Here is a 123682-nt window from a genome sequence, read left to right as displayed (position 1 = left end):
TAAAAACCTAATTGATATAATGTGCATTTTGAAAATATTTAGAGTCAATTGTCAACACTAATTACCTGACATTTAAATTGTTCTCAAGGTGATAGACATTAAAAACTGAACTGATATAATATCATCACTGCATTTTGATAATGCTTCGAGTCATTTGTCAAGACACATTCAACCATTCAAGTCAGAGACTCATCACCCGCGGAGGGCGAGGATGGACCAGCAGATCTGTGACGGATACGGTCGGGTTCAATTTCTTAGTGTTGGATTTGTATACAAATTTCTAACCTCGTGAGGCTGATATTTACTCATTTAGTAATGTCCCGTTGTAAAATAAATGTACAGTACAATAGTTTATCTCACGAGCCAGGTAGAGTGAAGATGGAGTGAAGATGGTGGCAGGAGAGTATGTGCTGCCGTACCACCACGTTGTGGACGTAGATTGTTGTTCTGGTGACACACGGAGAGGGTTCATTGGGACACATCTTTCATTATATGTTTATCATTGCCAGAGTTTTAATCGTAGAATCTTTGCTATGTATGGCTAGTTTGCTAAAAATCACCAACATCTTACGTCACTCACTCATTCTGATTATATGCTGGTTACCCTCACACCGATTTTAGAATATACAGTTTCATGCGATATAGTTACCTATATGTTTCTTTCTTATGAAATAATCATGAATTCGTTTTACAAAACAAAAAAATATAAAATAATAATAATAATAATAAAAAAAATAATAGAAGCATCCATCATAAAAATACATAATATATACTTGACACACTGAGGCCGTGTGTACGATGAATTGTAATACTAGTATCTTGTCTATGACATTTATTTTAAGAAGGATGCTTCTAATTTTTTTATTATTATTATTATTATTTTATCTATCACATTTGTACATTTCATATCCAACGGTAACCAGAAACTCACTTTCACTACATCGGAGCCCATGAAATATATCTCATATTCAATGACAGTATTACTACTTTATAATCCATAACTTATAACTGAAATATATAACACATAAATACCGTCAGAAAACAAAAAGGTTCTACAAACAGAAAACATCTTGTGTTAGTTATCGTGAAACAAGTGCAATTCTTATTAATTCCAATGTAAGTACTGTCTATTTTGTTATGAAATTATCTGTATTTATATAGTTGAAGACCACACAAACAAGAACAGAATTATGTTTTATAAATGAAAGAACTAGCACAATCGAAAGAGAAAGTGAAACTAAAGGACTCACAGTGTCCTGTGACAACGATTTGATACTCGTATTACTAAGTAGTCTGTATTGTGCTAATAATTGTTACATTGTTACTTCTTAATGGTTCATGTCAATGTCCCCCGTCGCAATAAAGTTGCGGTTTTATTTGTTTCCTTCTGTATGAAAGTTAGTAAGAAGTTTTCTCGTTAAGTCCAGCACTGCATAAATAAAGAGTATTTTACAACTAGTCATATCGATTGGGCAAGTTGCATTACGAAAATGGAAATACTTTTCTTTGAGCCGTTTGGGGATTTTATCAATAGAGTGGAAACAAAAAAATAATTGTGTAAAGATATCATAAAAAATACTCTCTCTCGATCTCTTCTCGTTTATCATCAAACCACAGCAAGTCCGATCCAGTCTTGTCGTGGCCCCCTATCAAAGCGGCGAGAACATACTTATAGTATAACTAATCAATTCTATCAGGCTTGGGAGGGTTTTAATTAAACTTATAATCACTCATAAATATTTCACGGCTCAACTAGCGAGTAAAGGGAGCCACTACTCTCATCTTAAATCACCCCGAATTCGTCCAATTATCACTTGTCAATGGCTGTTTTAAGTCTCGCGGCATGAAATAAAGAAGCCGGTGTTTTCATAACCCGCCAAATCACGTCACCTCCCCATTGACCTCAACACGAGCGTATTCCCGCCTTTATACCGTCCGCAATAACTGGTGAAAGTTACACGAGGAAATTAATCGTATTTGATGTGAATATTGCCGAAATCATCTTCGGAAATTTGACTAAGATGAAAATGTCAGGAATTTGGCTTCTAGTGCGTCTGACTTTTTGACATAGGGAAGCAATTTATTGAGAAATTATTTGCGGGTTTGCCTGATAGGGGCGCGGTTGTGCATAAAGCGACCGTATTCAATTACAAGATGAAGAGGCAGACGACTCCGCCATCTTTAATTTCAAAAGCAGAATATGTCCGCTGGTTCACAATAAAGAGAACAATCATTTCGGATGTTGAGCGCTCATGAAAATTGTCTTTCACTGGCTAATCATTCGAATCAATAGTGCAAAGGCAGAGAGGTTCAGAAAAACGCCGACAGTTTTGATTGGAACCGACAATGTACGGGCACCTATTCCGTAATCAGTGTGAAGAAGCATATTGTAAGACCGTGGAAGAGGACATGTTCCCGGATCTTCCTATCAAAGTGGTTTTCCGCCATCTTTATCCTCTTTCTATATCCCCACTGATGCGGAGATGAGGATGGGGGGAGAGGGGGCGGCGACGGAGGGTTCTAACGTCGTGACGGCATCGGTTCGGGAGACGGCAGCTTTCCTGAAATAGCCGCGTCGACATTTCAATTTAACGCTTGAAACGATCAGACATATTTTCCAATTTCATGATTAATTAAAAAGACATCAATCCACCGCAGGCGAATACATTTAGACGGGTAGGGACCATGGGCCAAATACCATTTGAGTTAGACAACGAGATCGATATCTCTGCCAATATGTTTTTCAATTATGATTGACTTGTGTGAAACATTAAACATGTTTGACTCGCGAATCATTAAAATGAGACAGAAAAACGATTCATTTTATGATTATTTCGGTGTTATGTGGAACCGTATTTCTGTCTCCGCTGGATGGAATTTATGTATTATTCGGTGCCAGTTATACACAATTTTATCGTTTCTAAAAATAGAAAACTTTGTCATCAGTTATTAATAATCAAAATTCTTTCAATGCTTAAATTATACAGTGAGTGAGTCAGTTAAAATTTTTCGTCACAAGGGCACATTTTCAGCCATATCGTGACGAGTGAGTGAGTGAGTTAATATTTAACGTCACATCGGCAATATTTCAGCCATATCGTGACGAGAACATTTGATATTGAAATGAAATATATGTATACTATAAAAAACTTGCCGACGAAGGACTGTAAAACAACTAGAATATCACAGATATGTATGTAAAACTAGTAATTAAATCTAAAACGTTTTAACTATAGGGAAAAAACAATACAGTATAAAAATGGGCTATCGTGACGAGAAATTGCATATTGATATTACATATAGTATGAATAAGATCATAATGGACAGTATAGTAACGGGAATATCACAGATACAACTCAAACTTAGCTGATAACAGTTAAAAGAAACATTATTAATCACCAAGACGACATAAAAATCACCAGTAACTAAAGGCAGATCATCATACTAGAGACCATGGGGACTTACAGTATCTTTGCTACGGCTTGGACCCTAGCTGGATTTACACCATCCTTTCAGTGACTGGCGACAATTGACGAGTTAAGCCAAAATTTAAAATAACGAATATGCTACATTTAAAATTCTCGCATGACTACCCCCAAAACAGCATTTTAATCCGCTTAACGGGAGACATATTGCCGGGACCAGCCAATGTACCATGACATCCCAGTCTTACTGGTGTGACAAGAGAAAGACCCCCCAGCTTAGCAATAATCAACGTTCCCGTCATATCAAGCAATATTCCAACATCGTCAGCCTGTGGTGTTTGCATTTCACAATGACTGTGACCGCCTCCGTGGTGTAGTGGTTAGAGAGTCCGCCTGGAGAGCGGAAGGTCGCGGGTTCGATCACCGACCGCGTCATACCAAAAACATCAAAATATGGTACTTTTTTGGTCCCTGCCTGGCGCTCGGCATTAATGGGTACAACAAGGACTGGTCGGCTCGGAGTCAGTATAATGTGCCTGAGTGGGGTATTCATGCTTCACTGCGGCAGTGGGCTAGCACTATAAAACCAGCTTAAGTCTAAACTATTACAAGCAGCCGCACTTACACAGACACACGCATGCACGTCGTCATATGAGCGAAATATTCTCAAGCACGACTTTAAACCCAATTTCACCTCACCTCACAATGACTGTCAGATTCAATCGAGAATGATGTTTATACAAAGATGTCACAGAGCTTCATAGTCTTGGTCAGAAGTTGTTCCAAGCCCCAGAAATGCTCTCAAAATGTTTTACCTCAATAGATGTGAAATATATACACCAAAACCTGGAGATACAAGGATATTACTCTACAGCGAGTAAGCAAATGTTGCTTCAAGACGCATTAGTAATTTACTGTTATTTGCGGCTAGAAAAACAAGTATTTTCTTGTGAAGAAGAATATGCAATAAAAGTGATGACACGAAGATTCCGTTCATATCACAGTAAAGAGTAAAAACTGACATTCAGAATATACAATTTACATCTTATCATATATTTTAATTTCACCCGTGAAGAATTGATCTTCAGTAACCCATGCTTGTCGTAAAAGGTGACTAAAGGGATCGGGTGGTCAGGCTTGCCGACTTGGTTGACACATGTCATCGGTTCCCAATTGCGTAGATAGATGCTCATGTTGTTGATAACTGGATTGTCTGGTCCAGACTCGATTATTTACAGATCGCTGCCATATAGCTGGAATATTGCTGAGTGCGGCGCAAAACTTCACTCACTCACTTCTAATTAAATGATAAAACACTGTTATGAAAATTTCAGGCATTGCTTAAACAGTATAAAATCGTTGGCGAATGAGCAAAAAAGCCACATATTCCAACAAAAGGTGCTTGACAGTCAAAGGGTCTCTACAGGCAGGGAACGTTGACTGTTAAAGTGAAGTCCTCCATCTGTTCATAAAGTATTGTGGAGAATGTTTTGTCAGGCTGGATGTTTATGTGTAATCTGATTTATATTGCTCCAAAAACACGATGGACAGTGCCATTCACCAACACTTATTCGCAGAACTGTGTGGTAGTTGCGATCGAGAATGGAAATGATATAATCACATCTGCTGGGTAATAGGCGATCAGATACAATGGGTTCCAAATATTGGGATTCTACGCAAGCGTACAAAGAGGTTAAACAGGTCTGGGGTCAAATTCGAAATCTGCATTTGGCAACAAACGCCAAAGATATAGGACAACAACGTCTGTTAGCCTGACATGCTCGCAATTCTTTGAGGCATGCTTCGACTAACGTCATTTTGACGCTTGTTGTCCCACTGGTTAGTGTGAGCAGCACTGCTTGACTGAGCGTGTTGGATGTATGTTAACGTTGAAGCACGCTTTGCCAGTAACCTCCCAGTGAGGAAGCGTTCGGGACTGAATGACAATGACATGACATATATGTTTTGCTGTCAGAGGTGAGGTGAGGTGAAATTGGGTTTAACGTCGTGCTTGAGAATATTTCGCTCATATGACGACGTGCATGCGGGTGTATGCGTACGTGCGGCTGCTTGTACTAGCCCAAACTTAAGCTGGTTTTATAGTGCTAGCCCACTGAGATACCATGCCGCAGTGAAGCATGAATACCCCACACAGACACATTATACTGACTCCGAGCCGAGTTGTACCCATTAATGCCGAGCGCCAGGCAGGGACCAACAAGTACCATATTTTAACGTCTTTCTTTATTATGACGCGGTCGGGGATCGAACCCGCGACCTTCCGCTCTCCGGGCGGACGCTCTAACCACTACACCACGGAGGCGGTTTTTGCTGTCAGAAGACATGGGCCACAATTTCAGAATGGTGAGCACGTGCAGTATCACCTTGAAAGATGGGACACGTGCAAATGGAGTGAGTGAGTGAGTCACTTTGGCAATATTTAATATTTCAGCCATATCATGACTAAATCAAGTTAAAGATTCATAAAAAATTAAAGGTAAATTATAAAAACCGGTCAACGAAGGACAGTAAAAATACTAGATCATCACAGATAAAATTTAAAACTAGTGATTAAATCTAAAACATTTTAACTATACATGACAATACCAAAGAAAAACAGGCTATAGATCGCCAACGACTGAAGGTAGATCACCATACTAGGGACCATGGGGACTTACAGTACATTTGCTTCCTGCATGGACCCTAGCTGGATTTACATCATCCCTTCAACCGTTAGCAATTTAGACAAATCTAGCCATACATTAAAAATACACATATTCTACGATTAAAAAGTCTAGAGTTTAAATTTACTTTGAATGTTTTGGGACTTACGTACCCTCTCAGGAGGACTTTAACCCCCTTGAGGATACAGCCACTAACAATCTGAGTTACTACGTGCAAATGGAACTACGGGTGGTACAATACATATGATGTTTTCTCCATAGTATTGAACTGTGACTCTTCCGAGGACAATATAGGAGTCACTTATTATGTCATTATGACACAACCCCATAACCTTATGGACTATATCACCCATAGGTAACAGCAACACTATTCGACATATTCCGACGAGTGCCATCTTGCACCGTGCAGGTAAACGGCACATGATCAATGATCTTGTTTCGATAGTGGTTGAACTTGTCTTTGAACGTTTGGTTCTAAGAAAGTGAGTGAGTTAAGTTTTACTTCGCTTTTAGCAATATCCCATCAATATCACGGTGGGGGCCACCAGAAATGGGCTCCACATATTGTACCCATATGAGGAATCCAACCCGGGTCTTCAGCGTAACAAACGAACGTTTTAACCATTCGGCTACCCTACGTCCCTTGAAGAAAGTAATATGCGTCTTCTCACAACAGAGTGACAATGGTAAATCGGGCATGGCATTCTCTGCTAGTGCTGTCCGTGGTCACATGCTTTGTGTCTGTCACAATGCCGTGTTTTGTGTTCATTTCCATTCATTGTTGATACCCGTGAAGATCCGGGTTAGAATATTGATCTTCAGTAATCCATGCTTGTCGTAAGAGGCGACTAACGGGATCGGGTGGTCAGGCTCGCTGACTTGGTTGACAAATGTCATCGGTTCCCAATTGCGCAGGTCGATGCTCATGCTGTTGATCACTGAATCGTCTGGTCCAGACTCGATTATTTACAGACCGCCGCCATATAGCTGGAATGTTGCTGAGTGCGGCGTAAAACGATACACACTCACTAACTCACCATTCAGTGTTGTATGTTCACATTTCACTTCCATTAGATCGATGCTCATGCTGTTGATCACTGGATTGTCTGGTCCAGACTCGATTTTTCACAGACCGCTGAGTCAGGCGTTAAACAAAAAACAAACAAACAAACAAATATAAAACTTAGACCATCTGTAGAATCTGGTCATATAAGTCGTGGTAATTCGACTCCGTCTTGGGCACGGTAGTTAAATGTCTACAATAGCGTCATCTATGAGGGGATGTCTTCTAAATGTGGTCCTTGTATTGATGTGTGGTCTCTTCTAAATGTTTTCATTTGTGACGCCTAGAAAAGTCATATAATATATCCTCTGGACATAATCACTTTCGAGAAAAGCTAAAAGTACTCTGCTTAAAGCTGATCCATATATTACTACATTGCGGCCCTGTGCAATGGGCAGTTTTAACTTTTGTATCTTTGTCATAAACACATCATGTACTTCCGATTCAAACAACGTCACTTTAAACCATTTCTCATGAAAATCTTTTGCTTTTTTATTCAACGAGTAGATCATCTTTCAGAAATAAAAATGTCTCCTGAGGGTTTTAGTCCATATCACATAACAGAGTTTATCATTTAGTCTTTTATTTTCCTTAATCTGATTGTCATGAACTATGTATGCGTGAATTCAAGAGAATATTAGTCATTTTCACGTCTCCTTTACGCCATCTGAACGATTTCGCGATGTTTTGCACATTTCAATACAGTAACTGTGTTGTTCTTCTTTTTAAGTCAATGCTTTGGTAGACTTGTTGGACCCCCCGTTGACTCACATCACCCTGCAAGTGTGCACTTTCTTTCTTCTTTTCATAATTGTACTCGCCAACAGTCTGGCCTCGATGAAGGGGGAAGTGTTGTTTTCACAATTAAATACTGTGTTGTTCTTATTAAGTCAATGTGTTAGTAGACCCCCTGTTGACCCACATCACGCTGCAAGTGTTACACAATCATCACCGTTCTGTGGCATAATTACGTTTATGACGTTATTAGATCTTTCCGATTTTCAAAACGACTTACAACTTCCAAATGCTTTTATGTCATCATATATTTTAACTATTTTAGCAAATTCTGTTAATGAACTGTTTAAAAAAAGAGATATTTTTACCTACATATACGTTTTTCTAAAAATATTTCTATGATGTATTTGGAGCCCCTCTTAGTTATGTATACATAACAGTGTCTTATGACTGACTGACTGAGTTTGGTTTTACGCCGCTTTTAGCAATATTTCAGCAACATCACGGCGGAGGACACCAGAAATGGGCTTCACACATTGTGCCCATGTGGGGATTTGAACCCGGGTCCTCGGCGTGACGAGCGAACGCTTTAACCATTAGGCTACCCCACCGCCCCACAATGTCTTATAAGCCAGTTAAGGCTGGATGTATGTACAGATTATTAGTTTATTGTGTATGCACTTTATATCTTGTCTAAATACATGTGACACTTAAGTAAACTATGCCTGTCTGTCATAATTGTACTCACTAAGAGTCTAGCGTCAATGAAGGGAGATGCCATTACAACCACGTAACCGCCCATGGTGAAGGAGTGAGTGAGTTAAGATTTACAGTAACATCGGCAATATTTCAACCATATCGTGACTAAAACAAGTTATAGTTTAAGTTTAAAACCCTGTCAGCAGTAAAACAACTAGAATATCACAGAAAAGAATTTACATTTTTCTATCTCTGAAATTTGATTTTTATTTTGAACAAAGGCTTAGTAGATCCACGGTAGAGCTGAGTCCATGGCTGTAACAATGTGAACACCACCCAATTGTCAAGTACGGTGAGGCAAAATGTCTGACTCGTCACTAACGTGTTATCGTATTTTCATGTCCATCTCTCTTTATTCCTTAAATTGGTGGGTGTGGTGGGGTAGCCTAGTGGTTAAAGCGTTCGCTCGTCACGACGAAAACTCGGGTTCGATTCCCCATAAGGGTACAATGTGTGAAGCCATTTTCTGGTGTCCTGCGCCGTGATATTGCTGGAATTTTGCTACAAGCGGCGTAAAACTAAACTCACTCACTCGGTTGAATTGGTAAACAAACACAAACCCGAAACCCGGTAAGAACTGTAAACTGCTTTTGTCATCGTATACGTTTTTGAAGCTATTTGTTTTTTTCTTCAGGAATTTGGCTTATAATCGAGATTTGTTATTTTCTGAGGTTTTGTGTTCGTGTAGATGAAAATGGTTTGCATTCTACTGCTGGCTGACAGAATTTGTTCAGTCAGATCAACTTAGAGTCCGAAGTGATAATTTCGGTACACAACAAGAAGACAGCAAGCTCGTGTGTCAGTTGAGATGACTCCACTGACCCTACATTCATCTCAGTATTGCTGAAACATCCTGAAGTGTACCCGCCATCTATAATCACACAGTCGACATCATCCGCTTAATGTCCAGATGTGAGTTGTATAGGGCGACCAGACTGAGGGTAATGCATGTGTCACTTCCGCCTTGCTTAAAACGAGCAGCCAATTGAAGAACAGTCGAATACAGAGGGCAGTGATCCGCAAGCTCGCTTTCATAGCTTCGTGTATGTTCCAGTATCCTAATTCTGCCAGGTTCACAATAACCCGAAGAAGGTCAAGTTGGCTTAAAAGTCTGTAATCTATCTTGTCAGAGCACAGTGGTTTGAATCAATCATGTTGTTACACACACACACGCACGCACGCACGCACGCACGCACGTACGCACACAAGCACACACACAAAATCAGGTGTAGTTATTGAGTTAAAACTTTACATTTGCTCGGCAATTAAGCAGTCATTATAGTTTAACTAAATATGCAGCCTCCATAAATTCAAATATCGACATGTTTTATAAGTACTGGTGGGCGGTGGGGTAGCCTAGTGGTTAAAGCGTTCGCTCGTCACGCCGAAGACCCGGGTTCGAATCCCCACATGGGCACAATGTGTGAAGCCCATTTCTGGTGTCTCCCGCCGTGATATTGCTGGCATATTGCTAAAAGCGGCGTAAAACCATACTCACTCACTCACTCACTATAAGTACTGGTCAAGTTGCCATTCACGTTTTTGTTAGTCATTATGGAATATAATGTGCATGAGCTTCTGTTAAAATTGAACCAAAATGTCTGTCTACAAAGGACTGTCAAACAATATGTTCAGTGTTACAGTTTAAGTATAAAACAAACCAATTATATATTCCAAATATTACTTACTAAGAATATTATATAGTATACATTGCTGCACTCATTGACTATATAGTCCTTGTTCTTGCCTACTGTATAAACGTTTTACCAACTGTGTTCCTTCATACTTGACAGAACTCCTACCAGCTTACTGCCCACAAGGGGCGGTGGGGTAGCCTAGTGGTTAAAGCGTTGGCTCGTCACGCAGAAGACCCGGGTTCGAATCCCCACCGGTACAATGTGTGAAGCCCATTTCTGGTGTCCCCCGCCGTAATGTTGCTGGAATATTGCTAAAAGCGGCGTAAAACCAAACTCAGTCAGTCAGTACTGCCCGCAAAGGACTCTTAGATCACACGATACACATTAATTTCAAGCCCCAGAGTGAAAACTTCAACTTTTGGTTAAAGAACATTCTCCTACACTGCAGCACCAAAATGGAACAATCTCCCAGAATATCTCAAATCTGCCACCAGTCTCTCTTCCGTTAAATCTCAACAAAAGACCCCCTTGATCAGACACCACCACCTTTAAAATTATCTCTCGTTTTCTTTTAACACAAGACCCGTGAAGATCCGGGGTAGAATAGGTCTTCAGCAACCCATGTGCTTGCCATAAAAGGCGACTATGCTTGTCGTAAGAGGCGACGAACGGGATCGGGTGGTCAGGCTCGCTGACTTGGTTGACACATGTCATCGGTTCCCAATTGCGCAGATCGATGCTAATGCTGTTGATGACTGGATTGTCTGGTCCAGACTCGATTATTTACAGACCGCCGCCGTATAGCTGGGGTATTGCTGAGTGCGGCGTAAAACTAAACTCACTCACTCTTTTAACACAAAGAGCACATTTATGTTGTAAATTTATGCGCTCTATAAATGAATGTATTATTAGTAAGATTGGCTATAAAAATAGGGACCAGAGTTAGACCACCTTCCTGGGATGAAAGGGACTTACAGTACTCCTGCTTCAGACATGATTCCCAGAAGAATTTACGTCATCCATTTAGACACTAGTGGTTGTATCTAATGCTAACCAATATTAAAAAAACCCACCGTCAATGTAATTAAAACTAGGCCATTACAGACAGACCGGTTTTATTCAGTAGTTAAGGCCCTGTGGCCCAAAGTACAATTGAAGATGCACAATTTCAACTATTGGTCACGTGACATGAAATAATAGTTTTACATGCGATTTACGGATCAAATGTTTTATGAAAATGGCAACAGATTTGATAATATCAGCATTATTAGAATTAAGTACATTAAATATCGTTTGTGGGGCATCATTAGAGCATTTTAAATACTTCTTTCGGCAGGCAGAGAAAGTCTTACAGACTAATAATAAGTGTCGTTCGTCTTCAATTTTACCAGAAGAACAATAAGAACATGATAAATCTTCCAATGTATTATTATCCTTTCTAAAACGTTGTATTTTTAAGGCATGTAGAGAGATTCTAAATTTAGAAAAATTTCTTGACCCGTAGTGACCAAAGTTTGACCACAGTCATGTGGCCGTATCCAAAGCTAACCACTAACCAGTAATATCAGGCGTAGGACCATGGAAGTTGGTAATAACGATAAGATCATATTAACGTATGAGAGTTATGACTAGGATCCTGTCAATATGTGCAATGCCAAAAAAAGTTCATGTCGAACGCACGTAGTGCCCTTATAAATGTAATTAATAACAGCATGCGCATGGTTATCTTTTCTATTATCGGAGGATAATTTATTTGTTGAGTGCACACGAGAGGATTTGAATCCAAGCTATCTCCTTACATTAAATGTGAGCTAGCTATATAGCGACAAAGAGGCTCGGCATGTGATGTGCATAAACTCCACATGAAAGTGTCGTGAGAGGCAGTACCAGGGTACCCCACCCATGATGAAATGAGGCGTAAAATTTAATTGTGCCATTCATACTATAAATATTATAAGCTCACCACCTTGATAGTCCGTAAAGTGTCATGATTTATACCTAATCGGATGTAAGGTTGTATAATAGATATAAACATATATAGTCCCCAAGGAGAACTCACACAGATCTTGCTATGATACATAATGTAGCATGAATGCTAGAGATAAACAACGACTTGATCTTCAGCTGTGAGTGTGAGTGAGTGAGGTTAGTTTTACGCCGTTTTTAGCAATAATCCAGCAATATCACGGCGGGGGATAGCAGAAATGGATTTCACACATTGTACCCATGTGGAAAATCCAACCCAGATCTTCTGCGTGACGAGCGTTAGCTGCTAAGAAAGAGTTTATCCAGTTGTTGAAACCGATTAACACACCCACTTGAGATCCTTTAGTGCTGAGTGGGCGTATAACGTCTTTAAATGTGTTGAATTTGTCTGTAATTATGACCCTTGAAGATCCGGGTTAGAATTGGTCTTCAGTAACCCATGCTTGTCGTGAGAGGCGACTCACGGGATCGGGTGGTCAGGCTTGCTGACTTGGTTAACACTTGTCATGGTATCCCAATTGCGTAGATCGATGCTCATGCTATTGGTCACTGGTCCAGACTCGATTATTTACAGAATTAAAGCTGGAATATTGCTGAGTGCCGCGTTAAACAACATCCACACCAATACTTTAAATATGTATAAACTATCCCCCACTCCCAACGTCCTGCTCAATTCGTTGCTCGATGCTATTGTTTCGATCAGGAACCGGAACATCTCTCACTGTGAGACTAGGGTTGGGTATTGCCAAAATTTTCACATTGCGATATATTGTGATATGTGTTGGGTATAGCAATATATATAGCAATATATCGTGAAAGTGTTTAAGGTAATGCAATTACTGTTTCCTTTCTTTTGAAACAATGCCACTGACTATTGTCAGGACTCAGATGTGATTGTACAAGAGATAAATTGAAAATGTTTCAAAATTGGAGACTTCACTTCAAAATTTGGAACTCAAGAAAAAATGTCTGCGGCGGCGTCCGCAATTTTGGTTTGTTTAGCCTTACGGGTGCCGGTACAAATTATATTTTTTGCTATTTATATGGTTTAAAAGTCACTCAAATGCAATTATATGCCCCCCAAAAAATTCTCAAAACTATTAATGTAAGATAATATAAAGGAAATAAAATGCTAATAGTATTGACTACATCACGAAAATTACCGATCATGGTCACGGAAAACGCCGATCGTACAGGGTGAACCGGTTCGCGAAAAGTGTACCGCAATATATCGTACTGTGAAGTTCGATATGCAATATACCGGTTAACCGGTATTATCGCCCACCCCTATGCGAGACATCACATTGTGTGTCTAGTCCCAGAGTGCAATATGTGCTTTTGTGTCTTTAACGAATTAGAAGTCCATGCATCGTAATAATTCTCCATGCACGTGTAATAATATTCCATGCACGAACACCATGTTATTCATGTGTACTTTGCATACGGGTAACAAGCCTTTGGATCCCTATGAGTTCACTCAGTGGGCGTGTATCTTGGTGACGCATGGTCTATGTGATTCACACGCTGAGAAATGGATATGGACAATTATAAATACTACGCATCGTTTTCCCATTCTAGCTGGCACATTCGTCATCGACGCTTGCATGTTGCATGAGGCTGGAAAGACGAGTGTACTGGCTGTCTGGAGTTAAGGCATCAGAGTTGTCACTTCCTCATATATCGCTTATAAGGAATTGACATAAGGCGTAAAATGTCTGAAACCTAAGTGCCAGTTTATTTTTCAAAAAAAAAAATTCAAATTTAAAAATAATATTTAAGCTGAAGGCCCTTGCTGTAGAATATATCATCCTTTAGTATCACACAATTTCGACACCTTCAAATAGCAGTGCAGTAGTGGTATCAATAGCATGTTGATACTAGGGCTGGGACGGGTAGGAAAAAAGTGGAATCGAGTACCCGCATCTACTTACCCGAATCGGAATCGAGTACTCGGAAATGTAAGGAATACAGCGCTTCTGTCAACTCTCTGAATATTCAATCACGAGTTGACAGAGATTATTATAGAAAACTCGAAAGGATGGCAATAAGACATTAAAACAGGTCTTAGGCTATTTAATTTACACCTGTTAAACCAACATAAAGAGTAACACCATTATTTACATTTATCACTTTCACTACTCACTGCTCATGCGCAGATAAATTACACTCGTTAATAATAACCCCAATTAATCGGACAATACCAATGATGTAAATGAGTGTTGCGTCAATTATGAAAAAGACAAGTTATTACCTGCCCTTGTCATTACAGAGTTCTCTCCTTTTCCGGGTACTCGATTCCAAGAAATAGGACTCGATTCCAGCTGTACCCGACCCGGATTCGAGTACCCGAGTACCCGTCCCAGCCCTAGTTGATACCTCCTGAACTGCGTAGAGCGCAACTAAACTGGTCTCAAAACTGTACTCTGTTTCCCGTCTGTAGTGAGTGAGTTTAGTTTCACGCCGCTTTAGCAATATTCCAGCAATATCACGGCGGGGGACACCAGAAATGGGCTTCACGTATTGTACCCATGTGGGGAATCGAACTCGGGTCTTCGGCGTGAAGAGCGAACGCTCTAACCATTAGACTACCCACCGCCCCTTCCCGTTTGTAAGTTCCCGGTCAGTGTAATTGCTTACCGAGCGACGTACCTTTAAGGGCGATGGGTGTTACGATTCGTTTTCTGTGTTTACAGCTTAACACACACTGTAAGAACCTGTTGAAACTTGGCCTCGCGGGAGATGTATATTTCGAACACTGACGGCGATACATACTTGTACACATACCCACGTTCTATTCTGGGCTATACTATTATCGGGTTTGAGTATTATTGTAGCCTTTCAATGTATGTGATATAACCTATGAGGACAGAAGGGAAATATGATCAATAAGTAACTTTCAAACACCAATGACTTGTTTACGATATTAACTAGGTGAGTTCTGTTAAAATTTTTTTTTTCATTTAAGTCTGTTATTTCCCATTTCCATGTCATAAATGCTGGATCGCTTGTTCGATAAGCATTTTTTATTATCCATATGGTGAAACATAACCAGTGTCATATATATCATATATTCACATGTGCACATATCACTTTTCCCTAGCAACCATTGTTTCTCTATTTCGTCGTCTGTGACGTCATAAAACAATTGAACGTGACGTCAATGAACATGGCAGTCACACTTGCTTTCCGTAATTTACTGCACAAATGTTCACGAATAAAATGGATAATAAAGAAAATTATTACACTCGCAAGTGTGCCAAACGACTTATACGAAACTCGTGCAAAATTGTGTTCTCGCTCGGGCAATACAAAATTTCACACTCGTTTCGTATAAGTCGTATGACACAATTGCGAGTGTAATAATCTCTATGAAAGAAATAATATCATGTACAATTTAAGTTCAACATTTACATTTCACTACAGATTTATTACTGATGTCGTGTACATGCGGCATAAAATACAAGGGTATGGTAGAATTTCCATGTCACACGTACATAAACGCGTCCTGTTAAAGTTGATATATTAACTATTTATTGTCAAGCATACATGACTTCCAATCAGTAATATGTTGTTTACAATGTTAACTAGGTGAATAAAAAGGTGGGACACCCAAGTAGGTAGAAATAAACTTCATGAACTGAAGCCAACAATTGGTTATACCTACTTGGGTTGTCAGTCAAGACGTGATGAGGTAGTTCTATGACTACTGGTAGTTCTATGACTATGTCGTATTGGCCACAGTCGGTTTACTCATGAAAAAACTGACGGGATGGACCCTCCATGTGTGTGGGAGAAGGGTTAACCATCCAGCATATTCTGCTTGACTGTGTGGACTTGTCGACTGCAAGGGATTCCCATTATGATGCGACAAATCTGAAAGATCTGTTTTCTCGCATGAGCGGGCATTTCATTGTTAACTACTTGAGGGAAGTTGACCTGTATCATAAATTGTAACTATGAAATGTGAATAAAGCATTGCTTGCTTTTGAACTTGTGTTATGACATTTTTTTGTTTTAAATAATAATGTGATGAATATATATGTTTTTGAAATAGAACTCATTTGGATTTTTACTTAAAATGTTTGTGAATGCAGATCACGTCACTATATGGCTGGAATAATGCCGATGTGACGTAAAGCCCAACCCAACCCAACCCAACCCAACTAGTTGAATATTTTCTTGAAGCTGATGTATTTGCTATTAATTGTCAATCATGGATAGACATATTAACAGTGAAATAATTACCGGGGTTTACGTACAGACACATTCAAACGCGTTTCGTCAATTTAGGGTTAATGGCACACCGTCACGAATTGCGAATCAGTTTAGTTTTGCTCGATCTACAACTCACAAACACATCAAAGCTGGTTGATAGAACATTAGGCTATGTCATGTTTTGTGAGTGAGTGAGTGATTGGGTGTGATTTAATGCCGATTTCAGGAATATTCTAGCATTATCACGGCGGGGGACACCAGAAAAAGTTTTTTATGGAGTGAGATTTTGGTTGGTTGGTTGTTCAACGCCGCACTCAGCAATATTCTGGACCAGACGATCCAGTGATCAACAGTATTAGCATCGTTCTACACAATTGGGATACGATGACATGTGTCAACCAAGTGAGCGAGCCTGACCACCCGATCCCGTTAGTCGCTTCTTACAAGCTTGGGTTGCTAAGACCAGTTCTAACCCCGACCGCGTCATACCAAAAGACGTTAAAATATGGTACTTGTTGGTCCCTGCCTGGCACTCGGCATTAATTGGTACAACAAGGACTGGTCGGCTCGGAGTCAGTATAATGTGTCTGAGTGGGGTATTCATGCTTCACTGCGGCATGGTATCTCAGTGGGCTAGCACTATAAAACCAGCTTAAGTCTGGGCTAGTACAAGCAGCCGCACATACACATACACACGCATGCACGTCGTCATATGAGCGAAATATTCTCAAGCACGACGTTAAACCCCATATCACCTCACCTCACCTCTAACCCTAATAGTCACAGGACATATTTAAGGACAAAGTCAACACAAGTAAAGGCGGAGGAAAGCATCAGGTGAAGAGCTTCACTATTCGAAGGCCAACTGTAGTCAGGATCTTCACGGGTCCATGGAGTGAGAAAGATCTTACGTCAGTATAATGTTAACTTCTGTGTGTAGGCGCTATGTCAGTCAGCAAATGCGTAACAATGATGTACCTTCCTGGCAGAGATAGTTGGATAAGTCAGCTGTAGTGGATATGTGCAAGCACCTCGTGGTTCCAGTTGTTTGCATCTTCAGCCAGCGTTCGAAATTAACGTCGGCCCTTAGGCCTGAAGCCAACCGAAAACCACTCGGACCAACAACTTTTGTTTTCTGTAGGTCCTTATGGCCTTGTTTGCCAGGAATTACTTTATTGTAGCTAAAATATAGGGCCTACACATTTTGATCTTTTTATGGCTCTAGGTCCTTAGGGCCTGCAGCTTTTCAGGGTTAAGGGCAAACACTGTCTTCAGCCCGTTTTTATTGTATATATAATATAATTATCTTTTATCTATTTAAAGGTAAAGGTTTGTTGTGTCCAGTAAAGTAAAACATTCTAAATGGTTTATGTACCTAAATATAAGACTTAGTATAATAATCCATCCGTGTGTAAATTCAGAACTTTCTCAGAGGCATTGTGTGTGTCCAACAAATCCTAGCATCTCTGGCAGTTTCTGTGCATGAGGTTGCTCTAGGGCTGTGCAATATTACCTGTAAACCGATATATACCGGTACAGTATCTCGCGATATGGATATAGCGATATGGTTCAGATTCTGCAATATATTGGTTCATCCAGAGTTAGCTCACCAACTTCAGAGAACCAGTGAAAAGTGTATCTGGTCGAGTACCGTGAGTTCAGTATCACTAACCACAAAATTTCGACACCATCAAGGTGGCAACCATTTCATCTATATAAGTTGTCTGGTGACGGACGCACCATGAGAAAGAGAGAACAGCTTTATCATTTTACGACGCTTCTTCCAGTATACATTTGCAGAAGCAACAGCGCAATGTCTGTCATCGAAGGTATAAAAACACAAAATATATTATACTTTTCTGGGACCACTTGCATAACAATGTACACATGTACTTTGTAAGTAATTCTTGTCCTAACCTGATCATTTTCGCAAACCACACAAAGTTTCAATCATCCCGTCAAATGACTTTCACCACTATTTTGACTTTTGCACATAATGGAATTTGTTTCAGCCGCAGATCTAATCTGGCTGTCCTCTCGTGATGACATTTAATATTATTCTACTAAATGAACTTTAAATTAAAATACGACAAGAAGATGAACTTCAAAACTTGAATCTCACCACCCGATCAGTGACTCAGAGAGGAACCGTTGTCTAAAGCAGAGATAATAGCTGACAACAGGTAGCATGTGTCAGGACTCAAACCTTTGTCGAATATTCGATGAATTACAGCTCCAACTTTGTGAGTATTGATGTTATTTTAAGCTGGGTACTAGCAGGAGAAGGACTGAGTGAGTTTATAACAGTATTCCAGCAATATCACGGCAGGGAACACCTGGAATGGGCTTCACACAGTGTACCCATGTGGGGAAACGAACCCCAGTCTTCAGCGTGACGAGCGGACGCTTTAACTACTAGGCTACCCCGACATACTAGAGACCATGGGGACTTGAAGTACTTTCGCTACCAGCATGGAGTGAGTGAGTTTAATTTTACGCCGCACTCAGCAATATTCCAGCTATATGGCGGCAGTCTGTAATTAATCGAATCTGGACCAGTTATTCCAGTGATCAACAGCATGGGCATCGATCTACGAAATTGGGATACGACATGTGCCAACCAAGTCAGCCAGCCTGATCCCTCGATTAGTCGCCTCTTACGAATCATTGGTTGCTGAAGGCCAATTCCAGACCGGATCTTCACAGGTCTCTACCAGCATAGGCCCCAGCGGGGTCGCTCATTTGTTATATATAACACAAGACACTCGGATATGATAATCGGTTTATTGAAGTTTGCCTGCAACCAATGCCACAGACGTCACCTCTCCTCCATTCCCTGCGAATGTCATGGCGATAGTGTTTGTAGACTGTACCCGACTTTCCGGAACCCAGAACTCCCAAACCTGCCACTGCGTTTTAGCGTCAGGGTTATCAGCGTCGAACAACATGTATGTGGATGGTAGTTTAAACCCGTTGAACGTGACGCCGAGGGGTTTGCCATTTGCGTTCTTATTGCGAGTCACCCCAACTCTCAACAGTGCAGAATGGTAGCCAGAGCCTGGTACACTGATTGTGGTCTGTGCTTGGCCGTTGTTGATTGGGATGATCATGTTCTTACCGTAGTAGGTGTTCTCATTGTTGGTCCTCACGCTTCCGAAGTTGTAGCTTGTTTTGAACTTGTATAAGCAGGTAGATTCCCCAGTGAGGCTAACCTTCCCGCTGATGGAAAAATGGACATTAGAATGCATTGCGGGCTTCCCGTTTTCGTACTGAATACACGTTGATTCACCAGATGTTGGATTAATCCACCCGTTCTTGAAATCCAGCTTGACGTTCTGCGAAGAGGTGCCATAGTTGTGGAGTAGGATCGTCATTTCCTTGTTGTTCGAATCAGCCAGAGCCAGAGAAGCCACCTGTCTCTGCCACCCCGAATACTCGCTGGTGACCCTAAGGAACTTCTGATTATTGTACATGTATTTCCAGAACTTGAAGAATTTGGTCATTTCAGTCTCGTGACCATCACCAGTGAACAAGGACCAGTTGAGGCTGGTGTGCCCTGGATATTGCTCATTGGACAATATAAACACAATGGCCCTATCTATGAACTCTCTGAGGTTAAGGAAGGTGAACATATAACCATTTGGTTGGTATATAGTTGAAAAATCTATCAGGCCGCTGGGGGACCATTGGTCTATGCCCATAACCCGGTCCCTTCCAAACTCACTGATAATGATGGGAACGTTTTTACCCTTCTTGATATGCGAATAATTTTCTACCATGTCAACTGCAGCAACAAATCGAGCCTCATTGAAGCCAGTGAAGCGGTGATTTCCCCCTGAAACACGCAGGTCATTGTAAGCATGGAAAGAGAAGAAGTCCAGATGGTCCAAAGACATGTCCAGAAACTCGGCTGTTTTCTTCCACAAACGGAAATTGTCAACATCGGCCATCTGAAGGCGGTATCCATTATAAGTGGGTCCTCCTACCTTCATTCCAAAGCGAGACTTCAGCTTCTGGGCAACAAGGCGATGGAAGTCAACTACAGTCTTGTCAGACAGGAACTGCCAGTCAGAATTTGGTTCGTTGATGACTTCAAATATGTTGGGGATGTGGCCACCTGTGAAATCCTTGGCACTCTGAACCATCAGCGACACAAACTCTGATGCAGCGTCCAGATTATTTGGAAACTGGCCCTGATGCTGAGATCTGTCCATCCACTTGGGCCAGTGTGTACCTGTTTGAAACAATATTCCTTCAACATGAACCAGGTGCAGAGTTAGCATAATGGGACGAAGTCTATTTTAGTGCGTCAGATGTGTTGTTCTTGAAATTTGGAGTTATACTGGCTGTATATGAAATTAACATTGATATAAAAATATTTCTCGGTTTGTCAATACTTCAAGAGTAAACCTCTCAGAATTGAGATACTTAGAAATTGTTTAGCTGTAAACTGTTGCACAACTGAAATACTTTATACATAGGAAGATCTGGAGGGTGACCCGGAAAAACAATTGATACAAAAACGGGGCGGTAGCCCAGTGGTTAAGGCGTTAAGACGTGAAAAATCCAGTCGAGAGGCAGACGCCATTTTGTTTGCATGTCATATAGTCGGTAGCGACCTTTAGCATAAAATAAAATGATATTTTGTACATTTAACATGGCGGTAAGATAAATACGTTGTATGCTTCTCCCTCGGGTAATACGGTCTGATGTACGCCTCTTTGTAGCAGTGTCACCCGAGCCTGTAGGCGTACATCAGACCGTATTACCCTCGAGAGAAGCATACAACTTATAATATCATCCAAAGGACCATTAACATGTCTGAGTTCCGACTCACCACTGATTTCCCAGACCAAGTTATCAACACCACTGCCGTACCCATTCCGCTGTGCCATGTATGTCCTCCATATTTTCGACTGCAGTGCGTGGTCTTGTGCATAGCTGGGCTTCGGATAGCCTCGGTGGCTTGGATTCTCTGGCCACTAGTGGACGTTGATGTATATAATTAGGAGATAAACATACTGTGTTGGAAAATCAGAGGTATATAAACGTGGTTATATACCCCTGAATGACTTTAATTAACCAATCACAATCCAGTATTAACTTAAGTCATGGTAGAATGTATATTAAATTCCTGAATTTACAATACATTACAATACTTGACACTGGTTTTGTCATTCACACTTAATACCTATGCAATTTTATATTTGATGGGCCTTTTCACTTTAGCATGATGAACACCAGATCTTCAGAAGAAAAGTCAGATCAGTTTAACTTTATCAGTGAATTGGGAATCATTTTAAAAAAAATCACAAACCCGGACAGCTCTAATATTGCTTGTTGAAGTCTGTCAAGCTGAAGTATCCTGAGAGGGCATGTGGGATTGCACATATAACAGATAATGGTAACATTCTGTTAAAAACACTTATCTATCTATGCATTCTCGTTTTTATTCCTGTGGCTACATATGCTGCAAAGGGAATACAAAATGACCACCATGATATATAATAACTGAACTTTATAGAGTTTTGGAATCCAAACAAAAGATGAACGTGGTGTGTACAGTCAGAGTCAGATCATAGTTGATAATTGGCAATGGTGGTTAGGGCAGAGGTCGTCATATTACTTGTCTTTAGAAAGGTCTTAAATAAACTTTGTGTGAAGTTAAGAGTTTTCGATTCCAAAATAAAAGACAACAAGATGTGTATGTGTCTTCAGATTCCAGTGTAAAAGAGTTGACTAAAGTGAAGCTGGGCAGAGGTCGTCATTCTTAACTCTGAAAATGGTCTTATCTAAACGTCTCTGATCTGTGGGCTGTAACTGGTTCAGCTTCTCTCTTGGTCCATTGTTTGGCAACAAATGTAAAAACTCAAACCCGGGGATCCCAATCGGAAGCAGGCGGTTATTGAGATTTAATTTACTGACTAAGGTCAGCTCTCGAGACCTCACCTGTTACTATCTGACCAACACCAGTTCACTTACCGGGTACAACATTGTGGTCTAATAGATTTCCTAAGTGATGCACTTACATTTTCAAAAAAATGGTCATTCAGGTCTCTGTTCAGCCAACGTCCTGATGGAGTTCCAAGAGCTTTACAGTTAGGGATAAGATTGAGTCGGTCCAGCCCATTATGTTTGTTCCATCTGTCGGATTCGTAATGGACTCTACCCCCTTGGGAAAGCCATTCGTTGTAGATGGTGACGGTCGTGTCAGACAGGGCTGTGTGTCCCAGCAACAAAATGTGCACCACATATCCTAGGAATATCATTTTCAGAAATTATACTTGTGTCATATATAATTTATAAGCTATTATATAGAGCGATAACATGCCTGTGTGTGGGCAAACAACCATCTGTTAACCTGTTCTAAACATAGCTCACAGTTATCAAGATTGGATTGTCCGACGTCTTTTTAGCCAATGAGAGTTTATGCCTTGTTCGGTTTGAATTGGGGGAGACAAACGAGATTAAACAAGTACATTAGCCCTCTGATGTTGCTGTAATAATAAAAATATAAAAAACTTCATTCCCTAGGCGAATGTTCATAGCGCTAACAATCTGATTATTGACCCAATGAGTGAGTGAGTTATTATTTAGCGTCACATCGGCCATATTTCAGCCATATCGTGACTGGAACAATCTAGTTTATATCAATATGAAAATAAAAAATGTTAGAACATAAAAACCTGTCATCAAAGGACAGTAAAATACTAGAGTATCACAGCTGTATAAATTTAAAACAAGTACGCTAGCGTAAAATTAAATCAATATAGACAGGTAGACTGAAGGTAGATCACCATACTAGGGACCATGGCTACGTACAGTACCTTTGCTACCTGCATGGACCCTAGCTGGATTTACACCATCCCTTCAGCCATTGGTGATTGAAGACAAATTTAGCCATAAAGTAAAAGCACACATATTCTACGAATGAATAAGTGGCAGGTTGATTATTAACCCAAGCTTCCTCTTAGGCGGTAGAAGGTTAATAGTCACATGACTTATCCCACCGGGTACCCATTTTATGCTGGGTGAACAGAGAGTGTTTTGAAGAAACTCACTCGCCATATGTGTTTCGTTGTGGGGCAGGACTGAAGTCCTAGAAACTTTCTAGTCAAGCGGCCAAACACGGTCACCCATCCAAGACCTCTCCTCTCTCAACGTTGATTAAGTTCAACTGATCTGTGACCTTAGCTCTATGCACAGGAACAAACACCACAATTAACGTTTATCACTTGTGGATCACGATATGGCTGAAACATTGACGTTAAATATTTAGCACACTATCAATTTTGGAAAGTCTCAACAGTTGGCTTCACATGGTTCAGTTCCGGTATTATTATAATATACTTTTTAAAGAAATGAAACTTGACATAGGAAAAAATTGAATTTTAGGAAAATATTTGGCACAAACCATTCCCTACTGAATCCCAACATGTGGGCCAATGGTTGCCGACGACAAAACGTTTGCAAAAAGAAACGTAGAACAAAAACGTAACGTTACACTCATGTCTGTAGTGAATCGCTAAAACGCACACTACCTGAAATGCACGTGCATCAAGAAATTGTGTATCACCCTGAGCTGAAGCATATGACTGTAGGCTTTACAAAGCCACATCAATGGTACTCCACATGCATTGCTTTAAGCCACTATAGACGACAAGAGAATGAAAAGACGGACAGAAGCTCAACGACACCATGAGCCGTTTACAAGGACGGGCATCGCAGCATGAGGTCACAAGTAAAGGCACTTCAGCGTGTCCAGACAGACCATCTCAAAGCTATAGGCCCGATACAAAAATACTGGGAGTGTTAATGACAGAACCAGGTCAGGTCGACCTAGAGTTACCACCGCCGCCCTGGATCGCTACATCCGGTTGAGACATCTTCGTTCAAACACCACGGCCGCATCATCCACAACAATCCAAACCCAGGACTGCGCCGAATCTTCGACCAGACAGTGTGCAATTGGATATGGGAAGCCAGATTTTTTGCCAGAAGACCAGTTCAACGTCACGTCGTTCCATTCATCGACGTCAAAGGTTGATCTTTGGAGCATGACAATGTTCGACCTCACGTTGCACGTGTTTGACAGGACCACCAAAACATTGTTCAGTTGTTACCTTGACCTTCTCGATCAGCGCATTTGTCCCCACACTGAACATCTATGGGGTACTCCTGATCGTAATCCGCCACCTCAGACACTGCACACAGCACTTCAGCAAGAGCATCAAAACATTCCTGAAGACAGCTTTCGCATCTTTCTTTCTTCACTGCTGCCAAACCTTTATCGATGCTCATGGTGGTCACACCAGATACTGACATTTTACTCTGACCAAGTGGCTTTAATAGTCCTCTGTGGTTTTACCAACACTTTCTGGATAATCCTGTTTTGGAAATTTGTAAAGTGATGATTTCACTGTAATTGAGCAATGATGTCATGTTTGGATCAGTAATATGCACTCAGTAAACTAACTCCAAAACAGCATGTCAAGGTTTCTTTTTTCCATTTCTGAATGCCATCTGATGAAACTGACATGCGTGCACGTGTATACGTCAGTCTGGACGTTCATGACATACTTTGTAGAGCATTTCGTTGTCAGTTCTTTGAAGGCGGTTTCTGAAACAAAGGACAGTTATCAACAAGATACGGTCAATGTCCCCAATGTGTGTAATAGTCTTAGATTTGTATTAAAACAAGGACTTATGTTTAAAAGGTGCTTTATTCAGAAACCACGTGGTCATTACAAAGCAGCCAGGGGAGATCACTCTGCTGATATGTTTTATGTTGATGCTACTGGTTGATGGTACTGTGTACTTTTTAAAGTAAGTTCTTGCATTGGTGTCTGTAATCTTTTAGAGGACGTTATTTGTTAAAGGCAGCAACGAACTTACCTAAAATAGACTTAAATTCTAATTTAGACTGGAATCGTGAGTCAACAACACGTTCGTTCTATAAACGCTGACATCTCTGTGACATCTGTGAAATTAAAAGATAAGGTTATGCTTAAACAGATTTTCAAAAGAGTCGACACCATGATTTTTCTTCTTAGCAAACTAGTGCATAATTATCGCAGGAATGAGTAATCTTTTACGCCGTTTTAAACAATATTCCAGCAATATCACCGGAAATGGGTTCCACACGTTGTACACATCTAGGAAGTGGAACCCGGGCCTTCTGCGGGACCAGTGAACGCTTTGACCAATTGTCTTCTCTTTGCAGGAAGGGTTGGCAGATAAGACGTATTTCGTAATATGTTGCTGTAACACTTATGTAACAGTTTTAATTCAGGCTATATGTCGATATATGAGGAGACCTTGGACATGGACACTGTCGTGTGATTCATTCGTCTGTGTTTCTTCAAGATACACCGAGCTTATCAGGATAGGCTGACAAATCGTGACTGCAGATAAATGCTTGTCATAATGTGTAACTCATGCAACACAAATGCTATCAGATATTTAAAAAAAGATTATGGGAGTAACAAGTATAGAGGTATGAAACATTCAGGTTATTTTTAAGGAGGTACTCGTGTCTATTCAACTTTTGGGTGGCGTTCTGCTTAAGGAATGAATTAATACAGCATTTTCATGAAATACAGAAGGTTCCTAAATACAGTTCTTTTTACCCTCAAGGCTGACTAGGGGCGGTGGGGTAGCCTAATGGTTAAAGCGTTGGCTCTTCACGCCGAAGACCCGGGTTCGAATCCCCACATGGGTACAAAGTGTGAAGCCCATTTCTGGTGTCCCCCGCCGTGATGTTGCTGGAATATTGCTAAAAGCGGCGTAAAACCTAACTCAGTCAGTCAGTCAGTCAAGGCTGGCTAATGACTTTGTTCGTCATTGAGAGAAATATAGGCATGCTTTTTACATATTGCCATGTGATTGCGATAACGTTGAGTGAGTGAATGAGTTATTTTGTAGTGTCACATCAGCAATATTGCAGCCATATCGTGACGAGGACAATTTAATTTATATCAGTAATAAAATCAATAAATTTAAAACGTAAAAACCTGCCATCGAAGGACAGTAATAATACTAGATTATCACGGCAATAAATTTCAGACTAGTAATTCAATCGAAAATATTTTAACTATAATGACAATACACTATAAATACGGGCTATAGATCCCCAACAACTTAAGGTAGATCACCATACTAGGGGTTATGGGGACTTACAGTACACTTGCTTCCTGCATAGGCCCTAGCTGGATTTACATCATCCCTTCAGCTGTTATCAATTTAGACAAATCTAGCCATACATTAAAAATACACATATTCTAATTATAAAGGTGGAGAGTTTAAATTACCCTATCTCAACTAGCCTACTTTTACTTGAAGAAGTTTTGTAAATCTGAAATTATTAGATATATCTATCAAGCGATGACACTATCGCATATCGTGTTAGTAAAACAACTCGAAAACAAAATGTTGTGTTGTACAATCTGTATTTGACAGCCATTTTCAGGCGTTTCAGCGCTTGCCCCTTCTGGGTTGTGAGTGAGTGAGTTAAGATTTTAAAGTGACATCGGCAATATTTCAGCCATATCGTGACTCAAACTAGTTCTAAATTCATAATACATGCATATAATATTTAAAAACCCTGTCAACGAAGGACAGTAATTCCACTAGATTATTACAGATTGAGTTAAAACTAGCTAGCATATATCTTTAAAAGTAGAAAAAATTCCGGACAGTGGAAAAATGGGCTATAGATCGCCGACAACTGAAAGTAGATCACCATACTAGGGACCATGGGGACTTACAGTGCCTTTGCTACCTGCATGGACCCTAGCTGATTTACACCATCCCCTCAGCCACTGGCGATTGTAGGAAAATTTAGCCGAGGATTAAAATAACAATAATGCTACGTTTAAAAAGATGGGTATGTTTAAATAATATTTTGAAAGTTTTGGGTCCTACGTACCCTCTTAGGAGGAAAATAATTTTACGCTACTTCAACCCCCTTTGAGGATACAGCCACTAACAATCTAAGTTGATAATCTGAACTACCAATTATAAAACTTTATCTATTTACAAAACATATATCAAAATTCATTTAACAATCTATTGTTGTATGTGTCTTCTCATTACAGTGAGCACACACAACAGACATTGTGCAAGTACTAACACCATGACCAAACTTTGGCATTTAAAACATCTCAGTGGGTTTGGTATGTAGGTGTCGACATTAATGTTACAGTACCCTGTCTTTAGTGATCTGGGAGCAGTTGGAGAAGAAAATGAAAACAGATAAGTGTTTGTTGAAATGGTTTCCTGTTTTTTACGTGTTGTAAAACGCTTTACATATAATACTCCTTGATCTTTCTTTTCTGAAACAATATCAAGTTCAAACATGTCGGGGGCGGTGGGGTAGCCTAGTGGTTAAAGCGTCGGCTCTTCACGCCGAAGACCCGGGTTCGATTCCCCACATGGGCACAATGTGTTAAGCCCATTTCTGGTGTCCCCCGCCGTGATATTGCTGGAATATTGCTAAAAGCGGCGTAAAACCAAACTCAGTCAGTCAGTCAAACATGTCGGTGAACAATCGATCTGGGTCTCTTACGATTCCTTTACTGGTATTAAGTGTTCTGTGAGGAGAGACCGATACTGGAATGTCGAAGAACGTTTCAGTAGTCATCAGGTTAGATGCCTGTTGCCTTTTGCTGCACCCAATAAGCAGTGCCCCTGAACGTAAACGTTTGATGCTTTTTACATCACCAGCTATGCCTTGTTTGCCTTTTTGTGCAGCAAAATGATTTAACTTCAATCTGGTGTTATCTTGAGTCTCCATCACTAAGAAACTTGGCCAGTAATCAATTGATTTGGGCTGTATATTTTCATCATCATCAGGATCTCTGTCAAAAGGACGTTTTGTTTTTTTGAGGGGGGTTTCGTAAGCCATGATTAGAGGTTGATGGTTCATCATCCGAGCTCCCGACCCACCACGTGTATCATAAAGACAGTGCCAATAACAAATGGATCTCCGACTTGCAGCACCAGGGAAACCCGGATCATATACTCCAGCAGAAAAATTAAAGAATTAATTAATCTATCAGATTGGCCCATGAGCCACCGCCTTCTGGGTATATGACTCTAGGCCAATTACAAAATTAGTAAAGATAGACTTGAAATGCATGTGACAGATTATTTGGCCAAGACTTTTTGTCAAAACATGTTAAAAAGGTGAAGCATTTTGTGCAACACAATAATACACAGGGCTTGGCATGACCAGCCGATTGATAGAATCGGGCCAGTTCTACCACCCGTCTAGGTGAAGTAAGGGCCAAAGTGGTGTGTTGGGCAACAGGAACACGGTTCCAGGATCCTATTGCCCTCAACCACCAGAATCCCGTCCTCCACCGACACAGGGGCGCAACCCACGGCAAACGGGTTGGTGGACCAAATATGCCCCCGGGTCCACAACGGGGGTTTGAAGAGCGCTTAGTGTTACCCAGTACCCACCACGAGGAGGTGGCTCTCTACGGGTACCTTCTGGGTGTGCTTTAGTCGCGGAAAAACAAGATGGCGGACATAAACAAAGTACCGTCTCAAAATTTCAAAAAGGATTTACAGAAAAATGAATAGTTACAATTACCTCAGTATTTTGTCAGATGACCTTTGCTACGTATGCAAGACAGGATCCGGGCTGGTAGTGAGCTGTAGAAATTTCGCACATATTCCACACTTAGGTTTGTCAATATGCCATGAACCGCAGTGAAAAGTTCATCTTGGGTGTTGATGTGTTTAGCTTGAATTTCAAGTGATCTCTTCATCCGATGCCAAACATGTTCAATAATGTTCAAGTCTGGAGACTGGGCTAGCCATGTAATATATCTAATGTCATTGTCACGTTTGTATTCCTCCAAAATCCTAGCCCGATGTACAGGTGCATTGTAATCTTGAAAACGGTATGGTTTATCCACAAAATGATGGGCTAAAACTGGCCACAGGTCGTCATCGAGAATGTTTCTGCGCTTCATGGCGTTCATGTTTCCATAAACTTAACAAATAGTACCGACACCAAACCAGGTAAAATACATCCCCAAATTATAATAGATACCTTGCGATGACATGACGGATACATACATTCTGGGCGGTATGCTTCAGCTGACGATCTCCAAACAAATACGCGATGGGTTTGTCCGATCACAATCTTAGGCTCATCACTGAAGATTATCTGATTCCACTGACCATTCACCGTCCATCTTCTATGGTCTAAACACCATGACAGCATCTTTCTCTGGTTCACTTCCCTGATACGCATCCTCTTTCGACTAACACGTCGAAAAACCTTATTTTTGTGCAATGCCCGTTTAACTGAAACTTAACATCTCTTCCCACATTATACAAGAAAGTTATATTCTTTAACACATTTCCTGGTTTTCGTGAACAGTACGAAGTAAAGATTTTTTACCTCTCTCAGTTATCCTGGATGGTCGCCCACTTCTTCGTCTATTTTGAACACTTCACGTTTCAAATATTTTTTCCATATGTAAGAACATGTAGTTTCAGGAACCTCTAACAGTGTCGATATCTCAACCAATCGTTTTCCTTTCAGTTTCAACTCCACAACTTATGATTTCACATCATCTGTCATCTCTGACGACCTACGGCCCATGTTTACATTCATCCACCTGCGATGGCGACAGGAGAGCAGACGACAAAATTATGACGTCACAGCTCGAGCAGAGTTGTTGATGACGTCACAGCTCGCGCGACGCGATATTAGCCGAAGAATCTCGCAGAGTTGTTGACGTTTCATCTGGGGGGGCTGTCGTATCAAAATTATAGACAAGTATTTTTTCCATATGAACTGCGCGCCTCTAACAGACGCGATATTAGCCGAAGAATCTCGCGAGGCCACGTTCGTTTTCATTTCCGCGAATACTTTTGGCATGGGGCTGTAGTTCTATATTTTGTTTGTAAGTTACTCAAAACTCCAAAATGATTTTGTTAAAATATCTTCATTGTCAACATATTGTCAACATTTTTTCCATATGTAAGAACATGTAGTTTCAGGAACCTCTAACAGTGTCGATATCTCAACCAATCGTTTTCCTTTCAGTTTCAACTCCACAACTTATGATTTCACATCATCTGTCATCTCTGACGACCTACGGCCCATGTTTACATTCATCCACCTGCGATGGCGACAGGAGAGCAGACGACAAAATTATGACGTCACAGCTCGAGCAGAGTTGTTGACGTTTCATCTGGGGGTCGTATCAAAATTATAGACAAGTATTTTGAACTGCGCGCGACGCGATATTAGCCGAAGAATCTCGCGAGGCCACGTTCGTTTTCATTTCCGCGAATACTTTTGGCATGGGGCTGTAGTTCTATATTTTGTTTGTAAGTTACTCAAAACTCCAAAATGATTTTGTTAAAATATCTTCATTGTCAACATACACTTACTTTATATTCACTTTTGAAATCAAAACTGGTGCTGTTAGGTTTTCCGAGTGTCAGACTATAAGGTGGTATATTCATATTCCCAAATCTTCAGAATTATAACATCACACTATGTCAAACATAATTAAACGTTCCACTCGCCTACTGATCATGCTTCTTGTTTTAAATCTGTGGTAAAAGATGTCAGGGGCGAAATCACCTATTTTGTGTTTCGGGTATTAAACTAAACTTTAAACATCAAAAAATGGCTTTTACAAGTTATCTGTTGCATCAGGTCAAAAAGATGTATCTTTTAAGATTGCTTCATGAATATAACCCCTTGCGAAATGCCCGAATTTATTTGTGGGTGGTACATGCTCCTTTTCGCGTACGCAATATGTGTTCGTTTCTTATTTCAGCTGCACTCACAAGGGTCCAGCCCCTTGAGGTCTGTGACATAATGATGGAGACAGGACCAGGTACTTCATTGATTGACATCTTGAAACCCATTTTTCGCAACTGGGATACGATGACATATGTCAACCAGCTCAGCAAGCCCACGCTCTCGATTCCGCTAGCTGACTCTCTTCCCCCGATTCACTTATGAAATCTAGTTATAGCCCACTTATTTTGAAATCAGCGAGATATATCAAGGAAGGTTTATGTTTGTACAAATGAATCTATCATGTACACAATAGCAACGTTTTACTTTTGCCATGAATAAGCGCATACTGTTCATATGTAAATTATCTGTATGTTCTCTATGCCACAACATGTGATTTATGAGAATAAACTTCCTCTTCTTCGTGAATGATATACATGGGTTGCTGGTCAATTTTAACCCAGATCTTCATGGGCACATCGCTGTACAACCTAAGATGGAAATCTGCTTGATGAATTACCACAAGCTTTTACCAAATGTGTGTCTTTATCAGAGATACTTTTTGAGGGGGTACAAGTGAGTGAGTGAGTATGTTTTTACGCCACTTTTAGCAGTATTCCAGCAATATCACGGCGGGTGACACCAAAAATGAGCTTCACACATTGTGCCCATGTGAAGAATTGAACCCGGGTCTTCGGCGTGACGAGTGAAGGCTTTAACCACTAGGCTACCCCACCACCCCTTTGGGGTACAAAGTGACCTAGCATTCATTTTAACAGTGGTTGCTAAAGACCGATTCTAAATCAGCATCATATCACGTCCGTGAATTTTGGAATATTTTAAAATCCGTTAAGAGCTTAATTAATGCAGCTCTCTCATATATGAACGTTTTCAGTTTACTCCGATCTTTTATTATGCACCAGATCTATTATTTGTAGGTCTTAGTAAATAGTATCTCTCAGTGCCACAGGAACCTGTACATCTACATCTATGAAAATATTTAAATCAACAGAAACTATTCTTGAAGAAGATTTTATCTAAAGAAGTTTTCCAACAACGATTGCTACAGATGTCACGTGACCACCGTTTCCCTCAAATGTCATGCTCACTGTATTTGATGTGTTGACCTGTGATTGAGGGACATTAAACACCCACACGTTCCATTTTGTTTTCCCGTCAATCTTCATGGCATCAAACAGCATGTAGCTTGAAGACAACGTGTGGCCATTGACCACAACTGACTTGGGTTTTGCATTGGCATTCTTGTCTCGGCTAACTCCCACTCTAAGATGGGCAGTGTGATATCCAGAGCTGGGTAGATGGATGGTGGTCTGCGCATGTCCGTTGCTTATAGGGATTAGCATGTTCTTGCCATAGTATGTGTTCTCGTTGTCCGTGCGTATTCCGCCAAAGGTGTAGTTGGTATTGAACTTGTAGAAGCATGTTGACGATCCAGGTAGACCAACGGTGCCATGAAGCTTAGACCTGTCGAAATGGTAGTTGGAATGAATAGCTGGGTTATCATTTTCGAACAGAACGCATGTTTTTTCGCCTGTAGTAGGGTTAAGCCAGTTGTTGGGAAAGTCCAGTTTTACATTTTGCCATTTACTGCCATAGTTGTGGAGTAGAACCACCATCTCTTTGGTGCGAGGATTTGCTAGGGCAAGAGGTGAAACAATTCTCTCCTGTCCATTGTATTGACTGGAGACTCGGAGAAACTTTTGATCATTGATGAAGTTTTTCCAAAACGTGAAGAATTTCGTATTTTGAAGAGGATGCCCATCCTTGGTAAACAACGAATTTCGGAGGGTAGTATGGCCCGGGTATTGTTCGTTTGAAAGGAGAAATACTGTAACTCGATCGATGAACTCTCTTAGGTTAAGGAAAGTAAACATGAAGCCATTTTCTTGGTAAATTGTTTCAAAGTCAGTCATTCCATTTTCAAAATTTGGGCCAAATGATTTCAGGTTACCTAGACCTAATCCAAATTCAGTGTTCACTAACTGAATGTTCTTTCCTTTCTTGATATGGGAGTAATTCTCCACCATGTCAAGAGAAGAAACCAGACGGGCTTCGTTGATTCCAGAGTAGTTGTGACTTCCACCTGATATAAGCAGATAGTTGTAGGAATGGAAAGAGAAAAAGTCCAAGTGATCCAGAGACATGTCCAGAAAGTTTGCAGTTTTGTTCCACCTGCTGAAGTTATTTTCATCTGCTTGCCTTAAGGCCATACTGGTGTACGACGGTCCGGCAACTTTCATTCCAAATCTTGATTTCAGTTTGTCGGCGACGGCCCTGTGGAAGTTTATATTCGTTTGTGGGTCAATTGTATCTTCGTACCAATCAGGTTCATTGATGACTTCAAATATGTGAGGTATGCGGCCTCCTGTGTAGTCCTTGGCACTCTGAACCATCAGCGATACAAACTCTGATGCAGCGTCAACGTTGTTTGGGAATCCGCCATGATGATTAGACTTATCTATCCAGGCGGGCCATTCCCTAGCTGTATGAGAGGAACATATGCAGTAATAGAAAATGTACGTCAAGCATTATCACCGCACGTTGGACTACTTCATGGTTAAATGAGTGTATGTGAATAGTTAGATTCTAGACTCTTTGGCGAAAGAACAGATCATGGGCACTCTACTGCGAACTGATTAGACCAATGGAACAAAATGAAACCTGAAACGTTCAGTTTAGCCTTCGACACTGGACACCCGTTCCATCACGGCTTTGTCCTGAGTTTTTTGTATGAGTATATCACGCTATTTATATACCTGTTTAAAGTATTTAATGACATTACATACCTCGTATGTTCCAGACCATGTCTGAGATGTTATTCCCATAGTTAGCCAGTTGTTCCATGTAATATGTGAATAACTTTGACTGGAGTGCATGGTCCTGGAGATAGGTGGGGTCTGGGTAACCATGGTGACTATGACTTTGGGGCCACTGAGTAAAAAATAACAGTGAATGGTTATGTAAATTCTGTCAAAATGACTTCAAATGAACAAGAATGTTCTCAGGACTAAACATTTGCTTTAAAAAAAATAATTTGAGATGAACAAATATGTTATCAAGCAATGATAAATTTGTAGCTGAACTTCAGTTATTCCCTGTATATGTTATACTAAATAACACTGTTTTTAGAAATCAACGGCCAATAAGTAGATATTTTTCTTAACACGTAGGACCTGCAGATTTTCCAGTTACGTTATCAACAACAAGCAGTAGTTTATAGTTTTATTCTTAAAAAGTATTGTGTTGGCATGAGTAGTGAGAAGACTATGTTCCAACTCCTACACCATAGTCATGTGATTCATTGTTTGTGGTTAAGTTTTTATTGCTTGCTCGGTTTCCCCTTTACAGATTGGTTGGTTTGTTGCTTAAGGCCGCAATCAGCAATATTCCAGCTAAAAGGTGACGGTGTGTAAATAATCGAGTCTGGACCAGACAACCCAGTGCTGAATAGCATGAGCATGTATCTACACAAGTGGGAAATGATGACATATGTCAACCAAGTCAGCGAGTCTGACCACTCGATCCCGTTAGTCGCCTCATACGACAAGCATGGGTTACTGAAGACCAATTCTAATCCGGATCTTCATGGGTCCATCTTGTGTTGAAATATAGAGTTTAACAGTTTGATTACATTGAACGAAATGTGCCGAGAGCTTATAACTTCCATGCTCCCACTGCCTGACTCCCATTATATACTGTGAATAAGAAGTTAAGCGCCACCCAGTATATTTTGCCAATATCTCATAGGATATCTTTCAGAAAAACCCCAACTATCATAACTTGGTTTAGTACTTTTAGTTTAAAAACAAGACCATTATGGAAATTATATTTTACTTTAAACAGGATATATGCGCTTTTGGAAAACATGCATTTTGTTTTTCTCAAATTAAAAGGTTACCTTCTTTTGAAAAGTGAAAATCAGAAATGACTGTTATATGGTCACATGATTGTCATATTTGACACATGATTGTCATATTTGACAAGTGGAACCTAAGTTTAATAGTGTTGTATAAGCAGAATAGGTATAGTTATTTTGCATTAAAAATCAGTGCCATCATATCTTTAACAATATTTCCTGTCATTGTAAATACAAATGATTATGATATCTCTAAATCAGTTACCAGATGAACCTTCTCTAAATATGGATTAGTCCTCCCGATTATTTTAGCCTAACATTTCCACAGCTTCACGTCTTAATTTTGAAATAGGCTTGCACTTAACTTTTTATTCTCGGTATATGATAAGTAGGAATCTGACAAATAACAATATTTCCTCCAAAACATGTATTCTACAGAATTACTAGACCATTGAGATTTGTGAGTTGGGTTTTTCGTCACTTTAAGGAATATTTCAGCAACACAAAAATTGGCTTTACACAATGTACCTATGTTGGGATTCGAACCCTGGTCTTCAGCGTTACGAGCGAATGCTTTAGCCACTGGACTACCCCACCGCCCAACTAGACCATCGAAATCAAGACGGAATAATTTCTTAAAATCTTGTCTACCTATATGATGAGTTAGTGAGTTACTATTTATTGTCACATTGGCAATATTTCAGTCATATCGTGAGAACAATTAATTATCATATTATAGCTCAATACAATAACAAATTAGAAGCCTGTTGCCGAAGAACAGTAAAGCTTGTACTGTATCACAGAGATTTAAGTAAAACTAGCATGTTATCATTTAACGATATTATTATAGAGAGCAACACAATATAAACAGGCTACATATTGTCAACAACTGAAGGTAAATCACTTTATGAGAGACCATGGCGACTTACAGTACATTTGCTTCCTGCATGGACACATATATGATGATGTTAACCTCATACGTACGTTTGGAAAAAGCTTTACGTCTCTGTTCACCCAACGCCCGGCAGCGGTTCCAATAGCCTTACACTTTGGAATTAGGTTCAAGTGGGTGAGACCATTCATTTTGTTCCATCGTTCAACTTCATAATGGACACGTCCACCCTGGGAAAGCCACTCGTTGTAGATTGTGACGGTTGTGTCAGAGAACGCCGATCCCCACAGAAACAAGGCGCACAGAACCTGTAGCAACATTCTGCTGTGGTATTTTGATCATTCTGTTGACTAACATGAGCTTATAAATACTTGATTGAAGGTTGTAATCTACACGTGAAAGCAGCATGTGCCATTCGTAAGGTAGACAATAGAACGTAAACACGATAAGAGTAAACAAAGTAAGCAGGTAACTCACTGTACAAATTAAAGTGACAGGACAGTCTCTAGACATTTAGTTTGTTTCAACTTCTAGATGTAAAGGAGCAGTGGGGTAGCCCAGTGGAGAAAGCATTCGCTCGTTACGCCAAAGTCTCGGGTTTGATTTCCTACATGAATAGAGAGTAGTGAAGCTCATTTCTGGTGTTCCCCGCAGTGATATTGCTGGAATATTGCGAAAAGCGCCTTAAAACCAAAGTCATTTACTCGAGAAGTAAATGATATATCGTCATCAAGAATACTTGAAATATCATTAGGGTTCATATTGTATAATACTATCTGTTCCCTTTCTATCAGCTCAAGAAAGAATACATGGCTTCGTGGTCTATGTATTTCACTGTTCCTTGCATCAGTATAAAAACCAATGTGAATGAGTCTGGATTTTAACAATATTTCAATATAACACAAGAAATTGGCTTCAAATACTGAAGTCGTAATGGGAATCGAATACGGCCGAATGATATATCTACTTGGCTATCCCACTTGGCCTCAAAAACGGAATATATCCCCTGAAGTATAAAATTCAAGGCCTTGTGTAGTAGATGAAATTTAAGAAACAAATGCCTGTAAACTTTATTCCAATCAGTTGACACTGAACAATTAAGACAATATGGAAATAAGAAACCTGTTATGGAGCCCCGAGAGACAGAACGACTTTTGTCATCAAAATGTAATCCAAAATATCCGAAAATATACAGGTGTAATTCCAGTAGAACATGCAGATGCATTGTACAAAGTGACGCACGCAACAGGGAGCATTTGACAAGGTTGACAGAAGAAGGCAGGAATTTATTCACATACGTAATACCGATAACCGTATGGTAATGCCTGTATGGTAAATCTCTGATAGAATAACTTCCTTAAGTGGCATTTAGAAGCTGGTATGATGAAGAGGACTATTTTTTATGGATAGACAACTCTTTTATTGCAGTGGATGCGAGGTTTCGGTGTAGATCCTAACATCGTTATCTAGCAAATGATACACAACATGTGCTGAAGGAGAAATATATACATGGAGGGTATTTGGGTTTATACAACTGAAGAAGTTGATGTACAGTGTGTTGACATAATGAGGCATGTTGTGATACAGAAATGATTGAAGCCAGATAGACAAAGGGTGGGTTATTCTTGATTAGGCTTGATTAGTTGATCGTAAGCTGTAGGGATGTAATAACCTTGATCTCTGTTGATTGTTGGGTTGAGTTGTTTGATGCTGATAGCCTCTAAGAGTTTTCTTATCTTGTAATCTGACCGGTCGGCTTCTAGGATTTTGATGGTGTTCCAAGGGATGGTATGGTTCGGGTGGGCTTGGATGTGGTCGGAAATGGCTGATATGGAGTCTTTTTCATCACAGATGTCTGATGTTCCTTGATTCTCAGGTTTAGGGGCGGCACGTTTCTCCTATGTACGAGTCATCACATTCGCATTGAATGTGGTAGACAACGCCTGAAGGGTCTTCTTTGTTGCTTGTAGCTGGTTTGCCGTTGGCTTGTAGGATATGCTGAATTGATGTGGCTCTTTGGAACACAACATCCATGTTGGCTTGCTTCCATAGTAGGCTTGAGGGTGAGGGTGGTCTTGATAGTTCTGCTGACTAGGTTAGCTGGGTACGGATTAAGGTTCATGACGAAGGTGTTCTATTTCGATTTCAAGGGCTTGGGTGGTGGAGTTGATGTTCTTTGCTCTTCTGGTTCCAGGTGGAAAAGTTGATATACTGAGACATCAGATAGCCAACATATTTAGTAAAGAATAACTCTCGCAAAACAACTAAAGACAACCTTAACAATGCAGAACAGAAAAAAAATGAAAAATCTACAGTCTGATCCAACCATCACCATCGCCCCAGCAGACAAAGGCTGAGCCTTTCTGGAACATCTCCTCTTACAGAATGTCGACAAATATGTGATACATTGCCTTCATTGCACAAAGGATCAGATATGATCCCGATTATTCAATATTCCAGCTGAAAGAATAAGACAACGTGACCTCTCGATAGACGGGATAGGTTCTTATTAGCATTCCTGCAATAGATAAGCTAGGATCTAAAAGAACACAGTTGAAATCTCTCTATGGTATGTTCACATTGTGATAAAGATAACCAGCCCTGGGCTAGACAATCATGTGACCGATATAATGCCCTTTGGTCCACGCTGGAAGGATATAGTAACACTCGAGGGACTAAGTAATTGAGCCTGATCACCGGATTCATGAAGTCAATTTTCCCGATCAAACCTAAACCGCCATGCTGTATGGAGATTTTCAAAATTTTGCTACCTGCAGGGACACTAGTTGGATTTATATCACCCCTTCAGCCGCTGGCGAGTGAAGTCAATTTAGCCAAAATTAAAATGACAAGAATAGTACATTTAAAATAGCTGTTAATATCTAAATTTCCTTTTGAATGTTTTAGGACTTACGTACCCCCTCAGGAGGACAATAATTTTACGCTACTTCAACCCCCTTTGAGGGTACAGCCACTAACAATCTCAGGTACTAATCTAAACTACCAATAATAAAATATGTATCTATTTACAAATCAGTTAACAAGTCTAATTCTTTTGAAAATGCAATAATTAAACGAGAAGTTATATTAGTAAAAAGATCCTTCATAGTTTGTGATTTGAAATAGATAGCCCTTGTGATGGAATATTCAACACAGTCAAGCAGGACATGCTTGACCGTGATTCTTTCATCACAAGGGATACAAAACGGAGGATCCTCACCTTTTAATAGGTACTCATGAGTATATATTGTGTGGCCAATACGACATCGTCGTGTGATGACCTCTTCAAATCCGGACTGACGACCCAAGTAGGTGTAACCGATAGTTGGTTTTATTGCATGTTATTTATTGATACCTACTTGGGTGTCCCAATTCTTTTGCATCAGATCACGGATATAAGATCTAATAGCAGCTTTGTAATCAGAGTATGGAATAAGAAGAGGTGTCACAGATTTGTTGAGTGCTGCCTTGGCAGCAAGATCAGCCATTATATTCCCGGAAATGCCAACGTGGCTGGGTAACCAACAAAAGACGATGTCGCATTGGCCAGTAGCAAGTACATTATACAATTCAATAATTTCTAATGAAAGTGGATGTTTACAAGAAAGATGTTTAATAGCTTGAAGACACGAAAGAGAATCGGAAAATATTATGCATTGTTTATATTTACGGTGTTTATTAATATATTGAAGAGCTGTTAATATGGCGTTAGCTTCTGCTGTGAAAATAGAGCTGTTATTTGGTAGTCGAGAAGATATTGTTCGGGATCCAATGACAGTGGCACATGCCATCGCGCCACCATCCTTGGACCCATCTGTAAATAAGGATTTGTATGTTCTATATTTATTTTTTAATTGATTATATTCTTGTTTATATTGTAATTCATTAGTTACAGATTTCTTAAACTTTGTCAGAGTTAGGTCAACTTCAGGCCGCACCAGTTGCCAAGGAGGAGAAGAAAGAAGACGGGAAGGAGATATATTTTCCAGCTCAATGCCAGCAGCAGAAATGAATGGTTTAAATCTCAAACCAAGAGGCGGAACAAGGGAAGACTTTTTGTTGTACAGATCCTCATAAAGAGGATTAATAACACAGTGAAATGCAGGATTTGACTCATTAGAATATAGTTTTGTTACATACTGCAAGGATAATTTTATACGGCGTTGTGTAAGAGATGGCTCATCGGCCTCGACGTAGAGACTGTCAACAGAAGAAGTTCTAAAGGACCCAAGACAAAGTCTTAGACCTTGGTGGACAGAATCTAATAGTTTGAGGGTGCTTTTGCAGGCTCCACCATAAACGATGGAACCATAATCAAGTTTGGAACGTACCAGTGATCGATATAGATGTAGGAGGGTAGCTTAATCCCTTCCCCACTTAGAATTGGAAACGACTTTCAACAAGTCAAGTGCCTTCAGGCATTTAGTTTTAAGGGATTTAATATGTGGTAGAAGTGTGAGTCAAAAATAAAACCCAAGAACTTGGCCTCTTTCACAACTTTGATGGGTGTGCCATTTAGAAATAGTTCCGGGTCTTTATGCGGTTTGTATTTACGGCAGAAATGTATACAATTAGTTTTGGATTTAGAAAATTTGAAGCCGTTTTCAAGACACCATTTATCTATTTTGTTCAAACACAACTGCATTTGCCGTTCAATAATACGCATATTTTTACAGCGACAAGAAATATGAAAATCTGCCACAAAAAGTGACCCATCAAGTGAATCATTTAAAACTTTAGATAAACTGTTAATTTTGATACTAAATAAAGTGACAGACAAAATATTGCCTTGTGGCACACCCTGATCCTGATGATAATGATCAGCTAGGGTCGAACCCACGCGGACTTGAAATTGCCTGTCAGTTAAAAAGTTGGATATGAAGTGAGGCAAACGGCCTCGTAATCCAAAATCATGTAAATCTTTTAAAATACCACATTTCCACGTAGTGTCATATGCTTTTTCTAAATCGAAAAAGATAGACACTGCATGTTGGTTATGAATAATTGCAGTTTTAACAAATGACTCCAAGCGGACTAAATGGTCAACAGTACTTCGATTTTTCCGAAATCCACACTGCATATTTGTAATTAAATTATTGGATTCCAAATACCATATTAATCTATTGTTGATCATTCGTTCCATAGTTTTACAAACGCAACTAGTCAAGGAAATGGGTCGATAATTTGAGGGATCAGTATGATCACGTCGAGGTTTTGGAATGGGCACAACTATGGCATCACGCCATGATGATGGGAATGTACCAAGATGTCCAATTACCATCAAATATATTTAACAAGGTTTGTAAGCATGGTTCTGGTAAATGTTTCAGGAGTTGATAATGGATGTTATCAGCTCCTGTAGCAGTATTATGAGATTGTTCAAGAGCATCATGGGGCTCATGAATAGAAAAAAAATTCGTTATAATCCTCTCTATTATCTGAATTGAAATTTATTATTTTCTTCTCTTGTTGTTTTTGATATTTTTGAAATTGAGGCACATAGTTAGAAGAGGAAGAGTGTTTAGCAAGTTTCGCCCAGTTTATTCGCAATATCGGACTTATTGGTCAATAATTGATCTCCATGGTTAAGATGGTGGATGCTCAATTTAGTACCCTTACCTTTAATTCTTTGTATCATGTTCCATACCTTGGACATAGGCGTTCCTGAATTGATTTTCGACACATAATTTCGCCAGGATTGGCGTTTATTGTGCTTAATTGTACGTCGGGCTTTAGCATTGGAAATTTTACATTTATTCAAATCATGCACCGTTGGATGGCAACGGAAATAGTGTTCAGCTTTTTTCCGTACCTTCCTAGCTTGCTTACAGTCATTGTTAAACCACGGTTACCGTATGTGAGGATATGTAGAGAACTTTGGAATACACTCGTCAGCAATTTTGTTTAGTTTATCAGAAAAGAATTGCACAGGGTTGGAAACATCTCGAAAGAGTTTAGGTTTTAATTTGTTATATGACATTATTTCAAACAAAGGCCAGTTAGCTTTTGAGAAATGCCATTTAGAACATGGAGGAACATCAGACGGAGTTACAGCTTTAAGAATGGTTGGAAAATGGTCACTTCCACATAGGTCTGTCATCGACTGACCAATCAAACTCATTCAGGAGATCAGAGTCTGTTATTGATACATCGAGAGAAGAATATGTACCCGTTCCAGGATGTAAATATGTGTTAGAGTTATCATTAAAGAGACATAGATTGTTGTTAGAAAGAAAGTCTTCTAGTACTTTCCCTTTACAGTTTGTATGTGGACCTCCCCAAAGGGGATTGTGGCCATTCAAGTCTCCCATGATGATACAAGGTTTGGGAAGCTGGTCGTAGAGTTCTTGAAGATCAGCAGGTTGGATAGAAGAAGAAGGGGGCACATAGAGTGAGCACAAAGTAAAAACAATGTGCATGGTCACACGTACAGCAACAAATTGAAGTGCAGTTTTCAGAGGAACAGGACTGTGTATTATGTCCTGCCTCACTAATATCGAAGCCCCTCCAGTGGATTTTGGCCCTGGGGGAGAATAATAATTGTATGAATTATACTGTCGTACATCAAATCGATCGTTTTCTTTGAAATAGGTTTCCTGTAAACAAAATGCTGACGGTCTAAAATCTTGTATAAGTAAATGTAAATCATTAAGATTATTCCTTAGTCCCCTACAATTCCACTGAATAATGGTTGTAGAGCTCATGGAGGCTTAATTGGAGTTCTTGATCGGGAGTGGGGTCTATTCCCATCTACTGGGGTTGTGGGACTCACCTCCATCTCTAAAGATTCAAATGGATTGTGAACCTCTACAACAGATGACCCAGGAGGCACCTCGACGTGCTGGAGAGCCCTGGTCTTTTTCTTTAGTTTTTACTTTTCACTGTTCTATAAGAGTTTATGTCTACTGCATGCATCTTTACCATTTTGCAAATCTGGTTCAGATGTGACGTCACTTAAGGGTTCCGACAATTTCTGTCTGAGAACATGACACAGATGTGTCTATCTGTTTCGTTGACATCTGAGAAACATCATCTAGAATGAGTTGGTTTGTAACCGAGGAAATTGATGTCTGACACATGACGGAGGTTGTGACAACTTTAGCGACTGGAGGTGGGGAAGAAATGACAGTTGAATATTTTATGGTAGGAGTTTCAGAATGAATAGGAACCAATTTTTTGGCTTCAAGAAAAGAAATATTTTGGGTATATTTGATTTTAAGAATTTCAGATTCTCGTTGGAAAAAGGAACATGTTTTTGAGGAGGCCAAATGCTCTCCATTGCAGTTAGCGCACTTGATAACATTTGTGCACTCAGTGCTTTCATGGTTACCACTGCAACGGTAACACACCGTGTTATTTCTGCAAGTTTTTGTTCCATGTCCAAATCGTTGGCATTTTTAGCACCGGAGAGGATTTGGAACATAAACGTCCACACCGATATTGAAATACCCAGCTTTGATTGATTTTGGAAGGACTGCAAGGCCAAAAGTAAAGAGATAAGTGTTTGTTTTGACAACTTCATCATTTTGTTTTCTGGTAAAGCGTTTAACGGACGTAACTCCTTGATTCTTCTGTTCAGCTGCAATTTCTTCCTCGCTCATGACCTACAGACAAAGAGCTCGGTCCCTGATTATCCTTCGACATGAGCTCAGTGTCTTGTGCTCCGAGACAACAACTGTAGTGTTAAGAAACTGTTTTAAGGACAGCAGATTAACTGATTGTTGTCTCCTTGCACATTCCACTAGGATAGAACCACCTCGGAGACATGAAACATTCTTAACATCGCCACAGACACCTTTGATGCCTTTAGCAATGGCAAAGGGATTAGGTTTAACGGATTGCCATCCTCAGATGCAATGATGAGAAATCTCGGCCAAGAATCTGTGACGTTTTGAAGGATTTCTTCGTCAGATGATAAACCATCAACATGACGGCGTCTGTGCTTTGATGAACCAGGAAAGATATTCTGAGCCATGGTTATAGTAATGTGATTCGACACCTCTGTTCCCCACCCACCATGGAGTGTCAACAAGAACAATGTTGCAGCGGAAACCAATCTGCAACATTAGGGTTACAGGAGCGTTATACTCGATAGATAGAGGGTGAGGTGAGGTGAAATTGGGTTTAACGTCGTGCTTGAGAATATTTCGTTCATATGACGACGTGCATGCGTGTGTATGTGTAGGTGCGGCTGCTTGTACTAGCCCAGACTGAAGCTGGTTTTATAGTGCTAGCTCACTGAGATACCATGCCGCAGTGAAGCATGAATATCCCACTCAGACACAGTATACTGACTCCGAGCCGACCAGTCCTTGTTGTACCCAATAATGCCGAGCGCCAGGCAGGGACCAACAAGTACCATATTTTAACGTCTTTTGGTATGACGCGGTCGGGGATCGAACCCTCGACCTTCCGCTCTAACCACTACACCACGGAGGCGGTCCCCATAGATAGAAACATGAAAAGCTGCAATGACTAAAAGAAGAAATGCCAGGCTGGTTCGGCCCATGACACTTTTCCCAAGAAATACAGAAGTCAGAGGTTCGTATATCCAGATTGGGCCATGAGCCACCGCCTTCTGGCATTGGACTCTAGGCAATTTAACAAAGGGGTGAGGGTGTGAGTTCGAATCCCGGATGGGACTCAACTCAAAAAGTACTAGAATTTGTACTTTACTAAGAAAGTGTAATCCCAAATATAACACATGTTGCATTTGACCACTTTCTAAATGGCATTGTGTAATCATAGCTTTCGGCCGTGGGAGCCGTGCCAATCAACACTTATCAGAGGGGTACACAAAGCCCGCAGTCTAGACTACCAGTTGTCCGACTTCCATTTTTGTGGAAGTCGCGGTAGCTGAGTGGGTTAGGCGGCTGACTTTGTGTGCTGGCGATTGGGTGCCTGACTCTGAGGGTGTGAGTTCGAATCCCGGATGGGACTCAACTCAAAAAGTACTAGAATTTGTACTTTACTAAGAAAGTGTAATCCCAAATATAACACATGTTGCATTTGACCACTTTCTAAATGGCATTGTGTAATCATAGCTTTCGGCCGTGGGAGCCGTGCCAATCAACACTTATCAGAGGGGTACACAAAGCCCGCAGTCTAGACTACCAGTTGTCCGACTTCCATTTTTGTGGAAGTCGCGGTAGCTGAGTGGGTTAGGCGGCTGACTTTGTGTGCTGGCGATTGGGTGCCTGACTCTGAGGGTGTGAGTTCGAATCCCGGATGGGACTCAACTCAAAAAGTACTAGAATTTGTACTTTACTAAGAAAGTGTAATCCCAAATATAACACATGTTGCATTTGACCACTTTCTAAATGGCATTGTGTAATCATAGCTTTCGGCCGTGGGAGCCGTGCCAATCAACACTTATCAGAGGGGTACACAAAGCCCGCAGTCTAGACTACCAGTTGTCCGACTTCCATTTTTGTGGAAGTCGCGGTAGCTGAGTGGGTTAGGCGGCTGACTTTGTGTGCTGGCGATTGGGTGCCTGACTCTGAGGGTGTGAGTTCGAATCCCGGATGGGACTCAACTCAAAAAGTACTAGAATTTGTACTTTACTAAGAAAGTGTAATCCCAAATATAACACATGTTGAATTTAACAAAACACAAAAATTACTGGTAAGTAGTGTTAGATAGACCTGCTGTTGACAACACGCTGTCCATACTCAGGGCATGACATGACCAGCTGATTGATAGAGCCGGGCCAGTTCTACCACCCGTCTAGGTGAAGTAAGGGGCGAAGTGGTGTGTTGGGCACGGTTCCAGGATCCCCAAATATGCCCCCGGGTCCACAATGGGGGGTCGAAGAGCGGTTAGCGTTACCCAGCACCCACCACGAGGAGGTGGCTCTTCACGGGTGCCAGGTGTAGGAGAGTAGCTTGATCCCCTTCCCACTTTGAATTAGACACGACTTTCAATAAATCGAGTGCCTTTAGGCATTTAGTTTTTAGGGATTTGATGTGCGGAAGAAAAGTTAAATTGGAGTCGAAAATGAGACCTAAGAACTTGACTTCCTTGAAAACTTTGATGGGGGTGCCATTTAAAAACAGTTCTGGGTCTTTATGACACTTATATTTTCTACAGAAGTGTAGACAATTAGTTTTGATTTAGAAAATTTAAAGCCGTTTTCAAAACACCACTTAATTATTTTGTTTAAATACAACTGCAGTTGTCGTTCTATAGCATGCATATTTTTTCCGCGACAAGAAATGTTAAAATCATCCACAACAAGTGATCCATCGATTGAATCATTTAAAACCTTGGATAAACTGTTGATCTTAATATTAAACAATGTGACAGACAAAATACTGCCTTGTGGGACACTGTGATCCTAATTATAATGGTCAGACAGGGTTGAACCCACTCGGGCTTGAAATTGCCTGTCTCTTAAAAACTGTGATATACAAAGAGGTAAACGACCCCTCAAACCAAAATCATGTGAATCCTTTAAAATACCATGCTTCCAGGTGGTATCGTACGCTTTCTCGAGATCAAAGAATATCGATACGGAATGTTGTTTAGTTACTATTGCATTTTAAATAAAGGATTCTAGCTGTACCAAGTGATCAATGGTACTACGATTTTTCCTGAAACCACATTGAATATTTGTTATAAGTTTATTGGTTTCAAGATACCATGTTAATCTGTTATTTACCATTCGTTCCATGGTTTTACACAGACACAACTCGTTAAAGAGATTGGTCTGTAATTAAACGGATCAGTATGATCCTGGCCAGGCTTACGAATAGGGACAACAATGGCATTACACCACGAAGTTGGGAAATTCCCTGAAGTCCATATTTGATCAAATATTTCTAAAAGGATTTCTAAACATGAGTCCTATAAATGCTTCAAGAGCTGATAGTGAATATAATCAGCTCCTGTTGCTGTATCATGAACTTGCTCAAGGGCGATATGGAGCTCATGTAATGAAAATAGTTAGTTATAATCTTCACCATTGTCTGAGTTAAAATTTATTCTTTTCTTCTCCTGTTGTTTGGGATACTTTTGAAAGTCAGGGACATAATTTGATGAATATGAATGCTTAGCAAGAGTTTCACTAAGTTTATTTGCAATGTCAGTTTTATTAGTTAATAAATTATCACCGTCCTTCAAATGATGAAGGGCGGTGGGGTAGCCTAGTGGTTCAAGCGTTGGCTCGTCACGCCGAAGACCCGGGTTCGATTCCCCACATGGGCACAATGTGTTAAGCCCATTTCTGGTGTTCCCCGCCGTGATATTGCTGGAATATTGCTAAAAGCGGCGTAAAACTAAACTCAGTCAGTCAGTCAGTCAAATGATGAACAGTAGATTTGGAACATTTGCCTTTGTTTCTTTGGATCATGTTCCACACCCTTGACATAGGTGTACGTGAATTTATTTTGGAAACATGATTTCGCCAAGACTGAAGCGTATTTTGTTTAAAGGAACGTCAAGCCTTAGCATTAGTAATTTTGACTTTGCCTAGATTATGGACAGTAGGATGTGGGCGAAAATATTTCTCGGCTTTGTTCCTACATTTTCTGGCCTGTTTACATTCATTATTAAAGCATGGTTTACGAATATGTCCAGAGGACTTAGGAATTGTTTTGTCAGCAATGTCATTTAGTATATCTGAAAAAGAATGTATAGAATCTTCACTGTTCCTAAAAAGATCATGCTTCAAGTGGTCAACACACAGAGACCGATATAATGACCAATCAGCCCTGGCGAAGTTTCTCCTAGATAAAGGTGGATCATCACCAGCGTTGATTGTTTTGAGAATGGTGGGGAAGTGATCACTCCCACATAGGTCATCATGAACAATTCAGTCAATTCATTATACAAGTTGGAGTCAGCGAGAGACAGATCCCGGGAAGAATATGTTCCCGTAGCTGGATGAAGATAAGTGGCTGAATCATCATTGAAAATACATAAATTGATACAGGGGCAGGACCAGGATGAAGCAGAGTGTGGGTCATTGCAGCTAGCGCATTTGAAATCATTCTGACAATCTGCACCATCACGTTTGTCCCCACAACACCGGAGTGGATTGGGGATATACACATCCACCCCGATGTTAAAGTAACCTGTCTTGATCTACTGGGGAAGAGATGATCTGGCCAAAGTCAAGAGAAAAGTGTTGGTTATTATTACTTTCCCTTCTTTTTTTATTGTAAAACGATTCACCGCCGTAACAGCCTGATGTTGAAACTCTGCAGCTATGTCCTCAGAGAGAGAGAGAGAGAGAGAGTGAGCCCTGTCTCGTATAATGCAACGGCAAAACTCACCCAAAATGATTTTGTTAAAATATCTTCATTGTCAACATACACTTACTTTAGATTCGCTTTTGAAATCAAACCTGGTGTTGTTAAGTTTTCCAAGTGTCAGACTATAAGGTGGTAATTTCATATTCCCAAATCTTCAGTATTACAACATTATACTATGTCAAAAATAATTTAACGTTCCACTCGCCTCCTGGTCATGCTTCTTATTATAAATCTGTTGTAAAAGAGGTCAGGAGCGAAAACACCTATTTTGTGTTTCGGGTATTAAACTAAGCTTCAAACATCCAAAAATGACTTTTACAAGTTATCTGTTGCATGAGGTCAAAAAGATGTATCTTTTAAGATTGCTTCATGAATATAACCCCTTGCGAAATGCCCGAATTTATTTGTGGGTGGTACATGCTCCTTTTCGCGCACGCAATGTTTCTTCGTTATTAAAAATAGCTGCACTCACAAGTGTCCAGCTACTTGAGGTCTGTGACCTAATGATGGAGATAGGACCAGACACTTCATTGATTGACATCTTGAACCTCCTTTTTTGCAACTGGGATACGATGACATCAATCAGCTCAGCACACCCTAACTCTCGATTCCGCTAGCTGATGCTCTTCACCCGATTCACTTATGAAATCTAGTTATAGTCCTCTTATTTTGAAATCAGCGAGTTATATCAAGGAAGGTTTATGTTTATACAAATAAATCTATCATGTACATAGTAGTACCGTCTTACGTTTGCCGTGAATAAGCTCATACTGTTCATATTGTTAATTATCTGTATGTTCTCTAAGCCACAACATGTTATTTATGACAATAAACTTCTTCTTCTTTGTGAATGATATACATAGGTTGCTGATCAATTTTAACCCGGATCTTCATGGGCACATCGCTGTACAACCTAAAATGGAAATCTGCTTGATGAAGTACCACAAGCTTTTTTTTAGTACCACAAACCAAATGTGTTTCTTTATCAGAGTTACTTTTTGTGGGGTACGAGTGAGTGAGTGAGTATGGTTTTACGCCACTTTTAGCAGTATTCCAGCAATATCACGGCGGGTGACACCAAAAATGAGCCTCACACATTGTGCCCATGTGAAGAATTGAACCCGGGTCTTCAGCGTGACGAGCGAAGGCTTTAACCACTAGGCTACCCCACCACCCCTTTGGGGTACAAAGTGACCTAACATTCATTTTAACAGTGGTTGCTAAAGACCGATTCTAAATCAGCATCATATCACGACCGTGAATTTTGGAATATTTTAAAATCCGTTAAGAGCTTAATTAATGCAGCTCTCTCATATATAAACGTCATCTGTTTACTCCGATCTTTCATTATGTACCAGATCTATTATTTGTAGGTCTTAGTAAATAGTATCTCTCCGTGCCACAGGAACCTGTAATCTACATCTATGAAAATATTTTAATCAACAGAAACTATTCTTGAAGAAGATTTTATCTAAAGAAGTTTTCCAACAACGATTGCTACAGATGTCACGTGACCACCGTTTCCCTCAAATGTCATGCTCACTGTATCTGATGTGTTGACCTGTGATTGAGGGACATTAAACACCCACACGTTCCATTTTGTTTTCCCGTCAATCTTCATGGCATCAAACAGCATGTAGCTTGAGGACAACGTGTGGCCATTGAACACAACCGCCTTGGGTTTTGCATTGGCATTCTTGTCGCGACTAACTCCCACTCTAAGATGGGCAGTGTGATATCCAGAGCTGGGTAGATGGATGGTGGTCTGCGCATGTCCGTTGCTGATAGGGATGATCATGTTCTTGCCATAGTATGTGTTCTCGTTGTCCGTGCGTATTCCGCCAAAGGTGTAGTTGGTATTGAACTTGTAGAAGCAGGTTGACGATCCAGGTAGACCAACGGTGCCATGAAGCTTAGACCTGTCGAAATGGTAGTTGGAATGAATAGCCGGATTATCATTTGTGAACAGAACGCATGTTCTTTCACCCGTTGTAGGGTTAAGCCAGTTGTTGGGAAAGTCCAGTTTTACATTTTGCCATTTACTGCCATAGTTGTGGAGTAGAACCACCATCTCTTTGGTGCGAGAATTTGCTAGGGCAAGAGGTGAAACAATTCTCTCCTGTCCATTGTATTGACTTGAGACTCGGAGAAACTTTAAATCATTGATGAAGTTTTTCCAAAACAGGAAGAATTTCGTATTTTGAAGAGGATGACCATCCTTGGTAAACAACGATTTTCGGAGGGCAGTATGGCCCGGGTATTGTTCGTTTGAAAGGAGAAATACTGTAACTCGTTCGATGAACTCTCTTAGGTTAAGGAAAGTAAACATGAAGCCATTTTCTTGGTAAATTGTTTCAAAGTCAAGCATTCCATTTTCAAAATTTGGGCCAAATGATTTCAGGTTACCTAGACCTAATCCAAATTCAGTGTTAACTAACTGAAAGTTCTTTCCTTTCTTGATGTGGGAGTAATTCTCCACCATGTCAAGAGAAGCAACCAGGCGGGCTTCGTTGATTCCAGAGTAGTTGTGACTTCCACCTGATATAAGCAGATAGTTGTAGGAATGGAAAGAGAAAAAGTCCAAATGATCGAGAGACATATCCAGAAAGTTAGCAGTTTTGTTCCACCTGCTGAAGTTATTTTCATCTGCTTGCCTTAAGGCCATACTGGTGTACGACGGTCCGGCAACTTTCATTCCAAATCTTGATTTCAGCTTGTCGGCGACGGCCCTGTGGAAGTTTATATTCGTTTGTGGGTCAATAATATCTTCGTACCAATCAGGTTCATTGATGACTTCAAATATGTGAGGTATGCGGCCTCCAGTGTAGTCCTTGGCACTCTGAACCATCAGCGATACAAACTCTGATGCAGCGTCAACGTTGTTTGGGAATCCGCCATGATGATTAGACTTATCTATCCAGGCGGGCCATTCCCTAGCTGCATGAGAGGAACATATGCAGTAATAGAAAATGTACATCAAGCATTATCACCGCATGTTGGACTACTTCATGGTTAAATGAGTGTATGTGAATAGTTAGATTCTAGACTCTTTGGCGAAAGAACAGATCATGGGCACTCTACTGCTAACTGATTAGACCAATGGAACAAAATGAAACCTGAAACGTTCAGTTTAGCCTTCGACACTGGACACCCGTTCCATCACGGCTTTGTCCTGAGTTTTTGTATGAGTATATCAAGCTATTGATATACCTGTTGGAAGTATTTAATGACATTACATACCTTGTATGTTCCAGACCATGTCGGATATGTTATTCCCATAGTTAGCCAGTTGTTCCATGTAATATGTGAATGACTTTGACTGGAGTGCATGGTCCTGGAGATAGGTGGGGTCTGGGTAACCATGGTGACTATGACTTTGGGGCCACTGAGTAAAAAAATAACAGTGAATGGTTATGTAAATTCTGTCAAAATGACTTCAAATGGAAGAATGTTCTCAGGACTGAACTTTTGCTTTAAAAAAAATAAATTTAGATGAACAAATATGTTATCAAGCAATGATAAATTTGTAGCTGAACTTGAGTAATTCAATGTATATGTTATAGTAAATAACACTGTTTTTAGAAATCAACGAGAAATAAGTAGATATTTTTCTTAACACGTAGGACCTGCAGATTTTCCAGTTACGTTATCAACAACAAGCAGTAGTTTATAGTTTTATTCTTAAAAAGTACTGTGTTTGCATGAGTAGTGGCAAGACTATGTTCCTACTCCTATACCATAGTCATGTGATTCATTGTTTGTGGTTAAGTTTTTATTGCTTGCTCGGTTTCCCCTTTAAAGATTGGTTGGTTTGTTGCTTAAGGCCGCAATCAGCAATTTTCCAGCTAAAAGGTGACGGTGTGTAAATAATCGAGTCTGGACCAAACAACCGAGTGCTGAATAGCAAGAGCATGTATCTACACAATTGGGAAATGATGACATATGTCAACCAAGTCAGCGAGTCTGACCACTCGATCCCGTTAGTCGCCTCATACGACAAGCATGGGTTACTGAAGACCAATTCTGTGTTGTGTTGAAATATGGAGTTTAGCAGTTTGATTACAATGAACGAAATGTGCCGAGAGCAAATAACTTCCATGCTCCCACTGCCTGACTCCCATTATATACTGTGAAAAGGAAGTTAAGCGCCACCCAGTAAATTTTGCCAATATAGATTGTCTCATAGGAAATCTTTCAGAAAAACCCCATCTATCATAATTTGGTTTAGTACTTTTAGTTTAAAAACAAAACCATTATGGAAATTATATTTTACTTTAAACAGGATATATGCGCTTTTGGAAAACATGCATTTTGTTTTTCTCAAATTAAAAGGCTACCTTCTTTTGAAAAGTGAAAATCAGAAATGACTGTTATATGGTCACATGATTGTCATATTTGACACATGATTGTCATATTTGACAAGTGGAACCTAAGTTTAATAGCGAATGCTTTAGCCACTGGACTACCCCACCGCCCAACTAGACCATCGAAATGAAGAAGGAATAATTTCTTAGTCATATCGTGAGAACAATTAATTATCATATTATAGCTCAATACAATAACAAATTAGAAGTCTGTTGACGAAGAACAGTAAAACTTCTACTGTATCACAGAGATTTACGTAAAACTAGCATGTTATCATTAAACGATATTGTTATAAAGAGCAACACAATATAAACAGGCTACATATTGCCAACAACTGAAGGTAAATCACCTTATGAGAGACCATGGCGACTTACAGTACATTTGCTTCCTGCATGGACAGATATATGATGATGTTAACCTCATACGTACGTTTGGAAAAAGCTTTACGTCTCTGTTCACCCAACGCCCGGCAGCAGTTCCAATAGCCTTACACTTTGGAATTAGGTTCAAGTGAGTGAGACCATTCATTTTGTTCCATCGTTCAACTTCATAATGGACACGTCCACCCTGGGAAAGCCACTCGTTGTAGATTGTGACGGTTGTGTCAGAGAACGCCGATCCCAACAGAAACAAGGCGCACAGAACCTGTAGCAACATTCTGCTGAGGTATTTTGATCATTCTGTTGACTAACATGGGCATTTAAATATTTGATTCAAGGTTGTAATCTACACGTGAAAGCAGCATGTGCCATTCGTCAGGTAGAAAATAGAACGTAAACACGATAAGAGTAAACAAAGTAAGGCGGTAACTCACTGTACAATTTAAAGTGACTGGGCAGTCTTTAGACATTTAGTTTGTTTCAACTTCTAGATATAAAGGAACAGTCGGGTAGCTCAGTGGTGAAAGCGTTCACTCATTACGCCAGAGTCTCGGGTTCGATTTCCTACATGAATAGAGAGTAGTGAAGCTCATTTCTTGTGTTCCCCGCAGTGATATTGCTGGAATATTGCAAAAAGCGCCTTAAAACCAAAGTCCTTTACTCGAGATGTTAATGATATATCGTCACCTAGAATACTTGAAATATCATTAGGGTTCATATTGTATAATACTATCTGTTCCCTTTCTATCAGCTCAAGCGAGAATACATGGCTTCATGGTCTATGTATTTCACTGTTCCTTGCATCAGTATAAAAACCAATGTGAATGAGTTCAAATATTGAAGCCGTAATGGGAATCGAATATGGCCGAATGATATATCTACTTAGATATCCCACTTGGCCTCAAAAACGGAATATATCCCCTGAAGTATAAAATGCAAGGCCTTGTGTAGTAGATGAAATTTAAGAAACAAATACCTGTAAACTTTATTCCAATCAGTTGACACTGAACAATTAAGACAATATGGAAATAAGAAACCTGTTATGGAGCCCCGAGAGACAGAACGTCTTTTGTCATCAAAATGTAATCCAAAATATCCGAATATATTCAGATGTAATTCCAGTAGAACATGCAGATGCATTGTACAAAGTGACGCACGCAACAGGGAGCAATTGACAAGGTTGACAGAAGAAGGCAGGAATATCTTCACATACGTAATACCGGTAACCGTATGGTTATGCCTGTATGGTAAATCTCTGATAGAATAACTTCCTTAAGTTGCATTTAGAAGCTGGTATGATGAAGAGGACTATTTTTTATGGATAGACAACTCTTTTATTGCAGTGGATGCGACGTCACGGTGTAGATCCTAAGACCGTTATCTAGCAAATGATACACAACATGTGCACAAGGAGAAATATATACATGGCGGGTAATTGGGTTTATACAACTGAGGAGGTTTGTGTACAGTGTGTTGACATAATGAGGCATGTTGTGATACAGAAATGATTGAAGCCAAATAGACAAAGGGTGGGTAATTCTTGATTAGGCTTGATTAGTTGATCGTAAGCTGTAGGGATGTAAGAACCTTGATCTCTGTTGATTGTTGGGTTGAGTTGTTTGATGCTGATAGCGTCTAAGAGTTTTCTTATCTTGAAATCTGACCGGTCGGCTTCTATGATACTGATGGTGTTCCAAAGGATGGTATGGTTCGGGTGGGCTTGGATGTGGTTGGAAATGGCTGATTTGGAGTCTTTTTCATCACAGATGTCTGATGTTCCTTGATTAGCAGGTTTAGGGGGCGGCAAGTTTCTCCTATGTACGGTCACGACATTCACATTGAATGTGGTAGACAACGCCTGAAGGGTCTTCTTTGTTGCTTGTACCTGGTTTGCCGTTGGCTTGTAGGATATGCTGAATTGACTTGCCTCTTTGGAACACAACATCCATGTTGGCTTGCTTCCATAGTAGGCTTGAGTGTGAGGGTGGTCTTGATAGTTCTGCTGACTAGGTTAGCTGGGTTCTGATTAAGGTTTATGAAGACCTGACGAAGGTGTTCTATTTCGACTTCAAGGGTTTGGGTGGTGGAGTTGATATTCTTTGCTCTTCTGGTTCCAGGTGGAAAAGTTGATAAACTGAGACATCAGATAGCCAACATATTAGTAAAGAATAACTCTCGCAAAACAACTAAAGACAACCTTAACAATGCAGAACAGAAAAATGTGAAAAATCTACAGATCTGATCCAGCCATCACCATCGCCCCAGCAGACATAGGCTGAGCCTTTCTGGAACATCTCCTCTTACAGACTGTCGAGAAATATGTGATAAATTGCCTTCATTGCACAGAGGATAACATATGATCCCGAGTTTTCAATATTCCAGCTGAAAGAATAAGACAATGTGTACTTTCGATAGACGGGACAGGTTCTTAAAGGCTGCACTGCATTATTAGCATTCCTGCAATAGATAAGCTAGGAACTGAACTACACAGTTGACTTCTCTCTTTATGGTATGTTAACATTGTGATTAAGATAACCAGCCCTGGACTAGACATAATCCTGGGACCGGTATAATGCGCTTTGGTCCACGCTGGAAGGATACAGTAACACTCGAGGGACTAGGTATTCAGCCTGATCACCGGATTCATGAAGTCAATTTTCCCGATCAAACCTAAACCACCATGCTGTATGGAGATTTTCGAAATTTTAAGGTTCTTCACAAGATGGTCAAGGTGGTTTTACAAGAGTGAGAGTGAGTTGAGTTTTACGCCGCAGTCTGGACCAGACAATCCAGTGGTTTTACAAGAGAATGTTGCTCTGAATAACACCGTTGTAAGTGAATATGAAAGTGTCCAGAGTCAAATATGAATTACATGTACCTACTTGTTTGTTGTAAAGCAACATATTAACAGGATTCAGATACAACAGATTTGAAATTGTCTGTCAATGTATCATGATGCTTGATGCAGACTTGATTCTTTATGAGCTGTCATGTCGATAACAACATCCAGCAACCGAATATGACAAGCACGGCTTAAAGGGAAACAATTCTCAATTGGAATCCACACAGGTTGTGTGATAAATATGTATTAACTCTGCAAACTTGATCAGAGAAATGTTTCTAAATGAAGTCATGCCACAAAATCGACATATTCAACTTGAAATCCTACCAGAAAATACGGAATGACGTAGGATTGTGTTGTTTAAACAATGGGACATTTCTAGTGTCAACGCCGTGATGTTGCAACATAAAACCATGTTCAGGTACTCACTCATATGAACGTGGTTAAGCTTTGTTTGCGTTCTTATTTACTTTATAGATTAATGTTAAGGTACGATGTATGTTCAAAATCCCCATTATTAGTACTGGACAAAAGGTGACATCTGGACAAAAGTGCTCCTTAAAGGAGAATACGAACAAAAACAAAACTTTTGATATATTGTAAAGGATGTTTTAAAAGTCACCTACCGTGATTACAATTGAACAAAACGTTTGTAAAATAGCAATAAAAACACAAAAAAGTACTCCCTGTATTTCCTCCTGTTACGGTAACACCCGACAGTTAATGAGCAGAGGGAGTATATCGCGACATGACGTCATATATGCCTGTCGCTGATGGCTTCCTCTTTGATTTTACCTCACAACTTAACAGTGTCCATGAATTCTGAAGCAGTCAAACATGTTCCTGATGTCATTTCTGAAATGGATGTTAGACCGTACCGATTTTACATCTTACAAGACAATCTTCCAGTGAAGATGAAGAAGAATCAAGCGAAACGGAGGCACCGCTTGAGGTTAAAATATATTTAGAAAGATACCATATCCTTTAACAAGAATACTATTTGTCAGCAAATTGTGATGTAGTTCCATCCAGCAAACCCACCCCTATAAATATACTAGCCACATAAGGAAACTGTGCATTGTCAAAATATTATCCCAGTTGATAAGTACGATAACAACGTCAAAGGTACATATAAACTTTAATGGGGGGATCATGAGACCATAACAAGTCGGGAGAATTTCAATTGAAAAGTCATTCACAATGACGTCACGAGTCCACAAACGGGACAGGGGTCAAACGACAATGTCACAAGCTCAATAACGGGTATGTCCACCATCGGCATTGAGAACAGCAGTGCATCGACGACGCATAGAGCCTATCAAACGTGCAAGGAAGGCTTGTGGGATGTCACGCCAGATTCTCTTAAGTTCTGTTGCAAGGTCAAGGACGTTATCTGGCGAATGAGGAAGACGGCGTAGACGTCGATCCATCTCGTCCCAAACATGCTCTATCGGGGAGAGATCCGGTGAATGTGCAGGCCAAGGCAGCCCACACCAGTAAAGTTGCCCTGAACAATCACCAAAGGAGTTCTTTGGCGTGCTGTTATTCCACCCAAAATGATCACGAACCACCACCAAAGCGATTCCTCTCCAAGACACAGGCCTGTGCATAACGTTCTCCCACGCGTCTATAGGCACGTTGACGTCCATCACTATGGGAAATGTTAAACTTGCACTCATCTGTAAAAACAACATTTCTCCACCAAAACAAGTGTCTGTGGACAAGATTTCGGCACCACATTCGGCGAGCTTGTCGATGACGTTGTGTCAGGATAGGCCGGATGGCGGGACGTCGTGGTCGGATCCCGTGATGACGTAAACGTTGTCGAACTGTGTTGGGTTGGATACGGCGAAGTCCTGGGATGGTTCGGGCACTCATCACTGCAGTCTGAACCCTGTGGCGAAGATGGGTCACCCTTATCCATCTGTCCTGTCTTGGCGTTGTTACACGTGGACGTCCAGAACGTGGCCGATCGATGACGTCATTTGTGTTTTGGTAGCGTCTCACCAGTGCAGAAATGGTGTTCCGGTGGCAGTGGAAATGTGCAGCCACTTGTCGTTGAGACATTCCCCCACGGACCATCCCAATGGCCTCATGACGTTGTGCAGACGTGAGCCTTGGCATGCTATGCGTTTCAATAGCCGTTTAATTTTTTGAACGATCGCAAGGGCAGGGGTTGAGCTTTCCAAAGTGACAGTATTGTGTGGCATTCATTTGCTCTGTTTCTCTTCCCCGGAATGCACGTGCAACAACGTATTGCACGTCTCAAGGACAAACCCACTGACGTCACGGAACGTGGCACGTGCATACATGTTGGATACATGTCACTAATCTCTGAGTTTAAATCCTTATGTGTCTACACAGGTTTGAAAAATTTAGATTTTATTTTTTTTGTATGCAGTTTCTTTATTTGCCTAGTATATACGACCAATCCCTAAGAATCATTTTTTCTAAAATGTGACTGCAGTTCCTTTTGTGTCAAATGGGTGATTGTAGGGTGTCTGGGATTTTAAAACAAAATAATTATGCTTCAGACGGGGCAAAAGAGAAATTATCTGCTTCAAAAATTATACTGATATTATTTTGTTGAAAAAAACATTAGGATCCTAGTTTTCATTAATAACGTATCAAGTCACCATACAAGATCCCAGCCTGGTCGAGCAGAGATAATATTCGCGACGCAGGTAAGTTATTCTCCGAAAACTAGTCAGGACAATGTATGTTTCCCCAGTGTTTGGTTATGGAAATATTTATGGTACTCGGTCATAACCTTAGAATGGCATCTTGTCAGCCTATGAGAATACAGAACAACTTTCACCGCACACACTACTGACAAATAGCGAGTCTGATGCCGACGTGCATAATTAGACAAAATGGAAATATTGAAAGCAACAAGTACTTCATGACCTGCCGTTGTATTCGGCAATGTTTCGGGTAGACTGCAGCATTTAGGGCTCCAAACCGAACGTTATAGAGAAACAGTTTCAAGCTCATGTGAAATCTCTTACTGATGTTGATAATATATATCTCATGGGTACCAGTCGAACTGCCCAAGCTACAAAATGCCCCAGCAAAGTTGGTCATTCATGCTAATTTGGTCAAATTTATTTAAAATGATTAAATATATGCCATAAATGCATGGTTTTTGTCAACTTTGATATTATGCTCTTCATATAAGAGTTATTATGAAGTAATATGTCTGATAAATGTTCCATTAGTAGGCTCATAACTATATATATACTTTTATATGAAGAACATAATGTCGAACTTGACAAAACTATGCATTTAAGGCCTATATTCAATCATTTTAAATAAATTGGGGCATTTTGAGTACCTAGGGCAATTAGACTGGCAATCGGACTTGATTTAATTTATGCTAAAAATACCACAGTAAGTTGGAACAGGGTATGATGGAGTATAAATGAATCTCGTGGGTACTTCTTCCTTCTTCAGTCTATCTTTGGCATTTTCAAACCCCTTGTGTGCATGTTTCTTTCATATGCGTCCGACTCGGATTGGTAGGAGCATTTCTCCTGCCTAAATCTGTCTCTTTACTTTGAAAACGGAAGAAATGGTGGCTCTTTCCATTGTTCGATGATTCCGTGCATCCCAAGGCAATGGAACACACCATCGTACCATTTACAAAAACGACAGAAACAAAACGATTTGTATTACCGTAGCGCTTGTTCTTTGTTCTTGTTCTTTTGACGCTGGTCAGATATGACGTCACAAGCGGAAATGTCACGTGAGTTCCAGCGAAATATGCATAATGGCCAGAAACTGTTTTCGCGATAAAAACATAATACACCATATTTTTAAAATAAAAATTGGGGTACATGTTTCTGATGACTTTAACTTTCACCCAGCAAATTATTGCAATTATCTAGTTTTCTCCTTTAATAGTTAACATGGTAAAATATAAAAAAAAAGGTTATAGGTTGCCAACAACTGAACGTAGATCACCATACTAGGGACCATGGGGACTTACAGTACATTTGCTCCCTGCTGGATTTACACCACCCATTCAGCTATTCGCAAGTTTAGATACTCTAGTTAAATACTTAAAATACAACAGGAAATGATAAAGAATTTCAAACTTTAATTCTTAAACACAAAGCTGTAACCGTTTTAGAGCTTCATGACATTCAAGGCAGTTTGTTTTTCCTTTCAAGATGTTTTTTTTTTAGATTTAGGAAGATGATCAGAAACAGTACTCTTACGAGTGTGATCAGAAATGACATTACAAAATCTACAGAGTATTGTTTTGTTTGATAGTCAATCTTGATTCAACTTTCAAAATAAGGAAAAATAAGGAAAATGGGAAATTCTGCAGGCATTCCGCATGAAAATGCGTTTTCCGCGGACCAGACGTTTTTCTGCATTAAAAGGTAATTTCCGCGATTTATTCTGCAACTGCGGAATAGCGGAATCCAGGAGGGACTGTTTATGGCTGCACTCACAAGTCTCCAGCTACTTGAGGTCTGTGACCTAATAATGGAGACAGGACCAGACACTTCATTGATTGACATCTTGAACCTCCTGTTTCGCAACTGGGATACGATGACATCAACCAGCTCAGCAAGCCCAAGACCTCGATTCTGCTAGCTGACGCTCTTCAGCCCGTTTCACTTATGAAATCTAGTTAAAAACCACTTATTCTGAAATCAGCGAGTTATATCAAGGATGTAAGGATATATCAAGGTTTATGTTTGTACAAATATATCTATCATGTACAATTTCCGACATGGACACAATGTGTGAAGCTCATTTCTGGTGTCCCCCGCCGTGATATTGCTGGAGTATTGCTAAGAACTGCGTAAAACCATACTCAGTTAGTCACTTACTTTAAATTCACTTTTGAAATCAAAATTGGTATTGTTAAGCTTTCCGTTTTTCTGCATTAAAAGGGGAACTTCCGCGATTTATTCTGCAACCGCGGATTTGCGGAATCCAGGAAGGATTGTTTATAACTGCACTCAGTGACCAGCTACTTGAGGTCTGTGTCCTAATAATGGAGACAGGACAAGACACTTCATTGACTGGCATCTTGAACCTCCTTTTTCTCAACTGGCATACGGTAACAGGTTTCAACCAGCTCAGCACGCCCAAGCTCTCGATTCCGCTAGCTGACTCTCTTCCCCCGATTCACTTATGAAATCTAGTTATAGATCACCTATTTTGAAATCAGCGAGTTATATCAAGGAAGGTTTATGATTGTGCAAATGAATCTATCATGTACATAATAGTAACGTTTTACTTTTGACATGAATAAGCTCATACTGATCATATTGTGATTTATCTGTATGTTCTCTATGTCACAACATGTGATTGATGAGAAAAAACTTTCTTCTTCGTGAATGCTATACATGGGTGGCTGATGAAATTTAACCCAGATCTTCACGGGTGCATCGCTGTACAACCTAAGCTGGAAATCTGCATGAGGAATTACCACAAGCTTTTACCAAATGTGTGTCTTTATCAGAGTTACTTTGTGTAGGGGTACAAGTGAGTGAGTGAGTATGGTTTTACGCCGTTTTTTAGCAGTATTCCAGCAATATCACGGCGGGTGACACCAAAAATGAGCTTCACACATTGTGTCCATGTCGGAAATTGAACCCGGGTCTTCGGCGTGACGAGCGTAGGCTTTAACCACGAAGCTACCCCACCGCCACTTTGGGGGTACAAAGTGACCTAAAATTCATTTTTACAGTGGTTGATAAAGACCGATTCTAAATCAGCATCATATCACGACCGTGAATTTTGGAATATTTTAAAATCAGTTAAGAGCTTAATGCAGCTCTCTCATATATGAACGTTTTCTGTTTACTCCGATCTTTCATTATGCACCAGATCTATTATGTGTAGGTCTTAGTAAATAGTATCTCTCAGTGCCACTGGAACCTGTATATCTACATCTATGAAAATATATAAATCAACAGAAAATATTCTTGAAGAAGATTTTATCTAAAGAAGTTTTCCAACAACGAGTGCTACAGATGTCACGTGACCACCGTTTCCGTCATATGTCATGCTGACTGTATTTGATGTGTTGACCTGTGATTGAGGGACATTAAACACCCACACGTTCCATTTTGTTTTCCCCTTAACCTTCATAGCATCAAACAGCATGTAGCTTGAGGACAACATGTGGCCATTGACCACAACTGACTTGGGTTTTGCATTGGCATTCTTGTCGCGACTAACTCCCACTCTAAGATGGGCAGTGTGATATCCAGAGCTGGGTAGATTGATGGTGGTCTGCGCATGTCCGTTGCTGATAGGGATGATCATGTTCTTGCCATAGTATGTGTTCTCGTTGTCCGTGTGTATTCCGCCAAAGGTGTAGTTGGTATTGAACTTGTAGAAGCAGGTTGACGATCCAGGTAGACCAACGGTGCCATGAAGCTTAGACCTGTCGAAACTGTAATTGGACTGAATAGCTGGATTATCATTTTCGAACAGAACGCATGTTCTTTCGCCTGTAGTAGGGTTAAGCCAGTTGTTGGGAAAGTCCAGTGTTACATTTTGCCATTTACTGCCATAGTTGTGGAGTAAAAGCACCATCTCTTTGGTGCGAGGATTTGCTAGGGCAAGAGGTGAAACAATTCTCTCCTGTCCATCGTATTGACTGGAGACTCGGAGAAACTTTTGATCATTGATGAAGTTTTTCCAAAACGTGAAGAATTTCGTATTTTGACGAGGATGGCCATCGATGGTAAACAACGATTTTCGGAGGGCAGTATGACCCGGGTATTGTTCATTTGAAAGGAGAAATACTATAACTCGATCGATGAACTCTCTTAGGTTAAGGAAAGTAAACATGAAGCCATTTTCTTGGTAAATTGTTTCAAAGTCAAGCATTCCATTTTCAAAAGTTGGGCCAAATGATTGCAGGTTACCTAGACCTAATCCAAATTCAGTGTTAACTAGCTGAACGTTCTTTCCTTTCTTGATGTGGGAGTAATTCTCCACCATGTCAAGAGAAGCAACCAGACGAGCTTCGTTGATTCCAAAGTAGGTGTGGCTTCCACCTGATATATGCAGGTAGTTGTAGGAATGGAAAGAGAAAAAGTCCAAGTGATCGAGAGACATGTCCAGAAACTTTGCAGTTTTCTTCCACCTGCTGAAGTTATTTTCATCTGCTTGTCTTAAGATCATACTGGTGTACGATGGTCCGGCAACTTTCATTCCAAATCTTGATTTCAGCTTGTCGGCGACGGCCTTGTGAAAGTCGATATTCGTTTGTGGGTTAATAGTTTTTTCGTACCAGTCAGGTTCATTGATGACTTCAAATATGTGAGGTAAGCGTCCTCCTGTGAAGTCCTTGGCACTCTGAACCATCAGCGACACAAACTCTGATGCAGCGTCAACGTTGTTTGGGAATCCGCCATGATGATTAGACTTATCTATCCAGGCGGGCCAGTGCCTACCTGTATGAGAGGAACATATACAGTAATAGAAAATGTACGTCAAACATTATTACCGCATGTTGGACTACTTCATGGTTAAATGAGTGTATGTGAATACATGTAGTTAGATTGTAGACATTTAGAACAGATCATGGGCACTCTGCTGCTAACTGATTAGGACTCGCACCCAGACCAATGGAACAAAATGAAACCTGAAACGCCCAGTTTAGCCTTCGACACTGGACACCCGTTCCATCACGGCTTTGTCCTGATTTTTTATAAGTAAATCACACTGTTTATATACCTGTTGAAAGTATTTACCTTCTATGTTCCAGACCATGTCTGAGATGTTATTTCCATAGTTAGCCAGTTGATTCATGTAACCCGTGAATGACGTTAACTGGAGTGCATGGTCCTGGAGATGGGTCGGGTCTGGGTAACCATGGTGACTCTGACTTTGGGGCCACTGCATAAAAAATAACAATGAAAGGTTCTGTAAATTCTGTCAGAATGATTTCAAATGTTCTCAGGACTGAATAGTTGAAACAAACATTTGCATTGAAAGAAATTAATATGAGATGAACAAATATGTTATCAAGCAATGATAAACTTGTAGTTGAACTTCAGTAATTCACTGTATGTGTAATGCTAAATGACACTGTTTTTAGAACTCTACGAACATTTTCGTCTTAAGAATTAGGACCTGCAGATTTTCCAGTTACTTCATCAACAACAGCAGTAGTCTATATTTTTATTTTAAAGTAGAGGCAAAACTATGTTCCAACTCTACACCATAGTCATGTGATTCATCGTTTGTGGTTAAGTGTATTGCTTGCACGGCTTCCCCTTAACAGATTGGTTGGTTTGTTGCTTAACGACCGCAATCAGCAATATTCCAGCTAAAAGGTGACGGTGTGTAAATAATCGAGTCTGGATCAGACAATCCAGTGATCAACAGCATGAGGATCGATCTATGCAAGTGGGAAAAGATGACATATGTCAACCAAGTCAGCGAGTCTGACCACCCGATCCCGTTAGTCGCCTCTTACGACAAGCATGAGTTACTGAAGACCAATTCTAACCCGGATCTTCATTGGTCCATATTGTGTTGAAATATGAAGTTTAGCAGTTTGATTATAATCAACGAGCTTATAACCTCCATGCTCCCACAACCTGATTCCCATTACATGGTAAATAGGAATCTGACTAATAACGATATACCCATCAAAACATGTATTCTACAGAATTACTACACCATTGCGTGAGTGGGTTTTGAGTTGGGTTTTACGTCGCTTTCCGGAATGTTCCAGCAATATCACGGTGGGGGACACAAGAAATTGGCTTTACACAATGTACATATGTTGGGATTCGAACCCTGGTCTTCAGCGTTACGAGCGAATGTTTTAACCACTGAACTACACCACCGCCCGTATAGACCATCGGAATCAAGCAGGAATAATTTCCTAAAATCTTGTCTACCTATATGATGAGTTAGTGAGTTACTATTTATCGTCACATCGGCAATATTACCCCCATATCGTGAAAACAATTAATCATCATATTATAGCTCAATGCAATTAGAAATTAAAAGCCTGTTGACGAAAAACAGTAAAGCTTCTACTGTATCACAGAGATTTAAGTAAAACTAGTATGTTATTATTAAACAATATTATCATAGAGAGCAACACAATGTAAAACCCGGCTACATATTGTCAACAACTGAAGGTAGATCACCTTATGAGAGACCATGGGGACTTACAGTACATTTGCTTCCTGCATGGACACTTATATGATGATTAATGTATTACCTCATACGTACGTTTGGAAAAAGCTGTATGTCTCTGTTCACCCAACGCCCGGCAGCGGTTCCAATAGCCTTACAATTTGGAATAAGGTTCAGTTGCGTGAGCCCATTAATTTTGTTCCATCTTTCAACTTCATAATTGACACGTCCACCCTGGGAAAGCCACTCGTTGTAGATTGTGACGGTTGTGTCAGAGAACGCCGATCCCCACAGAAACAAGGCGCACAGAACCTGCAGCAACATTCTGCTGTGGTATTTTGATAATTCTGTTGACTAACATGGGCTTATAAATATTTGATTCAAGGTTGTTATCTACACGTGAAAGCAGCGTGTGACATTCGTCAGGTAGAAAATAGAAAGATAAGAGTGGACAAAGTAACACGGTTACATAATTTTAACGCACTGGGCAGCCTTTAGACATTTAGTGTGTTTCAACTTCTAGATGTAACGTGGCAGTGGTGAAACCGTTCGCTCGTTACACCGAAGACCCATGTTCGACTCACCACATGAATACAGGGTAGTGAAGTTCATTTCTGGTTTCGCCCGTCGTGATATTGCTGGAATATTGCTAAAGGCAGCTTAAAACCAAACTCACTTACTCGAGAAGTAAACGATATATCGTCAGCAAGAATACTTGAAATAGCATAAGGGTTCATATTGTATAATGCTATGTTCTTCCTTTCTATCAGCTCTACATTGCCTAGATTCTAATTGATTAAAGGGTGTTACAAAGTTGTAATGTAAATAATATATGCATACGGCATTTCTTCTTCTGAATTATTTTGGTGCAAAAATAAGTCCATGCATGTCACCAAAGACATGGTTCATTTAAGTTTGCACCATTAACTCTTTTTTAGCTTTATTCACAACTGTTTGAGATTTGAATGCATGTCTTCGGTGTCTATTCACTGATCCTTGCATCTGTAAAAAACCCAATGTGAATGAGTCAATATTTCAATATAGCAAATATTGTAGCTGTAAGGGGAATCGAACACCACCCGAGAGCAAATGATATATCTACTTGGGTATCCCACTTGGCCGCAAAAACTTTATATATCCCCTGAAGTATAAAATTCAAGGCCTTGTCTCGTAAGAAACAAATACCTGTAAACTTTATTCCAATCAGTTGACACTGAACAATTAAGACAATATGGAAATAAGAAACCTGTTATGGAGCCATCAACATGTAATTAAAAATACCCGAAATTGTTCAGGTGTAATTCCAGTAGAACATGTAGATGCATTGTACAAAGTGACGCACGCAACATGGAGAATTTGACAAGGTTGACAGAAGAAGGCAGGAATTTATTCACATACGTAATATCGATACGCGTATGGTAATGCCTGTATAGTAAATCTCTGATAGAATAACTTCCTTAAGTGGCATCTAGAAGCTGGTATGATGGAGAGGAACACTATTTATGGATAGACAACTCTTTTATTGCAGTGGATGCGACGTTTTAGTGTAGATCCTAACACCGTTATCAAGCAAATGATACACAACATGTGCACAAGGAGAAATATATACATGGCGGGTAATTGGGTTTATACAACTGAAGAGGTTGATGTACGGTGTGTTGACATAATGAGGCTTGTTGTGATACAGAAATGATTGAAGCCAGATAGACAAAGGGTGGGTTATTCTTGATTAGGCTTGATTAGTTGATTGTAAGCTGTAGGGATGTAATAACCTTGATCTCTGTTGATTGTTGGGTTGAGTAGTTTGATGCTGATAGCCTCTAAGAGTTTTCATATCTTGTAATCTGACCGGTCGGCTTCTATGATGCTGATGGTGTTCCAAAGGATGGTATGGTTCAGATGGGCTTGGATGTGGTTGGAAATGGCTGATTTGGAGTCTTTTTCATCACAGATGTCTGATGTTCCTTGATTAGCAGGTTTAGGGGGCGACATGTTTCTCCTATGTACGGTCACGACATTCACATTGAATGTGGTAGACAACGCCTGAAGGGTCTTCTTTGTTGCTTGTACCTGGTTTGCCGTTGGCTTGTAGGATATGCTGAATTGATGTGCCTCTTTGGAACACAACATCCATGTTGGCTTGCTTCCATAGTAGTCTTGAGTGTGAGGGTGGTCTTGATGGTTCTGCTGACTAGGTTAGCTGGGTTCTGCTTAAGGTTTATGAAGACATGACGAAGGTGTTCTATTTCGACTTCAAGGGCTTGGGTGGTGGAGTTGATATTCTTTGCTCTTCTGGTTCCAGGTGGAAAAGTTGATAAACTGAGACATCAGATAGCCTACATATTAGTAAAGAATAACTCTCGCAAAACAACTAAAGACAACCTTAACAATGCAGAACAGAAAAATGTGAAAAATCTACAGATCTGATCCAGCCATCACCATCGCCCCAGCAGACATAGGCTGAGCCTTTCTGGAACATCTCCTCTTACAGAATGTCGACAAATATGTGATACATTGCCTTCATTGCACAGAGGATCACATATGATCCCGAGTTTTCAATATTCCAGCTGCGAGAATAAGACAATGTGTACTTTCGATAGACGGGACAGGTTCTTAAAGGCTGCACTGCATTATTAGCATTCCTGCAATAGATAAGCTAGGAACTAAAACTACACAGTTGACTTCTCTCTTTATGGTATGTTCACATTGTGATTAAGATAACCAGCCCTGGACTAGACAATCATGTGACCGATATAATGCGCTTTGGTCCACGCTGGAAGGATACAGTAACACTCGAGGGATGAGGTAATTGAGCCTGATCACCGGATTCATGAAGTCAATTTTCCCGATCAAACCTAAACCGCCATGCTGTATGGAGATTTTCGAAATTTTAAGGTTCTGTACAAGATGGTCAAGGTGGTTTTACAAGAGTGAGAGTGAGTTGAGTTTTACGCCGCACTCAGCAATATTCCAGCTATATGGCGGCGGTCTGTAAATAATCGAGTCTGAACCAGACAATCCAGTGGTTTTACAAGAGAATGTTGCACTGAATAACACCGTTGTAAGTGAATATGAAAGTGTCCAGAGTCAAATATGAATTACATGCACCTATTTGTTTGTTGTAAAGCAACATATTAACAGGATGCAGATGCAACAGATTTGAAATTGTTTGTCAATGTATCACGATGCCTTGATGCAGACTTGATTCTTTATGAGCTGTGCCGTGTCGATAACAACATCCAGCAACCGAATATGACAAGCACGGCTTAAAGGGAAACAATTCTCAATTGGAATCCACACAGGTTGTGTGATAAATATGTACTAACTTTGCAAACTTGATCAGAGAAATGTTTCTAAATTAAGTCATGCCACAAGATCAACAACTTTAAATCCTACCAGAAAATACGGAATAACGTAGGATTGTGTTCTTTAAACAATGGGACATTTCTAGTGTCAACGCCGTGATGTTACAATATAGAACCATGTTCAGGTACTCACTCACTCATATGAACATGGTTGAGTTTTGTTTGCGTTCTTATTTACCTAACAGATTAATTTTAAGGTACGATGTATGTTCAAAATCTCCATTATTAGTACTGGACGAAAGGTGACATCTGCACAAAAGTGCTCCTTAAAGGAGAATACGAACAAAAACAAAACTTTTGATATATTGTATAGGATGTTTTAAAAGTCACCTTCCGTGATTACAATTGAACAAAACGTTTGTAAAATAGCAATAAAAACACAAAAAACGTACTCGTATTTCCTCCTGTTACGGAAACATCCGACAGTTTATGAGCAGAGGGGTATCACGTGACATGACGTCATATATGCCTGTCGCTGATGGCTTCCTCTTTGATTTTACCTCACAACTTAACAGTGTCCATGAATTCTGAAGCAGTCAAACATGTTCTTGATGTCATTTCTGAAATGGATGTTAGACCGTACCGATTTTACATCTTGCAAGACAATCTTCCAGTGAAGATGAAGAAGAAGAATCAAGCGAAACGGAGGCACCGCTTGAGGTTAAAATAAATTTACCAAGAGACCATATCATTTAACAAGAATACTATTTGTCGGCAAAATGTGATGTAGTTCCATCCAGCAAACCCACCCCTATAAATATATGACCAGTCCCTAAGAATTATTTTTTCTAAAATGTGATTGCAGTTCCTTTTGTGTCAAATGGGTGATTGTAGGGTGTCTGGGATTTTAAAACAAAATAATTATGCTTCAGACGGGTAAAAGAGAAATTATCTGCTACAAACATTATACTGATATTATTTTGTTGAAAAAAACATTAGGATCCTAGTTTTCATTAATAACGTATCAAGTCTCCATACAAGATCCCAGCCTGGTCGAGCAGAGATAATATTCGCGACGCAGGTAAGTTATTCCCCGAAAACTGGTGAATTATAAAATACTAGTCAGGACAATGTCTGTGTCCCCAATGTTTGGTTATGGAAATAATTATGGTACCCGGTCATAGCCTAAGAATGACATCTTGTCAGCCAATGAGAAAACATAACAACTTTCACGGCACACACTACTGACAAATAGCGAGTCTGAGGCCGATGTGCGTAATTAGACAAAATGGAAACAATGAAAGCAACAAGTACTTCATGATTTGCCGTTGTATTCGGCAATGTTTCGGGTAGACTGCAGCATTTACGGCTCCAAACCTAACGTTATAGCGAAACAGTTTCAAGCTCATGTGAAATCTCTTACTGATGTTGATAATATATATCTCATGGGTACCAGTCGAACTGCCCAAGCTACAAAATGCCCCAGCAAATTTCGTCATTCATTCTAATTAGGTCAAATATATTTAAAATGATTAAATATATGCCGTAAATGCATGGTTTTTGTCAACTTTGATATTATGCTCTTCATATAAGAGTTATTAGAAAGTAATATGTCTGATAAATGTTCCATTAGTAGGCTCATAACTATGTATATACTTTTATATGAAGAACATAATGTCGAAGTTGACAAAACTTTGCATTGAAGGCCTATATTTAATCATTTTAGATAAATTGGGGCATTTTGAGTACCTAGGGCAATTAGACGGCAATCGGACTTGATTTAATTTATGCTAAAAATACCACTGACAGTAAGTTGGAACAGGGTATGATGGAGTATAAATGAATCTCGTGGGGTCTTCTTCCTTCTTCAGTCTATATTTGGCATTTTCATACCCTTTGTGTGCATGTCTCTTTCATATGCGTCCGACTCGGATTGATGGGAGCATTTCTCCTGCCTCCTGTCTCTTTACTTGGAAAACGGAAGAAATGGTGGCTCTTTCCATTGTTCGATGATTCCGTGCATCCCCAGGCAACGGAATACACCATCGTACCATTTACAAAAACGACAGAAACAACACGATTTGTATTACAGTAGTGCTTGTTCTTTGGCAATATGGCGGACGCTAGTCACATATGACGTCACAAGCGGAAATGTCACGTGAGTTCCAGTGAAATATGCATAATGGCCGAAGCTCAGATAACAGAAACTGTTTTCGCGATAAAAACCTAATACACCATATTTTTTAAATAGAAATTGGGGTATGGTTCTCATGACTTTAACTTTCACCCTGCAAATTATTGCAATTATCTCGTTTTCTCCTTTAATAGTTAACATGGTATGGTTAAACACCCACACCCACACACACCCATAAATCGTCAGTGAGGAGACGTTGTTGGATCTTTTTCTTCTTCTTTTTTTTGTATTTAAAACAAAGCTAGAATCGTGCGGCAGCTGCTCGGGTAGATTTCATATTTGGAATAAGGTACAGCTGGGTGAGTACGTTAAGTTTGAACTTATTTGTGTTAAAACGATGATAGAATCGGCCGTAATATCTCCATCTGTAACGACCACTACGCTGCAGCCAGACGAAGGAGAAGTCAGAATTTATGCACTCTTTCGGGATCTAATTCCCTGTTTGTGAAGACATTTGGTTGTTGTACACAGGGGGTATAAAAGATTATACGCCATTTTGTTTATGATGTCATCGAACGCCTGGCTGACCTCATTTCACAGGGGGCAATGACCTTGACAGCAGTGGGGTTGTTTTTTGGTACAATCACCTTTGGTGACCTTTTGTGGCACCTACTTTGTCAGGATGGGTTTTGATGTAATTTTAAGGTCATCAGCTGCATGAGCAGTATAAATATGGTCAAAGTTTTAAATCAGTTACCATTCAGCTGGCCGATTTATATTGTTCGAACTGGTAGCTTGATACCCTTAGAACTGCGTCATTTTAGTCATGGACATGGCTAGTATTAACGAAAACAGAAAGGATTTAATCGAAATTTAAGAGAAGAAACAAAAAGAAGAGGAGTTGCTTTCCGACACTGTCTCGTGTATGCTGTTGATTGTCCATGTCTGGGGTGACTACTACGCAAGTTTGAAGTTAGAAGACATTTACAATACACCTGACATGTGCAAGGTAAACATTTCAAGAAATCAATTGGTTTTTAAAAAATAGGTCTTATTTCGTCTTTCTGTTTGTATGTTTTACTTTTTACTCGTCAGGCTAGAGATACTTGCAGATTAAAATAGAAAAATACAAAATAGTCTTATTTTTGTTCATGAATGACATATTTCTGTGACACATTTTTTTTATTTGGTTTCAGGATTTACTGTGGAACAATCGATTTTTTCCCCCAATATGCATTTGAATGTGGGTTCAAGAAGCAAGATTATGATCAGTCGAAACACAGTATTGCTTACGCTATAAAAAGTGAAACAGTACTGCCGATTTGGCAAGAACATCAACCTCACAACTGCGAACATTGTTTATGACGGTTTGTTTTTATGCAATAGTCCGTAAAAAACTTTCCGAGGGGGTATTTTTAGATCAGGTGCATAGCAACCTGAATGACATCATTGAATACTGATAGATCAACTGGTTTAATCCGGTTTGGGAATGAAAATATAGAAACCCCCTCATTTCGGATCATGCATCACTTCATCCCTGACTACACAGACGACATCCAACTATACAACTCTCTCTGTTGGCTGTTTATCTTGAAGTTGGAAGCAGTTCACCATGATATTCTGAGGAAGAATGACTCCAGCCTAGTGCAAGCTATAAAGCATGTAAAAGACGTGGTCGACAAACTTATCAAGTTTAAAGTCCTAACGTGCTTAATGAAGGCTGAAATTATTGAAAAACCTCAAACCTCTTTTGACGGGGTCAGAGAACTACTCACCATCTTACCTATATGGGGACCAGAAGCTTACTCCCTCTTTTTGTAAAGCTTTGGGTGAATGCGGAGAGACAGAGGCCATGACATTGTTGGGTCTTGACACTCCTGACCCTACTGACAAGTCACTGACAGTTACAGGATCCTCGTTGTCATTTGGACTTCGGCAATGACGTATTTGTGACAGCCAAGATGTGACGGGGGCAGTTGAACATCCACATTAGGAAGGTATGTTATATCTTCTGCAGCCATTTTCAGGCGTGTCAACGCCTGTCCATTTTAGATAGTGTTTAAGTAAAGTATTTTGCCCAGTGAGCCAGTACTATATTTTGTTTGTTAGCAGCTCATGTGAAAACACAAAGCAAAGAAGATTTTGTTAAACCATATTCATTGTCAACATACACTTACTTTAAATTCACTTTTGAAATCAAAACTGGTATTGTTATGTTTTCCGAGTGTCACACCATACTAGGGACCATGGGGACTTACAGTACATTTGCTTCCTGCTGGATTTACACCACCCATTCAGCTATTCGCAAGTTTAGATAATCTAGCCATAAATTAAAAGAACGTACGCTACGATTAAAAATAGTGGTAGGTTTAAATTGACTTTGAAGGTTTTGGGAGCGAATTTTTAAGAATTCCGCGGCAGATTTAAGTAAATTCTGCTTCCCATTTTTCAAACTTCTGCAAACATTCTGCAGTTAAATACTTAGAAAACAACAGGAAATGATTAAGAATTTCAAACTTTAATTTTTAAACACAAAGCTGTAACTGTTTTAGAGCTTCATGACATTCAAGGTACAGCCGGCAGTTTGCTTTTTTCCTCTGCAAGATGTTTTTTTTTTAGATTTAGGAAGATGATCAGAAACAGTACTCTTACGAGTGTAGTCAGAAATGACATTGCAAAAATCTACAGAGTATTGTTTGATAGTCAATCTTGATTCAACTTTCAAAATAAGGAAATTCTGTAGCAGAAAAATGGCAAATTCTGCAGGCGTTCTGCATGAAAATGCGTTTTCCGCGGACCAGACGTTTTTCTGCATTAAAGGGTAATTTCCGCGATTTATTCTGCAACTGCGGAATAGCGGAATCCAGGAGGGACTGTTTATAGCCGCACTCACAAGTGTCCAGCTACTTGAGGTCTATGACCTAATAATGGAGACATCTTGAACCTCCTTTTTCGCAACTGGGATACGATGACATCAACCAGCTCAGCACACCCTAACTCTCGATTCGGCTAGCTGACGCTCTTCAGCCCGATTCACTTATGAAATCTAGTTATAGATCACTTATTTTGAAATCAGCGAGTTATATCAGGGAAGGTTTATGATTGTTCAAATGAATCTATCATGTACACAATCGTAACGTTTCACTTTTGCCATGAATAAGCTCATACTGTTCATATGTAAATTATCTGTATGTTCTCTATGTCACAACATGTTATTTAGGAAAATAAACTTCTTCTTCGTGAAAGACATACATGGGTGGCTGATCAAATTTAACCCAGATTTTCACGGGTACATCGCTGTACAACCTAAGCTGGAAATCTGCTTGATGAATTACCACAAGCTTTTACCAAATGTGTGTCTTTATCAGAGATACTTTGTGTAGGGGTACAAGTGAGTGAGTGAGTATGGTTTTACGCCGTTTTTAGTAGTATTCCAGCAATATCACGGCGGGTGACACCAGAAACGAGCTTCACACATTGTGCCCATGTGGGGAATTGAACCGGGGTCTTCTGCGTGACGAGCGAATGCTTTAACCACAAGGCTACCCCACCGCCCCGTATAACTGCCTTTGGTTTTGCATTGGCATTTTTGTCTCGGCTAATTCCTACTCTAAGATAGTTATTACCCCGGATAACCGAAGCTGCCTGTTTGGCGCTGGAAAGTTAATAGTCTCACGGCTTATTTCACCGGGAACCCATATTCTGCTGGGTGAACAGAGGCAATTTTGAACAAACTCACTTGCTTAAGGTGAGACGTCGACCACATGTATCACATGTGCTTCGTTGTGGGGCAGGACTGAAGTCCTAGAAACTCTCAGGAGTCAAGCTGGCACACACGGTCAACCACCGAAGGACTCCGCAACCACCCATGCTTAACTTTAACTGATTGTGACCTGAGCGCTATGCACAGATTCACACGCCGCCACTCATGCTGGATTACCTTTTTTCCATATAGATATATATAATGCAATGCTAAATTTATTGGATGGGTTTATAACCTCCATAGAACCTGAAATTATCTAACTCTTATGGATATAAACAACGAACGAAGATCTCAACGATTATTTTATCTAATGAAGCTTGCCAGCAACGAGTGCTACAGATGTGACGTGACCACCATTCCCATCGAAGGTCATGCTGACTGTATTTGATGTGTGGACCTGTGATTGAGGTACTTTAAACACCCACGCGTTCCATTTTGTTTTCCCGTCAATCTTCATGGCATCAAACAGCATGTAGCTTGAAGACAATGTGTGGCCATTGAATACAACTGCCTTGGGTTTTGCATTTGCATTCTTGTCTCGGCTAATCCCTACTCTAAGATGTGATGAATGGTATCCGGAGCTGGGTAGATGGATGGTTGTTTGGGCATGTCCGTTGCTGATAGGGATGATCATGTTCTAGCCATAGTATGTGTTCTCGTTGTCCGTGCGTATTCCGCCAAAGTTGTAGTTGGTTTTGAACTTGTAGAAGCAGGTTGACGATCCAGGTAGACCAACGGTGCCATGAAGCTTAGACCTGTCGAAATGGTAGTTGGAATGAATAGCTGGGTTATCATTTTCGAACAGAACGCATGTTCTTTCGCCTGTAGTAGGGTTAAGCCAGTTGTTGGGAAAGTCCAGTTTTACATTTTGCCATTTACTGCCATAGTTGTGGAGTAGAACCACCATCTCTTTGGTGCGAGGATTTGCTAGGGCAAGAGGTGAAACAATTCTCTCCTGTCCATTGTATTGACTTGAGACTCGGAGAAACTTTTGATCATTGATGAAGTTTTTCCAAAACGTGAAGAATTTCGTATTTTGAAGAGGATGACCATCCTTGGTAAACAACGATTTTCGGAGGGCAGTATGGCCCGGGTATTGTTCGTTTGAAAGGAGAAATACTGTAACTCGTTCGATGAACTCTCTTAGGTTAAGGAAAGTAACCATGAAGCCATTTTCTTGGTAAATTGTTTCAAAGTCAATCATTCCGTTTTCAAAAGTTGGGCCTAATGATTGCAGGTTACCTAGACCTAATCCAAATTCAGTGTTAACTAACTGAACGTTCTTTCCTTTCTTGATATGGGAGTAATTCTCCACCATGTCAAGAGAAGTAACCAGACGAGCTTCGTTCATTCCAAAGTAGGTGTGACTTTCACCTGATATATGCAGGTAGTTGTAGGAATGGAAAGAGAAAAAGTCCAAGTGATCGAGAGACATGTCCAGAAACTTTGCAGTTCTCTTCCAGGAGCTGAAGTTATTTTCATCTGATTTTCGTAAAGCCATGCTGGTGTACGATGGTCCGGCAACTTTCATTCCAAATCTTTTTTTCAGCTTGTAGGCGACGGCCTTGTGGAAGTCTATATTCGTTTGTGGGTCAATAATATTTTCGTACCAGTCAGGTTCATTGATGACTTCAAATATGTGAGGTATGCGGCCTCCAGTGTAGTCCTTGGCACTCTGAACCATCAGCGACACAAACTCGGATGCAGCGTCAACGTTGTTTGGGAATCCGCCATGATGATTAGATTTATCTATCCAGGCGGGCCAGTGCCTAGCTGTATGAGAGGAACATATACAGTAATAGAAAATGTACGTCAAACATTATCACCGCATGTTGGACTACTTCATGGTTAAATGAGCGTATGTGAATTGTTAGATATTTAGAACTCTTTAGCGAAAGAACAGATCTTGGGCACTTTGCTACTAACTGATTAGGACTCGCACCCAGACCAATGGCACGAAAATGAAACCTGAAACGCCCAGTTTAGCTTTCGACACTGGACACCCGTTCCATCACGGCTTTGTCCTGAGTTTGTTTATGAGTATATCACGCTGTTTATATACCTGTTGAAAGTATTTAGTGACATTGCATACCTTCTATGTTCCAGACCATGTCTGAGATGTTATTGCCATAGTTAGCCAGTTGTTCCATGTAATATGTGAATGACTTTGTCTGGAGTGCATGGTCCTGGAGATGGGTCGGGTCTGGGTAACCATGGTGACTATGACTTTGGGGCCACTGAATAACAAATAACAGTGAATGGTTCTGTAACTTCTGTCAAAATGACAAGAATGAAACAAGAATGTTCTCAGGCCTGATTTGCTGAAACAAATATTTGCTTTAAAAGAAATGAGATGAACAAATATGTTATCAAGCAATGATAAATTTGTAGTTAAACTTCAGTAATTCACTGTATATATTATAGTAAATGACACTGTTTTTTTAGACATCCACGACCAATAAGTAGACATTTTTTAAGACTTTCCTGTTACGTCATCAACAACAAGCAGTAGTTTATATTTTTATTCTAAAAAAGTATTGTGTTTGCATGAGTAGTGGGAAGACTATGTTCCAACTCCTACACCATAGTCATGTGATTCATCGTTTGTGGTTAAGTGGATTGCTTGCTCAGTTTCCCCTTTACAGATTCGTTGGTTTGTTGCTTAACGCCGCAATCAGCAATATTCCAGCTATAAGGTGACGACGTGTAAATAATTGAGTCTGGACCAGACAATCCAGTGATGAATAGCATGAGCAACGATCTGCCAAAGTGGGAAATGATGACATATGTGAACCAAATCAGGGAGCCTGACCACTCGATCCCGTTAGTCGCGTCTTATGACAAGCATGGGTTACTGAAGACCAATTCGAACCCGGATCTTCATGGGTCCATATTGTGTTGAAATATGGAGTTTAACAGTTTGATTATAATGAACGATGTGTGCCGAGAGCTTACATCTTCCATGCTACCACTGCCTGTCTCCCATTATAAGATAAGTAGGAATCTGACTAATAACAATATTCCCTCCAAAACATGTATTCTACAGAATTACTAGACTATTGAGAGAGTGAGTTAGGTTTTACGTCGCTTTTAGGAATATTCCAGCAATATCACGGTGGGGGACACAGGAAATTGGCTTTACACAATGTACCTATGTTGGGATTCGAACCCTGGTCTTCAGCGTGACGTGCGAATGCCTTAACCACTGAACTACCCCACCGCCCAACTAGACCATAGAAATCAAGCAGAAATAATTTGCTAAAATCTTGTTTACTTATATGATGAGTGAGTTACTATTTATCGTCACATCGGTAATGTTTCAGCCATATCATGATATCAATTAATTATCATATTATAGCTCAAAACAATTAGAAATTAGAAGCCTGTTGACAGTAAAGCTAATACTGTATTACAGAGATTTAAGTAAAACTAGCATCTTATCATATTATTATAGACAACAACACAATGTAAAAACAGGCTACATATTGACACATATCACTATACTAGAGACCATGGGGACTTACAGTATATATGCTTCCTGCATGGACACATATATGATGATGTTAACCTCATACGTACGTTTGGAAAAAGCTGTATGTCTCTGTTCACCCAACGCCCGGCAGCGGTTCCAATAGCCTTACACTTTGGAATTAGGTTCAAGTGGGTGAGACCATTCATTTTGTTCCATCGTTCAACTTCATAATGGACACGTCCACCCTGGGAAAGCCACTCGTTATAGATTGTGACGGTTGTGTCAGAGAACGCCGATCCCCACAGAAACAAGGCGCACAGAACCTGTAGCAACATTCTGCTGTTGTATTTTGATAATTCTGTTGACTAACTCAAGGTTGTAATCTACACGTGAAAGCAGCATGTTACATTCGTCAGGTAGAAAATAGAACGTATAATCAAGATAAGAGTAAACAAAGTAAGCCTGTAACTCACTGTACAATTTAAAGTGACTGGGCAGTCTTAAGACATTTAGTTTGTTTCAACTGCTAGATGTAAAGGTACAGTGGGGTAGTCCAGTGACGAAAGCGTTCGCTCGTTACACCAAAGTCTCGGGTTCGATTTCCCACATGAATAGAGTGTAATGAAGCTCATTTCTGGTGTTCCCCGCCGTGATATTGCTGGATTATCACTAAAAGCAGCTTAAAACCAATCTCACTTACTTTAGAAGTAAATGATAAATATATCGTCATCAAGAATACTTGAAATATCATAAGGGTTCATATTGTATAATGCTATCTTTTCCCTGCATTGCCTAGATTCAAATTTATTAAAAGCTGTTGCAAAGTTGTTTTTGCATAAGGCATTTTCTCTTTTGAAAATTGTTGGGCGCAAAACTGAAGTACATGCATGACACCAAAGATATGGTTTATTAAAGTTTGCATCTTAACTTGAATTTTAGCTTTATTCACAAGTGTTTGAGATTTGAATGCATGTCTTTGGGGTCTAGGTATCCACTGTTCCTTGCATCTGTAACAGACAACCAACGTGAATGAGTTTGGATTTTAACAATATTTCAATATAACACTAGAAATTGGCTTCAAATATTGTAGCTGTAAGGGGAATCGAACACGACCCGTGAGCAAATGATCTATCTGTTTGGATATCCCACTTGGTCACAAAAACTGAATATATCCCCCGAAATATAAACTTCAAGGCCTTGTCTCGTAGTTGCAATTTACAAATACCTGTGAACTTTTGAAATACCTGCAAACTTATTCCAGTCACTTGACACTGAACATTTAAGACAATATGGAAATAAGAAACCTGTCATGGCGCCCCGAGAGACAGAACTTCTTTGGTCATCAAAATGTAATCCAAAATACCCGATATTATTAGGTGTACTTCCAGTTGAACATGCAGATGCATTGTACAAAGTAACGCAAGCAACATGGACCATTTGACAAGGTTGACAGGAGAAAACATGACTTTATTCACAAACGTACTATCGATACGCGTATGGTAACGCCTGTATAGCAAATCTCTGACAGAAGTAAAGGTTTGATACAATGCATTTCTGGCACATATCTTACAGAATATCGACAAACATATGACACAATGTCTTTCTGGAACAGTTTTATGAGAATATCGACAAACATATGAAAGATTGACATATGACAGAATATCAGTATACGTAATGATATGGAGCCTTCTGGCACAGCTTTGACGGTATATCGATATACACATTCAATTATGCCTGCCTGGCATAGTTCACTCTGGTAGAATATCGACAAAACATATGGTAAAATGTCTTTCTGGGACATTTTTGACAGAATATAAACATGCTATAATGCCTCTCTTGCACAGTTCTGACAGAATATCGACACACATATTACAGAGCCTTTCTGAAACATCTCCCCTGACAAAATGTCGACAAATATGTGATACATTGCCTTCATCGCACAGAGGATCACATATGATCCCGATTATTCAATATTCCAGCTGAAAGAAGTGGACAATGTGTACTCTCCCGATAGACGGGATAGGTTCTTGAAGGCGGCACTGCATTATTGGCATTGCTGAAATAGATAAGCTGGGATCTAAAAGTACACAGTTGAAATCTCTCTTTGTGGTGTCTTGAAACAGTGTGCATCACAGTATTAAAGTAATATGCTGGCGGGCTGATGAAGATAACCAGCCCTGGACTAGACAATCATGTGACCGACATAATGCACTTTGGTCCACGCTGGAAGGATACAGTAATTAAAGTAATATGCTGGCGGGTTGAAGATAACCAGCCCTGGACTAGACAATCATGTGACCGATATAATGCGCTTTGGTCCACGCTGGAAGGATACAGTAGTTAAAGTAATATGCTGGCGGGCTGATGAAGATAACCAGCCCTGGACAAGACAATCATGTGACCGATATAATGTGCTTTGGTCCACGTTGGAAGGATACAGTAATTAAAGTAATATGCTGGCAGACTGATGAAGATAACCAGCCCTGGACTAGACAATCATGTGACCGATATAATGCGCTTTGGTCCATGCTGGAAGGATACAGTAACACTCGAGGGACTAGGTAATTGAGCCTGATCACCGAATTCATGAAGTCAATTTTCCCGATCAAACCTAAACCGCCATGCTGTATGGAGATTTTCAAAATCTTAAAGGTCACATGCAACGTAAAACACAACTTTGCAGATTCTGATACCTTTCGGTATGGACTTACCGAAACAAATCGTCAAAAATGTAAATTCAACTTATAAAGTTGAAAAATAACGTTATAAAAAAACCCGCGCGAAATCGGAGTTCAAACGTTTCCCTAATTTTCCCCAGACTTTTCTGGGGAAAACGGGTTTCAATAGCTGGGCTGCGCTCATAGCACGTGCGCAAGTAAATAGGTTCGCGCAACTTGGAAGCGGGTTGTCGGGTGAATACTTGGTGAAGCCTTTGGTGTGAGCTATTTTTTCTAATGTTTTGTTGATATCTCACAGGCGCGAGCTTTTTATATGTTATGACAGTAGATTAACTGTTTATATAATTTCATTTGTCTATTTCACCACACGTTCTTCTTACCGAGACACTTTCTCAGTTCGATACTTAAAAGCAATGTCATTATTTAGCGTTGACAGAATTTCTAACTGTGATATAGATATGTCGTTGTCACAGACAAAACTCAATGTCTTGTTTTATTGACACCTGTGTGTCTGCCTGCCTGTCTGCTAATGACAATATTCAATACACAGCTGCTATCACTGACCACATGCAATTTGAACTTAACACCAATCAGGCTATACACCATAAACAAAATGCATTGATTTATGGCCCGAGTTCGGTCTCTGTCACATTATGTAATTACACAGACAGGCAGGTGTGATACTTGAACACATGACATGTTATGATGTCTGTTGATTGCAAAATGTTATACACAAAAAATGAGCATGTATTTACAAAACCCAACATCTCTATATATACACACACAATTAGCCGTGAGGGCATCTGCAAATGAACCAGCCGTTACACTTGAGTGCACACCCATCCGCTCTGACTGGGTTCGGTATCCCGGCTGCTTCGTTTCTTGGGAAGTAAACCCAAGTACACAATTTTGCACTTTTGATTTGCGCTTGTACGCTTATAATTTTGTTTATATGTTTTTTCATAACCGGCAATGTATATTATATGTCATGAATAAGTGATAATTGTGTTTTAATTATGTTTGATTTTTTGGTTGCATGTGACCTTTAAGGTTTTTGAGATGGTCAAGATGGTTTTACAAGAGAGCGTTGCACTGAATAACACCGTCGTAAGTGAATATGGAAGTGTTCAGAGTCAAATATAAATTACCTGCTTGTTTGTTGTAAAGCAACATATTAACAGGATGCAGATGCAACAGATTTGAAACTGTTTGTCAATGTATAGGGGCGGTGGGGTAGCCTAGTGGTTAAAGCGTTGGCTCGTCACGCCGAAGACCCGGGTCCGAATCCCCACATGGGTACAATTTGTGAAGCCCATTTCTGATGCTTTAATGCAACAACCAAAGAGGAACAGATTAATCGTCTTGTGTCTGCGGCAAAAATACATCTTCACATCGATGTTCCTAGTGATCTGCTGAGTGAGGTACATGTTGAGATGAATGATGGATAAAGCTTTAGTGTTCCTGACCATAATGCAATGGAATGCACCAAGTCTTATTGCACTTGGGGATAATTTAAAGCAATTTCTATCAAATAGGTCACCACTGCCGGATGTTATTTGTGTACAGGGGTCTTTTCTTTGGCCAGAGAGTCATTTTAGAACTGGCTATCTTGGTCTCCGTCAGGAGAGACTTACCAGCAATCCGAATACTAAAAATCGTCTGAGAGGTGGTTGTGCTATATATTTTTAAAGACTGATTTGTCGTATCAGGTTCACGAATTAACACATACAGTGTATGAGGCTAACACAGTAAGAATTCATTACGAGGAAGATAAAGCCATTACTATTGTTAATTTTTATAATACAGGTAAGCCAAACGTAGATGAATATCTGAAATAAATTGACCCCAATGGAGGCCCATATTTTATATGTGGGGACTTGAGCAGCCATAATATGTCTTGGGGAAGCAACAAGACGGATTATAATGGTCAGATTGTTGAACAATTTTTAGATGCATCAGATCTTGTCCTTCTAAACGATGGTAAAATGACCGCATGGATCTTGGCAAATGGACTTTTTCTCCTTTAGATCTATCAGTGATATCATCACACATAGCCAGTAAGTGTAACTGGGATGTATTTCAGGAAGATGCGTTAGGTAGTGACCATTTTCCTGTTTTTACTGAAATTCAGGTTCGACCATATCGTGATTCTTGTGATAATGTCCCTCGGTGGAAATTCAAGAAGGCTAATTGGGCACTTCTGTCTAGTCTGTGTGCTGTACATATCACATCCGATCTTATAAATGGTGATGTTAATATGTCTAACGAAAATATCACAACACAACTGATAAGAATTGCAGAAGAGTCCATTGGAAACTCGTCTGTTAGGAAAGAGGCATTCCCGCCAAAGTCCTGGTGGAATGACAGCTGTAAAAAAGCCAATATCGCAAGGAAAAAGGCATATAATAAGTTTCGCCACTCGTCATTGCCATGTGATTTGGCTGATTCGTAAGAAACGAGCCACGTTCCAACGTATTTTACGGTGGAAGATCATCATGTTCGTCTGGAAACTGAAGCACAGAAGGCTTTATCGAACCAGGAATACATGCTGTGTGTATTCCTTGATATTGAAAAGGCTTATGACATGATTTGGAGAAATGGTTTGCTTTTTAAATAGTGGAAACTTGGAATTATAGGCAACATGTTCAAGTGGATATGATCATTTTTCTCCGAAAGAACCATTAAAGTTCGCATATGTCAACAACTGTCAGGCGTGCATATGATTGAAAATGGTACCCAACAAGGAAGTGTATTAAGTCCAGTTTTATTTAAAATTATGATCAATGACATTTTCGAGGCCCTTCCTCTACACATAAACGCAGCACAGTTTGCTGATGACGGATCGTTTGGGAGACGATTTGGTAAATTTCAGTTTGTCAAAGAATCTATACAAAACTGCTTAAAGGGCCACTGATCCAGAGCGATTAATGTTTCCAGCCAACAGTCATATTACAAAACCTAGCTGCAAACCGGTCAGCCCCTGCTCCCTCGACCGTGACTGACACGGGGACTTGGCTACTGTCCACCTTGGCAGAATTTCTTCAACCTAATCAGTGGAACATTAGGAAGGGTGGATGCCCATCAGATGCCGTTATTTGGAAATATCCCCTACAGTGCTTGTCTGATTGTAATCAAGTATCCAAGCAGTGTAGGCTTTTTCAGATTTTCAAATGTTTGGATGGTGTAGTGAACAACCCAATTTCTGTGCTTTTAACCTCGATTTTAATCATGTAAAATATCATGTCTATTACGTATGCTATGATATCCAAAACTCACATTTGATATATTTGAATCCATAAACCAAACAACCCAACTTTGCCATTGCTAAAAACAATCTGAAGTTTTACTTAAGTACTTAGGTATATAACAGTTTCTAAATAAGTACACAGTAAATGCTTATATATATTTCTTATGTAACAATGAAGTTCGATCCGTTCGTATCCTCAGAACAGTGTCGGCCCATAAGGTTTTTTTCAGACAATCAAACTTGCATGCAACACAGCGATTACTACTCTCTTGCTGTAACCCTTGTTTGGTGGTAAATCTACACATGTTATATGTCATCATTCACTTGATGGTCAGTTAATGAATCTATAACAGGTATAATTAGTGATAAAACCACTCAGATTACCCGACAAAGATTCCCATTTGGCATTTCTTGTGCCTGGAGTAAATACTCATCATTATAAATTAAGGTCTGATGTGGCAAATGTATTACATCTTATGTAATATGCGCATGGAAGTGCAGCAAGAGGAATTATCAGTTTCAAAACAAACATCGAGGGAATTATCAGTTTCAAAACAAACATCAAGGGATTAACAGATAACACGCTGGTTGATTAAGTGCTTTTATCCTGCACAGCGGATTTGTCAAAAGGTAGTGTTTATGTATGTAGATTTACTAATCTATACTGAATACACCCTGCCGTAAACTCTCTTTGTAAAAACAACGTCCTTCCTTCAAAGGATTAACCGCCAAATCCTTGATTGATTGCTCATTATTGGTTAACTAATGTGGACATCATGCAATCAGTTGCTAGGTGTGCTATCTTGGGTGACCAATGGGATACACCAATATAAAAAACCTGATACGATAGATCACTTTTTCGCATATTAGACTGTTGAAAGACACATGACATAGAACAGGATTCTTTGTCAGCTGCAGATGAATGGCATCTCATTCCTTTATGTGGATATCGATGGATACGTTCCCCGAACAAGGTAATAGCCTGATATTGTTGCTATAACTTTGGTCTATTTTAATATTTGCATTTTGTTTTAATCTATTTGTTATGGCATTCAACAGAATCATATTTTTTTTACGTGAAAGGTAATGAGACAGACAAGATCCACTAGGTCGCACTTAGGACGTCTTTGTGATATATGATACAGGTTGGCATCTATAAGATGTCCAGATATTACAGTCATGTTATAAATTCCCTAAGTATAAGCAGATCGTGTGCATTTTATTAAGCTTCAAAATGCATACAAGTATGATTAAAAAACCAATTAGGATTATAAGACAAAATATACAGACGTACATTGACTTCGTTATTTCAGTCCTAACATTTTTTACCACTGTTTAAACTTAAACTGTTTTCATTTGTTATCAAAATAATGCCATGTAATACAACATTCAGATTGACTAGTAGTGAACCCAAGCTCACTACTCTCCCCAAGACTCCCCATGTACCTAGTTATCCTTACTTTCACACAGTGCTATTATATCAGGCTTCTCACCAAATTCAAGGTAAAACTTTTTCTTAAATCACATTCTACATCCATTTACGTTAGCATTTTTATAAAGTCAACATTACTATGAAATCAATTTCAGCATTGTTATCAAAGTGAATATTTTTTACAAGAAACCAAATTATTCATCACAGTCTACAATATTTTACAACAAAATCAATATTATCCAGTAAAAAAGATTTCATCTTTGTTGATCAGCATATACTTACACTATCAATTGCGGATGAGGGTGGCGCAGCAGAGGTAACGAACCAGTCATGAATTCTGGGATATCATCCGGGTATTCACTGGGGGAAAACAATAACAAAAGCAACAACCAGTCCACGGAAATTGCTCTGGATCAGTGACCCTTTAAGTACAGTCAGTACATGGTGTTCAAAATGGGGGTTTAAGATTTCAAAATAAAAACCAGTGGCAATGATGATCACAGGACGTAAGATCCCTCATGATATCAATCTAACTCTTGGACACCATAAACTGGAAAAGGTGTCAGTGTTCAAATTTCTTAGTGTGTATTTTGATCAAAGATTAACATGGTCTCATCACATCACACATTTGTATAACACATGTAACAAGATCATCAATCTATTAAAGTGTATTTCAAAAACAAAGTGGGGTGCTGATAAGTCAACTATGTTTTTGCTGTACAAGGCCCTTATCTTGTCCAGACTTGACTATGGTTGCCAGGTGTACATGTCGGCGGCTAAATATCATCTTAATAAGCTTGATAGAAGTCAGTCTAAAGCTTTGAGAATATGCACTGGGGGTTATTGTACAACACCAACCTCAGTGCTTCAAGTTGAGTGTTCAGAAATGCCCCTTCACCTTAGAAGACAACAGGTATCTTTGAAATATTTTTGAACATGAAAACCAAGAACAAACACCATGCAGTCACTGAGATTGTTACTGACTGTGTGGAATATGTCATGTGTGACTGGACTCATGGCAAATTACCCTTTGGCTTGAACATACAGAGATAAGCTGATCAACATGGTATTTACAACTGTAACCAGTTGATCCTTCTCCGCCTGCCACAATTCCGTGGCTTCTGCTGAAGCCTGGATTGAATTCTGAATAAGAGTGAATAAGAGAACGGACCAAAACATAATAGAAGTGATAACTCAAGACTTTCTGTCTGAAAATTATTCTAATTTCACACATAGTTACACTGAGGCGTCGAAAGAACCATCCAATGATCGAACTGCTGGAGCTTTTTGGATACCCAATTTATCGATCGCTAAGGTGTTCAGATTTAATGATTATCTTTCTGTTTTTGAAGCTGAACTTTTGTCCATTTGGAAGCGTGGAGATGGGTAGATGAACATGACCATGAAGCAATTATCCTTACATATTCCATGGCAGCAATCAAAGCTATAGAAGCTGGTGCAAATGGATCAAGAGATGACATTGTTCATGAGATATTAAAGTTGGATACATCTTTAAACATGAAGTACATTGCATGCGACATTGTGTTGGTCCCAGCACATGTTGGAATACATGGGAATGAGATTGCAGATCTGGCCAAATCCGGGTTACAGTTTCCTGAAGTTGATTTATTTAAATTTCAGCCAATCCCTAAAGATTTTTAAAATGTTTTATCGAAATCTGTTACAAGGAGTTGGCAACAGTTGTGGGATACATGTACGACCGGCCGACATATGTACAAACGTAGACCATCATTAAAATCTGGTCATAAAATTCGTCGTCGTAAAAGGCGTGATGAGGTTATTCTTTCACGTCTAAGACTTGGACACTGTGGGCTAAATGCTTACATGAGTATTATAGATAAGACGGTCTCTTCTAAATGTGGCCATTGCAAATTGGAGACGCCTGAAAATATTGAACATTTTCTAACTACATGCCCTGGGCATAATAACATGACGTAACCTCAGAAGTGCTGTACTTGAGGTTGATGATGTATTTTCATTAGAACCGGTTTTGGGCCCCAATATCATGTATGGGTCTGTGCAACGGGCAGTTTGAGATTTTGTCTCGTCATTTGGAAAATATGATGTAATCTAGACAGACTCTCGAATGGCTAAGACAGAATTAGTTCTGTGGTTTTAAATCATTTTAACACTCTGTCATCTGAACCTTCTGCTTTTTTTAATGAATGAGTATTTCATGTTTCAGAAATGGAAGTGATTACTAAAGGTTTTTAATCCGTAACACAAAGCAGAGGTTATTCGACATACGTATACATCTATCCAGATTAATGTTATTAGTGTTGTCGTTTCTTTTATCTTAACTAAACGATTCCTTTTGGCGATGAAATTACCTATGATTGTTTATTAAATCAAGTCAAAGTGTTGGGCGTAAACTGGCCTCATATTGGCCCACGTCGCCCAAAAACTATAAAACCAACCAACCAACCAACACAGGCTGTGTGTAAATATGTATCAACTTTGCAAAATCGATCAGAGAAAATGTTTCACAATGAACTCATGCCACAAGGTTAATATATAGGTTGAAATGCTACCAGTAAATGCGGAATGATGTGGGATTGTGGTCTTTACACTGAACGTTTGGGTCTGATCACCATATGATGACAATGGGACATTTCTAGTGTCAACGCCGTAATGTTACAGCATAAAACCATGTTCAGGTACTCACTCACTCGATGTACACTTTTGATATAAACATGGATGAGTTTTGTTTGCGTTCTTATTTACTATTTTGATTAATTTTAAGGTACGATGTATGTTCAAAATCACCATTATTAGTACTGGACAAAAGGTGACATCTGCACAAAGGTGCCCCCTTAACAGTTTAGACCGCCTGCGTGGTGCAGTGGTTAGAGCGTCCGCCCAGAGAGCGGAAGGTCGCGGGTTCGATCCCCGACCGCGTCATACAAAAAGACGTTAAAATATGGTACTTGTTGGTCCTTGCCTGGCGCTCGGCATTAATTGGTACTTGAAGGACTGGTCGGCTCGGAGTCAGTATAATGTGTCTGAGTTGGGTATTCATGCTTTACTGCGGCATGGTATCTCAGTGGGCTAGCACTATAAAACCAGCTTCAGTCTGGGCTAGTACAAGCAGCCGCACCTGCACATACACACGCATTCACGTCGTCATATGAGCGAAATATTCTCAAGCACGACGTTAAACCCAATTTCACCTCACCTCACCTTAATAGTTAACATGGTATGGTTACCCCCCCACCCCCATGGATCGTCAATGAGGAAACGTTTTTGGATCTTTTGTTTTTGCTATTTTGTATTTAAAACTAAGCTAGAATCGTCCGGCAGCTGCTCGGATAGATGTCATATTTGGAATAAGATACAGCTGTGTGAGTCCGTTAAGTTTGAACTGTTTTGTGTTAAAACGATGATAGAATCGGCCTTAATATCTCCATCTGTAACAACTACTACGCTGCAGCCAGACAAAAGGAGAAATCAGAATTTACGCACTCTTTCGGATCTCATTGCCTGTTTGTGAAGACATTTGGTGTTTAGGTAGTATGTGGTAACGTGAGAATACATCGACCAGGTTCAGTGAAATGGTTCAACACACGGTTGCAGTGAGTTTGCAAATCAGGTGCAGATCTGTTAGTCTCTGTGGCCTACCAATACAAAACAAAAATCGATTTCAACACACATTGTGTAGATTTCACTATATTTTGTCGTGGCCACTGCAGGCAGTGAGAACATAGTTCGAGGCTACAAGAACACATCTTCTGGTTTCGAGATTATGAGTGACGGCCGTGATAACGTGTTGATAGTGGGACATCTTACTTCTGTCCTAAATACCAAACATGGGCTGTTCTGGCTTCATATAATAAATACGAATAATTCATCTATGTAAATATCATATATCACAATAACGAAAATCAATCCTATCCTACATAACTCTATGTTTAACCTAAAAAGGTACATTTACAGGTACAATGACAAAGCTCTAAGAAAATATGTTCGTTGCCATTTATGTATGAGACGGCTTATAGCCTGAGACAGTTTCATGATGTTACCTGACACCTGTCCCTGTCTCCATGCATTCTCATATGTGCACATGTCATCTGTGTATGCGGTGATTTCATATGGTTCTAGTCCTACGTTATTGAGATATAATTGCTGCCAGTGTCAAAGCATGTGCACTACTCTATATTTGCATGGGAAATGATAAAACAGGACCAGTAGTAGGATGCTGACGTTTTCATGTACAATTTCTGTAACTCTTATATGACTTATGTGTTGACGTCTAAGAAAATATATGATCACTCAAAGTTAAGATAATTAGTACACTAAGCTTATGTTAAAAGGGCGTCAATATTGAAATCGTAATGTTCAGCCGTTTATCATACCTATAAAGTGATTGTAGCCAATTCGACATGTGATTGTTTAAATGTAATGTTACTGCTTCATAAACTCCCACATTATCTCAGTAATCAGTAATCTCAACAGACTGGGACTCACAGTGTCTGAATTGGAAGGACAACATGATGCCTAGCACTTCACAAGATCCTTAATCAGGCGCATTTTATCCTTGAGTTGATTAATTTATGATTGTCCAGTTCGACATTGCAAGATGCCATATTCCTGCTTGGTGGTAAATGCCTTTGCAAACGATATCTTGCCAATTTGTGATCTCGTATCATTAATTGTTAGTGTATTATTTCAATTTTCCTCGATCTAGTTTCAACAAATATGTGATAGTCGATTTCTTTTACTGTTCTTCGTTGACAGGGTTTACCACAGTATTTATCATGAATTTAGGACAGGTCTTGGTCACGATAAGGCCGAAATATTGCCGATGTCACTTAAAATCTTTCCTCACTCACTCAATCCTGCCAGGTGAGACTATAATTGGTTGGTGCGACAGTCTCTCCTTGATGGTCATACGAATAATAGCGTACTCCATGGAGATAGCAATGTTATTGCTGGACTGATTTGATCATCAGCTACTGCACAGTCTGTGGATGCATTCCTTTCCTTATGACAATCACCATTTTAAGCATCGCGAAGTTTCTTCATCTAACCTGTGTTTAATGTAAATTGATTTATGAAAACTACATTATTGTTACTGTGTGTAGTTGCACGCATTGTGTTCACCTTTGATTTGACTTCTTGTACCTGCGTTATATGACAGACTTATAGAATCCTCATTACATTAAAGTCTATTGAGTGTTTAATCACTGTAACTCCCCTGCCTCGTCTATTAGTTGTGAAGCTACATGCACCTCCTTCAACTTTATGTTCCTTACAATAACGTGGCTGTGTGTGACTGTTATTTATGATATCCGATATATTGTACTGTGTAATGGAAATATGGAACCAATAATTGTGTTACTGTTGCAAATGTACATATGTACATGACTTCTAATTAAGATTAGTTAGTATATATTGAGATAAGTTAGCGTTAAGAAAGCATTATTATGACCATGTTACCATTCAATTACTTTAACATATAAATTTGACAATAGGAAAGGAGTATTGGTAGAGTGTTAGTTATATTTTATGCTCAAGCATTTTCTACCATAAGACAGTTATTCCATAGTTCTATAACAGTAAATGTTTGTCACAGTTTAGTTGTCGAACTGGGTACGTTTCACTATTCTCTGCCTCAGCCAGTCTTGGTCAGTTTCCCCTTTTCACTGATTGACAAGATCAACAAAACTTCAATGATTTCAAATTTTCATTTCAAAACATACATGTATATGGGTGAGTACATGAACATAGTATGCTTAATATGAGTGAATGTTATTGTATTAGCCGTGTATTAGCATACAACATCATTTTATAGTTTTCAAGTACCATTCTCTTTTACTTGTTATGTGATAGACCCGTGAAGATCCGGTTTAGAATTGATCTTCAGTAACCTATGCTTGTCGTAAGAGGCGACTAACGGGATCGGGTGGTCAGACTCGCTGACACATGTCATCATGTCCCAACTGCGTAAATTGAGGCTCATGCTGTTGATCACTGGATTGTCTGGTCCAGACACGATTATTAACAGACCGCCTCCATGCAGATGGAATATTGCTGAGAGCGGCGTTAAACAACCAAAATAACCAACGTATTTATTACATTCCACTGTATATTTCCTTTTATCATTTCATTGCCTTTCTCACATACCGTTTCGTTTCCTGTAAATGAACTTTTAAATAAACAGCTTAATAATCGGAGTTATAATAATAATGAGAATATTTATAACGGGCCTTTTCCAGGCTAGATATCTGCTCAAAAACACAATCTGGTCATTATTACCCCCAATAACCTAAGCTAGCTGTTAGGCGCTAGGGAAGTTAATAGTCTCACGGCTTATTTCACCGGGTACCCATTTTCTGCTGGGTGAACAGTGGCAAATTTGAACAAACGCACTTGCTTAAGGTGAGACCACATGTATCACATGTGTTTCGTTGTGGGGCAGGACTGAAGTCCTAGAAACTCTCAGGAGTGAAGCTGTCACACACGGTCACCCATCCAAGGACTCTCCGCGCTCAACGTTGATTAACTTCAACTAATCTGTGGCCTTAGCTCTATGCACAGGAGCACACACCACAAGTAACTTTTATCACTTGTGGATCACGATATGGATGAAACATTGACGTTAAATATTAGCTCACTATCAAGTTTGGAAAGTCTCAATATTAGGCTTCACATGATTCAGTTAGGTTTAACCTGCTTTGGTCAAGGCAATGGTCTTTGCCTCCTCCGAGTTACACGGGTTTTGGCAAGTGGATAGTCTGTGGCTTTGCTCGGATTTCAGTTGTTCGGCAAGTGAATGCGGTATTATTATAATATATCCCCATGCGTGCACATTTGCACATGCGTGTATACGTCAGTCTGGACGTTCATGACATACTTTGTTGGGCATTTTGTTTTCAGTTCTTTGAAGGCGGTTTCTGAAACAAGGGACAGTTATCAACAAGATATTGTCGTAATTGGCGTTTGGATGTTAGTAAACCCTGCAACAGTTACCTACTAATTGTGGCCGTTCCCATTGTCAGGGGAAGATTGTAGCTCGGGCGCTCCACACGCTTGGTCGTTTGCCGGATGCTAAGTCCAGGAGTGAGGGGTCGGACGACCATGACTCCTAGCTACCCGCATTACATTCATGTACTGGCACACATACACTCACAGATAAACGCAACACTAAGTTTGATACTCACATAGTTTACTCTGTCTAAGTCCATCTCTAAATACAACTTCATCAACAGACAGGGTAGGCTCGTACCACACGGGGCAACTGAGTGGCGTGGACAGACTTCCGTCACTTAAAAGCGCGCACCACTCGCTCAGTGCCAAACCTATCTTTTTATATGGTTCGAGCCTGGCCTGATCTTGATCACATGTTCAGCTCATTGTTTTGATTCGTTAATCCTATATCCGTCCTAGCACTCATGAATATTACGATTGGAAATTATCGTTAAATACCGTTTGGTAACTTTCCCCTTTTATTGATCTGTTATTGTGTTCTGTTATTATCTTTAGACTTTCTGTCTCCCAACAGTGTCTAGCCGTTATCAATCATGAGCCAAACTGTAAATCTATATAGGGAGTCTGATGTACTTCTCTTACTGATTTAGGGATGCATTTTTACCTTATAACAATACGATCAATGACCCCAATGTGTGTAATAGTCTTCATACTTAAAACAAGGCCCACGCGAAATTTAGCCCACGGGCTAAAATACGAGATTTCCCCCCGTATTTAAGGCCATGGGCTTAAATTTGGATTTAATTCTTGGGTGTTTAGAGAGACGTCCCTTTCCAAACGCGGAGACTTTGACTCTGAATAGTGTCACTGCCATATACTCTGCAAAAAGAAACGCACAGGTGATAATGAAATTTAAAATTAACTTTATTTTATTTCTATGCAAACAAAACCCGGTTACTTTAACCAAACATAATGTATACTTGTTCATATCCATTAAGTATCGCTCAAACACACCATTTCATGAAATATTGTTGTTTGATGATGGTTTTGAAAATATCATGAAATTTTCACGTGTAAATGACACTTCGAACGATATGCACGTGAAAGTTGCTTCACCTATGCACCAGTGTGTAGGGTATATGAGGAAGGCAGTTTAACGTGTTCAATTCACTTTCAACGCCAGTTTACTGACGAATTCAACATGCCACGACTTAGCGAAGCTGACCGGAACATCGCCATCGGACGTCTTGAGGCTGGCGAATCTCAGTCATCAGTTGCAAGACACTTCAACGTGCATCACACAACAATTTCCCGTTTATGGAGGCGCTACAATCAACTGGGCTCGACCCGCGACCGACCTCGGGTGGTAGACCACGGGTAACCAATGCTGCACAGGACCGCTACATCCGGGTGTTCCATTTACGTAACCGGGCCGTCCCAGCAACACAAACAGCAGAGAACGTCCCAGGTCTTCGCCGCGTCTCCGCCCAGACCATCAGAAATCGCCTCAGACAGCACGGGATACGCCCTCGACGACCTCACGTAGGATGCACACTACGACCTCATCATCGCCTGGCACGTGTTCGATGGTGCAGGAACGTCCAGAGATGGAATTGGAGACATTGGCAGCGAATTTGGTTCAGCGACGAATCTCGTTTCCAACTTCAAAGACACGATGGTAGGACGAGGGTCTATAGACGGAGAAACGAACGTTACGCCCGTAATTGTGTAGTTGAAGCGGACAGATTTGGAGGAAGTGTGATGGTATGGGGGGCCATTTCTTACAACGGGAGAAGTGACTTGGTGCACGTCCGTGGTAACCTGACTGCAATTCGTTACAGGGATGAAATTCTGCAACGTCATCTTTTACCTGTCATCAACCCTCAACGTCACGTTTTCCAACAGGACAACGCCAGACCGCACGTGGCTCGCATCACGATGGACTACCTGACGAATCAGAACATCACAGTTCTTCCCTGGCCTTCAAAATCCCCCGATTTGAACCCAATAGAGCATTTGTGGGACCAGCTTGGGAAACGCGTTCGACGTCGTCAGCCTCAACCCAAACGTTGCAACAACTGTCTCAAGCCTTGCAGGAGGAATGGAGGAGGATCCCCCAAGCACGGATTCAAAGACTGATCATGTCCATGGACAGGAGGTGCCAAGCTGTGTTGCAAGCTCGAGGTGGTCACAACAGGTACTGACCTCCACGCCATCTGTACGCCCGGTGCAATGGTTTCAGAGACAAATGATAGCTGCATGTTGTAAAGCTGACTCTTGACAACATCCATGTGAAATTTTACGTTCGTGCGATCATTAGTTAAAGTTTTATTTGGAAACACAATAAAGTGTTTACATTCCTGAGTTTTCACCTGTGCGTTTCTTTTTTTGCAGAGTATAGTTTGAAGTTTGTGTTTTGCATTAAAGACTGTCAACTTTATCATTCACGTTCACATTTACTCACTCGAGTAAACATTTTCATAACTTCTGATTCTTTGTTGATGGCACAGTGTACATTTTAGGACGTTATTTTGTTAAAAGCAGGAACGAACTTACTTAAAATAGACTTAAATTCTAATTTAGACTGGAATCATGAGTCAACAACACGTTCTGTAAACGCTGACATCTATGTGACATCTGTTTGAAATCTGGACACAATGACATTAAAAGATAAGGTTATGACTAAACAGATTTTCAAAAGAATCGACACCATGTTTTTTCTTTTGAGCAAACTAGTGCATAATTATCGCAGGAGTGAGTAATCTTTTACGCCGTTTTAAACAATATTCCAGCAATATCACCAGAAATGGGTTCCACACGTTGTACACATCTAGGAAATGGACCAGTGAACGCTTTGACCAGTTGTCTTCTCTTTGCAGGAAGGGTTGGCGGCTAAGACGTATTTCGTAATATATATGTTGCTGTAACACTTATGTAACAGTTTTAATTCAGGCTATATGTCGATATATGAGGAGACCTTGGACATGGACACTGTCGTGTGATTCATTCGTCTGTGTTTCTTCTAGAAACAAGTAACGCTGCATGCAACACCAATGCTATCAGATATTTAAAAAAAGAGCAACGGCTGGGAATAACCAGTCTCTATTTTCCAGTAGGCGTGAGAGGAAAATCACAAAAGATCAGTGAGAAGGTTTTCAGTGAGCTAGTGAGTTGCGTTTTACGCTGCACTCAGCAATATTCCAGCTATATGGCGGTGGTCTGTAAATAATCGAGTCTTTACCAGACAATCCAGTGATCAACAACATGAGCATCGATCTGCGCAATTGGGAACCGATGACATGTGTCAACCAAGCCAGCAAGCCTGACCACCCGATCCCGTTAGTCGCCTCTTACGACAAGCATGGGTTACTGAAGGCCAATATTCTAACCCGGACCTTCACGGGTCTTATCAAGATAGGCTGACAAATCGTGACTGCAGATAAACAGTGTTTGTCATAGTGTGTAACTCTGCATGCAACACCAATGCTATGAGATATGTAAAAAAGAGCAACGACTGGGAATAACCAGCCTGGGAATTTCCAGTGGGCGTGAGAGGAAAACTAGCAGCGAAAATCACAGAAAATCAATGAGAAGGTTTTCAGTAATGGGCTTGTAACAATATCTAGAGTATTTTCAAGTTGAGAGTACTGTTGGTTTAGAGTACGGAATGGGAGTAACAAGTATAGAGGTATGAAACATTCAGGCTATTTTTTAGGAGGTGCTTGTGTCAAGTGGAGGGATCGTTGATTTTCAACAGATAGGTGAATAGCTTGGTTTCCTCCTACACATACGGATATGTTGGTGGGAATATATAGTTCTACATTCTGTACAATATGTTGCTAGGTGACAGTGATGTTCATTGTGAAGCAATGTTCCAAGTATAACATAACAGCTATCTTACTACAATAGTATCTCTAGACACTTATCTCACACAACACCATGTTACAAGAAGACCAGATTCGTGTGATGTCTTGATCTGACAATCCAGTGATCAACAGCATTAGCATCGATGCATGCAACTGGGATACGATGACATGTATCAACGTACAGACGCGCGCATTTGGAACGTACACCACTTCATGTTCAGGCATAATGTGAAATTTTGTTGCGAGGAATCTATGTTAAATCAAGCGTTGCATCGGTTTTGTCAGCGGTAATATACAGAGAGTTCGGATTGTTTCGCTTTGACCATGTGTCAACAGATTATCTTTGATGAGTGAGTACATGGACGTTGCGGATTGTAAACACTGGGTAAAATATGTGTAGTGTAAGCATTTATTATACAAAACATAAACCAAAACTTTATCATTATAAAGTATAATTCGTGTCGTTGCAGATATGAGAGTAGAGTTTCCAATTCGAGGTCAACATACGCCTTCAATGTAGCTACTAGATACAATTAGCTGTTTGTGCTTGTGATTATATATTCACCTTTTGGATGACGTTATGCTTAAAGAATTAAAAGTTACGGCATTTATATGATAGCTTGCCATTAAATACAGATGGTTCCCAAGTATTATTATTTTATTATTATTATAGGATATTTATATAGCGCACATATCCAGGTATCTAGTGCATGCTCAAGGCGCTGGTATTTTTTTCCCTCGATCATTGGATCGTAATATAAATCCCCTGGGGTGTATACTACTCTTGCTGCTACAAGGCGCACCGATGTATTGCGGCTTTCTCACCCTAACGAGGTACCCATTCACAGCTAGGTGGACTTGGACACAGTACTTTGTCCAAGTTCACTGCACGTTGCTGTACCCGCAACTAGGTGTTTGCACGTATTTATGTGGCCACCATCTGGTCATATACCATCGGATTCGTGGTACAGTGTACTAGGGGTTATGACAACACTGAACGAGTCTGCACTCAAAGTTGACTCCAAGGTTTTTTACACCTGGTCACAGGTTGGCTCGATCCCGGCACCTCAACCTCGCTGGATCACTAGCCTGGCGATTTAGCCAGCTCGCCCACCGCGCCCCAAAACTACAATTGTTTCCTGTATCTACAATTACTTGTCATTGAGTGAAATGTGGGCATTCTTTTTAACATATTGTTTACTGTGGTTGTGATAACGTTCCCACCATTTCTGTGTCTCAGGTAAGAAAGTCCCATCTCAGTTCGCCTTCTTTTTACCAGAATACGTAATGTAAATCTCGAATTATGAAATATATGTGTAAGGCAATTACAATATCTCATATCGTGTTAGTGATATAACTCTAAAAGAATATATAGGCAGTATTTTAGCCGTATCGTGACTAAGAAAGCTGTACATTTCTAAATGAATAAAAATAATTTCTGTGAATATACTTACCTTTCCGCAAAGGACAGTAAAATAACTAGAATATGACAGTTATAAATGTAAAACTAGTATGAAAATCTTAAACATCTAAACTATGAAAACAATAGAATATATAAAAAGGCTATAGATTGCCAACAAGTGAAGGTAGATCGCCATACTAGGGACCATGGGAACTTACAGTACATTTGTTTCCTGCATGGACCCTAGCTGGATTTACACCACCCATTCAGCTATTGGCAATTTTAGACAATCTAGCTATAAATGTAAATAACATGTAGGCTACGATTAAAAATGGTAGTAGGTTTAAATTGAGTTTGAAAGTTTTGGGAGCGAATGTTTACGAATTCCGCAGCAGATTTAAGTAAATTCTGCATCCCACATTTCAAACTTCTGCAAAACATTCTGCAGTTATTTACTTAAAAAACAACAGGAAATGATAAAGAATTTCAAACTTTAAACACAAAGTTGTAAATGTTTAAGACCTTCATGACATTCAAGGTACAGTCGGCAGTTTGTTCTTCCTTGCAAGATGGTTTTATTAGATTTAGGAAGATGATCAGAAACAGTACTCCAACAAGCGTGATCAGAAATGACATTACAAAATCTACAAAATATTGTTTTGTTTGACAGTCAAACTTGACTGAACTTTCAAAATGAGGAAATTCTGTAGCAGATAAATGGCAAATTCTGCAGAAATCCTGCATGAAAATGCTTTTTCTGAGGACCAGACGTTTTTCTGCATTAAAGGGTAATTTCCTGGATTTATTCTGCAACTGCGGAATAACGGAATCCAGGAGGGACTGTTTATAGCTGCACTCACAAGTGTCCAGCAACAGCAAGTGTCTGTGACCAAATAATGGAGACAGGACCAGACACTTCATTGATTGACATCTTGAACCTCCTTTTGTCGCACCTGGCATACGGTAACATGTTTGAACCAACTCAGCATGCCCAAGCCCTCGATTCCGCTAGCTGACTCTCTTCCCCCGATTCACTTATGAAATCTAGTTATAGATCACTTATTTTGAAATCAGCGAGTTATATCAATGAAGGTTTATGATTGTTCAAATGAATCTATCATGTACACAATAGTAACGTTTTACTTTTGCCATGAATAAGCTCATACTGTTCATATGTAAATTATCTGTATGTTCTCTATGTCACAACATGTTATTTATGAGAATAAACTTCCTCTTCTTGGCGAATGATATACATGGGTTGCTGGTCAATTTTAACCCGGGTCTTCACGGTAATATTGGTGTACAACCTAAGCTGGAAATCTGCCTGATGAATTACCACAAGCTTTTACCAAATAAGTGTCTCTATCAGAGTTACTTCGTGTAGGTACAAAGTGACCTAACATTTAACACGACCGTGGGCTTCATGAATGCAACTCCCTAATATATGAACGTTTTCTGTTTACTTCGATCTTTCATTATGTACCAGATCTATTATTTGTAGGTCTTAGTACATAGTATATCTCCATGCCATTGGAACATGTATATCTACATCTTCGAAAATATTTAAATCAACAAAAAACTATTCTTGAAGAAGATTTTATCTAATGAAGTTTTCCAGCAACGAGAGCGACAGATGTCACCTGACCACCATCCCCATCGAAGGTCATGCTGACGGTATTTGATGTGTTGACCTGTGATTGAGGGACTTTGAACACCCACGCGTTCCACTTTTTTTCCGTCAATCTTCATGGCATCAAACAGCATGTAGCTTGAAGACAACGTGTGGCCATTGAACACAACTGCCTTGGGTTTTGCATTGGCATTCTTGTCGCGGCTAACTCCTACTCTAAGATGGGCAGTGTGATATCCAGAGCTAGGTAGATGGATGGTTGTCTGCGCATGTCCGTTGCTGATAGGGATGAGCATGTTCTTGCCATAGTATGTGTTCTCGTTGTCCGTGCGTATTCCGCCAAAGGTGTAGTTGGTTTTGAACTTGTAAAAGCAGGTTGACGATCCAGGTAGACCAATGGTGCCATGAAGCTTAGACCTGTCGAAATGGTAGTTGGAATGAATAGCTGGGTTATCATTTTCGAACAGAACGCATGTTCTTTCACCCGTAGTAGGGTTAAGCCAGCTGTTGGGAAAGTCCAGTTTTACATTTTGCCATTTACTGCCATAGTTGTGGAGTAGAACCACCATCTCTTTGGTGCGAGGATTTGCTAGGGCAAGAGGTGAAACAATTCTCTCCTGTCCATTGTATTGACTGGAGACTCGGAGAAACTTTTGATCATTGATGAAGTTTTTCCAAAACAGGAAGAATTTCGTATTTTGAAGAGGATGACCATCCTTGGTAAACAACGATTTTCGGAGGGCAGTATGGCCCGGGAATTGTTCGTTTGAAAGAAGAAATACTGTAACTCGTTCGATGAACTCTCTCAGGTTAAGGAAAGTAAACATGAAGCCATTTTCTTGGTAAATTGTTTCAAAGTCAATCATTCCGTTTTCAAAAGTTGGGCCAAATTGGGATTGCAGGTTACCTAGACCTAATCCAAATTCAGTGTTAACTAACTGAACGTTCTTTCCTTTCTTGATATGGGAGTAATTCTCCACCATGTCAAGAGAAGCATACAGGCGAGCTTCATTGATTCCATAGTAGGTGTAATTTCCACCTGATATATGCAGGTTGTTGTAGGAATGGAAAGAGAAAAAGTCCAAGTGATCGAGAGACATGTCCAGAAACTTTGCAGTTCTCTTCCAGGAGCTGAAGTTATTTTCATCTGAATCGCGTAAGGCCATGCTGGTGTACGATGGTCCGGCAACTTTCATTCCAATTCTTGATTTCAGCTTGTCGGCGACGGCCCTGTGGAAGTTTATATTCGTTTGTGGGTCAATAATATCTTCGTACCAATCAGGTTCATTGATGACTTCAAATATTTTGGGTATGCGGCCTCCTGTGTAGTCCTTGGCACTCTGAACCATCAGCGATACAAACTCTGATGCAGCGTCAACGTTGTTCGGGAATCCGTCATGATGATTAGATTTATTTATCCAGGCGGGCCAGTGCCTAGCTGTATAAGAGGAACATATACAGTAATAGAAAATGTACGTCAAACATTATCATCGCATGTTGGACTACTTCATGGTTGTATGTGAATAGTTAGATATTTAGAACTCTTTGGCGAAAGAACAGATCATGGGCACTCTGCTGCTAACTGATAAGCACTCGCACCCAGACCAATGGAACAAAAATGAAACCTGAAACGCTCCGTTTAGCCTTCGACACTGGACACCCATTCCATCACGGCTTTGTCCTAATTTTTTATAAGTATATCACGCTATTTATATACCTGTTGAAAGTATTTAGTGACATTGCATACCTTCTATGTTCCAGACCATGTCGGAGATGTTATTGCCATAGTTAGCCAGTTGTTCCATGTAATATGTGAATGACTTTGTCTGGAGTGCATGGTCCTGGAGATGGGTCGGATCTGGGTAACCATGGTGACTATGACTTTGGGGCCACTGAATAACAAATAACAATGAATGGTTCTGTAATTTCGGTCAAAATGACAAGAATGAAACAAGAATGTTGTCAGGCCTGATTTGTTGAAACAAACATAAGCTTTAAAAGAAATGAGATGAAAAAATATGTCATCAAGCAATGATAAATTTGTAGTTAAACTTCAGAAATTCACTGTACATGTTATATTAAATAACAGTTTTTTAAGACATCCACGACCAATAAGTAGACATTTTTTATGAGACTTTGCTGTTACGTCATCAACAACAAGCAGTAGTTTAATTTTTTATTCTAAAAAAGTATTATGTTTGCATGAGTAGTGGGAAGACCATGCTCCAACTCCTACACCATAGGCATGGGATTCATCGGTTTTGGTTAAGTTTTTATTTCTTGCTCGGTTTCCCCTCTACAGATTGGTTGGTTTGTTGCTTAACGCCGCAATCAGCAATATTCCAGCTATAAGGTGACGGTGAGAAAATAATCGAGTCTGGACAAGACAATCCAGTCATAAATAGCATGAGCATCGAGTGGGAAATGATGACATATGTCAACCAAATCAGCGAGCCTGATCACTCGATGCCGTTAGTCGCCTCTTGTAGGGGACACAAGAAATTGGCTTTACACAATGTATCTATGTTGGGATTCGAATCCAGGTATTCAGTGTGACGTGCGAATGCCTTAACCACTGGACTACCCCACCGCCCAACTAGACCATCGAAATCAAGCAGGAATAATTTGCTAAACTCTTGTCTACCTATATGATGAGTTAGTGAGTTACTATTTATCGTCACATCGGTAATATTTGAGCCATATCGTGAGAACAATTAATTCTCAGGTAAAAACTCAATTACGTTAGAAATTAGAAGCCTGTTGACAGTAAAGCTACTACTGTATTAAAGAGATTTAAGTAAAACTAGCATCTTATCATATTATCATAGACGACAACACAATGTAAAAACAGGCTACATATTGACACATATCACTATACTAGAGACCATGGGGACTTACAGTATATTTGCTTCCTGTATGGACACTCATATGATGATTTTTACCTCATACGTACGTTTGGAAAAAGCGATTTGTCTCTGTTCACCCAACGCCCGGCAGCTGTTCCAATAGCCTTACACTTTGGAATTAGGTTCAAGTGGGTTAGACCATTAATTTTGTTCCATCGTTCAACTTCATAATGGACACGTCCACCCTGGGAAAGCCACTCGTTGTAGATTGTGACGGTTGTGTCAGAAAACGCCGATCCCCACAGAAACAAGGCGCACAGAACCTGCAGCAACATTCTGCTGTGGTATTTTAATCATTCTGTTGACTAACATGAGCTTATAAATATTTTACTCAAGGTTGTAATCTACACGTGAAAGCAGCATGTTACATTCGCCAGGTAGAAAATAGAACGCATAATCAAGATAAGAGTAAACAAAGTAAACCGGTAACTCACTGTACAATTTAAAGTGACTGGGCAGTCTTTAGACGTTTAGTTTGTTTCAACTTCCAGATGTAAAGGTACAGTGGGGTAGCCCAGTGGTGAAAGCGTTCGCCCGTTACACCAACGTCTCGGGTACGATTTCCCACATGAATAGTGTGTAATGAAGCTCATTTCTGGTGTTCCCCGCCGTGATATTGCTGGAATATAAATAAAAGCAGCTTAAAACCATTCTCACTTACATTCTCACTCTCACTTAAATGATGACTATATCGTCATCAAGAATACTTGAAAAATCATAAGGGTTCATATTGTATAATGCTGTCTTTTCCCTGCATTGCCTAGATTCAAATTGATTAAAAGCTGTTGCAAAGTTGTAATCTAAAAAGTTTTTGCATGAGGCATTTTCTCTTTTGAAAATTGTTGGGTGCAAAACTACACATTCAATAATGCCTGCCTGGTATAGTTCACTCTGGTAGAATATCGACAAACATATGATAAAATGTCTTTCTGGGACATCTCTGACGGAATATAAACATGCTTTCATGCCTTTCTGGCACAGTTCTGACAGAATATCGACAAACATATATTACAGAGACTTTCTGAAACATCTCCACTGACAAACTGTCGACAAATATGTGATACATTGCATTCATCGAACAGAGGATCACATATGATCCCGATTATTCAATATTCCAGTTGCAAGAAGTGGACAATGTGTACTTTCCCGATAGAGGGGATAGGTTCTTGAAGGCGGCACTGCATTATTTGGCATTCGTGCAATAGATAAGCTGGGATCTAAAAGTTAAAGTAATGTGCTGGCGGGCTGAAAATACCCAGCCCTGGACTAGACTATCATGTGACCGATATAATGCGCTTTGGTCCACGCTGGAAGGATAAAGTAATAAAAGTAAAATGCTGGCAGGCTGATGAAGATAACCCGCCCTGGACTAGACAATCATGTGACCGATATAATGCGCTTTGGTCCATGCTGGAAGGATACAGTAATTAAAGTAATATGCTGGCAGGCTGATGAAGATAACCCGCCCTGGACTAGACAATCATGTGACCGATATAATGCGCTTTGGTCCACGCTGGAAGGATACAGTAATTAAAGTAATATGCTGGCGGGCTGATGAAGATAACCAGCCCTGGACTAGACAATCATGTGACCGATATAATGCGCTTTGGTCCACGCCGGAAGGATACAGTAACACTCGAGGGACTAGGTAATTGAGCCTGATCACCTGATTCATACCGCCATGCTGTAAAAAAGATTTTCAAAATTTCAAAGTTTTTTTAAATGGTAAAGATGGTTTTACAAGTGAGCGTTAACCTGAATAACACCGTCGTAAGTGAATATGGAAGTGTTCAGAGTCAAATATAAATTACCTGCTTGTTTGTTGTAAAGCAACATATTAACAGGATGCAGATGCAACAGATTTGGAATTGTTTGTCAATGTGTAGGGGCGGTATGGTAGCCTAGTGGTTAAAGCGTTGGCTCGTCACGACGAAGACCCGGGTTTGAATCCACACATGGGTACAATGTGTGAAGCCAATATTGCTGATGCTTTAATACAACAACCAAAGAGGAACAGATTAATCGTCTTGTGTCTGCAGCAAAAATACATCTTCACATCGATGTTCCTAGTGATCTGTTGAATGAGGTACATGTTGAGATGAATGATGGATAAAGCTTTAGTATTCCTGACCATAATGCAATGGAATGCACAAAGTCTGATAGCACATGGGGATAATTTAAAGCATTTTCTATCAAATAGGTCACCACTGTCGGATATTATTTTTGTACAGGAAACTTTTCTTTGGCCAAAGAGTCATTTTAGAATTAATGGCTCTCTTGGTCTCCGTCAGGACAGACTTATCAGCAATCCGAATACTAAAAATCCTCGGAGAGGTGGTTGTGCTATATTTATTGCGACTGATTAGTCGTATCAGGTTCACGAATTACCGAATACAGTGTATGAGGCTAACGCAGTAAGAATTCATTACGAGGAAGATAAAGCCATTACTATTGTTAATATTAATTTATACAGGTAAGCCAAACGTAGATTGATATCTGAAATTAATTGATCCCAAAAGAGGCCCATATTTTATATGTAGGGACTTTAACAGCCATAATATGTCTAGGGAAAGCAACAAGACGGATTATAGTTGAAGCAGATCTTGTCCTTTTAAACGATGGTAAATGAGCCGCATGGATCTTGGCAAATTGACTTTTTTTCTCCTTTAGATCTATCAATGATATCTTCACACATAGCCAGTAAGTGTAACTGGGATGAACTGAAGGCAACCATATCAAGAACACACCAGGAGCGAATGAGTTGTGCTATGAAATGTTTAAGCATATGCCAGATTCTACTCTAGCTGTTTATCGGGATCTGTTGAACTTAAGTTGGTGTTCTGGATCCTTGCCTAGGACATGGAGACATGCAATAATAGTTTTAGTCACCAAACCAGGAAATGATCCATCGCTTTCTGCATCATTTAGACCGATTGCTCTCACTTCTAATTTATGTAAAATCATGGAGAGAATAGTTACTTATCGCCTGAACTATTATCTTGAATGAAATGAGCCTCTTTCCCACATCCAGTCAGGATTCAGAAAGGGACGTTCATGTTTAGATCAACATGTTCGTCTTGAAACTGAAGCACAGAAGGGTTTTTGCAATCAGGAAAACATGTTGTGTGTATTCAGATAGACAGACAGACAGTTTATTTGCGTAATATCGGCCTAGTGGCCTATAATACAGTTATACAGTTGTATTAATCGATGTACAGTGGTCTAATGGATCCAGCTCTTGTTTGGAATACATTATGCATAAATAAAGCAGTGAAATATATTACCTGATTGTTTCTTGATTTGAAAATAGATTCTAAAGCTAGTGGGCCTTTATACACTTTTCGAAGTTGAACCACATATTTTTCTCACCAACATTCGTAATATGTACAATAAAAAAAGACATGATTCTCGTCTTCAACTTCCAATGCATTACATACAGTGCACAAATATCTTGTTATGGGGATATCTTTTTTTTTTTACATTTGAATTTGTTTATCTTCAGATTGTTATGGGAAATTCGAAATTTGCAGTACGCACGTATTAAGTATTTGTTTTTCAATTCAGTGATGTACGGTTCAAAGTGAAGGTCATATTTAAATTGTGAATAGTGGCTGAGAAACGTTGAGCTGCAAATATCATTATGCCAAGTCTGGTAGGCTATATCTTTGATGCGTTGTTCGAAGGTTCAGATGAATAGCTGCACATCGCCAACACCTTGGTTTAACCATACATGTGAAAATCCGTTTGTGAATAAAACAGATCTTACACTTGACACCCAATTAATTTTGCCCATATCGTCCAAAGTTTTAAGCATCTTATAACACTGTATGGGATAACGTTATTGATTCATGTGTAACAATTTAAACCAAAACTTAATTGCTTTGATCTGACTGAAAACATACATTGGATAACGTCCAAGTTCACCGAGGATAGCCTTGTTAGAAGCAAATTTTCCAATTTTGAGAAATCGTTTAAATTACGTCATTTGAATCCTTTCAATTGAATCTGAATATTTGAGTCCCCAAATTTCAGCTCCGTAGAGTAGTATTGGTGCTATCTTCCTATCAAAAATACTCCGTCCCGTAGAGTATGTAATTTCCCGGTTTTTCTTAAAGATTCTAAACACTGAAAGGCAGGTTTTGTTTGCTTGTTGTTCAAGAGTTTCACACGCCTTTGTCCATATTAATCCTGATGAAAACACGATACCAAGATATTTATAGTAAGTTACAACCTCCATAGACTGATTACCGAAGAACCATTTCTCCGATTTCTCCAGACTTCCACCATTTCGAAATACGATGATATTTGACTTTCTTAAATTCAACTCCAGTCCCCAATTTAAACAGAATGTCTGCAGGAGCCTTAGTTGTCGTTGAAGACCAATAACACTAGTGGCAAAAAGAACGATGTCATCGGCAAACATTAGTAGTAGCAGATCTTGTATATCCTGGGTAACGAACACTCCACTGTTACAAGACATATACAGTCCAGTGGCAAATTCATTGATAAAAAGTATAAAAAGTACGAGACTTAGGATACATCCTTGTCTTACTCCACGGGAGGTATCAAGCGCTACTGTTCCATTGCTCACAGAATCTCTGAAAGGAATATGAAATATTTTGTTTGACACACACACTGATCCCCCCTGAGAATCTGCCACGATCATTCGCACGTCTAACGTCTGAAATAAAACATTTATAATGCTGAAATATACTATTGAGTTTAGCTGATAAGTCAAATGAGTGTGGGCACATGGTTTCTATAAAGCAAAATATATGTAATGTTTCGCAAAATTTGCAGATGTCATAATTTTCTATCTTTGATTGCAGGCCGTGAATATTCCAAGAGAGCAAAGATAATAAACCAGAGTCACTAAGATTAGTTTGTGTGTTGTCATTATATTGTGATTGTCTATAAGTTTTGTTATTTGGCATTTGTTCAAGTTGCGTTGTATCACAATTACTAGAGTCAGTAAAGAGGCTGGGTTATTTAGCTTATGCTCATTCTGTGTAATGTCTTTGCATTGTCTAAAAGCTGTGTGCCCGGGGCCACGGCCGAACCCCTAGTAGGTTGATGTAGACTGGCTGTCAGGGCGTGTCGACGACTTGGCTGCAGGGGGATCTCGTCTTTCCCAGTTCTTTCTCTGACCGACTTGCTTGATCTCTCCACTGGAATCATCGTAGGCACACACTAACCCTTCAATGATAAGTTTATCATAACTGAGAAATGAAAGCTTTCCTTCACTTCTGGCCTTCTCCATCACTGGGAATAGTTGAGATCTCACCCACCGTACCCTCTCAGTGAGATCTTCAGAGACAAGATGTTGTTTGTCGCCTTTGAGAATTTGTCTGGAAGATTTTACGACTCTTTGTTTATCTTTAAAATTTGAGAATTTAACAATAATTGGTCTGTTGTTTCCTTTAGTATTCAACCTATGTGCCCTCTCAATAAGAACCGTGTCACTATCTTCAATAATGTATGTATCTTTACAGAACGTCCTCACTTTAGACTCTGTTTGCTCCCATGTTTCACCCCTGCTCTCTGTCAGTCCATAGAAGATCAGGTTGTTACGTCTTGAATGTGCTTCAAGTGTGTCAACTTTCTTCTCCAAAAACCCAACTCTCTCGCTTAGGTTAGTGTTTTCATTTTTCAATACATCAAGTTTCTCATTAAACTCATTTGTAAAATCATTGAATTGCCTGTTAAGGGTGCTCGTAGAGTTCTGTATGGCCGTTAGTGCTACACCGAGGTCTGCCATTGTTGGCTGGTTATCTAATTCACAGGAAACATTCTGACTTGCCAATCTAGTCTGTATACCTGGTTGGCTAGATGGTGGATATCGCTTTGGCGGACCAGGGTTACTTTCAATGTCCCCACATATCAACAAGAGCATCATTATGCACAGAATCACACACCTGCTTGCTGTTCGTCTCCCATCCGGTATAACGGGGACACGCCATGATGCTCGCTTGACGGGTTGAGAAATTTTTCCGATTCTCTGTCTCCAGACTTCCGTAGACACCCCCATGGATAGACATATGTTCCACAGTACCTTATGTAGCCAAAATGTCAGTTCTTTTCCTTGAAAAAGGTCTTTGTTGGTTTTAATCAGCCAGAAATGACCACAGGTAAACAGTTGTGTGTATTCCTTGATATTGAGAGGCTTATGACATGATTTATAGAAATGGTTTGCTTTTTAAATTGTGGAAACTTGGAATTAGAGGCAGCCTGTTCAAGTGGATATGGTCATTTTTCTCCTAAAGAACCATTAAAGTTCGCATATGTTAAGAACTGTCAGGCGTGCATATGATTGAAAATGGTACCCCACAAGGAAGTGTAATAAGTCCAGTTTTATTGAATATTATGATCAATGGCATTTTCGAGGACCTGCCTCTAAACATAAATGCAGCACAGTTTGCTGATGACGGATCGTTTGGGAGACGCTTTGGTAATTTTCAGTTTGTCAGAATCTATACAAAACTGCTTAAAGGGCCACTGATCCAGAGCGATTAATGTTTCCAGCCAACAGTCTAATTACGAAACCTAGCTGCAAACTGGTCAGCCCCTGCTCCCTCGACCGTGACTGACACGGGGACTTGGCTACTGTCCTCCTTGGCAGAATTTCTTCAACCTAATCAGTGGGACATTAGGAAGGGTGGATGCCCATCAGATGCCGTTATTTGAAAATATCCCCTACAGTGCTTGTCTGATTGTAATAAAGTATCCCAGCAGTGTAGGCTTTTTCAGATTTTCAAATGTTTGGATGGTGTAGTGACTGATCCAATTTCTGTGCTTTTCACCTCGATTTTTAATCATGTAAAATGTCATGTCTATTACGTATGCTATGATATCAAAAACTCACATTTGATATATTTGAATCCATAAACTAAACAACCCAACTTTGCCATTGCTAAAAACAATGTGAAGTTTTACTTAAGTACTTAGGTATATAACAGTTTCTAAATAAGTACACAGTAAATGCTTATATATATTTCTTATGTAACAATGAAGTTCGACCCGTTCGTATCCTCAGAACAGTGTTTTTTCAGACAATGAAACTTGCATGCAACACAGCGATTACTACTCTCTTGCTGTAACCCTTTTTTGGTGGTAAATCTACACATGTTATTTGTCATCATTCACTTGATGGTCAGTTAATGAATCTATAACAGGTATAATTAGTGATAACACCACTCAGTTTACCCGACAAAGATTCCCACTTGGCATTTCTTGTGCCTGGAGTAAATACTCATCATTGTAAATAAAGGTCTGATGTGGCATCTTATGTAATATGCACATGGAAGTGCAGCAAGAGGAATTATCAGTTTCAAAACAAACATCGATCAAAGGATTAACCGATAACACGCTGATTGATTAATTGCTTTTATCCTGCACAGCGGATTTGTCAAAAGGTAGTGTTTATGTATGTAAACTTAAGTACAAAAGAAACGCTACAAACAAAAAAATTATAAAATATGAATTACTAAAAAATAATTTTAGTTTCCAGGTACAGGAACTATATCACCCGAACACATCTTAGGTGTTTACAAACAAAAATTGGAACAGAATCCTTGCTTTGTACACTTCCAAACAAAAACATGAAATGCACGTTTTTAGTCATTAAAATACAATTTTCGTTCGACTGGGGTATAAAATCGATGCAGAAGGCAAGCACAGCATCATTGTCTCAAAACGACACCAGAAGAATGCCGAGATTGCCAGCGCAGCAGCGAGAAAGAGCATTGGGAATGTTGGAGATGGGCGCCACTCACGACCACGTCGCTCAAACCCTTGGATGTCACCGCGTAACAGTGTCCAGACTCGTCCAACGATATCGACAGACTGGCCAGACTACTGATAGACCCAGAACTGGCCGACCCAGGGTTACAACACCACGCGAGGACCGGTACCTGCGCACATTGCACTTGCGCAACCGTTTCCTGACGGTGACGTCATCGGCGGCGTTGGCGTTAGGTCGTCGTGTCAGTCGACACACAGTGACCAGGCGGCTTAGAGCTTTTGGCATCAGGGCTTACAGACCGTTCCGGGGACAGCGGCTGACCCAGGCACATCGACAGAGACGACTGGAGTGGGTACGGCGAGTACGACGATGGCAGCGACGTCAATGGCAGCGAGTGCTCTTGAGCGACGAGAGCAGATTTCTCTTGTACCGAAACGATGGCAGGGCACGGGTTTATCGTCGTACTGGAGAACGACAGGCCACCTGTTGCGTTCAGGAGGTCGTTCCCTATGGAATGGGAAGTGTGATGGTGTGGGGAGGCATTTGTGGAGAACAAAAGACGCCACTGGTCATCGTCAATGGCAACCTGACGGCCAGACGGTATATCGATGACATTCTTCGCCCCACAGTACTGCCATTTATGCGCAATCGCCAACAGGGCATCCTGCTTCAGCATGACAATGCAAGACCTCATGTGGCAAGAATTACACAGAACTTCCTTCAAGCAAACAACGTTAATGTTCTTCCGTGGCCAGCATGCTCCCCTGACATGTCACCAATCGAGCACTTGTGGGACGCTCTTGATCGTCGTGTTCGGCGCCGTCAACATCCCCAACAAACCGTCAAGAACTCGCTGACACCCTCCAAGAAGAATGGCGGAACATTCCACCTGCTGACGTCAGACGACTGACGTCATCAATGCGTAGAAGGGTCTATGCATGTCTTGAGGCGCGAGGAGGCCATACTCGCTACTAGAGTTCACCATAGTCATTGCTATAGACTTTTCTTTAGCAGAAGTTTATGTGTAAAAAAATGAAAATGAAATTGCTGAAGTGTCGTTAAAAGAATCCTCTGTAACATTGGTACCATATCGTTATTTATAATTGTTGACAATCATCAAAAAACTTGTTATGTCAGTCGTCTCAATAAACTTTATTGCATGTTTCTAGTGTTTGTGGTTTCTTCACAGGGTAATTTTGAAAAGTTGGTAGCGTTTCTTTTGTACTTGAGTTTAGATTCACTAATCTATACTGAATACACCCTGTCGTAACCTCTCTTTGTGAAAACAACGTCCTTCCTTCAAAGGATTAAACGCCCAAACCTTCACTGATTGCTCATTATTGGTTAACTAATGTGGACACCATGCAGTTAGTTGGGTGACCAATTGGATACACCAATGTAAAGAACCTGAAACGATAGATCACTTTTTCGCATATTAGACTGTTGAAAGGCACATGACATGGAGCAGGATTCTTTGTCAGCTGCAGATGAATGGCATCTCATTCCTTTATGTGGGTATTAATGGATACATTCCCCGAACAAGGTAATAGCCTGATATTGTTGCTATAACGTTGGTCTATTTTAATTTTAATATTTGCATTTTGTTTGAATCTATTTGTTATGGGATTCAGCAGAATCATATTTTACGTGAAAGGTTATGAGAAAGACAACATACACTCCAGTCCTAACATTTTCTACCACTGGTTAAACTTAAAATGATTTCATTTGTTATCAAAATAGTGCAGTGTAAAATCACATTCAGATTGACTAGTAGTGAACGCAAGCTCACTACTCTCCCCAAGACTCCCCATGTACTTAGTTACCCTTACTTTCACACAGTGCTATTATATCAGGCTTCTCACCAAATTCAAGGTAAAACCTTTTCTTAAATCAGACTCTACATCCATTTACGTTAACATTTTTATAAAGTCAATATTACTATAAAATCAGATTTACATCAAAATCAGCATTGTTATCAAAGTGAATATTTTTGATAAGAACCAAATTATTCATCACAGTCTACATAATTTTACAACAAAATCAAGATTATCGAGTAAAAAAGATTTCATCTTTGTTGATCAGCATATACTTACACTATCAATTGCGCATGGGGGCGGCGCAGCAGAGGTAACGAACCAGTCATGAATTCTGGGATATCATCGTGGTATTCACTGGAGAAAAACAATAACAAAAGCAACAACCAGTCCACGGTAATTGCTCTGGATCAGTGGCCCTTTAAGTAAAGTCAGTACATGGTATTCAAAATGAGGGTTTAAGATTTCAAAATCAAAATCAGTGGCAATGATGATCACAAGACGTAAGATCCCTCATGATATCAATCTAACTCTTGGACACCATAAACTGGAAATGGTGTCAGTGTTCAATTTGTTTGGTGTGTATTTTGATCAAAGATTAACATGGTCTCATCACATCACACATTTGTATAACACATGTAACAAGATCATCAATCTATTAAAGTGTATTTCCAAAACAAAGTGGGGTGCTGATAAGTCAATTATGTTATTCCTGTACAAGGCCCTTATCTTGTCCAGACTTGACTAGGGTTGCCAGGTGTATATGTCGGCGGCTAAATATCTTATTAATAAGCTTGACTGAATTCAGCCCAAAGCTTTGAGAATATACACTTGGGGCTATTGTACAACTCCAACTTCAGTGCTTCAAGTTGAGTGTTCAGAAATGCCCCTTCACCTTAGAAGACAACAGGTATCTTTGAAATATTTCTTGAAAATGAAAACCAAGAACAAACACCATGCAGTCACTGAGATTGTTACTGACTGTGTGGAATATGTCACGTGTGACTGGACTCGTGGCAAATTACCTTTTGGCTTGAATATAGAGAGATAAGCTGATCAACATGGTATTTACAACTGTAACCAGTTGATCCTTCTGCTCCGCCTGTCACACCTCCGTGGCTTCTGCTGAAGCCTGGATTGAATTCTGAACTCAGTTCAATCATGAATAAGAGAATGGACCAAAACATAATAGAAGTGATTACTCAAGACTTTCTATCTGAAAATTATTCTAATTTCACACATATATACACTGATGCATCGAAAGAATCATCCCATGATCGTACTGCTGGGGCTTTTGGATACCCAATTTACCGATTGCTAAGGTGTTCAGATTCCCTGATTATCTTTCTGTTTTTGCAGCTGAACTTTTGTCCCTTTTGCAAGCATTGAGATATGAGTAGATGAACATGACCATGAAGCAATTATCTTTACAGATTCCATGGCAGCAATCAAAGCTATAGACGCTGGTGCAAATGGATCTAGAGATGACATTGTTCATGAGATATTAAAGTTGGATACATCTTTAAACATGAAGTACATTGCATTCGACATTGTGTTGGTCCCAGCACATGTTGGAATACATGGGAATGAGATCTGGCCAAATAAGGGTTACAGTTTCATGAAGTTGATTTATCTAAATTTCAGCCCATCCCCAAAGATTTTAAAATGTTTGTGCAGATTTGTTAGTCTTTGTGTCCTACAAGGAGCGGTGGGGTAGCCTAATGGTTAAAGCGTTGGCTCGTCACGCTGACGACCCGGGTTCGAATCCCCACATGGGCACAATGTGTGAAGCCAATTTATGGTGTCCCCCGCCGTGATATTGCTGGACTATTGCTAAAAGCGGCGTAAAACCCAACTCACTCACTGTGTCCTACAAATACAAAACAAAAATCGATTTCAACACACATTGTGTTGAAGATTTCACTATATTTTATCGTGGTCACTGCAAGCAGTGAGAACTTATTTCGAGGCTACAAGAACACATCTTCTGGTTTCGAGATCATGAGTGACGGCCGTAATCTAACGTGTTGATAGTGGGACATCTTAGTTCTGTCCTAAATACCAAACATGGGCTGTTCTGGCTTCATATAATAAATACGAATAATTCATCTATGTAAATATCATATATCACAATAACGAAAATCAATCATATCCTACATAACTCTGTGTTTAGCCTAAGAAGGTACATTTACAGGTACAATGACAAAATACTAAGAAAATATGTTCGTTGCCATTTATATATGAGACGGCTTATAGCCTGAGACAATTTCATGATATTACCTGACACCTGTCCCTGGGTCCATGCATTCTAACAGGTGCACATGTCATCTGTGTAGGCGGTGTTTTCATATGGTTCTTGTCCTACGTTATTGAGATATAATTGCTGCCAGTGTTAAAGCGTGTACACTACTCTATAGCTGCATAGGAAATGATAAAACAGGACCAGTATTAGGAGGGTGACGTTTTCATGTACAATTTCTGTAACTCTTATATGACATGTGTTGACGTCTATGTGTTGAAAATATATGATCACTCAAAGTTAAGATAATTGGTACACTAATCTTATGTCATATCACTCCAATCCTGAAGGATCCTCACTGGCTTCCAGTGCAGCACAGGATTACTTTCAAGATCCTCTGCTTAGCCCACCAGTGTCTGTCCGGCGACGCTCCAGGCTACCTACAGGACCTCCTGCCTATCTACTCTCCCACTCGATCCCTACTCTCTGAGTCCAAGCTTCTGTGTTGCATTCCCAACGTTAAGACTGTGAGATATGGCCAGCGTTCCTTCTCATATGCAGCGACATCCGCGTGGAACAGACTCCCAGAATCAATCAGAAGATCTCTAAATCTAGTGTCTTTCAGACGTCAACTCAAGACCTATCTCTTTCAACAGCTCTGAACTCTTTTTATTTGACTGTGCGCTTCGAGCATGCATCAAGCATGGAGTAGTGCGCAATACAAGTAGCCTATTATCATTATTATATTACTAGTGATGCCTGAAATTGACCTAACTCTAACAAAGTTTAAGAAATCAGAAACAAATAAATTACAATATAAACAACAATATAATCAATTAAAACCTAATTATGATACATGCAGGTCCTTATTTACAGATGGGTCCAAGGATGGTGGCGCGGTGGCATGTGCCACTGTCATTGGATCTAGAACAATATCTTCTAGAATCCCAGATAACAGCTCTATTTTTACAGCAGAAGCAAACGCCACCTTAACGGCTCTTAAATATATACAAAGACACACTAAACATAAACAATACATAATCTTTTCCGATTCTCTTTGATGCCTTAAGGCTATAAGAATCTTTCTTGTAAACATCCAATTTTAATCGAAATTATTGAATTGTATAATGAGCTTGCTACTGGTCAATGCGACATCGTCTTTTGTTGGTTACCGAGCTATGTTGGCATTTCTGGGAGCACAATGGCCGATCTTGCTGCTAAGGCAGCACTTAATAAGTCTGTGACACCACTTCTTATTCCATATTCTGATTACAAAGCTAGCATTAAAATCTACATCCGTGATCTGATGCAAAAGAAGTGGGACACCCAGGTAGGTATAAATCAATTACATGAAATAAAACCCTATATTGGTTACACCCACTTGGGTTGTCAGTCCAGATTTGAAGAGGTCATCATGCGACGATGTCGCCTTGCCACAGTAGGTATACCCATGAATATTTACTTAAAGGCGAATATCCTCCGTTTTGCATCCCTTGTGATGAGAGAATCACGGTCAAGCATGTCCTGCTTGAATGCATTGATTTTTCCATCACAAGGGATAAATATTTTTATGTTAAAACAATTAAGGATTTTTTTTATAATATTAATTATCATTTAGTAATTGAATATTTAAAGGAAATAGAATTATTGCATATATTTTGAATAATATGTTTTGTACATAGTTAAATGTTATTTTAAACATGGTAGTATGAATTAGCGACTGCGATTGTTAGTGGCTGTATCCTGATAGGGGGTTAAAATATCGGATAATTATTGTCCTCCTGAGAGGGTACATAAGTCCCAAACACTTTCAAAGTCAATTTCGTAAAAACCATACTTTTAATCGTAGTATTTTGTTATTTTAACTTTCGGCTAAATCTTCCTACATCGCCAGCGGCTGAAGGGATGGTGTAAATCCAGCTAGGGTCCATGCAGGTAGCAAAATTTATGTAAGTCCCCAGGGTTCCTAGTATGGTGATCTACCTTCAGTTGTTGGCAATCTATAGCCCGTGTTTTATATTGTATTGTCTTCTTTAATCAAAATCTTTTAGATTGACATGCTAGTTTTATGTTCCTATATGTGATGTTCTAGTATTTTTACTGTCCATCGTCGACAGGTTTTACTCTCCAATTTTTTTTTAATTATTAATTGTATAACTGGTTTTCGTCACGATATGGCTGAGATATTGCCGATGTGACGTTAAATATTTACTCTTTTATTTAATATGAGTGAATGTTATTGTATTAGCTTCATACTAGCATACACCATCACTTTTATAGTTTTAAAATACCATTCACTTTAACTAAGTGAATAGACCCGTGAAGATTCAGGTTAGAATTGATCTTCAGTGAGTAACCTATGTTTGTGGTAAGAGGGGACTAATGGTATCGGGTGGTCAGACTCGCTGACACATGTCATCATGTCCCAATTGCGTAGATTGAGGCTCATGTTGTTGATCCCTGGATTGTCTGGCCCAGACACGATTACAGACCGCCTCCATGTAGCTGGAATATTGCTGACTGCGGCATCAAACAACCAACATTCTACTGTATGTTTCCTATTATCATTTCATTGTCTGTGTTACATACCGTTTTATCTCGTGTAAATGAACATTTCATCGATATAAACAGCTCACTAATCGGAGCTATTTTATGATTGGAAGTTTGAATTAATAACTCTGATTGTTAGTTACTGTATCCTCAAATGGGGTTAAAGTACTGTAAAATTATTGTCCTCCTGAGAGGATACGTAAGTCCACAAACATTTAAAGTAAATTGAAACTCTCCGCTATTTTTAATCGTAGAATATGTGTGTTTTTAAATGTATGGCTAGATTTGTCTTCGTTGCTAACTGCTGAGGGGATGGTGTAACTCCAGCTAGGGTCCATGCAGGAAGCAAATGTACTGTAAGTCCCCATGGTCCCTAGTATGGTGATCTACCTTCAGTCGCTGGCAATCTATAGCCTGTTTATATATTGTATTGTCATCTATAGTTCCAATATTTTAGATTTAATTGCTAGTTTTAAATGGATATCTGTGATACACTAGTAGTTTTACTGTTCTTCGTCAACGGGTGTTTTAATTTCTAACTTTATCGATCATTAATATAATTATAAACTGTCCTCGTCACGATATGGCTGAAATATTGCCGATGTGATGATGCATTTTAACTCACTCACTCACTCACTAATCGGAGTTCCTGCTTGGTAACCTCTTTTGCATATTTATAGGATTGCACTGCAAAACCTGTTGGATTGGTTTATAACATCCATAAAGCCAGAATTGATCTAACAGAGACCTCCTTTGTGGTGTAGTGGTTAGAGCGTCCGCCTCGAGAGCGGAAAGTCGCGGCTTCGATCCCAGACCGCGTCATACCAAGAGACTTAATATATGGTACTTGTTAGTGCCTGCCTGGCGCTCAGCATTAATGGGTACAACAAGCGGCTCGGAGTCAGTAGAATGTGTCTGAGTGGGATATTCAGTGCGGCAGGGTATCTCAGTGAGTTAGCACTATAAACCCAGCTAATGTCTGGGCTAGTGCGCGCAGCCACACATACAAACGCATGCACGTCGTCATATGAGCGAAATAATCTTAAGTACGACGTTAAACCTCCATTTCACCTCACCTCACCTCACCTCACCTCATCCATCTAACAGATCCATTTTTGTTAGTCTGAGTAAATGATGAACTTCTGTATTAAAACAACGAAAAAAGAACTAATTACAATAACTTTATTGAAGTTTGCCAGCAACAAGTGCGACAGAAGTGACGTGACCACCATTCCCATCAAAGGTCATGGTCACTGTATTTGATGTGTGGACCTGTGATGCCGGAACCATGAAAACCCACACGTTCCATTTTGTTTTCGCCTTAACCTTCATAGCATCAAACAGCATGTAGCTTGAAGACAACGTGTGGCCATTGAACACAACTGCCTTGGGTTTTGCATTAGCATTCTTGTCTCGGCTAATTCCTATTCTAAGATGGGATGAATGGTATCCGGAGCTGGGTAGATGGATGGTTGTCTGCGCATGTCCGTTGCTGATAGGGATGATCATGTTCTTGCCATAGTATGTGTTCTCGTTATCCGTGTGTATTCCGTTAAAGTTGTAGTTGGTTTTGAACTTGTAGAAGCAGGTTGATGATCCTGGCAGTCCGACGGTGCCGTGAAGCTTAGACCTGTCGAAACTGTAATTGGGATGAATAGCTGGATTACCATTGTCGAGCAGAACACATGTTTCTTCACCCGTGGAAGGGTTAAGCCAGTTGTTGGGAAAATCCAGTTGAACATTCTCAAATTTACTCCCATAGTTGTGGAGTAGAACCATCATCTCTTTGGTGTGAGGATTTGCAAGGGCGAGCGCTGCAACTATTTTCTCCTGTCCATTGTATTGACTGGAGACACGGAGAAACCTGTGGTCATATATAAAGTTTTTCCAAAACGTGAAGAATTTTGTATTCTCACGAGGCTGTCCTTGCATTGTAAATAAGGAATTCCGAAGGGAAGGATGACCTGGATATTGTTCATTCGAAAAGAGAAATACTGTAACTCGGTCGATAAACTCTCTCAGGTTAAGGAAAGTAAACATGAAGCCATTTGATTGGTAAATGGTCTGAAAGTCTATTAGTCCATTTTCAAAACCGGCGGCAACTCCTGACACGCCTAATCCAAATTCAGTGTTAACTAGCTGAACGTTCTTTCCTTTCTTGATATGAGAGTAATTCTCCACCATGTCAAGAGAAGCAACCAGACGAGCTTCGTTGATTCCGAAGTTGGTGTGGCTTCCACCTGATATATGCAGGTAGTTGTAGCAATGGAAAGAGAAAAAGTCCAAGTGATCGAGAGACATGTCCAGAAACTTTGCAGTTCTCTTCCAGGAGCTGAAGTTATTTTCATCTGATTGTCGTAAGGCCATGCTGGTGTAGGATGGTCCGGCAACTTTGATTCCAAATCTTGATTTCAGTTTGTCCGCGACGGCCCTATGGAAGTTTATATTCGTTTGTGGGTCAATAGTATCTTCGTACCAGTCAGGTTCATTGATGACTTCGAATATGTGAGGAAGGCGTCCTCCAGTGTAGTCCTTCGCACTCTGAACCATCAGCGACACAAACTCAGCTGCAGCGTCAACGTTGTTTGGGAATCCGCCTTTATGATGAGACTTATCTATCCAGGCGGGCCAGTGCCTACCTGAAACATGAATGAGTGAGTAAAGGCTCTTTTAGCAATATTCCAGCAATATCGCGGACAGAAATGGGCTTCACGCATTATACCCATTTAAGGAATCAAACCGGGGTATTCAGTATGACGAGCGACGCTTTAAGCACCTGGCCCTCCCACTGACCCTTACCTGAAAAGAAGGCGCATACATCAAACAAGATAATGTATGCCAAACATAATAAGCCCGTCATAATATAATGAATGAGTAAATTAGGGAGTGGGTAGCTATATGGCGGCGGTATGTAAATAATCGAAACTAGACCAGACAATCAAGGGGTCAGCAGCATGAACATCGATCAACGCGATTGGGATACGATGACATGTGTCAACCAAGTCAGCGAGCCTGACCACCCGATCCAGTTAGTCGCCTCTTACGACAAGCATGGGTTACTGAAGATCAATTCTAACCCGGACTTTCACAGGTTAGCTGGGAATGCATTTACAATTGTTGGTTTTCTGTCCACATATGGATTTCCTAGCTGAGTAGAACCGATGAAACAAAACGGTAAGGGCTAAAGCATTCAATTTAGCCTCAGACGCTGGGACACCCCTTCGAGTGAGTGAGTGAGTTAATATTTAACGTCACATCGGCAATATTTCAGCCATATCGTGACGAGAACATTTGATATTGAAATGAAATATATGTGTATTATAAACAGTAAAACAACTAGAATATCACAGATATACATGTCAAACTAGTAATAGAGTCTAAAACATTTTAACCATAGGGGACAACACAATATAAAAATAGGCTATAGATCACCAACAACTGAAAGTAGGTCACCATACGAGGGTCCATGGGACACCCCTTCGAGGTCGACTCTGTACAAAAGTATCTTTCGAAAACGATGTCACTCTTTTTATATATCTCTGAAAGAGTTTAATAACATTTCAAACCTTCAATGTTCCAGACAATGTTGGCGATGTTGTTTCCATAGTTACTGAGCTGTTGTTCATACCACGACCACGTCTTTGACTGGAGTGTGTGGTCCTGGAGATATTTAGGGTCTGGGTAACCATGGTGACTGTGGCTTTGGGGCCACTGAAAGAAATATACTGACAATAACATAAATGCCGTTTCATTCTGTTGAAGAATAGCCGTTCATATGCATGACTTGTATGTAAGTTTTAGTTCAGCTACATTGTATGGAAACTTGCAAGAATATGTTCCAACACCTAACTTTTAGTGGTGTGATATAATATATATATCTTCAAACGGATTACTTGTCTATCATTCTCTCATATGACGAGTTAGTGAGTGAGTTGAGGTTAATAGTCACATCAGCAATATTTCATCCATATCGTGACTAAAACAGGCAATACTTAAATGATTTACAATGTTAAATTACTAAATCTGTCACCAAACCAGCATGGAACGTAAAATTATATATTATTTAGAACATTATAATAAAAAACTGGTTGTAGATCACCAGCAACTGACCGTAGACCTCCATACTGGTGACCATGGGGACTTACAGTACCTTATGCTGGAACCCGTAAAGATCCGGGGTAGAATAGGTCTTCAGCAACCCATTCTTGTCATAAAAGGCGACTATGCTTGTCGTAAAAGACGACTAACGGGATCGAGTGGTCCGGCTCGATGACGTGGTTGACACATGTCATCGGTTCCCAATTGCGCAGATCGAAGCTCATGCTGTTGATCACTGGATTGTTTGGTCCAGACTCGATTATTTACAGACCGCCGCCATATAGCTGGAATATTGCTGAGTGCGGCGTAAAACTAAACTCACTCACTCACTCCCCTTATGCTGGATTCCTGATATGTGACATTGTGAAATATTTTGCACATTATACATGTAGTATTTCGTATATTCCATGTCCTTTCACAGGTAGCATAAGGTTTAATTACAATCTGTGATAGTCTAGTCATTTGCTGGCAGATGGTATACAGTGAAATCATTTGTGTTATCAGTGTTATACTGCCACAATATGGGTGAAATATTTCTGGTGTGACATTTGAATGTACCTCACAACATGTTCAGATTCAGTTCCCCTAGGTTTTAATGTATCAGTGAAAGCAAGGAGACTTTTCAGCGATTCTGTGTTTGAAACCACTTTGCAGCTGAATCCCTCTGGGTGAGGTGAGGTGAAATGGGGTTTAACGTCGTGCTTGAGAATATTTCGCTCACATGACGACGTGCATGCGTGTGTATGTGTATGTGTGGCTGCTTGTACTAGCCCAGACTGAAGCTGGGTTTATAGTGCTAGCCCACTGAGATACCATGCCGCAGTGAAGCCTGAATACCCCACTCAGACACATTATACTGACTCCGAGCCGACCAGTCATTGTTGTACCCATTAATGCCGAGCGCCAGGCAGGGACCAACAAGTACCATATTTTAACGTCTTTTGGTATGACGCGGTCGGGGATCGAACCCGCGACCTTCCGCTCTCCGGGCGGACGCTCTAACCATTACACCACGGACGCGGTGAATCCCTCTGGGTTTGGACCAGGCAAACCTTTGCCAAAACACAGATTGATTATTGTTATCTGTTCCAGTCAAAGCGATAGGCGAAATATCAGCAGCAACCTGTCCCGTGAGCAATAAAGGACACATGAGTGAGTGAGTGAGCGAGTTAATATTTCTCGTCACATCTGCAATATTTCAGCCACATCGTGACGAGAACAATTAATGATTATATCATATATCAATAAAATTAGAAATTAAAACCTGTTGACGAAGAACAGTAAAACTACTAGTATTTCACAGAAATCCAGTTAAAACTAGTGATGATGACTAGTTTAGAGTGAGTGAGTGAGTTAAGATTTATCGTCACATCGGCAGAATTTCAGCCATTTCGTGACGAGAACAATCAATTGTTATACATGGTAAGTAATGGTAAATTATAAAAAAACTGTCAACGAAGGACAGTAAAATAACAGGAATATCATATATATATGAATATATAACTAGTAATTAAATCTAAAACAGTTTAACTATAGATGACAAGACAATGTAAAAAAAGGCAATAGATTGCCAACAACTAAAGGTAGATCACCATACTAGGGACCGTGAGGACTTACAGTACATTTGCTTCCTGCATGGACCCTAGCTGGATTTACACCATCCCTTCAACTGTTAGCAGAAATGATCCATGAGCTCCTACACGCCAACTGCTATATTCCCAGCACATATCAAAGCATGGATTCTGCAGGAATACCAGTACATTGGCATCACACATTTCCTAAATCATTTTAACTTGCATGATGTTTTATCTAATACGTACATTTGGAAACAGCTTTATGTCTCTGTTCACCCAGCGCCCGGCAGCTGCTCGGATGGATTTCATATTTGGAATAAGGTTCAACTGGGTGAACCCATTAACTTTGTTCCATCGTTCAACTTCATAATGCATACGTCCACCCTGGGAGAGCCATTCGTTGTAGATTGTGACGGTTGTGTCAGAGGACGCCGCTCCCCACAGCAACAAGGTGCACAGGACCGGTAAAAACATTTCACATAAGAAATATAATGCTGCTTGTCACGAAAATCTACTTTTAAATGTTTGTGTCAAGGTTGTAATCTACGTGGGAAAGTAGCAAATGACAGTCGTCAGGTAATATTCAAAACATGCTTGAGATAAGAGTAGATAATGTAAGTGGTATGGAAACGTGTCTCTGTCTAAACAGAGTGATCCCCTCAAGCCTGATACCCGCGAAAGTCCGGGTTAGAATTGGTCTTCAGTAACCTATGCTTGTCGTAAGAGGTGACTAACGGGATCTGTTGATCAGTCTCGCTGACTTAGTTGCCACATGTCATCGTTTCCCAATGGCGTAGATCGATGCACCTGCTGTTAGTCACTGGATTGTCTGGCCGATTATTTATAGACCGCCTCCATATAGGTAGAATATCGCTGAACAACAACCGAGCCATAAAAGTTTTATATCACGTTTGTGTCAATTCCATGAAGAGTATGTGCAAAACTGAAGTACATGCACGACAGCAAAGCTACGGTTCTTGTGATACCGAATAATTAAGAAAACATTGAGGTTAACAGATTGTGTGTCCAACTAAAAACAGTGAAAACAGCAAATCTAGATCACAAGTCTCTCAAGTTCAAGACAGGGTGTGTGAATTCCCAATTGCATATCGTAACATTGCAAATATCGCTACATGACAATATAGTCGCCAATAAATATTACATGTCGAACCTTCATAACAATAAACATTGCTACATGGCAAGGTACTTGTTTAAAAAGGCATGCATTTTTTAAGAGTGGGTGAGTGAGTTAACATTTAAAATCACGTCGGCAATATTTCTGCCATGTTGTGACTGGAACAAGTTGCATTGTTGTTATACCTTAAAAATAATAAGTATAATAACTGTAATATATCGCAGAATGTTTTTAAAACTAGTTTCAGGAGGATAAAATATCTGATTATAAGTTTACGATACAAAAGTAGCAGGCTTTAAATTGAAAATTCAAAGTAAAATAAATGCAGCCCCACCTTTCTTTTGGTCTGGTACAAGGAAGTTGAACATTATTCACACAAAACTAAAGTACAATACAAGTCCGCTTAATTACGATTTATTCAAAATTAATTTAAGATCAGATGCTTCTTGTACTTGTGGTTGTTCTTTTGAAAATCCATGACATTTTCTTTTAGAATGTTCTTTGTATACAACGCAGCGTAAAGATTTGTTTGTAAATGTAAATACTGTCGTTAAACATCGCATACCCATTAATCTAGATTTATTGTTATTTGGTCATGTTACACTATCACCATATGAAAATGAATTATTATTTGAACATGTACACATGTACATTAAGCTCACTGAAAGATTTGTAGTTTTATTCTTGTATATATTATAAACATCCTCTTTAAAGACCTTGTAAATT

At 39.9% G+C, this 123682-nt stretch overlaps 7 protein-coding genes and 1 long non-coding RNA gene across 8 annotated transcripts; all 8 read right to left on the bottom strand.

Annotated features, from left to right (window-relative positions):
* Positions 1 to 19272: 19272 nt before the first annotated feature.
* Positions 19273 to 22826, bottom strand: LOC124289990 (beta-porphyranase A-like). The gene is made up of 3 exons (XM_046726651.1): positions 22534 to 22826; positions 21342 to 21486; positions 19273 to 20738 (listed from the first exon to the last, which is right to left on the bottom strand). The coding sequence occupies exons 1-3, from the start codon at positions 22771 to 22773 to the stop codon at positions 19288 to 19290; spliced, it is 1836 nt and encodes a 611-aa protein (XP_046582607.1). The 5' UTR covers positions 22774 to 22826; the 3' UTR covers positions 19273 to 19287.
* A 9470-nt stretch (positions 22827 to 32296) lies between these two features.
* Positions 32297 to 36368, bottom strand: LOC124289977. The gene is made up of 3 exons (XM_046726639.1): positions 36142 to 36368; positions 34088 to 34232; positions 32297 to 33783 (listed from the first exon to the last, which is right to left on the bottom strand). The coding sequence occupies exons 1-3, from the start codon at positions 36238 to 36240 to the stop codon at positions 32318 to 32320; spliced, it is 1710 nt and encodes a 569-aa protein (XP_046582595.1). The 5' UTR covers positions 36241 to 36368; the 3' UTR covers positions 32297 to 32317.
* Positions 36369 to 49753: 13385 nt separating this feature from the next.
* LOC124289980 lies at positions 49754 to 53339 on the bottom strand. The gene is made up of 3 exons (XM_046726642.1): positions 53098 to 53339; positions 51544 to 51688; positions 49754 to 51240 (listed from the first exon to the last, which is right to left on the bottom strand). The coding sequence occupies exons 1-3, from the start codon at positions 53323 to 53325 to the stop codon at positions 49775 to 49777; spliced, it is 1839 nt and encodes a 612-aa protein (XP_046582598.1). The 5' UTR covers positions 53326 to 53339; the 3' UTR covers positions 49754 to 49774.
* An 8494-nt stretch (positions 53340 to 61833) lies between these two features.
* LOC124289979 lies at positions 61834 to 65373 on the bottom strand. The gene is made up of 3 exons (XM_046726641.1): positions 65119 to 65373; positions 63621 to 63765; positions 61834 to 63320 (listed from the first exon to the last, which is right to left on the bottom strand). Exons 1-3 carry the CDS (start codon positions 65344 to 65346, stop codon positions 61855 to 61857), a joined length of 1839 nt encoding a protein of 612 aa, XP_046582597.1. The 5' UTR covers positions 65347 to 65373; the 3' UTR covers positions 61834 to 61854.
* Positions 65374 to 73163: 7790 nt separating this feature from the next.
* LOC124289982 lies at positions 73164 to 92474 on the bottom strand. Its single transcript, XR_006901807.1, has 4 exons — positions 92464 to 92474; positions 85332 to 85336; positions 74328 to 74332; positions 73164 to 73307 (listed from the first exon to the last, which is right to left on the bottom strand). It is a non-coding gene; the product is annotated as an uncharacterized LOC124289982 (long non-coding RNA).
* Positions 74510 to 78024, bottom strand: LOC124289981. Its single transcript, XM_046726643.1, has 3 exons — positions 77804 to 78024; positions 76317 to 76461; positions 74510 to 75997 (listed from the first exon to the last, which is right to left on the bottom strand). Exons 1-3 carry the CDS (start codon positions 77900 to 77902, stop codon positions 74862 to 74864), a joined length of 1380 nt encoding a protein of 459 aa, XP_046582599.1. The 5' UTR covers positions 77903 to 78024; the 3' UTR covers positions 74510 to 74861.
* Positions 92475 to 98832: 6358 nt separating the features above from the next.
* On the bottom strand, positions 98833 to 102092 carry LOC124289966. The gene is made up of 3 exons (XM_046726632.1): positions 101853 to 102092; positions 100647 to 100791; positions 98833 to 100337 (listed from the first exon to the last, which is right to left on the bottom strand). The coding sequence occupies exons 1-3, from the start codon at positions 102078 to 102080 to the stop codon at positions 98833 to 98835; spliced, it is 1878 nt and encodes a 625-aa protein (XP_046582588.1). The 5' UTR covers positions 102081 to 102092.
* Positions 102093 to 117317: 15225 nt separating this feature from the next.
* On the bottom strand, positions 117318 to 122364 carry LOC124289960. Its single transcript, XM_046726626.1, has 3 exons — positions 122068 to 122364; positions 119716 to 119860; positions 117318 to 118788 (listed from the first exon to the last, which is right to left on the bottom strand). The coding sequence occupies exons 1-3, from the start codon at positions 122293 to 122295 to the stop codon at positions 117332 to 117334; spliced, it is 1830 nt and encodes a 609-aa protein (XP_046582582.1). The 5' UTR covers positions 122296 to 122364; the 3' UTR covers positions 117318 to 117331.
* Positions 122365 to 123682: the final 1318 nt, after the last annotated feature.

This window comes from Haliotis rubra, unplaced genomic scaffold, assembly GCF_003918875.1.
Source record: "Haliotis rubra isolate DU_JTF1 unplaced genomic scaffold, ASM391887v1 Scf453, whole genome shotgun sequence".
Classification (NCBI taxonomy): Eukaryota; Metazoa; Mollusca; class Gastropoda; order Lepetellida; family Haliotidae; genus Haliotis; species Haliotis rubra.
This window is presented reverse-complemented; position numbering and strand designations above follow the sequence as displayed.

Excerpts from the sequence above, each read along its gene's own strand:
- LOC124289960 (XM_046726626.1), bottom strand. The coding sequence starts at position 122,295 with ATGTTTTTACCGGTCCTGTGCACCTTGTTGCTGTGGGGAGCGGCGTCC. Across the intron at positions 119,861-122,067 it reads ACATAAAGCTGTTTCCAAAT|TGGCCCCAAAGCCACAGTCA; the intron begins GTACGTATTAGA and ends TATTTCTTTCAG. Across the intron at positions 118,789-119,715 it reads CATTGTCTGGAACATTGAAG|GTAGGCACTGGCCCGCCTGG; the intron begins GTTTGAAATGTT and ends TTCATGTTTCAG.
- LOC124289966 (XM_046726632.1), bottom strand. The coding sequence starts at position 102,080 with ATGTTGCTGCAGGTTCTGTGCGCCTTGTTTCTGTGGGGATCGGCGTTT. Across the intron at positions 100,792-101,852 it reads ACAAATCGCTTTTTCCAAAC|TGGCCCCAAAGTCATAGTCA; the intron begins GTACGTATGAGG and ends TTTGTTATTCAG. Across the intron at positions 100,338-100,646 it reads CATGGTCTGGAACATAGAAG|CTAGGCACTGGCCCGCCTGG; the intron begins GTATGCAATGTC and ends CCTCTTATACAG.
- LOC124289977 (XM_046726639.1), bottom strand. The coding sequence starts at position 36,240 with ATGAATGGTCTCACCCACTTGAACCTAATTCCAAAGTGTAAGGCTATT. Across the intron at positions 34,233-36,141 it reads ACGTAAAGCTTTTTCCAAAC|TGGCCCCAAAGTCATAGTCA; the intron begins GTACGTATGAGG and ends TTTTTTACTCAG. Across the intron at positions 33,784-34,087 it reads CATGGTCTGGAACATACGAG|CTAGGGAATGGCCCGCCTGG; the intron begins GTATGTAATGTC and ends CCTCTCATACAG.
- LOC124289981 (XM_046726643.1), bottom strand. The coding sequence starts at position 77,902 with ATGAATGGTCTCACCCACTTGAACCTAATTCCAAAGTGTAAGGCTATT. Across the intron at positions 76,462-77,803 it reads ACATACAGCTTTTTCCAAAC|TGGCCCCAAAGTCATAGTCA; the intron begins GTACGTATGAGG and ends TTTGTTATTCAG. Across the intron at positions 75,998-76,316 it reads CATGGTCTGGAACATAGAAG|CTAGGCACTGGCCCGCCTGG; the intron begins GTATGCAATGTC and ends CCTCTCATACAG.
- LOC124289990 (XM_046726651.1), bottom strand. The coding sequence starts at position 22,773 with ATGATATTCCTAGGATATGTGGTGCACATTTTGTTGCTGGGACACACA. Across the intron at positions 21,487-22,533 it reads ATGACCATTTTTTTGAAAAT|TGGCCAGAGAATCCAAGCCA; the intron begins GTAAGTGCATCA and ends AACGTCCACTAG. Across the intron at positions 20,739-21,341 it reads CTTGGTCTGGGAAATCAGTG|GTACACACTGGCCCAAGTGG; the intron begins GTGAGTCGGAAC and ends TGTTTCAAACAG.
- LOC124289979 (XM_046726641.1), bottom strand. The coding sequence starts at position 65,346 with ATGTTGCTGCAGGTTCTGTGCGCCTTGTTTCTGTGGGGATCGGCGTTC. Across the intron at positions 63,766-65,118 it reads ACATACAGCTTTTTCCAAAC|TGGCCCCAAAGTCAGAGTCA; the intron begins GTACGTATGAGG and ends TTTTTTATGCAG. Across the intron at positions 63,321-63,620 it reads CATGGTCTGGAACATAGAAG|GTAGGCACTGGCCCGCCTGG; the intron begins GTAAATACTTTC and ends CCTCTCATACAG.
- LOC124289980 (XM_046726642.1), bottom strand. The coding sequence starts at position 53,325 with ATGTTGCTACAGGTTCTGTGCGCCTTGTTTCTGTTGGGATCGGCGTTC. Across the intron at positions 51,689-53,097 it reads ACGTAAAGCTTTTTCCAAAC|TGGCCCCAAAGTCATAGTCA; the intron begins GTACGTATGAGG and ends TTTTTTACTCAG. Across the intron at positions 51,241-51,543 it reads CATGGTCTGGAACATACAAG|CTAGGGAATGGCCCGCCTGG; the intron begins GTATGTAATGTC and ends CCTCTCATGCAG.